This window comes from Saccostrea cucullata, unplaced genomic scaffold (assembly GCF_032062105.1).
Source record: "Saccostrea cucullata isolate Sc308-1 unplaced genomic scaffold, CSIRO_AGI_Scuc_v1 ctg344, whole genome shotgun sequence".
Classification (NCBI taxonomy): domain Eukaryota; kingdom Metazoa; phylum Mollusca; class Bivalvia; order Ostreida; family Ostreidae; genus Saccostrea; species Saccostrea cuccullata.
Window position 1 is genome coordinate 200,966 of NW_026933830.1, and position 102,045 is coordinate 303,010.

The 102,045-nt window shown below is 35.6% G+C and overlaps 6 protein-coding genes and 1 pseudogene across 8 annotated transcripts; 4 read left to right on the forward strand and 3 right to left on the reverse strand.

The window, feature by feature from the left end:
* The first annotated feature begins 3,251 nt into the window (after positions 1 to 3,251).
* Positions 3,252 to 16,612, forward strand: LOC134239402 (GTPase activating protein homolog 4-like). The gene is made up of 6 exons (XM_062721574.1): positions 3,252 to 3,312; positions 5,556 to 6,162; positions 6,728 to 6,846; positions 10,971 to 11,207; positions 11,457 to 11,576; positions 14,972 to 16,612. The coding sequence occupies exons 1-6, from the start codon at positions 3,292 to 3,294 to the stop codon at positions 15,038 to 15,040; spliced, it is 1,173 nt and encodes a 390-aa protein (XP_062577558.1). The 5' UTR covers positions 3,252 to 3,291; the 3' UTR covers positions 15,041 to 16,612.
* A 1,001-nt stretch (positions 16,613 to 17,613) lies between these two features.
* Positions 17,614 to 21,192, reverse strand: LOC134239437 (chitin deacetylase 1-like; annotated as a pseudogene).
* Positions 21,193 to 26,406: 5,214 nt separating this feature from the next.
* On the forward strand, positions 26,407 to 28,350 carry LOC134239438 (uncharacterized). The gene is made up of 4 exons (XM_062721622.1): positions 26,407 to 26,695; positions 26,852 to 27,088; positions 27,318 to 27,500; positions 28,006 to 28,350. The coding sequence occupies exons 1-4, from the start codon at positions 26,623 to 26,625 to the stop codon at positions 28,233 to 28,235; spliced, it is 723 nt and encodes a 240-aa protein (XP_062577606.1). The 5' UTR covers positions 26,407 to 26,622; the 3' UTR covers positions 28,236 to 28,350.
* A 1,945-nt stretch (positions 28,351 to 30,295) lies between these two features.
* Positions 30,296 to 37,378, forward strand: LOC134239425 (mitochondrial import receptor subunit TOM70-like). Its single transcript, XM_062721609.1, has 10 exons — positions 30,296 to 30,549; positions 32,018 to 32,197; positions 32,370 to 32,496; positions 33,122 to 33,231; positions 33,496 to 33,828; positions 33,920 to 34,054; positions 34,480 to 34,632; positions 35,467 to 35,522; positions 36,467 to 36,589; positions 36,814 to 37,378. The coding sequence occupies exons 1-10, from the start codon at positions 30,304 to 30,306 to the stop codon at positions 36,986 to 36,988; spliced, it is 1,638 nt and encodes a 545-aa protein (XP_062577593.1). The 5' UTR covers positions 30,296 to 30,303; the 3' UTR covers positions 36,989 to 37,378.
* Positions 37,379 to 39,706: 2,328 nt separating this feature from the next.
* On the forward strand, positions 39,707 to 46,048 carry LOC134239426 (solute carrier family 49 member 4 homolog). Its single transcript, XM_062721610.1, has 10 exons — positions 39,707 to 39,975; positions 40,076 to 40,166; positions 40,279 to 40,442; positions 40,640 to 40,732; positions 41,157 to 41,286; positions 41,617 to 41,725; positions 42,078 to 42,100; positions 43,698 to 43,816; positions 44,924 to 45,106; positions 45,344 to 46,048. Exons 1-10 carry the CDS (start codon positions 39,732 to 39,734, stop codon positions 45,802 to 45,804), a joined length of 1,617 nt encoding a protein of 538 aa, XP_062577594.1. The 5' UTR covers positions 39,707 to 39,731; the 3' UTR covers positions 45,805 to 46,048.
* A 208-nt stretch (positions 46,049 to 46,256) lies between these two features.
* On the reverse strand, positions 46,257 to 59,420 carry LOC134239403 (serine/threonine-protein kinase DCLK1-like). 3 transcript variants are annotated; one of them, XM_062721577.1, is made up of 16 exons: positions 59,315 to 59,420; positions 57,291 to 58,012; positions 56,020 to 56,116; positions 54,647 to 54,766; positions 52,903 to 52,988; positions 52,128 to 52,161; positions 50,540 to 50,639; positions 49,023 to 49,080; positions 48,183 to 48,302; positions 47,882 to 48,028; positions 47,654 to 47,787; positions 47,482 to 47,559; positions 47,263 to 47,359; positions 47,081 to 47,161; positions 46,738 to 46,842; positions 46,257 to 46,601 (listed from the first exon to the last, which is right to left on the reverse strand). In XM_062721577.1, exons 2-16 carry the CDS (start codon positions 57,987 to 57,989, stop codon positions 46,497 to 46,499), a joined length of 2,061 nt encoding a protein of 686 aa, XP_062577561.1. In that variant the 5' UTR covers positions 57,990 to 58,012; positions 59,315 to 59,420; the 3' UTR covers positions 46,257 to 46,496. The 3 variants fall into 3 exon arrangements, with proteins under 3 accessions (XP_062577561.1, XP_062577560.1, XP_062577559.1); XM_062721576.1 differs by lacking the exon at positions 59,315 to 59,420 and adding an exon at positions 58,251 to 58,870; XM_062721575.1 differs by lacking the exon at positions 59,315 to 59,420 and having other exon boundaries at positions 57,291 to 58,194.
* A 12,034-nt stretch (positions 59,421 to 71,454) lies between these two features.
* Positions 71,455 to 97,758, reverse strand: LOC134239406 (uncharacterized). Its single transcript, XM_062721579.1, has 15 exons — positions 97,695 to 97,758; positions 90,404 to 90,530; positions 85,679 to 90,214; positions 84,072 to 84,396; positions 83,748 to 83,880; positions 83,012 to 83,069; positions 82,423 to 82,619; positions 82,050 to 82,168; positions 79,151 to 79,292; positions 75,895 to 78,918; positions 75,343 to 75,528; positions 75,167 to 75,216; positions 74,771 to 74,906; positions 73,719 to 73,830; positions 71,455 to 73,574 (listed from the first exon to the last, which is right to left on the reverse strand). The coding sequence occupies exons 2-15, from the start codon at positions 90,480 to 90,482 to the stop codon at positions 72,757 to 72,759; spliced, it is 9,915 nt and encodes a 3,304-aa protein (XP_062577563.1). The 5' UTR covers positions 90,483 to 90,530; positions 97,695 to 97,758; the 3' UTR covers positions 71,455 to 72,756.
* Positions 97,759 to 102,045: the final 4,287 nt, after the last annotated feature.

Consider the following 102,045-nt stretch of genomic DNA (forward strand, 5'->3'; position numbering starts at 1 on the left):
GATACCCTCGGCGTCGGCGTCCCAGGTTAAGGTTAAGTTTTTTGGAGCAGTTTTCTTTTTAATTACTTCTGAGTCCTATATTGATTAGACATGCATGGAATATGGTTCTAGTGTGTTTCATTGTACCAGACAGAGTTTCAGATGCTGCAATTTCAGCAAAGGAATGACCAGGTTAATGTTTTTGGAGCAGGTTAACATTTTTGGTGCAGTTTTTGGTGTAGGTTTCATTTCCAAGTAACTATAAGCCCTATGTTGACCAAACTTGCATGGATGATACATCTAAGGATGCATACTACCGGCCTTGCTACGGATGCTGAATCTAACCTACATTTTCCGGTTGAGTGAACAGGTTAAAGTTTTTGGTGCAGGTTTCATTTCCAAGTAACTATAAGCCCTATGTCGACCAAACTTGCATGGATGATACATCTAAGGATGCATACTACCGGGCTTGCTTCGGATGCTGAATCTGACCTACATTTTCCGGTTGAGTGAACAAGTTAAAGTTTTTGGTGCAGATTTCATTTCCAAGTAACTATAAGCCCTATGTTGACCAAACTTGCATGGATGATACATCTAAGGATGCATACTACTGGGCTTGCTACGGATGCTGAACCTGACCTACATTTTCCAGTTGAGCTAACAGGTTAATGTTTTTGGTGCAGGTTTCATTTGCAAGTAACTTTCATGCCCTATGTTGACCAAACTTGCATGGATGATACATCTAAGGATGCACACTACCAGGCTTGCTTCGGATGCTGAATCTGACCTGCATTTTCCGGTTGAGTGAACAGGTAAAAGTTTTTGGTGCAGGTTTCATTTCCAAGGAAGTATGAGTTCTTTAATGACCAATCTTGCATAGATGATACATCTAAGGATGCATACTACCAAGCTTGCTTCGGATGCTGAATCTGACCTACTTTTTGTGGATGAGTGAAAATGTTAGTTTTTGATGCATGTTTCATTTCCAATAAACTATGAGCCCTATAATGAGCAAACTTGCATGGATGATACATCTAAGGATGCACACTAATGGACTTGCTTCGGATGCTGAATTCGACATACATTTTTCAGATAATAGACAAGGTGAAAGTTATGGTTGCAGGTCTATTTCCAAAAAACTATAAGGCTTATATAACATTGTATAAACCAAACTTGCACAAATGCTGCATCAAGAGATGAAAACTCTCAAATTTGCTTCAGATGCTGGAATTTGATTATATTTTTTCATGAAGAAGAACTAGTTTAAGTTTTTTTTGTAGGTCTATTTCAAAGTATCAGATCAAAATTGCTTAAATTTTTCATTTTTGGAATGTATACTTTTTGTTGGTTAATTGTGTGACTTTGCCTTACTTAAAGACAACATTCGTTGAGGTGAGCTCTGTAATCTCTGATTACCTATGTTTTATTTTTAGGGATGCAATATGTTCAAATGATTTTTTATTATTTTTAAGGATATTTGGTCCCTATTTTGAGTTTTTGATTTTTTAAGAGAGAATTTCTTTAAAAATAAAAACCAAGTCCTATAGATACAGCCTTGAATTTTTTTATCATCAGGAAGAGAACTGGGTGGCTTAATCTGTTATAACAATTAATGGACAACAGATTTAAGAGTTCATCAGCTACTAGTATATAACCTATATATGCTATTTTAACTATGGACAACAGATTTTAGAGTCCATCAGTTATACACCCAATACTTATTTTCATGGAATTGAGGCAGATTTTATCACCCATGTGGTGCAGTGGTTAGAGCATCTGTCTTGGGGTTCAAAACCCACAGTGGGACATGGAGACCAGTTCTTTGGATGAGACCGTATAATTCGAGGTCCCGGTCGCAGTTCGTGCTGGCACGAAAAAGATCCGTCACTGCTCAATGGCTGTATGTGCCTAGTATAGGACAAAATTTGCAGCTCTCCACTGGCAAGTGGCGGCTTATACATATGACTGAAAAATTATGAAGAGGGACATTAAAGGTACTTGGACACATATTTGAAGTTAATATTTTCTGTATAATATCACGAATTATATATTTTAAAAGTATTTCACACAAAAATTAATTAAAAATCTTATTTCATTTAAAAGTTATTAAAACTTCAAATTTTTCTGGCGGGTTTGATTGACACATCCTTGCACTTTCACAAATTATAACTTTATTCTTAATTCTTAGGAAAAGTGGCAATCTTGTTGTGTATTAATGAGAAATATTAAAACTTTAATCCAGAAAAATAATTTTGTTCAGAGTAGAAATGTTAGAAAGCAAAACTCCTTCACAAGTATCGTCATTCCGAGCTAAGTGTTGTGTACAAAGTTTAGCAAATGGAGCGCACTCGTGTTATGTATACTATTGTTGATGTTTACGATTCACCTGGTGCGTTCAATCATCAAAGAGTGCTCACCACAACTGCACGGACTGACAGTATATTATGTGTTCGTTTTGCTTTTGAACATGTCTACTCTGAATTTTCTGGGTTATAGTTTTAATATTTTTCATTTATACACAATAAGACTTTATGCTACTTTTCTTAAGTATTAAGAATAAAATTAAAGTTTGTGAAAGTGCAAGGATGTGTCAATCAAACCCGCCAAAAAAATTGAAGTTTTAATAACTTTTAGATGAAATAAGATTTTTAATTAATTTTTGTGTGAAATGCTATCAAAATATATAAGTCGTAATATTATAGAGAAAATATTAACTTCAAATCTGTGTCCAATGCAAGTACCTTAAAATAACAATCAATAAATGTTGGTAGTTGTCGATCAGGATCAAGCCTAATATGTGCTTTATACAGTAATACTTTCCTGGGAAATATAATGGAATTAAGTGTAAAGTTTTATCATTTTTCAAGAGGTTTCAACATATTACAGATCCCCCATTTTTTAAACATTTCAATTATGATACCGTATGCCAACCCTTTCAATTTTTCAGATTAGGGACAGCCTATATTTCAGTGAAAGTAATGTATGGGTGAAGGAGATGATTTTATATTTCAAATTTCAATATATTTAATGATTCTTTAAACACGTTGGCATACCTATGTTATTAATTATTTTGAGCCCCCCCCCCTCCCCCCACCCCTCGTTCCACAGCCATGAATAAGAACAATTAAAACTTAAATTTATACTTCATATTGAGAATCTTATACTTCACACAGTTGCTCTTTATTATTTACAGATATTTTAGTTCATAACAAGGTAAAAATGCTTTGTCAGATTTGATTGCCTTTTATTTTAATATCGGGATCGATGTTCACCAGCGGGATCGGTGTTCATGCACATTTAATTTTTTTCCTGATGGACCCAAGCCCTAACTTGGCAAGTACCTACTGTTGGTAAAGTGAAACTGTAACAGAATTGACACGGTGCGACCGTTAGTGAGGGTGGTGCCGTTGCAAGAACAAAATTTTCAAACTGTTTTCTCGTGGGTATTTATTTAATCTTATTTTATTTTCTTCTTTATATTTACCACATTTTATTGTTTTAATGATAATTCAGCTGTTGATCAGTGTTAAAATCATGATATTGTAAGGCAGTGTCAGAAAAACATAACAAAGACATCGGACCTTTATGGAATGCCATATACGACAGCCAACCGCTTACTGCCAACTGCTGACCGCTTACTGCCAACTGTCAGCTGCTTACTGCCAACTGCCACACATATTTGAATAAATTTTATATTTGTATTGATATTTATATGAATTTTCACAAAAAAAGGCAGGGATCCAGGACATTTTTTCCAAGGGGGTCACGCTGGTAAAATTGAATTAAATAAAATGACCAATATGTTTTATCTTATGTAATATTCAATATATGTGGTTGATAAAGTACATTGTTTATTTTTTTATTTGTTTTCCTATTTGAAATAGGTAATAAAATGACTATTTTCTGCTTTTAATCTATAAAGAAGCCCTCCCCCCTCCCCCGGAGACAACAAAACCTTTGAAGAGAGAATAATAATTAAAAAAGATTTGTCGTTTTGCAGAGAAAGATGTTTTGAAAATAAATTTCCGTTTTCCATTATATTCTATAGTTAAAAATTTCCTCAAATTAAAGATGTATATGTCTGTGTGTTATAATAAATGTTTCACATGCACAGATCTGGGGGGAGGGCATTTAAAATTTGTACAGTTATACGTTAAATAAACTAAACGAACTACCGGTATAACTGACCTTGGACCCTCCACTTAGAAAACGCCGATCAAATATTTATATCTCTCTGTTTGTACAAATAAAATATGTTTTACATGCATAGATCTAGAGAGAGGGGTCCGGAACACCCCTCTGAAATTTGTAAAGTTATTTAATGCACAAACTAACTCAACTAAAAGTTATTTAATGTACAAAATAAATAAACTAAAAGGAACCTTAGAACCCCCCCCCCTCCCCAACCGAAAATGGAAAATGTGGATTCGTGTTAAGTTGGTATGAAAAATGTCATACACATGAAGGTATGACGCATAAGAACCCCCTCTCCCCGGCCGAAATATATTTTCACATTTAGGAAAGGGCTTTACGTATTTTTTTTCTTGTTAAGAAATTTCTGGGTTGGATTTTTTTTTTACCAGAGTGACCCTCTTGGAAAAAATGTCCTATAGATCCACGCCTTTTTTTTTTTATTTACATAAATATCAATATAAAAATAAAATTTATTCAAATATGTGTGGCAGTAAGCAGCTGACAGTTGGCAGTAAGCAGTCAGCAGTTGGCAGTAAGCAGTTGGCTGTCGTATATGGCATTCCATAGACCTTTTAAAAATAATCCCTTCTCTTAGCCCAAGTACTTTTCGTTCAAATTATGCGATAAAAATGAAATTAAGGGTGTAATAAATCTGGAAAACCTTTAAAATGGTTTCATCATTTCTGACAGTGTCTGAGTTGCCCAGACATTGGTAGACAAAACACTCAAAATGAAAAGTGCATAGCCATAGTGGGGATGGAGAGAGAGAGAGAACATTCCTTGGACCAGTCAAGGGTTCAATGTACCAGCCTCAAGAACTATAGCCCTCTGCTTGAGAAAATTCGAACTGATAAAACAGAGCTACAGATCCAAGCGTATAAACTTGGACAATTTTTAATCCAAACAAGTCATTATACGAAATCATTAGGGGGGCACATCTGAGTAAAGCAGATTTGCTTTCTATATAATACCATATTTGGAAATTAATTTGGGTGGAAGGTGGAGATAGACAAAGTTTTGGTATCATGTAAAAATTCCCTGACAAGGAAAAAAACAACATCACACTCAATTACTAAGGGGGCACATCAGGTCAGTGATGTAGCTTTGTTTTCTATAGAATACCAAAGTGGAAATTATTATCATAAAGGGCTTGGAAACTCATAGACCCATATTCTTAAGGCCATTTTTTTTAAAACAATGTATATAGTTTTGTGACTGTAATTTCGACTGAAAGCAAATTTTCATAAAGTATCTGCTTACTCCCCAGTAGTTATGAGAGTACATCTGTCCAACAATTATAATTCAGTGGCGAGTGCTTAATTAAATTTTCCCCTTCATTTACAGGAAATGCAGTACATATATTACTTTCCTTCGTTTTATAGATGACAAAGAAAAGAGGAAGGAGAAAATGTAGCTACAAGAAAATACAAATAAAAGACAAATTACGAAAGAGAAAACAAAGGTTGGCTAGACGTTTATCAAGTAAATTAGGAATTACACAAGAAATAGAACATCTGCCCACCAGTGAAATAGGAATTACACAAGAAATAGAGCATTTATCTACCAGTGAACTAGGAAAAACACAAGAAAGAGAGCATTTATCTACCAATGAAATAGGAATTACACAAGAAATAGAGCATTTATCTACCAGTGAATTAGGAATTACACAAGAAAGAGAACATTTACCCACCAGTGAAATAGGAATTACACAAGAAATAGAGCATTTATCTACCAGTGAATTAGGAATTGCACAAGAAAGAGAAAATTTACCCACCAGTGAATTAGGAATTACACAAGAAAGAGAGCATTTATCTAACAGTGAACTAGAAATTACAGAGAAAGAAAAAAAGAAAAATAAGGTGTTCAGCCGCTTGAGAGACAAAATACAGAAGAGAAGAGAAAGAGACCGGGCTCGGTATTTATCAAAAAAATTAGCAAGAGAAAAAGAGAATAAGGAGAAGAGACAAGGAATACAGTGGTCATCTACTGGTAAATCTTTTCCTGATATCCATTCAAAAGCGCAGTCATTAAAGTCTGTCTTCCCTTGAAGGGTCGTTGAAGAAGCTATATCAGTACAGTAAAACTCATTTAGTGCCAACACGGATATTGCGAATTCATGGATATGGCAAAGTTATCTTGGATCCCCAACTACATAAGTTTAACAAATTCCTTATACAGTATGGATATCAAGAATTACGGATATAGCAAATTAATTTTCCAGAATCCAGATCCCAGTGACTTCGTTATAACCGAGTTTATAACAGTAACTGTATCTAGTTCTGTTGACAGAGCTATATCAGTATTTAGTTCTCTTGATGGAGCTATAACATATACAGTAACATGAAAATATGTTCAATCTTTTAGTTACTCCTACAATTTCTAAGCAACAAACTCTATAAAAATTTCTTTGTTACTTGATTTCCATCTCCAAGGTGCAAAAAATCTGTCATCATTATATAAAATGTGTTTGTAATTTACTCTGTCTTCTAAACCATTACCCGGCTAATATTCCTGTAATCTATGAATAATGGAGGTCTCATATAAACATTTACAGGTGATTCAACCATGAAGGTCAAGAGACAGAGTCCTGCCACAAAAGCCAAGAAGAATAAGGTCTACAGAGCTACAGTCCTCAAGTCTAGGATGGAGACAGCAAAAGGGATACAGACCAAGGTACCATGGCAGAACTGTGTATTTTAATACAAACAGTTTCATTTCCAGCATCAGAATTATTTACTTATCAATCTTATATACCTCCAGTTTTTTACTGTACAGTTACCTATGAAGGGAGTAATTGCAGCAATTGTCGTATTTACCTGGATAGCCCTATAATTGTAAAATGTCAAAAATTGATATAAACTTTACATTCCCAGGAAGTCTGTCTTTGGTTATATTGGTCAACATTGCATGTACATGATTGTTGTCTAATTTTGAGTGAAATCAAATACTGTATAATCTCTATTACCCGGACGCTTAGAAAATTGCGAAAAGGGAGTGGTTATTTTGGTATTCTTTTTTTAATATTCATTGTCATATTTATGAGCCCGTATTGATAGATCTGGGGCATATATTGTTTTTGTCCTGTCTGTCTGTTTGTTTCTCTGTTTGTCTGCAGACTTCAACCTTCGCCATAACTTATGAACCATGAAAGATAGAGAATTCATATTTGGTATGCATACTCCACTACTTAAGCTCTAGGTCAATGACCTTGTGACCTAAATGTGACCTGTTTACTAAAAATAGTTTTTTTGTACCTTTGCCATAACTTTCGAACCATAGAAGATAGAGACTGCATATCTAGCATACATACTCCACTGATTAATCTCTTTCAAATGACACCAAAGTCAATGACCTTGACTGTGACATATATGCTAAAAATAGCTTTTTCAGAATTTTGTTGCCGCCGGGCGCATAGTGTTTCACAAACACATCTTGTTTAACTTCAAACAAAATGTGTTTGTGAAACACTATGTGCCCGGTGGCAACAAAGTTTAAAAAAAACTATTTTTAGTATATAGGTCACAGTTAAGGAACTAGGTCATTTATCTTAATATCATTTGAAAAACTTTATTAGTGGAGTATGCGTACCAAATATGAAGTCTCTATCTCTCATGTGTCAAAAGTTATGGAAAAAGTTCAAAAAAGATATTTTTAGCTTGTAGGTCACAGTCAAGGTCACAAAGTCATTGACCTTGATGTCTTTTGAAAGAATTTTTTTGTGGAGTACGCATACAAAATATCAAGTCTCTACCTGTCAAGGATTGAAAAGTCATGGCGAAGGTTTAAGTTGACAACAGACTGGACAAAAACAATGTAAAAATCTTTTGAAAAAAAAAAGTGAAAGAAACACTAAAATATTGTCTAACTTTACTTTGAGTAAAGATTGTCCACCCAGTTTATGGTAAATGATTCATTTTCCACCGAGTAATTGGATAAAAGATAAGTTTCATTATCACAAACTTTTGATACGATTCTAGCTTTTTGCTATAATTCACTTTTTGCCGTATTTTTTTTTTGTTGCTATAATTCATTTTTTGCTTTAATTCAATTTTTGCCGTAATTCGTTATTTGACATAATTCATTTTTGCTACAATTCATTTTTTGCTATAATTTACTTTTTGCTATAATTCACTTTTTGCTCTAAATACCTAGTTTCAATTGATCAATCATTATGCTTTGCTTAATTATATCCTTTCAGAGAATTTTTTAACTCATATTGAGAATCCACTACTTGCTAGTGGAATGCTGAAAATTTAGACTTGTACCTGACCTTATCATGGCCTTTGAGCACTGAAGGATAAATTTCATGACAGTACCTACTGTGACATGTAGTGGAGTGACAATACTAGAAAAAGATGCTTAGTTTTCGAGTTTAATGGACCAGCATACCCTATGGCTGAAAGTTATATTTCATAAAAGAGACTTCTCCCCTCATATATTTTTGCCCGTTCGTAGAGTTTTCTCTAGTCAAATTTTTTTTAACTTGCGTTGAAAGTGAAAAGGGGGGGGTATTTAATTTATTTATTTTACTTGCTGATAATATTCTTTTTCAAAGATTGATTATTGATTTTTTAAAAAAATACTAATTTGTGTGTGATAGGATAGCTACAGGTATCTAAATTTACGATGCAAAATTATTCAGGAATATTATTTGCCCCCCCCCCCTTTTTTTTTAAATCTTAAGTTTTGTTATAGAAACTGCGTTAATTTCAACAAAATATATTCAGTACAATTATTTCATGCAATATTAATAACGAATGTTTACTTAAGCGTTAAAAAGATTTATAAGACAATGATTTCTGATCAAATTAACCGCACTTTTTTAAAGACATCCTTACACTTAGTCTTGTATTCTACTTGATCTAAAATGTTTTGTGTAACTGGAAACAGATTATAGAATCCCATCATGTCTATGACAGTGACTCCATCGATCAAAATATTCTTAAATATATTAAATTGGCTTCTATTATTAATAAGATAACGCTAATATTCAGTTTGAATTTAAATTAATTAGCATTTAAAAGTAATTTTCCTTTTTTTCAATTTAAAAAAATACGTATAGGACAAACATGTCACTTTTCCTTCACATTCCTGTTTGAACAAGGTATCTTGCATGATTGGATATTGCAATACAGATTAACGTAAGTATGAAACAGAAAGAGAAAAACGATTTAAGTATTTCATCATAAAGACTTTACAGAAACTATTTCATGTTTCCTTCGGAAATATATTTAGTGTTTTCTACAGCAAAAACATGGACTTTGTCATTATTCAAACTAAGGGATACATATTTTGTTTACGCATTTCCTCACTTACATGTACATACTGCCAAAAATTGAACTCTAATACTATAATCGTTTATGAGCAGGGATATCATATTTTGTCAGCTCAGTGCTTACAGTACATAAAGTTTGCTTTTAAAAAGGCGTACCAGAAAGGAAGATATGAATCAAACGGAACCGTAAAAGCAATCCACTAAATTTTTTACTGGGAAAACTCATGGTTTGTTCTGTCATAAGAAAGCTTTTTCGATATTTTTCCTTTTGAGAAAGAATTGTTAGTTTTGCTTCAATATTAAATCATATTCTTGAAAAGTTAACAATAAAGATATACATGTACGTGTACATGAAAACCAATGAATAGAAATTACAGCTCTAGCAAATGTATTACGTCATTAATTTAACTCTTCACCCCTTTTCAAAGAATTGCAACTTTAACACCAATACATGTTCAAACATACATTTCAAAACCCCAAAATCTGTATAATGTAGCCTGCTTAATTTATGAGTAAACGCTTATTCAAAATTTCACCAAATTAAACGTAAATTTTCAAAACAACATTCATTATTAAAAAATTGGCTATTTAGATAGAGAAATGAATAATATTAAGACTTTAAATAATATGTTGTCTGTCCTTTGATGAGACCGGAATACCGAATTTCAGTGTGAGAGCAAGGATGACCTCTAGGAGAAATTTTACTAAAAAGCTTCGAACAATTTCTTTAAAAAATAATGAATCAGATGTAAAAGGCTTAATAAAAACATTACATTTAAAAAAGTGCGAAATTTATGGTCATATTCAGTTTTTTTTTAGGGTGGGTGGGGGTAGGGGTGATGGGTGTTGTTGTTTTTATTTTTCTTTACATTGTGTACTAAATATTACGTGATTGTTCGTAAAGAATAACGTACGTTAGCATTAAACCGTTTAAGTTTAAATAAAATACTATAAGACAAACCTTTCATTTTACAGACAGACAAACGGGCATTCTTATGCAATTTTTTGTTCCATTTCCATGAAATCAATATATTCACCGTATAAATAAAATTCCTATACAAATATACATTATTTTCACGAAGTCCTTCAAATTTACTTTATATGTAATATTATGGTCAGATTTCATTCATTGATCTTTGATCTCCTTTTATTTTAAATTTTGACCATAGAATTTTCTACGACCAGGCAAAAATTATTGCTTGGTAATATATCTGACCAAAAAAGTACAAGTCAGCCATAGGGTAGGGTGGTACATTAAATTCAAATTTTTGATGGTCTTGTCACTCCACTAATGGGACCTTGGATTCATTTGAAAAACCAGTCTCCATGTTGCCCAGTAGATTTAAACCTGTTGTGTAAGGATCAAATCCTTACACCTAAACTCTGCCAGACTGCCAACTTTTTTATATTTCCAAGATACAGTGGTTTTTTATGCTAGGACCTTTAGGTGTTCTATGATTTTATGTGAGCAAAGAATTGTCATCATTGTAAAACAGATTCTACTTACCGGTATTTATTTCAGGTAAAAAAAAACAAGAAGATGGAAGATGCATCAACGACTTTTCCAGATGAAATCAGCCAATCCAGAAAGAGGAAAACCTCCTTGATGTCTCCTTCTATTTATGTCAGCAAATCGAGAAGGATGAAAGATGCATCAACGTCTTTTCCAATTGATGTCAGAAAAACCAGAAAAAGGAAAGCTTCTCCGATGTCTTCTTCAAAGAGCAAAGAAGTTACAGGGAAAAAACGAGCTGTCAAGGTAACCATATGGTGTTGTCAATGTAAACAAAACTGTTGTCAATGTAAACAAACATATAAAAATAAAACATTGTCAAGGTAAACAGATGCTTGAGAAAGTCGCAAAGGTAATCAGACATAACAATGTTGTAAAAAAAAAACCATGGCTTAATACATTGTTGTGTAACTCTAGAGGGTAACATAAAAAACAGATGTTCATCATTTTAGAGGTTTTCTGAGTAAACCGTGTGGTTACTGTATTCTTATTCAGCCTAGTCAGAAGAGGAGGGTTACACCCAAAAAGAAGCAGGACGACGAATTATCATCCTCGGTCTCTGATGATGAAACTGATGACTCAGACGATGAAATAGCTCCTGGACTCCTCGTTAGGGTAAGTTCTGCTGGTGTTTGAAGACTCGATAAAAGTAGGATTCTGTTGTTACAAAGAGGATCCATAGAGGTTGGTTCTTCATTACTAGTAAAACCAGTAGAGCTACAGTCTCTACTGGGACTCCTGGTTATATTTATGCTTTCCTGCAAAGAAGGGAGGGCATATTGCTTTGGTGCTGTCTGTTGGTCCGTCTGTTTGTTGGTTAACCAAGTTTCTGTTCATTTTCTTCACAGTCATTGCATATACGAGGGGGTTATCAAAAAGTTCGTGGACTGAGGCTATAAAATTAGTACTATTTAGTCTGAGCTTACAAAACTTTTAAGGAACATAAAACAACAAAAAATAAAGAAATGTTGAAAATTTTAGCTTGATACGTTCATTATTTGCCAAATTATTATAAAATTAAAATGACATTATATGATCACCCGGCGCTGTCGTCGTTTAGTTTAATGATGTCTGACAACGTCATTGTTTTTTATTGTCTGCTTCTTCTACCTCATACACTTATTTTGGTGAGATTGCCTAGAGCTGACTAAGGAATTGAACCCGTCTTGTTTATGTGAATTTACAATGTCATGTACAGCGGGTTTCAATGCATATAGTATTTCCAGTGGAATTTTATACTGGGAGAGATCCTGGCTTGATTGTGCCAGCATATTCTGATTTTTGGAGGCCAATAGCTACAACACATTATCAACGTCATTTTTGACGTGATTGATTTTTCCCACTTGACTTCAAATCGACATTAATTTTGTATTACTTTTCTCTTTAAATTTAATTATTTTGGCATTAAAAACAAGTACTCTTGATGTATATTATTTCTTCGTAGCAAGTTTAAACATTTCCTAGGCCTATACTAGTTTTTTTTTCAGGGGAAAAACTTCGAAGAATGTTGGAAAAGGAAACACCTCCCCCTTTTTGACGTCATTTTCTAGCCTTAATTGTTCGGACACTCCATGTTGAATTTATGATAAAATGTCATAGAACTTCAAGAATGAGGCAAAAATTCCACATTTTATGGAACAATAGTGTCCCAACGCAAACCTGAATTGAAGGGATTTTTGGAAGTCAAAATGTACATATCAAACGAGTTTTTCTCAGTTACACTTAGTTCGAAAAAAACGTCGTTTTCGAGGTTGCGCCGCCTGGACATACCATTGCTTTCGAAATCTTTACTAATTTATTACAGAATAAAATTTATGACTTGTGGTTTTTTCTATTGATAGAAAAGATTATGCTAAATGGATATTTTAAAATTCATTGATGTACCTAAAGCGGTTTAAATTTTATGGCGCTAGTCCACGAACTGTTGATACCCCCTCGTACTTACTTTCTTACTTACGCCTGCTACCCCTTTTGGGGCATATGCCGCTAACAAGATTCCTTCAGGCCTCTCTATCCTGAGCATAAACTGCAATAAAATTTTGCTTACAGATTTATCATAAGAATATCTAGATCAAGTTCTGTTTTTGATAGGAATGAGCCATTTTTGACAGAGTTATGCTCCTTGGACTGAGAGTAATTCTTATTATTTGCAGTTTCCATTCATTTCCTTTGCAGAGATTGCACATACTGAAATGAAATTTAGGAAACAGATTTATCAGATAAATACCTAGGTTAGGTTTTGTTTTGGGTGCATCAAGTATTTGGGACAGAGTCATGCCTTTTGGACTTAAAAAAATTCCAATTATTTGGGGGAGGAGGCATAAATGTTTTATAAACATCTCTTGTTTGAAAAGCCTTGGAATAATTGTGTATCATAGTTGTATAACTGATTTTTAGCTCACCTCAACGAAGTTGGGGGGAGCTTATGTGATACCCTCGGCGTCGGCGTCGGCGTCGGCGTCGGTGTCGGCGTCGGCGTCGGCGTCCCAGGTTAAGGTTAAGTTTTTTGGAGCAGTTTTCTTTTTAAGTACTTCTATGTCCTATATTGATTAGACATGCATGGAAGATGTTGCTAGTGTGTTTCATTGTACCAGTCAAAGTTTCAGATGCTGCAATTTCAGCAAAGGAATGACCAGGTTAATGTTTTTGGTGCAGGTTAACATTTTTGGTGCAGTTTTTGGTGTAGGTCTCATTTCCGAGTAACTATAAGCCCTATGTTGACCAAACTTACATGGATGATACATCTTAGGATGCATACTACCAGCCTTGCTTCGGATGCTGAATCTGACCTACATTTTCCGGTTGAGTGAACAGGTTAAAGTTTTTGGTGATGGTTTCATTTTGAAGATACTTTGAGCCCTATAATGACCAAACTTGCATGGATGGTACATCTTAGGATGTATTCTACTAGACTTGCTTCGGATGCTGAATCTGACCTACATTTTCCGGTTGAGTGAACAGGTTAAAGTTTTTGGTGCAGGTTTCATTTCCAAGTTACTATGAGACATATAATGACCAAACTTACATGGATGATACATCTTAGGATGCATACTACCAGCCTTGCTTCGGATGCTGAATCTGACCTACATTTTCCGGTTGAGTGAACACGTTAAAGTTTTTGGTGAAGGTCATTTTGAAGATACATTGAGACCTATAATGACCAAACTTGCATGGATGGTACATCTTAGGATGTAATCTACTAGACTTGCTTCGGATGCTGAATCTGACCTACATTTTCCGGTTGAGTGAACAGGTTAAAATTTTGGATGCAGGTTTCATTTCCAAGGTACAGTACTATGAACCCTATAACGACTAAATTGCATGGATGGTACATCTTAGGATGCATACTACCAGACTTGCTTCGGATGCTGAATCTGACCTACATTTTCTGGACGAGTAAACAGGTTAAAGTTTATGGTACAGGATTCATTTCCAAGTAACTTTGAGCTCTATAATGACCAAACTTGCATGGATGGTACATCTAAGGGTGCATTCTACTAGGCTGGCTTCGGATGCTGAATCTGACCTACATTTTCTGGATTAGTGGAAAGGTTAATTTTTTATACAGGTTTCATTTGCAAGTAACTTTAAGCCCTATGTTGACCAAACTTGCATGGATGATGCATCTTAGGATGCACACTAATGGACTTGGTTCAGATGCTGAATTCGACATACATTTTCCAGATAATAGATAAAAGTTATGGGTGCAAGTCTATCACCAAGAAACTATAAGGCTTATATAAACCAGTTGCACAAATGATGCATCAAGGGATGAAAACTCTCAATCTTGCTTCAGATGCTGGATTTTAATTACATTTTCATGATGAAGAACTAGTTTTTAGTTTTTATATAGGTCTATTCCAAAGTATCAAATTTGCATAAATTTTGCATTTTTTCGATGTACACTTTTTGTTGGTTAATTGTGTGACTTAATTTGCCTTACTTAAAGACAACACACGTTGAGGTGAGCTCTGTAATCTCTGATTACCTATGTTTTTTCTCAATTCTAGCTTGCCATACCTTGGGATGTAAATCCACAGTTTAAATGCCTCTATAGAGAACAAGACCAAGTAGAATAGACTCTGGGAGGGGGACCACCCACAGCTCCTGGAATCAGGGTGGGACTTTTGTCCAGGAGGCATGACAGAGAGTAGGAATGAGAAATGACCTCCAAACATCAAACAGGAATTACTTAAGACTGGAGAAAACATCAAAAAACAGTGCTCAGAAAGTTCATATTCCTGGAATAACAGAGGCTGTAAAAAGTTTACATTGGAATCGAAAGAAATATGAATTAACAATGTCTTTAGAAAGACAGCATGTACTAATAAGGGATTGTCTTAAAATTCCATCAAAGCACCAGAAACTTTGTACAGGCACTCTAAACTTAGACTTTCTGTAGAGGAAACATTTATGTATGTATTAAAGTTGTATTGTACTGGTCAGACAAGTTAGATCACTGTGGTGACTCGGTAGAGCATCAGACTATCATTAATGAGATCTTGGTTGGAATCCTTTTCTGACCCGTCACATTTTTCCTTATTGGTTACAATATACACAGCTGGTTACTGTAAATTCTGACAGGATATTCATTGTTGGTCTTAGATACCTTACTGGTTCAAATGTGTATTTAAAATGCAAACAGAAAAAGTTTTGCACTTATATATTTTGAACTTTAATGTTTTCTCTTGACAATTTACATGATAATTTAAGTATACCTATCTTGTAAATTATCTGTGTATTGGAGTAAGTTTGACTCTGTTTTTAAAGTGATCTTTGTAAATACCTGTAGATTATACTGAGAATATTTTTAAAAGCTTGCCTTTACATTTTACGATTTTTTCACTTTAATTCTGTGTTTGATCATTTTACTGGAAAGCCGTTCTTATTACAGTCCTCAGTACAATTTTACTGAAGGTAGACTTGTTATTGATTGGGAAGGGAGAAGATGTGGACATTTGATGTGTTCTGATTATGAAGGGCAGCTATATTGAACATGTTACAAAATAGTATTGAAGGGATCCTCACAACATCGTGTTCTGTGTCCACTTGTGGCCATGGAACCCCTGACAAACGCAGGTAGCTTTAATGGTTAGGGAACAGAAAAGTTTATACTATAGGAAAGTACCTGTCTTACATTATTTTTTCTGTCTGTAAACCTCAGTCAGATACATATTCAGTATCAGATTTTGATTCCACCAACAGTGTTGCCATTTTATTGGGATAAAAACTTCTGTAAAAGTCTTTCAAAAGGCTACTGATTCTGCAGTTTTAGCCGGATTGCTGTAAATCTTGGTATCTTGAAGTCTGTCAGAGATCATACAGCCCTCAGTGAACTTGGACCGAGATGTTGTGGGGATCCATTGTATGTAGGGATTGGATGCATACTTTTGTTTTCAAGACTGTGACTTAATTTGTGTATCTTAGTTGAATGTTAGATACAAATGTATTCACATGTATGTTTATTAATTGGCTACACTTTGCCTTCATTGTTTCTCAAACTTTCTTTCTTATAATTTGTGACTATAATGTTTAAGTATTGTACTTAGCACTTAGTTTGTTGCATTCTTGGTGAAAAAGCAATTTATATTTATAATGTTTTTAACATTTTCTGTAAACGGTAAATCTTAGGTAGATAAATCTAAAATATCTTTGAGTTTTTTGTTTTGACTTCTTGAATTGGGTTGGTATGTGATAAAATCCCATAAGTTCTAAGGTATGAATGCTTGGAATTATGTGTATAGATGCAATTGATTTCATTCATATTTAAAAATTTATAAAATATTTTGTATAAAGATAGAAAAAACAATTTTTGGTCTCTTAGTCACCCAGTCACATGCTGCTACAGTGTTACTTATAAACCCGAAAGAAAATGTTCACTTTATCAAACTTTAAATTAAGTTAAACTGCAAGTGTATGTAAATGGTTTATGTAATCCTAAATCCTATATTTTTGAATTAATACATGAAAGTATATAGTACTGTATCATTGGTATCTGATATTCTTCAAGTTAGTATTTTGTATTCTTCATAGTGTCTTCTTACTGCAAAAATAATGTACTGAGTTACTGATTCTTAGGTCAGATTCTCACAAATTTTGGATGTTAAGGACGTCCAGAATTTTTGCATTCTTGAAAGGTACATTTGAAACTTAGCAAAACTATTGCATACTATTTGTTTACTTAAAAATATACTTGTATATCCTATTTGTCTGCCTTGCTGAACAAACACCTGACCAGGTCCATATAGTCCTGAGTAGACTTCATCAAAAGTCAATAATTGTAGAGAGATCCATAAAAATCTTTTGCAGAATTGCATAGAAAATGATGTTTTGTAAAATTGAAATAAGGTAATCATTTTTTAAAGTCTTTTAAGATTTAAAGATTTTCTTATTTTCATGAAGTGGGGTCAATCTCGGCGAAAAAGTCACTTCTCTCACATGTACCGGTATGTTACCTGTCATTTGAAATTTTTAATTCTTATGTTCTTATAAATTCTTGTAAACCTTTAATTTGTAAACAATAAATTAGACCTAGCTCAGCACCTTACAAATGCAGTGCAGTTCATCTTTTTAACCACCCCACCACCAGCTTATATAAGGTCATGAACATATGAAAAAAGCAGCCTCATTCAAATGTTAAATGTTTTATTTATAAAAAAAACTTAAAAACGATACAAACTAACTGCTTGAATACTACCGGTATAAATGTGCGAGAGAGTCCCACACTTAAAGTTTTACACATAATCTTCATGTAAAATGAACTGGTGATGTTTTTAACACTGGAATGGAGCAAAGTTGTTAAGTTCTGAGTTTTTGGTTGGGGTCTGGACCCACTGTAACATCTGGTTAGCTGTAACAATCCACACATCCTGGAAAACAACCAATGAAATTAAATAACAACCCACACATCCTGGAAAACAACCAATCAATTTAATGGTAACAACCCACACATCCTGAAAAACAACCAATCAAGTTAACAGAAACAACCAACACTTATCAAAAATCAACCAATCAATTTAATGGTAACAACCCACACATCCTGGAAAACAACCAATCAAATTAACAAACAACCCACACATCCTGGAAAACAGCCAATCAAATTAACAGAAACAACCAACACTTATCAAAAATCAACCAATCAATTTAATGGTAACAACCCAAACATCCTGGAAAACAACCAATCAAATTGACAGGAACAAGCAACAGTTATCAAAAATCCACCAATCAATTTAATGGTAACAGCCCATACATCTTAAAATTAACCAATCAAGTGAACAATCTACATATCCTGAAAAACAACCAATCAAGTTAAATAACAACCCAAACATCTTAAAAATCAACCAATGAAGTTAATAGTGACAATCCATATATCTTTAAAATCAACCAATCTAGTTAAAATATAGAATAAATCTAGACATCCTGAAAATTCTGTAATTTCGATCTTCTTGTGTTTTTCTTGTGTGAATCAGAAAACCTTTCTTTGTGCAAGCCTGTACATGTTGTTTAAGCAAAAAGAGTTCAGAGTATTAACCTATTTATTGGGTGTTGTCTGAAAACCTGAGAAATAATCTGTATTTGTTAAAATGCATGAGTAATAATTATAGAGACGTACGTCAAAAGCAGCTCTGACGTAATCCACGAACTCTATGGTCCCCTCCAGTTTGTAGTCGGTCTTCATCCACAGCGGGTCTAACACCAGAACATAGGGCTCCTTATTACCTTCATAGTGGGAGGCGAAACTACAACAAAACAGAACGACTCAAATTAGAACATGGCTACTGTATTATACATTTCTCCGTATTTATTGGTAGTTAAGTATTAGTAAATATATCCAGATATATCTCACTATATGAATACATCTCAGTGTTTGAGCACTTGTATTTCAGTATTTGGGAAGATGTATCTCGGGGTTTGAGTACCCTTATCTCGGTGTGTGAGTATTAGTATCTCAGTTGTATTGTATTTATATCTCAATGTTTGTCTTACTTATTGTATAACAGGTCAAACACGTATATATACATGTACCCCGGTACACCCAGTGTTTGAGTGTTTGTGTCCACGTCAGATCGGCAACCAGCACCTGCCATTTACCTGTCAAAGTTTAACATCGTATAAACAGTTATTCACTAACAGTGGGTCTGTGCAATTACGTCATGAGAAGGAGAGGGTACTTTAATTATATTGAAGTGGGAATTTTGATGATATCAATGTGGTAACGTTGACGAATTAATACCGTAATATAGTCATCAAATTTTCCACCTCCTTATTCCTTTTGAAGAAATGTTTGATACTGGTAAAACGAGTTCCAGCTCGCCATTTCATGAAATATCGAAATCGTTAAATTTCCAACCCTTTACTTTAAGAGTTATTAATGGTTCTTCTTTGACAAAGACATTTTTGATAGATACACGACACGACAGATAGAACGGTGTAAATATGCTTATCGTTAGTTTAATGTGCCAAATGTGCTTAATATTTACATTACTTGGCGTTATGATAAATGTTGACGTTTACCTGGGATTTCAACATGTTTAATTTGCTACAATTGGTAAATAATGGCATTTCCTGGAATTTTAATGTGCCAAAAATAATGGCTTAACCTGAAATTTTGATGTGGCAAATAATAGCTTTACTTGAGATTTTGATGTGCCAGGCCCACATGTGGCAAATAATGCCGCCCCCTGAGATTTTAATGTGCCACATGTGGTAGATAATGACGTTACCTGGGATTTTAATGTGCCACATGATTGTGGTAGATAATGACGTTACCTGGGATTTTAATGTGCCACATGTGGTAGATAATGACGTTATCTAAGATTTTAATGTGCCACATGTGGCAAATATGGCAGCTACCTAAAATTGAATGTGCCACATGTGGCAGATAATGACGTTACCTGGGATTTTAATTTGCCACATGTGGCAGATAATGACTTTACCTGGGTACTTCCTGGTGGCGGAGGTGCCTGTTGTACACAGGTTCTCGGTCGGTGGGTAGTCGTACGTAAACGGCCATTTGTAATTCAACTGCTGATCGTACTGACTTGTAACACACCCGGCGTCATAAAGCAAGCCATTGTTACCGATCGCTGAAATCCATTTCAATGTACAGGGGGTTTAATTTCAAGAGGAAGATGGCAATGGAAAGGTTGTTTATGGAAATCTTATTATAGTTTTTATATGTCCATATGTGCACATATTTGGTCTAGCTTTACTATATATTTGTCAGATCGAATCAGCGTAGAAAGTTTCTTCTGTTTTTTTTTTTGTTTTTTTTTCATAAGTTCTTAAAAGTTAATACTGAACAAAAGCGGACCCCATTCATTTGTATAAAATATATGTTAATTAAACCAAAATAAAGATTTACAGCGTGAAAGTATCACCGGAAGCGCTAAAAAGTTCTACAAATTCAATACAGTGATATTTTTCATAAAGAACAATTCCGTGAACGATCTTCAGACCTGCTTTACAGCTGAAAGATAAAAAAAGTTCACATTTCTCATTGTTTACAGGAATGTTTTGCTCTGCAGAATATCATCTACTTTGGTGATACATGTGATGCCGATGACATTAAAGGTTCATTATAATTCAATCAAACAATCAAAAAATGCAATGATAGATTTCATGAAGAGAAATGATTGATTATTGCTACTATATGCTACTATATGCATGCATCATTGACACTTTACATGTACTTTTGGCAAATATCATTAACACTATACTAGCGGGACGTCGTGCCTGTAGTTGGGAAGTAGTGTCTGGAGAGAAACGCCTTACTTTTCATCATGTTGACCATGTCTCCCTCTGTAGTAGGAATCGTTCCATCTATAGAATTGATTCCAATCTCAAACCCTCCGTCAGCATACCGCTTGACCAGTCCAAGGTTCGAGCCTTGATCTTGGATAAAGAATGTTCCCCTGATCTCACATCCATTAGGATTGTTAACCACAAAGATCTGGTTATATAACGGTTCATATTCTTCATTCAAAGTATAGTCCATAGTCAGAACGACTAGCTGGGGAACGTCCGACTTATTCAGACCCCCGGGAACGGCAGTGTCCAGAAAACAGCGGCAGTTGGGCAGCTGACAGTTGCTGGTGGGGTCACACCCTCCCTGGGCTGTGACCCCCAGGACTAGAGTTGCTAAAGCCGCTAGGAGCAGAGACATGATCAGCACCTGTCTGTAGTTATGGACCCGGTAGTGCAATATTCCTTAGGTTTATGTGTACTGAACTTTCTTATCTGAAAGTTCTGGAATCAGGGGACTCATGGGAACTAGCTACGGAGTACAGGGGAAAAGGGATGATGAGGGTCTAAGGGGATCAGACGAACGGACTACCTCTTTATTGTAAAGGATTTACATTGGTCGTCACTAAAACATTGACATGTGAATTTTTATGAGTTAAGGGTTCGTTTTCTTTGATGGAATAAATTAATGTTCTTCGAATTCCCTTACAGTGGCCTCCGAGTTTTAACAGTGCAGACGGCATGGCGACCTGTGGCAGAAGATAAGGTGACGGTGGCGCCTCCAGGAAGAATCGGTCGAGTTAGAACTATAGTGCTGATAAAGCAGTAACTGGCTGGTCCCGCACAGAACAACATTATATACATTGTTTTGATAGGATTTCAGAGCTTCAAGAGTTTTGTCGAACCCGCGAGAACAAAATTGGTCAAACCTGAAGACGTTAGATCCAAAGCAACACTTTGGTTCAAGGGTTTGGTAAAACGCAATCTGGCCGAAAACCCAGTTAAAACATCTTTTAAAAAAATATATATATGCTAATATAACTTTTTGACTCCTATCGCATGATTCCACCTTAGCTGAAAATTAACCAATGCGATCTGCAAATTACTATAACTACTATTATGACATCACACTAACCCACCCAAAATATTTTTTCTCTCAATAAAACATTTTTTGGCATAGATTTATATTAGGGATCTTTTTTTATAAAAAGGAAAACTGTTATTCTTATTGATATTTTCTAGAATATACTGAATATGATAGTGTCTATTTAATATTCATATTCATGATATTGCAGTCTGAGTGACATTGTCATTGGAAGGTACCATTCTATATACCTATATACTCTTTTCTGTGAAGAAAAATCCTCAGTTCATATATATTTAATTTATATATGGATTGACCGAATTAAAGGGCTACATTTCATTTATTTTTTTTTTTTTTACAAAGAATGAGAACAAAATTTGAAGATAATGAGAACAGGTCATAAGTTTTTTTTCTTGTCTTTTATATCACTTAGAGACTATAGATCAAAATTAATTTGGGCTGTTTAATGCAGGGAAACCCAGGGGGGGTGACTTTTTTCCCCAACATAACCTTTACTATTGTAAATGTTCATTGATAGGATGGTTGGCCCCCCACTTTATAACCACAGTATAGTGATAGCAATGATTATGAGGAAAAAATTGGAAGTGATAGTAAGTTGGCTTTGAAAAAGTTGGCCACTACCCCCCCCCCCCCCCCCCACGAAATAGGATTTTCGAGTTTGGGCAACTTTTAATTTTCGTTTTTTTTTTTTTTTGCTTGTCAACTTTTTCAGGTGAGTAAACAAAAAATTTTCTCAGGTTGGCCCCCCCACTTTCAAAAACGATGCTACGTGCCTGTAATGTAATTGTTTTCCTTTATATTCATTTATTAGAGTAGTTTAAGGAATTTAATAATTTAAAAGGCTACATTTGTTTTATTATGTTTTCTTGTAAAACATTTCTAATATGTTTTAATGTAGAGTAGACTCTTATTCAAGGCACTGTTAAACCTTACCAATTACTGTATTAATTACAGAACATCAGAATTAACGTATCGCTAGCTGTCAATCACAACAAATTTTCAACCAATGAAATAATTTTATTTATTCTGCGCGATCAGAAAACACTTGCTCCGCCATATGCTCCGACAAACACTCGCAGTGAGCTGAGCAGTCGACAATGAAGAAATTGAACAAATAAGTCCATTATCGTTAAAAGATTCAGTTTGGAAACGTGTAACACTGACGACAGGTATCCCGAAAGGGAATCATGGATGTTTTTGGACAGCGATGATTCGGTACGCCGATGTTTCGGGGCCTGACAACACGTTTTGGGTCAATCGGGACTTCTAAATATTTTGGTCAGGAAATGAAATAAAACTTGTTTACTTGGTTTTTTTTCCATGTTTATACATTTATACTTTCTTAGTTTGATAGATACACAAAAAATCGGTATTGAGTGTAAATTAATGATAAATCTATGCACAGTATCACTGGTGCTCGTGGACCCCCCCCCCCCCACTTTTTTTTTCAATATAAAAAAAAATCTGATTCATCTCTCTTCATTTCCAATTTCTGACAACTTAATCTATATGTTTCTATTTGAAAATCACGGAAATATATCAATCATATGCAACTTCTATTCAGCTGTTTCACGTTTAACATGATTTTTTTAATATTGAAAGGGAGAATCCTGTCCACAAGCACCTGTGCACAGATTTACAGACTGCTTGTCTTCGATCTTTTTAAATATATAACATGCATATACATACGCATAAGAATATATCTAAACGTCATCAGGCCTGGGGACCATAAAACTTAGATGAGCTCACTTTTGATCTCAGTCTCACTTTTTTCCAAAGGAATTAAAAGTGGAAAAGTGAGACTGAGATCAAAAGTGAGCTTGTCTAAGTTTTATGGCCCCAAAGCCAGTTCATACATGTAACACTTCTACATACGTGCATATTTTACCTTCAAAATTATTGACAAAATACGTGCATTTATTTTTAAAAGATATGTATAAGCTTTTTGAGTTAGTAATTTCAAAGTTATCGTGCTTATTATATTGTCGACTCGTGTCTGATAGCTACTATATTTTTTTTTTACCAGTTTTTATTCAATATGCATGATTATAAACTTTTATTTTTACGCATTTTTAAAAAAAAAATTAAATCGGATTTAATCCAATAAAATGATTCTATTCTATCACCAAAAATTAACTTTTAATGCCCTCATTACTAGTATTTATTTATGGAGAACACCGTCATACAATGGCAAAATGTCGAAATTATTGATAAAAATTAAATGACTTCATTTATTTTTATTGTAAAGAAATGTCATTACCGGTATTATATTCAATATCTCAAAAAAAAAAAATGCTATATATGATTTAAGGAATTAGTCCGACTGACATAAGGAGGATATTTATAAATACAATGTAAAATTGTACTATATACTAGGGTTGTCCCAGAAAACGTGAACTTTGTATACCCGGGTACATTAGATTTGAAATATATTTCTGACTACAATCTAATTCTTAACCATGCACCTACTGCTATCTAGAACGTGTGCACATTTTTCACCAGAACTTAAAAGTAAAGAAGAAAGATTTTTCCATAAAAAAATAGAACCAACTTATAGATTAACTGCATGTGACAAACGTGCTGCTTCTGTTTTTCCTAAGTCGAAATTTCCAGAGAATTTTGTGGGACGACCATTTGATTCTGGAATGGGGGGGGATGCGATTTTCATGTCGGTGAAGGACGGATTATTTATTTCCAATGGCAGTATTAATTATTTATAATCCTCTTCGCCTATGAAATTCTAACAAGCAAAAAGAAAAAATAAATAAATAAAATTAAAAAAAAAAAGAAATAAAACACCGTCGACAACTCTTATTCGTGGGATGGGGTGGGGGCAGATTATTTATTTCCTTCCAGTAGAGGACAGATTATTTATTTCCAAAATGACTCAGCTCCTTTATCGGCCCCCCTTTCAGAATCAAATGATCATCCCCTAAGAAACTAAAAGCAAGTCTTTACGATGTCGCATGGGTTTTGTGTTATTGCAGATTTATTACATCGCAAATTGAATTAAAGGCCTTTGCTGTAATTTATAATTTACCCAGCTTTGCAGTCGCAATAAGTTTCTGTAATTTGCTTTTTTTCCTTCGTCGACAGCTAACAGTATGATGGAACTCGGACTTTCTCACGCTTCGATAGTTTTCTCAGACAGGGATAATACGGAATAATTTTTGAATATTTGAGTGATTGAATATATATACCCATTGTAAAAGCATTTGCCCTTTGTTTTTGTCTAAAAGTGGGTTCGTATGGCAAATACTTTGCAACAAAATCATCAGGAACTTCGGACAAGTCAACCGGCGTCGACTTACTCGCCATGTTGATGATGTCGGAGCGCCATTGGAGTTATCTCCCATTGCGCGATGGGCGGGGTTTGGCGATACGTTAATTATAAATAGAAATTCAGAAACATCGTCATACACTGCATTTGGTTATTGCTAACAGAAAATTATTTCCATTTTTAGAAATATCAAGTTGATATGCATTTCAGAATCTATAATTAGTAACACAAGTCTTAATGCTGTTATATACTTGATCATGTGATCAAGTGTGAGCTAATCAGAGAGCTTGGAATAAACGAGAAAAATAATATGATACTAATGTTCAGTAAAATATTGCATTCCATTCCGCTTACAATATGACCAATAATTATAAAAGCATACTGAATTATTATTGGCTATGGAGTACTGGATATTCTTTGTGAAATAATATATGGAATACCGAAGTAAATTCTAAATGATAATATACATAGTATTTCATCGTATGTGTTTGATATTGTATGATATTGTCTATATTGACTAATGCACTTTTCATATTGACTATGAAATATTGCACTTTCTGAAATTGTCTTTGGAATATTGCATTCTTTTAAACATTGAATAAGAAATATTACATTCTCTTTGATATTGTCTATTGAAGATTGCTTTTTGTATATATAACATTTGGAATTTGCAAAATGGATATTGTATATGTGGATTACTGTATTCCATATTTTATTTCTAATGATTCATTACCATTTAGCTGGCATTCTGATTTAAATGCCTGTAGAGTATCGTTTTCTGTTTGATATTGTTAATTGAATACATGTATATTTTGCATTTTGTTCGATATGGTCTATGGATTATTGCATTCTGAATTGTCTACGTAATATTATATATACTGAATTATATTATCAATGGAATATTGCATACTGAATATTTTTAATCAAATTTTGCATTCTGTATGGTTTTATTAAAGAAATTTTGAATACTGTAGTTAAGGCCACTCTGTTTCGTAATCTTTATTAGGTTGGCCAAGGCAATGTATATCTTTGTAAAATAGATTATTCCCTAAATGAATTCACATTCTTCTTTACTATTAAAGAAAACTTTGATAACTGGTCATTTTAGAAGAGCTTGGGGAAAATATCGACGAGTGCTTTAGATGTTGTAGTATTTGCCAGTGATGTATTTTTTATTTACCGTCTCTTGGCAAATAATCCCCCATATATTCATCCGCGGCAATCATCAGATCGAAGTACAAGATCTACAAAAGTTATGAATTACTCTAAAGATAAATCTGTTCTATTTAGATAGAAATGGATTCAAAAGAATAAAGCTGCTTTAATAGTTTGACAAATCATGGACTAATGATTGGTTAATAAATCAGCAGTGCAGGAGGTTCTTATACATTGATCTAAAAATAAAAAGCTCAAACTGCTACATGTATGAGTATGGAGCATCTCACTCGAACAATCTTAATGTCGTGAAAATATGGTTATAATTAATGAGCTGCAAACTCATTGTTTTTGCGAAGTGTAGTTAGATTTTCAGAATGGGAAACATTTCTTCATTTCAGACAGAACTTCTGATTCTGTTTTCAGTTCTGCCACTGCCGTTCGTTGCTGGTGAGTACGATTAGGTTTTCTATTACTTCTGAAAGAAAGCTAACATGTTATCGTGATCAGGGTATAGTTTTAGATGAAAAGTCAACTATTATAGGTATACTAGTATCTTTTCAAATTGCAATCGCATTCGTAATATGACTGGTTTTTTTTCTTCAGAGTATTTAGAGACTACTTTTTCCAAAGTGACATCCCTAAGTAATAAGAAAGCGATCTCTAACTTGCTCTGGCAAAGGTCCGGAAGTAAGATGGCGTGTCTGGCGGCATGTGCCACGGACAGTAGGTGCGTGTCCATCTTCCTGGACGGACAGTCCTACTGCAGCGGACATCACGTGATTTATACAACTACCAGCACAATGCAAACCTCGCCAGGCCTCGTGTACTACGAAATACAAGGTACTCAAAATTATATCTGTAACTTAAAACAGAATTTCGTAAATAGTTTTCCTTCAATCCCCCAAAGTTCATAGTTGCTCTCCATGTTATTTGAACTTTACATTTTTAAAAGAATTGCAGAGTTCCAGGAATGTTTCAGTTTCAGTGAAAACATAATTGAAAACCTTATTCTATTAAATATCAAAGTATCTTTCTGACTTATTTGAGATGTCCATTTGATTTTGTCCAGATCCTGCCAGTAAGCTTGGCTGTGTAGCAGTGCCAGGTGATACCGGATATTGCGTCAGATTAAACGTTACTAAATTGTCGTGGCCCGACCAGGTCCTGGCCTGTCAGACAGAAAACATGAGGCTAGCCTCACTGACCACTGACCTCAGGGTCACGTTTGTCCAGAGTTACCTGCTAGGGATTGGTGAGTATAATTATTATATATACAGAATGTTTACTTCACTGACCATCGACAACATGCATGCATGGTCAAATTTACACAGAACTACCTTTTGAGAATCTGAAGTTTAATATTTTTGTACAAATAAAATATATGGAGGTAACGAACAGTATTCAAGATCAAAAGTCAAATAAACAAAACAACATATGAGTAGAGCAAATACGGACCTCCGAAACATCAGAGTTGGGATCAGGTGCCACGGAGGAGTGAGCATCCCCTGGCGACCGGTCACATCCGCCGTGTGCTCCTTGTCATGATCGGGAAATAACGGGAAAATCCGTCGCCAATTCAGTGTGTAAGTAATGCTTTCGGTTTTTAATTAAGGTCTATTCTGAAGGAACCACAACTTTCACTTGCAGAGTACAGAGCGCTTGGAGAAGGAAATTGTTTGGCTAGCTCTAAATTATGGTTCAGTTTACAGGGTTGTAGTTTATTTCTTCCAGGGTTGTAATTTATTTATTTCTCACAGGGCACTCCCAGGCGGTGACAGTCGGGGCTTATTTGACTTCCGGGACGTGGTATTGGATGTCGGGGGACCTTCTGTCGCCTGTCTCCCCCCATTGGGGCCCCAGTGAACCCACATCCGGTCCGGGGGAGGAGTGTGTCATCATGGCGTTCGCTATTGGGTTTCAGTTCAACGACGGTCAGTGTGCCACACTGAAAACATTTCTCTGTGATATGTCCTATATAGCGATTTAAGTGATATTCCAGTCAGAATATCGAAATTTTTATTTTAAACACTGCTTTTTTTTCATTCCACTAGCATTCTTATGTTAATGTACAATGTATCTGTACTTCGTATTGAATACGTTTGTTCTCTATCTGTTCATGTTTTGTATTAATTTGTGGAAGGAAATACGATACACTTTGTCTAAAGATTAAAAAACAAGTGATGGGATTATCGTTGTAAGACGAATGATCCTTGATCTGTTCTTGTTCGTTTGTTTACTGTTAACTGGTTACTGAACTACAGGACCTTCTCTCACGATTCGCTACCTTTGGAATTTATTGTCCAGTTTTAAATTAATGAATCACTTCGAGTTAATTTCCGTAATTAGTTTCTAGAAGGAGGATTGCATTGATTAGTTAATTGGATCAGTGTTTACCGTGGTAGATTTATAAGACAGGATCAATAGATATTGTTACTTATTCTCAGACTTGGGAAAATCAAAAAGCCGTGTCCTGTTATTCCGGGGAGAAATTCTTGTAATCCTTCGTGAATATATAGCGGTATGAAAAGAGACACAAGAGTATTTTTCCCGGCAAGCATTTTTTAAAAGAATACTAGTATATTTATTTATTCATAAATTGGAGATCAAGAATATTTTTTCTTGGATTGATTGACAGTGAAGAGGGAATAACAATTAATGTAAATAGCATTGATATCTTTCTGTGTAATTATATTGCTGATATGATTGATTGATTGATTGTATGTTGTTTAACGTCCCTCTCGAGAATTTTTCACTTATATGGAGACACCACCATTTGCCGATGGAGAGCTGCAAATTTTGTCCTATACTCGGCACGTCGGACCATTGAGCAGGGATGGATCTTTTGTGCCAGCACCTACTGCGACACGGGACCTCTGTTTATACGATCTCATCCGAAGGATCGGTCTCCACGTCCGTAAGGACCAGTAAGACGCTCGGCTGTCTCCACGGGTAAATCTCCGTGGTTGCACGAGACTACTGTGCCACGCGGGCGACATATTGCTGATTTGAGGTCAATACGATGAACTAGCCAACCGAGGTCGGAGGAGTACATTATTCATCGAGCAAGAAACCCCGAAGTCAAAGAGTTAAAAAAAATCCAATTAACTAGTTTTGCAGGCACGTAGAGTGGGGGCTGTCCCCTTTTTTCCAGACATAACTTATATAAAATGTTCATCGAAAGTCCTCTTAACCCCCTCAACTCATTTTCTTCGAAGTATACAAATGTTATACAAGTGGTATATATATGAATAAAAAGATAGTGTTGCTGAAAGACGTTTTGAGTCGGGCCATTTCTAGCCGGGAGTGGGCAAACACACATTTTTTAAAGAACTGAAAAAAATGGATATACACTGTATTTATCATTAACGCGTTGAAAAAAATTCTTTTCTTCAAATTGTTATCATACTCTCCACAGATATCAGATTTCAGGATACAAGTAGGTTTTTTTCCTTTTTTTTTAGGGTGGGTGGGTGTTTTTTTAAAAATCCATTTTTTAGTTTCATAAAATTCTAAGAAGCAGGGGGAGAGTGTTTAACGTCCCCCTCGAGATTTTTTATTAACAATATGATGGTGCTGGGTTATAAGCCAAAGGACCGGTCACCACGTCTCGCAGTGGATTCGAACCTGCGACTGGAGATAAAAGTAGATTAAACGCTCTTCTAGAACCACAGCGCCACGCGGGCGACAGCAGGAACGTAGCAACCCCCCCCCCCTTTTTCCCCAACATTACTTTTACTATTGAAAACGTTCATTGAAAGGCTGGTCTCCCCCCCCCCCCTTTCCGACTTTATACTACCGTAAAGAAGTTGGCATTGAACAAGTTTGCCTCTAGCCCTCTACCCCCTTCAAACACCCCCCCCCCCCCCCCCCCCCCCCCCCCCCCCCCCCCCCCCCGTCGAAAGGATTTTCGAATTTTAGCAACTCTCCTTTTTTTGCTTGTCAACTTGTTCAGGTAGGTAAAAAAAATTTTTGGAAATAATAACGCTTGCGATTTTTCCGGAGAAATATTTTCCGTCTTTTATTAAAATTGTCACGTGACACTTTGGGTAATAAACATGGCAGCCGCCAGACGTATCGGCGTGGAAGTCCCTACGGAAACCACGAACGACGCGTGGCCGAAATGGAAAATCGGCCTGGCTGTGGGTGCCCCTATCGCAGTAGTCCTAGGTGGACTGTGGTATGTCAGGAAACGCAGACAAAACCAGACCCAAAAGAAGAGAGACGAAAACAAAAGTAAAACCGAGACTACGAAAGCGAAAGCAGCAAATCCAGCTTCACAAGGCAGTGAAAAGCCTGAAAAGGTTATTTGCTTGTTATCGAATTCCTTTAGTTTTGATTATTTTGATGAATGTAGAAATAAAAATTACTTAAAAAATCAGAAGCTGTGACCTTCACAGTTAGATCAGGCCCAGTTCAAAGACAATGTTTTTCTTTTCCTGCTATATTTTTAGTTTATTAAATATTTATAGGCCTAATCAATTAAGAAGCTTGATTTGCGGACTTTTTAAAGGAAATTGCTTTTAGATAATCATAAATATGAAGATAATGTTTTTATTTATTTTTGATAATGATGTAGCAGTCTATCCCAAAAACACCAGTCCGTCGGACAAAACAGGTGAAAATCTTATTGGTCTGATGCACAGACTAGTAAACTCGGTCTGATTGTCCGAGGTTTGTTTTGCTTGTGTTTTAAATTTTATATTTTCTATATCATCATATGGACGCTTTAACTAATACCAAAACACATTATTTAAAACATTTTATCAATCGTGATTGTTTTATTAAAACCTACTTCTGCCACAATGTTTCTAAAATAGTTCGATAGTACAGTACCAGGAAAGAAATAGAAACATTTCAGGTATATTTTAATGTGTAATTTGTTTATTAATTCATAATTATTATAAAGAAACATCGTTATTATCATTATGATCAAAGTTTTGGACTGATGAAAACTTGTTTGGTCCTGTGAAATTGTTTTAATTGTCTGTCCGAATGTCCTGTGAGGATTTTTCTTTTTCGCGAAGACTGATGTAGAATCTAGTGCAGATTGCAGAATAGCCTGTGTGTTGGGACACACCGGCACCCTTACCACTAGCGAGGCAGTGCAAGTTCCCTATAATTATACTGTCTGCTACACTATGTCATTACACATAGACTAGCAATGGCTGTCCCTTTTTATTTTAGCTTGCCATCTCATCATGAAAAATTCTGTTATTAAATAGGGTCCATAGAATAATAATATTTTAAAGATTAGAGAAATTTTAAATCTAAAATTAAATTCTTAAATTGAAATATTTAATATCTTAAGTAAAAAAGAGAGATTAATTAAGTTTGGGGACCTTTCAAGACTCATTCAAGTATGAAACAGAATTTTAATGACATGCATACATGAACATCCAAGAACATTCATCAATAAACTTCTTTCCAATAAATGTGTCCCAAGTAATATAAGCTACATATTTGAATGCCTGATTAACTGTTCTTCTTATAAACTTATTCAAGTACACACTAAAATATGATTAAAGCAACTACTTTTATTATCCTGACCCTACATACAATAATTCTTAATTCCATTAATCAGTTAATGAAGAGAATTGTGATGAATTTTCAGTGTGTTGATTTAATATGCACATTTCTAGTATGAAACAGAGGTCTTGTAAGATGAAGGGCAGTGTAATGATTGTACTACATTGAGGACATTTTAGTACTGTAACAATAAGATCAGTGTTAACTAGAATGTTAACTTTGTATATTTGTTATTTTTCACAGGAGTTGACTCCCAGTGAACAGGCACAGGCAGAAAAAAACAAGGGAAATAAATACTTCAAGGGAGGGAAATATGACCAGGCCATTAACTGTTACACCAACGCCATCAAAATGTGTCCCCCGGGCGACAAAGAGGCTCTGTCCACGTTTTATCACAACAGAGCAGCTGCTTACGAAAAACTGGTTAGAAGTTTGTGTAAATTCCATCTCATTTCTTCTTAAATTACCGGGTATTAAGATGTAAACAAGTAAATGAAGTTACTATTAGATAAGAATAAAGCTTGTAACTATTCTGAAATATAACAGAGTATTGTATCTTATGAAAGTAAGACTTATCCTTTGTTTTGCTTTGTAGAAAAATACCAAGATGGTGATAGATGACTGTAACGAGGCATTACGTTTGAATCCTAAATACCAGAAGGCTCTGTCACGCAGGGCTTTAGCATGTGAACAAAGTGGGGACCTAACTCAAGCTTTGGAAGGTGAGCTTCCTTCTACTTACTTAGACAACAATATATTTATCTCCTGGACGAACAGCAAATGTCTTTGGTAGTTTTAATGCCAGTAGTTATCTTTCTACTATGTCATTAGAAAATTACCCCAGAGTCAATGATTCTGGATTTTTTGATCACATATAAAAAATGCAATATATCATAAAATAAAAAATTTCTTTAGTCCTGGGCAAATAAAAGGCAGGCTTTATTGATAAGATAGTGAAAATAAATTCTGCACCAAATTATAAGATCCATTCACTTGAGTCCAAAGTCCCAAAGTCCCATTATTTAGATCCAAGGCGTATAGGGTCTGTCTGTCTGTCTGTTTGTTTGTCCCCAAACTTTAACCTTCGCCATAACTTTTGAACCATGAAAGGTAGAGACTTAATATTTGATATGCATACTCCACTAATTATGCTCTTTCAAATGACACCATGGTCAATGACCTTGGGACCTTGACTGTGACCTATATGCTAAAAATAGCTTTTTTCGAACTTTGTTGCTGCCGGGCGCATAGTGTTTCACAAACACATCTTGTTATACCTCTTAAGTACCAGACAGGCAGCATGTGATGAACTGCACATTAATGTGTACTATAATGTGTATTCCTTAGATGTGACTGCAGTGTGTATCTTGGAGGGGTTCCAGAACCCCCAGTCTCTGATGACTGCTGACCGAGTCCTAAAAACTCTTGGACAAACCAAGGCCAAGGAGGCATTCAAGGTGAAAAATAAAACGATTATCATGAAAAATAGCAGAGCTCCATCATTGTGAATATTTTTTACTCAATAACTGAAAAATTATGTATAATACAATATTCTACTAAAAACAACAGTTTTTCAATTTCATTTGGAAGTGCTTTCTTTTTCAAAGTAAAGAAATTCTTAAGTCTGTAATTTTTCTAGGTTTGAGATATGTTTGAAATGTGAGTGTGGAATGGTGTCAGTGCATGGAAGAGAGAACAAACTTTTTTTTTGTATTTTGCAGAAGAAGAAGCCAATGATTCCATCCAGGCAGTTTATCCGTACTTACTTAAGGTCATTCCAAAATGACCCGGTCATAAATGCGGCCAAAGCCCTACAGACGCAGCAGAACGGACACTCAGAGGACGACAGTCCCTACCAGGGGGCGCTGCATAAGCTGGCCGCGGAGGAATACGAGGGGATCATCGACTGCTGCTCCAAGGAAATCGCAGCCAACACAGACAAAATGGTGGAGGCGAGGCTCCTAAGGGGAACCATGTATTTCCTGTGTAATCAACAAAAAGAGGCCCTAGAGGACTTCAACCAAGTGTTAGCTGCTGAAACACTAGACAAAAGGGTGAGTTAGTAAAAAAGTAGTTGTAAAGAATTTAGATGATTTTTAACCTTTTGGATCAGTTGAACATTATCATTATTTTGTTGATTTTCAGGTGAAGGTTAACGCCTTGATCAAGAGGGGAACTCTGTACATACAGCAGGAGAAACACACGGAGGGACTGGACGACTTCGCGACGGCCGTCAGAATTGACCCCGATAACGTAGATGTCTACCATCACCGGGGACATGTAAGTGTCAGAATCTTAGGAAAGCAAGGGAAAGGGGGAGGGTTATGAAATTTCCGAAACAATATTAAATATATGTTAAATGTGTGTCAAAGGATTTCTGTGTGGGGGATGTCAACTGTTACCCAGATAACATGAATTACTTATAGATTATAGAGGATTTAATTTTATAGTATATAAATATGTGGAGTACAGTGGAGCCTCATTTATCCGGACGCTTTGGTTCCTTGTCAATTTGTCCGGATATGTGAAGCATCTGGATATCTGAATTACCAATTAAACAAGACAATGTAACATTAAAATATTCTGTTTCGATGAAAAGTCATCCAGATAATGAAGCATCCGGATATCTGGCATCCGGATATCTGAAGGTCCACTGTATATAAATATATGAAAAGAAATAACAGCTTTTTATTTAATGTTAACAGCACAACATTCAGTTAGACAGAATGGAGGATGCCATCCGAGATCTGGAGAATGCTATCAGTAAAAGTACAACCTTCGCCCCCTCCCATGTACAAAAGTCATTTGCTGGTAAGATTACAATAATCCCCCCTCCCACGTCCAAAAGTCATTTGCTGGTAAGATGACTATAATTCCCCCTCCCACATACAAAAGTCATTTGCTGGTAAGATGACTATAATTCCCCCTCCCACATACAAAAGTCATTTGCTGGTAAGATGACAATAATCCCCCCTCCCATGTACAAAAGTCATTTGCTGGTAAGATGACTATAATTCCCCCTCCCAGTACAAAAGTCATTTGCTGGTAAGATGACAATAATCCCCCCTCCCACGTACAAAAGTCATTTGCTGGTAAGATGACAATAATCCCCCCTCCCACGTACAAAAGTCATTTGCTGGTAAGATGACAATAATCCCTTCTCCCACGTCCAAAAGTCATTTGCTGGTAAGATGACTATAATCCCCCCTCCCACGTACAAAAGTCATTTGCTGGTAAGATGACTATAATCCCCCCTCCCAAGTACAAAAGTCATTTGCTGGTAAGATGACTATAATTCCCCCTCCAAGTACAAAAGTCATTTGCTGGTAAGATGAAACCAACTATTGAGCATGTCAGTATAATCCCCCCTCCATAATTACAAAAGTCACTATCACAATGTAAGATTGTTTACATAAAATGGTCTTTGGTAATACAAACGTAGATAAAAGTCATTTGCTGGTATTACTGGATACTTGAAAGCTTTTCATATTTGTACCGTGTCATTACACAATCTGTACAAAAGTCATTTGCTGGTAAGATGAATCCTCTTCCTACATCCAGAAACCAACTATTGAGCATGTCAGTAAAATGTTTGTCAAACTACATGTAATTAGTTAGTATTGTTTTGTGTAGGCCTTTGCTGAAAAATTATTTGATGTAATCATTGATGTTTTGTTCTTATCACAGTGTAGTTTGCAAAATCTCTGGAGCTGGAACCAGATAATGCTACAGCGGTCGTACATAGAGGGTAAATTGTTTACATAAAATGGTCTTTGGTAATACAAATGTAGATATATTGCATCTAGACAAAACTTTCTTGACTGTCGTTTATTACTGGATACTTGAAAGCTTTTCATATTTGTACACGACATTGTTTTAAATTACACAATCTGTTAAAAAAAAAACAGAGCAGTAAATTTGATATTGGCGACGAAAATGTTCTCTTGTTTTTTTGTTTTTTTTAATTGCCAGATGGTGGGGATGAACCTAAAAATATGACATTTTTTAAAAAGTCATTTCATTAATCAATTTGTCCTACAAACAATGTGTGGACATGTTCCCTGACTACGGAGAGGCCAGGGCCCTGTTATTGTAAATAATTCAGTGTAATTTACTAATTAAAGATAATTTGTCAAACTACATGTCAGTTTATGGATGGTGTATTAATGTACACATTTTTCAATTTTAATTGTGTAAAAGGCCTTTGCTGATTTAATCATTTGATGTTTTGTGTAAAAGGCCCTTCATATCCTAATAACACTTTAGGAGGCTTGTTTAATCCAAATTATATTATTTCAAGCAAATAATCCTTTAGCTGGAACCAGATAATGCTACAGCGGTCGTACATAGAGGGTAAATATAGGCACTCTTTATGCTTAAATGGTGGAACACAAATTTTTCCGTACATCAAAAAAATTCATCCTTTTAAAAAAAATTTAACAATTACATTTCTATCCTACAAATTTTTTTATACCAAGTTCAGTAGGCAAGCTTTTCATTTTGTAAAGATCAAAGGAAGAAAGATGCAGTTTTACATAGGATTAATATTAATTATGAGTATTACAAGACAATGAAAAAAAACCCCAAAAAACCCAATGAAAAGTCTCTTCTGCTGTTGTCTATTTTGAAGCTAACTTCTTCACTAAAAACACAAAGCAAACAGAAACTGATGAGGTTCTTGCACAATTTCAGATTATTACAGTTACAATGGAAACAAAACATACAGGAAGCCACCTCTATAATCAATAAAGCCATTGAGCTGGATCCCAAATGTGAATATGCATATGAAGTGTTAGGGACTCTGGAGGTCCAAAAGTAAGTTAAGCTGAATTCATAAAAGAGAGACAACTCTTACTTTGTTATTAAGTAAATTTTATTCTATTTAGAGATGGTAAACTTATTGAATAGTAAGTTACAAATTTTAACCTAAAATGTGATAAAGGGCATTAAATTATTCCATTAATTGTGTTCTTTGAGTTTATATATAAACAGTTGTTTAGATTGAATCTCTGGTTTTGATCGTGCATCTGTTTTTTCAGGGGACCTGGTAGTATGGAGAAAGCCATTGAGTTGTTTCAGAAAGCAATATCTTTGTCCAAGACAGAATCCGAAATGGCACATCTCTTCTCCCTTTCTGATGCCGCTAAAGCACAGTTAAATGTCGCAAAGAAACTCGGCATTAATTTACCAAGTCTGTCCGGCATGAACAGCTGAGTGATTCGTTAGACTGGGACTGAGTGATCTCCCCTTAGACTGGGATTGTAACCATAACAATACTGTGATCTTAACTTTCTAACTACTGTATGAAGACAGTGTGGAGTGAGTCAGTAGGGGAAAATTACTGTCAGGTTATTACTGGAGAAGACACAGGACAATTAGCTTGTTTGCAGTCCAGGTTCTTTATTGTACAATTATGTTAATCAAAGTGATTAAACATTTGTTCCATTCCAATTTAGCTTACATTATCAGGGTCTTGTTTAGCAAGTGCTTTTTCAAATTCATCATTTCATCAACATTTGTGAGGTTTTTTTTGGTAGAGACTAAGCACAGTTTTATATTTAAGAAGTTTGATACAGTAGAATTAATAAATGTCATAGCAACACAGTGTTTTTTTCAACTGATTTTTACAGTACCTTAAGAGAAAATGTTGAAATACCTAAGCATCCATTTTGAGGTAGCCACATTCCAAATTTTATCATGTTTTTGATAAAATAAAAAGTTGGTAATGCAGAGATCAATTCAGAATAAAGTTCTATCCTCATTCTCTCATAGTTAAGTACTCAGATATCACTGTACTGTTTTCCCCTCCTCTTCTATTTAGTCACGTTGTACCATTTTCCCCCTCCTCTATTTAGTCATGTTGTACTGTTTTCCCCTTTCCTCTTCTGTTTAGCCATGTTATACTGTTTTCCCCTCCTCTATTTAGCCTTGTACTGTTTTCCCTTTTCCTTTTCTGTTTAGTCATATACTGTTTTCCCCATCCTCCTCTGTTTAGCCGTGTTGTACTATTTTCCCCTCCTCTTCTGTTTTACATTGTTTAGCCAAGTTGTTTTTCCTTCCTCTTCTGTTGTACTGTTTCCCTTCCTCTTCTGTTGTACTGTTTTCCCCTCCTCCTCTGTTTAGCCTTGTACTGTTTTCCCCTTTCCTCTTCTGTTTAGCCATGTTGTACTGTTTTCCCCTCCTGTTCTGTTTAGCCATGTTGTACTGTTTTCCCCTCCTGTTCTGTTTAGCCATGTTGTACTGTTTTCCCCTCCTCTTCTGTTGTACTTTTTTCCCCTCCTCTTCTGTTTAGCCAATTTACTGTTTTCTCCTTTCCTCTTCTGTTTAGCCATGTTTTACTGTTTTCCCGTTTCCTCTTCTGTTTAGTCATGTACTGTTTTCCCCTCCTCCTCTGTTTAGCTGTGTACTGTTTCCCCCTCCTCTTCTGTTTAGCCAATTTACTGTTTTCTCCTTTCCTCTCCTGTTTAGCCATGTTTTATGTTTTCCCCTTTTCTTCTGTTTAGCTGTGTTGTACTGTTTTCCCTTCGTCTTCTGTTGTACTGTTTTCCCTCCTCTTCTGTGTAGTCACATTGTACTGTTTTCCCCTCCTCTTCTCTTGTACTGTTTCCCCCTCGTCTTCTGTTTAGCCATGTTGTACTGTTTCCCCCTCCTCTTCTGTTTAGTCACATTGTACTGTTTCTCTTCCTCTTCTGTTGTACTGTTTTCCCCTCCTCTTCTGTTGTACTGTTTTCCCCTTTCCTCTTCTGTTTAGGCATGTACTGTTTTCCCTTATTCTTCTGTTGTACTGTTTCCCTTCCTCTTCTGTTGTACTGTTTCCCTTCCTTTTCTGTTGTACTGTTTCCCTTCCTCTTCTGTTTAGCCTTGTTGTACTGTTTCCCTTCCTCTTCTGTTTAGCCTTGTACTGTTTTCCCATTTCCTCTTCTGTTTAGCCATGTTGTACTGTTTCCCCTCTTCTTCTGTTTAGCCATGTTGTACTGTTTCCCCTCCTCTTCTGTTTAGCCATGTTGTACCGTTTCCCCTCCTCTTTTCTTTAGCCATTTTGTACCGTTTCCCCTCCTCTTCTGTTTAGCCATGTTGTACTGTTCCCCCTCCTCTTCTCTTAGCCATTTTGTACTGTTCCCCTTCCTCTTCTCTTAGCCATTTTGTACTGTTTCCCCTCTTCCTCTGTTTGGCCATGTTGTACTGTTTTCCCCTTTCCTCTTCTGTTTAGCAATGTGTGCTGTTTCCCCTCCTCTTCAATTTAGCCATATACTATTTTTCCTCCTCTTGTTTTTAGCCATGAAAATTCCGAGTGTGCATTTGTGAAATCCAGAATCTGTGCACGAAAGGGACACAAATTAAATTTTTCAAAAAAGTCTTATTATCGCAAACGATAAAAACATTGCTAAATCAAGTAGAAGATCAAAATCCTTAGAACCCATTCTGATCATGAACAGCTTTTTGGATCGCTTTTCAAATGTATAGACTACAAAAAACATCAAATTATATGATTTTTAATCAACATTTTCTTCAAACCAATAAATTTTTCCTTCAATCACTTATCGAAAATGTTTGGTTGTACAGTATACTGTAGTCAGTAACTGAAAAGCAAGGCTTCAAAATTATTTAAAATTTATTAAGGCGATGTTCTGTCTGTGTGCACGAAAGATAATGCTTGGAAATTAAAGATGCAGATCATTACCGTATACTTGGCGATACATGTGTTAAGTTAAGAAGTCATTATAGGGGAGGTTCAGTAAGGTCCAGCAGATTTGACAGTACATACTGAAGGTTAACTAGGTCACATTGTGAAAAGGTCGTGTGTACCCTGTTGTTATCGCGGGAGATAATCATTGGTGCATACTAGTGTGATAAATCTAACACAATTTACTTCATTATCATGCTTCTACACATATACATGTAACATGCTGCTGGATAAACGTTTTGCTGTCGGACGGTAGCGGATATAAGCTAGTCGATGTCGACCGGTAGCCCAGCCGAGGTGGTGGTGCGGACGTACGGTGTCCGGTGGTATCTACTGACCATCGTCTCCCTCCACTGCTGGCTGTATAACGCCGCGTGGGCGGAGTTTCCACCCATCGCTCAGTCCGTAAAGCTGGTCTACGATTGGTCGGATTCCAACATAAACATGTCGTTGAATTATGGGAATATTGGTACAATTCTGATGATTTTACCTGTTACTTGGATCGTGTTTGCAAAAGGTATCATAAATGATCATATTACTGAGATATAACGCGTAATGGTATTTTTCTAGATTTTAAAATATTTTTTAAATAAAAATATAACAATATATATTTTTAGGAATGAGGTATGGGATGATTTTCTGTACCATGCTGACGGCTGTCGGAATCACGCTGAAAAGTCTTCCGCTCAACAACAGCCTCAGTTCATGGTAACTACATTTTTTTTAAATAAGTTTTTGCAGAACATTTTAAAAAATATTTTTAAAATCAAACTTGATCAGCTTTTTTATTTTTTGTTAAATTTCTGATGGTCTTTAAAAGGCTGATCCCTGTTGGGTTGTTTTTAAACGGATGTGGTGGAGCCGTGACGTCATGTGGACCGACTGTCCTATCAGAGACTTGGTTCCCGCCCACTCAAAGAGCAACTGCTACGGTGTTTTACATCGTCAGCGCCGGAATGGGCGGGGCATTCGTTTTTGTCGTAGGTAAATAAAACATTTTGAACCAACGAGCAAAACTAATGGTCATTAACTGTTGTTAAAAAAGGAATGTAACAGGCCTTATGTTAAAAGAAGGTTTCATTTTCCCCTATGGTTTAAAGGGTATTTCATAATTATTTTCTTTATTAATATTCAGTTAAATATGGCTGAAGATACATTCAAATTGAAATGCCATTTTAAAGGGCCCGCTGTTGTACCAGAGCCAATCGTTATATGTGATAATGTCACGTGGTCAAAAAATTCAAACTGCAGTGAGCAAAATAAAACTTATCCAAGTAAGTGAAATTATAATGAGAAAGACCAATCTTATTATGTATATATTATTTAAGTCTTCCGAATAATAATTTAATATTAAAGAAGAGATTTACATTAAAAATCATGGGAGAAATGTTATCTAAATTTAAGAAGTTACATTTTTACAGATTTTCAAGAAGTGAAAGACAGGCTGTATACATTAAATTATGCAGGTGGTTATATATAACTTTTCGTTTTTATGTAAAGGCCTCATACTGGTAGTTATTAACATGTATTTTGTACAGACCATTTGTTTCAATTCCCAGAATCAAAATATTTTAAGAAATCAAAGAAAGTAAAGTGTCATGCTGCTTCCGTCAAGTAAAAGTTACTGTTAAACTCTCTCGCCGTGGACTGATTCTAGTATGTTCACTCTCTGCTAGTCTCATCGTATTCCTTTCTCAGAGTGTGGTGTCGCCGTGCTGCTATTTGTTTCCGTTCTGATATATTTCCCCAACAAACCGGAACACCCGCCCAGTATCACCGCCACCAAAGAGAGGCTCGGGATGTGGGAGGGGATTAAAACAGCGGTCACGTGAGTAAATGTGTTGATCAATCAATGAGAACTAAAAATATTTGATGCCCACTTTCTAAAGTGACTGATTAGACCAATGGACAATACTTCAGATAACTGAATTCGCAAGCCAAGGGTTTCGCTAGGTATTCTCCCCCTTGCTTGCACACACTAAAATTAAATTTCGTATACAGATTTATCATAAGAATATCTAGGTCAAATCTTGTTTTGGGTATGATCGAGACATTTTTAACAGAGTTATGCCCCTTGAATCTAGAAGGAAAATTTCCAATTATTTGGAAGGGGGGCACAAGTGTTTCAGAAACATCTCTTATTATGAATACTTTATAGACAGTTGAGGTTTTGGCACCTGGCGTTATGTTATGCTGTCCCCACGGCGGTATACGGGGCCTGGATCACCACGTCAGATGTTGTCCTGCACCCTTTTGGAATCTCTCAGGTTAAGATATTGACCTACATTAGTTTTTTCTTATATTTCATATTTGGATCCCCATAAATGTGCTGATCTCGATTCTTAAAGCAAAATATAAGTTAAAAGCACAATGTATAAACTATCACCATTTTTTCTTGCAGTATTGTTATTTATTACATGTATTTCAGTGACAGGAAAAATATTATTGGTGTATTTCTTCCTTTATAAATGTGCTGATCCCGATTCTTTAAACAAAGTATTAAGTTTAAAACAAAATATTTAAGCCACCGATGACCACTATTTTTTCCTGCAGCATTGTTTATGTATTATTTCAGTGACTGGAAAAATATTATTGGTTTTTTTTAAATTTCTTAATCAGATATCTCAGGTATACATTCTGACGTTAGAGATCTTTTTTTATACTCAGTAATTTAAAGCTTAATTTTTGCGCCTTACTGATTTTAATGGATTAATTAAGAATCAGAGTTACACATTTTTACATCAAAATAAAATTCTCAGAAACAGCTTACATTTATGGAATAAGTGTTTTATTTAGAAAGAGGCAGGCAGAATTAAAAATAAAATTTTACAACATAAGGGAATTATTGGTGGAATCAAAAATTTTAGAAAGGTACACGGCGATGGCCGATATCAGCCTGTCTAAAATAAAATTACACGACCTATAATTTTGTCCCGGAAAATGTACATTTCTTGGGGGGGGTACATGTACAAAATAAAAAAAGTTAATGTGGTCTATAATTTTACTTGTTGTACATGTACATTTCTTGAAAAACCGTATGTAAAAAAGTTCTTTCGAAAAAAAAAAAATGTACATGTACAATTCATAAAAGTTGACAAAAAAATCTATAGGGTATATATAAAAGATTTTGTCACCATAATTACAATTACAAGTACAATTCTTTTATTTAAAATTACAATTAGAAATACCCCCCCCCCGATTCTTACACTTTCATCTGCTTATTTCAACAATAAATCACGTAATACCTGGTATAGGACATTGCGGACATTTAAACAGAATCTAAGAGATGAAGCAAATTTGTGTTTACAAAAAAGATGGACCATACGCACTTATATATCAAAATGTTATATTAATTCCATGCAAATATTACAAAAAAAATTGATTATGCGATGAGTTCTTAGAGAAAAAAAAACCTGCGCAATATATTCTAAATAAAATTTTTGTAAATGAAATTAATATAAGAATTAATAAAATAATTTTATATTGATAGAATTGCACATACATCTCACTCGGAATAAACTATTGTGTTATTCAAAATATAAACCTGAGTGATATGCTTTTCTCCTTGCTAATTTCGTAACCTGTATAACAAATGTGAAAATAGGCTCTTGATGATGGCGGATTTGCAGCTAATCAATATACTATAAAAATCATGAATCTCGTATATATCAAACCGCCGAAACACTAGATTAGTGTCGAGTCAAGTGATTTGAGGTACAACATGTACGTGCGCTGACGGAAGCCACTTTCTTTGAAAATGTAACAGATAAAAGTTCAGTGACTGGAAAAATACTTTAATTGATTTTTTTAAATTTCTTAATCAGAACCATTATCTTTTATTTATTGCGTTCAGGTTATCAAACGTCAAGTAGAAGTATGCTAATTATACCGCTATAGATTTTTTTGTCACCTTTTAAGAATTGTACATGTACATTTTTACATCAAAATAACTTTTTTTTAGAAACAGCTTACATTTATGGAATAATGTTTTATGTACAAAAGACAAAATTATAGGTCGTGTAATTTTATTTTAGACAGGCTGATATCGGCCATCGTGTCTTGTGATTGGTCTGCTTTCCGAAAGAAATCCATTTGTATAATGAGTTTTCTGAAAGTTGAAAACTAGAGAAGAATGAACCTTGTTTGAACTTGTATATAATAATAAACTCTTCACAAAAAAATACAAGCTTCAATATTTATTTGACATTTATATAATTAATCAGATTGATTTATGTTTAGAGTATCGGACCTACTACAGAGGAAGACGAAGTCTATAATGGTGGCCATTTTCAGTATCGCTACCTTGTTTTTCCTTCTCTTCGTACTGTTACTGAAGAAAGTCATACCTACTGAATCGTGTACGTATAAAAACTCATACCCAGTGAAAGTGCAGTTTCATTTTTGTATCTCTAGTAATTTCGATTAACTTTTATTTTCAATACAATTTTATTTTAGGCTCATTCAAAAGGTGGAAAAAGAAAATTCTACAACAAAAATCTCTTTACTCTTATCGATGTGTATTTTACTGACGATGGTCGATAATGGCCAAAGGAAATGACTTCAGCTTTTCCATTGTCGAATTCCTTAATCATGTACTAACCCTTTTAGAGGTTTTACGATCCCTAACTGCATGATTCACCATTACCGGTAATTAGAGGACATCTCCTGAGAACGATTTTTATTACACAGAGAGAGATTACTGACATATAAGTTGAAATTACAAGGTTTTTTAACTTTCCATATACTAGTATCTTATTTCGACTGACTTGCTTTACCATTTTGACCAAGGATAACTCTTACGTACACTGTACCTGATTCTAATTTTTTGTTTCCAGAGATCCGTAATTTTGTCCTGTAAACAATTCCTATTCTTTGATAATTCACTGTTGTCTGTCTTACTCTTTTATATATCATGGATATTTTGAGCTTTGATTAGCGTTTTCCTTTATGATTTGTCTAGTGTTCATGGTGTTTTGTTGTTGTTTTTTCCGGGTGTTTATCATGTGTTTATGCTAATGGTTGGGTTTTTTTTTTTTGGATGTTTATGGTAGTAGGTCTTATATGGTTTATTGTCGGGAGCACTTCCCCAACAGAATGTGACGCATATAGAACCTAATGAATCAATATGACATGGTAGTTACGTTAAATATTTGGTAAAACTTATTTTGCTGAATCAGTTTACGAAAGTGTTATGCCTTTTATTCATAGTATGTTTCCTGAATCATACTCACTTTTTATCACTACATCTGCAATCTTTTCACTGTCGTTTTATTTGACCTTTATTGCGGCTTTACTTCTTTTCAGGGTTGTTTTATTTGACCTTTATTGCGGCCTGTGTCCTGACCAGTGGCGCCCAGTCTAATTATAGTAACTACTTTTTTTCAGGGTTGTTTTATTTGACCTTTATTGCGGCCTGTGTCCTGACCAGTGGCGCCTAGTCTAATTATAGTAACTACTTTTTTCAGGGTTGTTTTATTTGACCTTTATTGCGGCCTGTGTCCTGACCAGTGGCGCCCAGCCCCTCTACTACGAGATGACGTGTGAGAACCTCTTCCCCGTGTCAGAGGCCACTATTTCCGCCTTCCTATCTTTTTTGCTCAACATCGGCAGCACTGTCTTCCTCTTAATCTCACTTATACCAAACATAGGTAAGAAATACACGTGTTCATAAAGATTGTAAATTTTTTTTCTCATAAATAAAATTGTTTTCATAGGTGTTAATGAATCCCCCCTCCCCTCTTTTTCTCCTGGATGTTTGAGATAGAAGATAAATTGTGTAAATTTACCTTTTACTTGTGATATAATTCTACAATCTTTATATGCATGTTTGGATCATTAGTATTAACAAAAGAAAATATTTTATCTAACGTAAAATTTCTCCCTAGGGAAAATGTGGCCGAATTGGGCGATATTTGTGACGTCATTCTTATCTGTGTTGGTATTAGCAATGTTCAAGGAGGAATACAGAAGACTAGATATAGACATACCAATCAACCAATCACATGACTCTGAGTCAAGGATCAACCAATCAAATTCCCCGAAACCAGAGTATCCAATCAATCAATCAGATACTTCCCAGTCAGAATATTCAATCAACCAATCAGATAATTCCCAATCAGAATATTCAATCGACCAGTCAGACATTTCCCAGGCTGAATATTCAATTTACCCATCAGATACTTCACAATCAGAGTATTCAATTGACGAATCAGATATTTCCCAGTCAGAATATTCAATCAACCAATCAGATGCCTTTCAGACAGAGTTTCCTATCAACCAATCAGATGCCTCACAGTCAGAGTATCCGATTAACCAATCAGATGACTCTCGGTATCGCAGGTTTTAGAACTAACGCACAACAAAACGTCGATTATCCCGAACCGGAGCGGGACACTTCAATTTCATTGAAATCCACCAGATTTGATTATTAATCAAAATGAGCGGTCGGTTACAATCATGAGTGTTTCAGTCAGAGATTGGTAACTGACAAGAATACACTAATCAGGGTTTATACAAGACCCCGACTTATGGCTGGATCGAATTCTAAAGAGAGTTTTTCCCATTGTTTCTGTTGTTTTCTTGAGATGAGATTCTAGACTTTAAAGATAATTATATCTTTTCAAAAGATTATAAGAAATATTTTCTCAGGGAAACTAAAATTTATCAAAATTATGAAACCAGAAACCTTGATGAATTTGAAACGTAATTTTTTTTTCCAGATGCGAGAGGTGTGATATTACTATTTCCTTTTTTGTACAAACTTTTTAAATGTTGTAATAATAGAAATAAAACACTGGAGTTTTTCAACCATTTATTTTTTTTACATTAATATGAAATACTGTTCATCTAAGCAGGTAGCATGACCTCCACTCAAAGCACCATCAAGTAAATTAATTCACGTGACATCAACTCATCAAAGCGAGGCAAACTCAATAAATAACATGTCTATGATAACTCTTACATTCATGTTGATCATGTTATAAATGCAAATTAGGAAATAGCCACTTATGAATGCGTCTTGCGGTAGTATTGGTTATGTCAGAAGATTTCGTCATCTTCCTCTGTATTTGATTGGTGTTTAGTTACAGTAAGCCCCGCCCTCCTTCCCTGGAAATACCGTGAGGGGTGGTCCAAAGGCGTGCTCTGTGAACAAAGAAGATTTCAAAGTAGACTGAACGTTTTTTTTAATCTGAAATTTGTTTTCATGCATTATTCCAATCTTCTATAAAATATTGCAGAAAAATCAGGTTTTCGTGTAAGGATATTGAGAGATACTTACCGCCACGAGTCTGATCCCGGCACGGCTCCGGGAGGGTTTGTCCCGGCGGGAAAAGTTCCGGATATTCTCCCCCACAGCTAGCTCTTCATCTCTGACTGTCTCAGCCTAAAAATAAAAAGAATGAAAACTGTATATTGAAATTAGCATTATGAGTTCATTAATAAATCCAAAACCTTTAATGTTCAGCTCGAATTTCTTCTATGTATCACAATACGTACGTTGCATTTAGGATATCAAAAAGCTTTCAGCCCAAGAAAGAAAAAGACTTGAAATTTCTGTTTTTTGTAATATTTAATAATAAATCAAAACTTCAGTGATGTTGATTTATGACAGTTATGCTTACGGTGACCCAGGGGTGTCCCAATACGTCGACCGCCGACAGTCTCTCGGCTGGATCCACCACCAACATATTGCTGATCAGATTCTATCAGAAACGAAAACGTCAACACAGAACTCAAACAAACAAATCAAAACATCGACAAAAGAGGTTAAACTGATTGGAATAAAAAGGAAATGTCTCCTTACCATTGCGGACTCCGACACATCATCCCAGTAGGGACTGGTGAAGTCGTACCTCCCCTCCGCTATCTGGTCAAACAGTTCCTCTTGGTCATTCTGGGGGCTAGAAATAAAGGATAGACAACCAATACAAACGAGAGGTGAACTCAAGATTGGAGTGCTAAAGACGTCCTTAGAAAACTTAATTTTAAGGGTTTTTTTAAGTTTGGTATGTAATTTACATACCTTGCAAAAGGAGGAAATCCACACAAAAGGATGTACAGTATAACACCTGCTGCCCAAACATCGACTTTAAAGTCGTACCTGAAAGAAAGTAGAGGTTATTATATTAAATACAAGATTTGATTTTAAAAAAGGGGAAGATAAAAGCAGATTTATTTTTAATTTTTCACCGTACCCGATTTCTGATAGTATTTCCGGTGCCACATAAGTAGGAGTACCACACACGGTAAACAGCTGATCTTCGCAGTACGTGGCCAGACCAAAGTCCCCCAGCTTCAGAGACTTGGATCCATCCGCATGGTCGATTATCTGAATCACAGCGGAGAAAAAAAATAAACTCAGAGAGAGGGAACAATCGGATTAAAATGGAGACATTACAGCTTCCAGTCAATGACAGCCTTACCAGTAGGTTCTCGGGCTTGACGTCCCTGTGTACGATGCGTAGATTATGGAGGTATTTCAGAGCCTGGGCCAGATTGTTGATCATATTGCTAGCGGTTCTTTCTGTGTACTTAGTAGATAAGGCTATGTCATCAAATAAGTCACCTCCCTAAATTACATAAAATAGGTTATTTAATATTGTATAAACTCTTTTTTAAATCTGGATTATGGCCCTTAATGCGCGAAAATTCAAAATTATTGCTCAGTTTGAGAGATCCTCACCCAGTACGGAGTAGCAGACCCTGATAAGTCAGTGTACGCACCTTGACGAACTCCATGACTAGATACAGACTGTCTCTGGTATCGAATTCCTCGATCAGTAGGATGATGTTAGGGTGGTCTACTTGTCTCAGTATCGATACTTCGTTCTCTATTATGTGCTCCTGAGGTTAGAGAAATACAAATCTTCATTCATGTGTATATGTTTATTGGACAGATAACTATTTTCAAGTTCTTAAATGTTGGTATCATTTTATTTTCGCAAATTACATGTATATGTTAAAGACTGATTGACATTAAATGTGTTAATCTACATCAAAAAAGCTCTATCTAGGTGAGGTTTAAACTTTATAAACAAATGTTCATGTCTTTATAGGTTTTACGACCGTAAATCTATCACTAAACATGCTTATAATTCTTCTTCAAAGAAACAGAATTGAAAATTCTGCACAATAGAAACTGGCATATAGGGACTGTTAGTGAATTCGATGACGACTTTTTGTCGAAAGCAGTAAAAAACTTCATGGTAGAATGTTACTCATCAGTATACACACCCACGCACCTAAATACAGCTAAAAATCTATGGATAGAGTCAGAATGCTTCGCACATCTCCCTTACAACAATCAAAATCTCGTGGCCACATTATTTTTTGTTTGAGTATATATATATATATGCCTGGCCACTTTTGGGTTGATACAATAAGACCTTTGTAGCAGTCACAGCATTGTTTGGTTTAATTCACGACTATATAATAGCCCAGCTTTAATTTATATGAAGTGTCTATTTTAATATGAATTCGGAATCTTCTATTTGGTTCCAATCATTAAAATTATCGATTAAGTTTCAAATATATTTTTAAATTACACAAGGGTTAAGTCCGTACCTTGCCTTTACATCTTTGCTTGTCAATTTTCTTCAGTGCATACTTCTTTCTTGTGCTCCTGGAATTAAAATCAATAACGGATAATAGAAGTCGAGCAGAGATTGGTGGGGAAGAAATATGTAGACTGTGCTATAAATGGAATCCCCGAACCCATCTGTAAATGTCAGTGGGCTGGAAACACAATTAATATGATCCCTTTACAAAAAGGGCAGTGTATGAGACTGTTAACAGAAGTTAATGTGATTTCTTTGTTAAAAACTTGAGTAAACATGAAAAAATAATTGTGCGACGGTGGGTGAAGATGTTGATACAATAAAGTCAAATCAATTCAGATTTAATTTTTTATGCCCCCGTAAACGAAGTTTCGGGGGTATATAGTTTTTGTCGTGTCCATCCGTCTGTCTGTCTAGCTGTCTGTCAGTCTGTCTGTTTGTCTGCAAAAACTTGCCCATAACTTTTGATTTAGTGGAGCCATGACTTTCATATTTTACACATGTATTCCTTGTGACAAGACCTTTCTTTGGGTACCACCAAATTTGACCTTTTGACCTTGACCTTGGAGTTTGACCTACTTTTACATGAAAATTTTAAAATTTTTCTTTGGCTATATCTTTTGAACAGTAGACACCAGGACATTTATACTTCAAACATGTATTATTTGTTGAAAGATCTTTCATTGGATAAGAACAACCTTGACCTTTTGACCATGACCTTGTAGACCTTGTAGATTTCTGTACCTGTGAGTAAACTTTAACCTTGGCCATAACTTTTGAACGGTAAGAGAAGGGATTTCATACTTCATATATGTAATCCTTGTGAAAAGACCCTTCATTGAATATCAAGCACTTTGACCCTTTGACCTTGACCTTTGAGTTTGACCTACTTTAAAAAACCAACCTTAACCATAACTTTTAAAGGGATAGGGCTAGTGCTTTCATATTTTACATATTTAATCCTTGTGACAAGACCTTTCATTTGATAACAAGAACTTTGACCCTTTGACCTTGGAGTTGACCTACTTTAAAAAAAAATTAACCTTTGCCATAACTTCTGAACGGTGAGGGCTAGGGCTTCCATACTCTACATAAATATTCTATGTGGCAAGACCTTTCATTGGATACCAATTACCTTGACCTTGGAGATTTTTGTACTTATTGAAAAATCTTAAACATCGGCCTGCTTTCAATTTTCACAATTGTTTTCCAGTGAGAATACCCTACTTTTGGTACCAGTTAATATAATTTTCATTTAAGAAAAGTTTAATCTTTGTTATGTTGCCATACGGGGGCATCAGTGTTTCACAAACACATCTTGTTTTATTTTAATATAAGAAGCCGATTGATTCCTCTCCGTAAACAAGGTCTTATAATGATTTTAAAACGGAAAGTTTGGAAAGTGAAGCTGGGGTTGGCGGTATGGCGATAAAACTTGAGAACAGGTAGACGGTCAGGGAATTGTCAGGTGAAATTGACCACCTGTACATTTGTTCCTGTATGTCCTACCCTTTTGTTACTCACCTGTCCTGACATTCTTTGACCACGGCAAAGTTTCCCTCCCCGATCACCCGTCCTACGTCATACTTGGCTCTTAGGGCTGCCGGACCATTCTCTGACTCATCTAAGGGGGATTATTTTAAATATAATTTTTTTAGGTTGATAAAATAAATAAACCTTATACAAAAATTTAAAAAGTCATTAAAAGTGAATAATCTAAAATTCAATGATATTCCTTACTAACATTAAATAGTTAAATAAATTTGTTTATATAACGATGCTCTTCATTTAAGGTAAGTCCATACTTTCAGAATTTTCTGTCAAAGTGTTTATTTTTCGATTTGAAAATCTTGAATAAGTCATAATCTAAAAAAACCACCCATAAAAAACTTATCTTTGCAGGTTAATTTTCATGCAACATGTCTTGGAGTATATACCTCTAAAACTTCAACAGCCAACATTCAACATATAGAACTGTAACATCATATTTTATTTAGCAATGTACCAAATCACATCCAATTATTGTTAAAACTAAGGAAAATCATAAATATTCATTTTTCAAGAAAATATTTGAAATTTCTATTTGAAAACACTAAAAAATTGATGTTGATTCTGTCAAAATCTTTCAGAGAAAAAGCTCAAAATATCTTTATTTTAAATATTCCTCAAAATCTTATATGTTTATATGCTATTTTTTCTTTACAATTATTTAGAATTATATCTTAGGTTAGCTAAAAAACATACTCTATTATGATTGACCAGAAAAATTTTACAAAACAGCCTTTTGAACACCTATACCCCCATTTTTGGATTATCTATTTTCAATCGTTCATTGCAAAACTTATAAAAAAAGTAAATTTAAAAAGATGATATATGCTAAAAATTAAAGATAAATAGATCTCAAGTTAGTTTGTTTAAAAAAATATTAAAAGCTATTGGTCCATAAAGGCAATTAAGAATTCTCTGTCTGGGTATGTACTAAATTACATATAGATCCTATGGGCATAGTGCAAAGTGGTTATTCCTATAAATAATGTATATTAAATGCTTTGTGTGCACAATGACACTATAATAAACAAATGTATACTTGCTACATTATTTTCAATCATCACACAAGATTTTTTTTCAATAGACAAGGGTAATCAAAATTTCATATTGGTGTGTAAAATTAAAACCGGATCCGTAAAAGTATGGACCTGCCTTAACGAGATAGTTTCCTTTTAATTTATGAATGGAGGTATCCACATAAAAAAGGGTACGACCATCATAAAGCTTATTTATTACGTCTTTTTCTAAATTTTTATAGACATGGCTCATGTTACAAAACATTTATTGCTCAAGTTAAAAAACATTTTTAAAAACAACAAAGAATTTTAACACATTTGTCCATTGGCAGCAGCTAAATATGGAATTAAATACCATATTTTTTGATTCACAACTCCTGAGATTCATTTTTTGATATTTATATTAAATATTGATCCATTCACGACTGCAGTGTTACTCTATATCTTTGCATAACATTATATGAATCATCTGCTTGCTAATTCAGTTCCGTTTTTGTAGAGTGACATTGAAATGTAAATTCAGCTTCAGAACTAAGATGTTCTCTTACCAAGCATCTCCCCGTTGGTATTTCTGTACTTTGGCTGCATTCAGTGATGAAAGTGAAAAAAAGATATTTAATACGTTCACATACCACGTGAAACCCTCAAATAGCATCTAATACATGTCCGTTCACATAACATGTAAAACGTATACATAGCATGTTACATATATATATATATTGTATATATATATATATATATATATATATATATAATATATATATTATATATATATATATATATATATATCGATAAACATTTGTTAAAAAATACTATTACCCGCTGAATAATGTGTGTCCAGCGTAGCAACAGTCAACATTGCTTGAGGACGGGTGATATTCCAAAAAATAGCGACTGCGCAGAATTTATGCGCGCACGGTTCACTGTTATATGTATTTGTATAAAACATTCAGTATGATGTAATAAATATTGAATGTAGTTAGGTGTAACATTGAAAATGTTCACCCCTCGAAAACCATTGTCAACCTCGGCTGCGCCTCGGTTGACAATGGTTTTCTTGGGGTGAAAATTTTCAATGTAACACTCAACTACATGTAATATTTATATAATATGACTGAGTATATGTAAAAATAATGCATGTATTTATTGTCTTCCTTAATATAAATCTCAAAATATTAACCAGACAATATATATATCATAACAAGATAATATGCCATATAAAACAGAACGTACGGAATTTAGGTAGTTTTTAATGATTTACAAAATTTAAAAATAAATTCATGGCCAGAAAAATTGATATAATTATATTTTTGTAAGACTTACCGCGGACACGGCGCGGAGTTTTCTGCCAGTTCTGGGGGACGACATGGGGGACTTCGATCCCGTGGGTGAACGTTTAGACATGACATCTATTGACAAAAATTAAACGCTAGTATTGATTGGGTGACATCTAATGACAAAAAATAAAACGCTGCTATTGATTGGACGCTTAGACATGACATCTAATGACAAAAATAATACGCTAGTATTGATTGGGACGTTTAGACATGACATCTAATGACAAAAATAAAACGCTAACATTGATTGGGACGTTTAGACATGACATTTAATGACGAAAATAAAACTTTGGTGTTGATTGGGACGTTTAGACATGACATCTAGTGACAAAAATAATACGCTAGTGTTGATTGGACATTTAAACATGACATCTTATGACAAAAATAATACGCTAGTATTGATTGGACGTTTAGAAATGACATCTTATGACAAAAATAATACGCTAGTATTGATTGGACGTTTAGACATGACATCTTATGACAAAAATAATACGCTAGTATTAATTGGAACTGGAAAATATGTAATATATAAAATCTCCAAACACTCTAAGGGCGAACATTAAAATATTGGGTTTTTAAATAAAAACTATCGATAAGTTGTTTTAAATTACACATTTGTCAAGTACACCTTAAAACCGTAACGCTTTCGTAGAGTCTGTCAGGAGTAAATTAATTATTTAACGAAATGATTGAAAAAAAAACTTAGGAGCATATTGTTCAGAAATAGTAAAAAAGGAGTGCTTTAGTCGCTGACTTAGACATAATTCATATAAATGTAATATTACAAGAAGTGAACTGTTGTGTTAAGTACATTAGACCTTCTCATTTCAAACACTTAAGTTAAGGTGCTTGCTTTGGTTTGTTAGCTAAGGCATCAACACACCGCCTAGGTCTGAGTATTTGATTATAGCTTGATTATAGTTTGTATACAAACTATACATCTTTTTTAACAGTCACTTGAGAAGCAGCAGGTGGGATCGACTCCACGTAACTCCGTAAACACCTCAGAAGAAATAGAATATTTAATGAAATCGAATGAATATAGACATGTAATAGATAGGGCTTTTAAAATCCTCTAAAGGATGTTGATTATAAAGAACAAATAAATAAAAAGAGGCATTTTGCTTAAACATCTAAACAGCTACGTGAGAATGTCTTATTTGTCAAGAACACTAATGTGAGAAGTAGAGGCGCTAGATTGAATTAAGCATTTAAACATATCTAAAATAACCAACTATGTATGAAAACAAAACCTTTTAATATACGCATAAAGAATTCATACCATCGTCTTATCTAACTATTCTGCATTTTAAGCGAAGAGATCTTTTCATGAAAAGAGGCCAGTATATTTCACACTTTATCACATAATCAAAAATACAGCAATCATTTTCCCTACGGAAAGATTCGTCTCGATAAATTCTACGGTGCAATGTTTGTATTTTTCCCCTCAAGTCGCTTAGATAATTAAAATAATTCTTTTAAATGCAATTTAAAGAAATTCAGAAAAAAACTGATATGATAAACTTTAATTCTTCAAAAATCGCATTCCAAAAACAGGAATTGCACAGTTTTTTTCTGGTGCCGAGACCAGGATTGTTACCTAAGTTATATATGTGCGTGTGCTTGAATTCAGTATCATTGTATGTGCATATATGATTGATAAAAATACTTGATACAACAGATTTGATTTTGGGATTTGAAAACGAAAATATGTTCCAGGAAGTCATTACCTTCGTTCAAACTGCGGTTTGAAAGGGAGAGCTTGCTCGCCGGACGTGACGTTTTCGCTGACCTCAAGGTCACCCTTTCTGTGAAAGGAATTGGTTTGTACGGCGACACCAGTTTAACCTCTGCAAAGAACAGACATAAAATCAATCGTGTGATGCCTACCTCAAACAGAACGGGTTTGTCCTCAGATGGCAGATGAATTAAGGTGATTAAGAGCCTAGTTCTCCCGGAAAACAAACTACAGCTCGATAATTTCCACATTACGTAACTTTCCGTACATGAATCACGGAATCAGAGACCAGAAGGCATTAGGAAACACAGAGAATTGCTTGATTTCTAAAATCGGTGCGACGATCAATCTTATCTAAGGGCTTGTTTCGGTTTTATATGGGGTAATTAAATTTGCAGAAAACCAGACCATGCATTAAAAATTAAACCTAAATTCAACATGAGGCCAATTTGATACTCGTTAGACACTTGATTTAAGAGTTTCGTACGGCAGGAGTCTATAAAGAGCAGAAAATAAAACAAACTAAAGTAGTTTACAATCTTTTTTGACAAAAAGCCTCAGCTTACAATATTCTCTGAAAATATTGGTATTTTCGATTGCGATTACCCGAGAGTGGGGAACTGTCAGTAATTTAATAAAGACAAAAGACGTATATTTAGATAAATGTAGAGAGGGAAGCTATAGGTAGACCAGACCAAAATTCTTCAGTTTCATCAGTAACAATCCAGGATCAAATTACGTAGAAGAAAATACATGTATATATCAAGTTCCTGTTGAAGCTGTTGCTGCTGCTGATTTGATGCCCGGATGTAACAATCTTCATCTGTCCAAAAAGTCATGAAATACGAGGACTTTTTGATGAGTTTGTTTCAAGTTACAGCCTTAGTTTGCCTCTTTATACCACGCCGAGTTATTTTTAATCTTTAATGTTCTCTCTACAAATTGTACATATTAAACTAAAAGCACTAAAATCTATTTTGCTATAATAAAAGAATTTTCAGGAAGAGCAATAATCAAGAATCTGTTCAGAAATATTGCCGTGTCTGATTATGAAGAAACGATTTGTAAGCTCTGAATGACTAAATCTATTGATCGCCAGTCATTCTGCTCTTGAAAATATTCCTGGCGATACTTTCTCTCTAGTGCCCAGACAAAGTGGCATGAAATGACTCAGTGATGATACAAAAAGGCTACAGCGGGGTCCCTCGAGCGGCTTCATCGACAACAATACTGCGGTCATACACAGGCTTCTGTCATCGAGGTCTTACTCATGTTTCTTATTGAAGTACATGTATCAAACAAAGTGACTGATTTATTTATATACATTTGCATGCGTAATACAGACACACGTACAAAGTGACTTACCATTGTCATCCAGATCGAAATCATCCTGACTGAGTTTCTCCTGACCGTAAGCAATGAACACTGAATCCTCCCCGAAAAAGTCCCTCAACGAGGACACCTGAAAATCAGAGCAACAAACAAATAAACATCAACAAAATTGTAAAACAGAACAATAGCAACAAACACGCGATTTTTTTTTCTGATTTTTGTCTATACTTTATTTCATTAATTTTGTTTAATATTGACATTTGGAAACTTAAAAACCAGAGAGACTGAGAGAGAGAAGGGGGTCCTCATTTGAAAATGTGCAATTTTATGTAAATAAATCGATTACACATTTTGATGTAAACCATGGGACAGAATGGAGTTGGCCTTTCTAAATATTTGATGATGTACTCTACTCGGGGGGATTTCCTCGGTGGAGCGACTAATGACTGAAAAGTACCTAGACCGATGTGTTTTACCCCGATATCTGACAACTGCATTTGGTTTCTAATTTGTCCCTTTCTGACAGTGATAGAACCCTCTAACTGTAACGCGATTGTTCAATATTTACATCAGAAAATTTATTGATCACTTTAAACCCTGTGTATATTTTGTTTAAAGTTTACACAGCAATATACGTATACCTCATGTTGACACGGGGCTTCTGAATGCAGAAATGCCCCTTGATCGGATTAACCAAATACTTCACAGCGTGTCCGTTCATTTAACCGGTGATTATTAATTTTGACAAGTAAACAGATGGATTATAATTTCATACACACACCTACTGGGCATTATTCACTAATCGATGACATGCCCATTGCTAATAATTTAATTGTTGACATGCCTTAATGAAACGTGTTCATTGCAAGAAATCAATTCGCGTAATTGCGCGAGATGCTATTCTTTGATTCCTTGAATTACGAGTTGATTGCCATTTCTCTTAGACAATCAATAGAATCTCCACTCTCTATCGCAGTGACACGTGCTCGTGATTATGCACACGATAAGATATTAAAATTTTTAATGCTAAAATTGTATGTCTTGGACATGTTGGACTAACAAGTCTTCAAAGAAGTAGTATTGTATCTCGTTTAGGTAACATCATGACATCGTTTTGTACAATAAATGAGGAACTAGTATTTCAATAATACCGAAAGTTACTGGTAATCGATAAATTTTTATAATCTTTTTTTTATTGTTAGATACTGTGTTATTCGCTTTAAAATGTAATCTTCAGTTTAGAACTTTAGTCGGTACCGGTAAGTACAGGCCGACAAAACAGTACTCACTCTACACCATCTTACCTGTCTGCCATCCAGAGTGAAGATTTTCCGGACGGCCCCGGAGTCCAGTTTTATGGCCTCTGTAATGTCTGCCAGTACCTGGTCAAAGGAATGAGCAGTCTTCTTGTTCAGTAACACCCTGACCGCCTTCCGAGGCTTCGGTCCATTCCGTATAACCGTCACTAGCTTGGGTTTAACGTAATCTTTGTAATCGCTCTCTGCCCCCTGAAGTCGCCCTAATAACGGCCCGCTCTCCCGGGCCTTGTTGTTAACGTTCCAATGCGGACCTTGCATGCACGTGTAATCCAGATTTTTGAACACATCCGTTGAGGCACAGACATAACTCTCGCCCTCTTCTAGTTCATCCAGGGAGTGAATCTTGTGACCGTTCTCCGCTGAGTAGATGTACCTGACGCCGTTTGGTAGAATATTCTTGTCACACACTGGACTCGTCGTCAGTTCCGCCATCAGAGATTCGAACGTCCGAAACCTCTCGGCGGAGACAGCGTACACGATTCCCTTGAAGAATCGGTCGCCATTTCTGTAGAAGCGCACCTTCCTGGCGCGTTTGTCGTCTGTATGTTTCATCAGACTGTGGCGGAACAGGTTCCCGTGGGCGCTGTGGCTCGGGCTGGTGCGCCCTCCGCTCCTTTTGGAGTACCTGACGCCTCCGAATCGCTCGTCAGACGCGAAGTGTTCCTCATATAATCCATTCTCCATGACCGCCGTTTCCACGGTCAAATCTTCAAAAGAGAAAACCATTCCATTTCACTACGATCAAACGTTACATTACATAAGTATAAAGGTAGGTATTCCAATCAAACTGCCATTTCCCTCCACTAAAGAGCGAATTTAAACTCCCATATTGCAGGTTTAATATTGAACCAATAGTTCAAATGATTGGATATTCGTGTTATTTCAACTGTTCGGTGTTTGTCTTTTAACCTACCTATCTTCTCCTTGGCTTATGAATATACGTACCTATACTTCATTACCATCTCTAGAGCATTCATAAAAGCCTCTTAAACACTTTAATTGAATATCAAATGTTGAATTTCGCCGTCTTTGGATAAATCATAACAGGAAAACCCGGCACTCGTAAACAATTATAAAATGATAAGGCAATGGATTGACCAAAGTGTCAAAACTTTAACAATTTAAAACTCCAAACTCCAAAACATTATTGACATAAACAAAATGTGGCTAATTTTCCGCCGTGTTTGGTCTGAAATAATAACTGAGGGAGATAGAATTGTTAAATTTCTGAAGAATCGGTTCGTATCTCTTTGGTTGCACGTGCTGGGTTTTGTTTTGGGGGTCGGGAGGGTCCAAGCAAGGGGGGTCATTTAGCGTCATAGACACATCTACACGTCACGGGTCGCTTAATAATCCGTTAACCAAGGAGTACAATAGAATGAGGAATATTCCAATCTCACGGCAAAATACAGATACTCCAAAACACTAAAGACCAATGAAGCTTGTATAACAAAGGGCGCCTATCGCTGGAATCTAGTATTGTTTTGAGCATTCATCTGGTAGATAGAATCGGCGGTATTTGTTCCCTAATAAAAGGATTGCATACATCAGGTACATATTCCTAAATCAAACCTCGATACTGCATTGATGATATCTATGTGAAGTTTAAATCGAATAGACAGTACCAATATTATTGTCCGCTTATTTGTCAATGTAGATAAATTTGTTAAAGGTCCAATACTGTTAATGTCTTTATTGGTAAATAAAGTATATAATGAAATATAAGTAAATGAATACACCTACCCTTGTCTCTCATGTTTTATTCCTGGCCTGATGACTTGACGACGTTTGTTTTTGACGTTTGTATGTCACCCTATTCTGACTTTATAATGCCTTAACTTCTATAACGACTCCAACAGGAGCGCTATGCTAATTTACACCAAAAAACAAATCTGTCCTTAATCCCTAATGATCCGATTGCTTCATATTTAATATGAAGTCAATGGCTTTTTATCGCTGAAATTAAAATCTGAAGGTTTTAGGTTTTAAATAACCTGTGAAGTCCTTACCTTTCTATAGCGGTGTCTAAATGTCCACAAGGGTTCGTCTCTCTCTCTTTGTTCACTGCAGCCTCAGACAGCCGAGTCCAATACGAGACAACATGTTCTTTGCATAAATTAATATTTTTGCTGCAGAGGTGGAATTGATGGCGGGAGAAATCCGTATTGGTAACGGAAAAATTCTTCATCTGTCAGCTCTGGATTAAATTATCAATCAATAACAAAGTTTAATTTATGACACACCAACATGTGTTTCTATCAAATTGGTTCCAATTTAACAATTGATAGAGATATTTTACTTTTGTGGACCATTTTTAAAATGCATTTTCATAACAAGTCAAATTTCCTTATTTCAAAATAAAGTAAAAAAAATATTTTCTGAGTGTTGGATTACCTAATATTGTTTTAAAAATCTCAAGAAAACGTCTAATTTATCTGTAGCTTAGACCTTGCATGGTTCATTTTGTGTCCTTGCATCACCGTTGGAAACCCACGGCTTACGACAAACAGTTGCATCTATGTATACATGTACTGGTTTGTAGTCAAAGATCATTTACTTAGTTTAACTAGAACTGTCCAAACGTGACAAAATACCCCCCGCTGGGTTTTTTCAGAAGTAAGTTTTTCCATAATAAAGAAATGTATCAAACATGGATTATGAAATTTTTCTTCCAGTGACCTTGAAATTCCCCAAATGACCTTGGGTCAAGGTCATGACACACCCTTGGGTCATGGGCAATCTTTGTGTGAAATGAGAACCTACCAAGTTTATTCATAAGAAAGATATGGACCGGACACGAATTATGAAATTTTTCTTCCAGTGACCTTGAAGTTCCCCAAATGACCTTGGGTCAAGGTCAAGACACACCCTTGGGTCATGGGCAGTCTGTGTGAAATGAGAACCTACCAAGTTTATTCATAAGAAAGATATGGACCGGACACGAATTATGAAATTTTTCTTCCAGTGACCTTGAAGTTCCCCAAATGACCTTGGGTCAAGGTCATGACACACCCTTAGGTCATGGGCAATCTTTATGTGGAGTAATAGATTCTATTGTCCCTCTGTAAGAAAGATATGGACCGGACACGATTGCACAGACAGACGGACAGACAGACAGACAGACGGACAAGGTGATTCCTATATACCCCCCCAAACTTCGTTTGCGGGGGGTATAATAAATTAATTTCGTTTTCTTTCCTTGTCTATATACACTGACGAAGCTCATTACTTGGCTCGTTCCACATCATTATCTTATTTACTTTTCTTCTTATAACACCGACTAAATTGGGTTTTGTATGGATTTATCGGTAATCAAATTTAGCATTTACAAGAGAAACTATTCTGCGTTCCAATGAATCGTGAGAATATAGGTTTTATCGCAATTCATTTTTCAGTAGTCCACAAGATGCCCATGAACAGCAACGTCACATGATCGAGTCATATTGCACTTTTGAGGGTTAAAGTGTCCAATGTCTGTCTGTTTAGACAAGGGGAACTTTATCAGGATTTGAACAATATTAAAATATCCGCCATTTATACATAACTTGGGTCCGTAAATAATTAGATTTCACAAACAAGAGACCCATGGGCCACAACGCTCACCTGAGTATCTTTGGCCCTGCTCTGCATAAGATTTTCCCCAATGTTCTTGTATTCAATGTTACATTTTTTGCCCCGCCCTTAATAAATTTACACCACTCGACCTTCAAATATGATTCATCACTGCCTTCCTGTTCTTGAAAAGTTTTAAGAATCTTCCCTATATAATCCGTACAGAGGCTCAGCTTACCCCTTGGGACCATGAACTGAATAATTCTGAGTTAACTTCGGCAGGCGCTCAATCAAATGACCTATCTGGTCCAGTGCCCTTAATTCCGGGCAGGTGCTCCATTAACAGACATGTCTGGTCCTGGGCCCTTAACCCTAGGCTGGTTCTCAATCAAGAGACCTTACTGGTCCAGGGCCCTTTACTCCATACAAATGCTCCATCTAATGACTTATCTGACCCAAAGCCCTTAACTCCATGCAGGTGATCCATTCAATGTACCAATCTGGTCAAGGACCCTAACTCTAGGCAAGTGTTCCATCAAGTGACCTATCTGGCCACTGAAGAAATAAATGCTCTGATCAACACGATCTTCTTTGACCACGCTCTCAAAGATATCACTCTCAGCTTCTCCCTGCGAGGGAAAGTGTCACAATCCAAATAAGAACTCAAACCCTGATGCCCTCAACACAATGCAGGTGCTCTTTCTAACTATCTGGCTATTGTTGAAATAGCTTGCCTGAGGACACCATCTGAATGACATAGATGTTTTCTATCAGGCCACAGTGAAAAAACCAAAAAGCTTTTGAAGAAATTGAACTTGAATTTTTGAATTTACAGAGTGAATTTAGTCATATATGCCTAATTGGAGATTTTAATGCAAGAACTTCTGATAGAGATGATTTTATTGAACCAGATGACATATCAAATCAAGAATTTGAGTTAGATGATCCCAGTTTAGACTGTCTCTCAAATGTATTTGAATTACAAAAGATAAATGTACCAAGGAAACGAAAATCATTAGATAAAACAAAGAATAATTTTGGAAACAATTTATTAAATTTTTTTGTAAAAAATAACAATATGTATTTATTGAATGGAAGATTAGAAGAAGGTAAATTTACTACAACAAAATCAAGTGTGGTCGATTATTGTATATGTAGTGTTGAATTTTTGAAGCATGTGCAAAATTTTTCTGTACTAGAATTCAATAGGTTATATTCTGATATCCATATGCCATTACTTTGTGAAACTAGAGGTACTGTGAGCGATGAGCTCACTAAATGATACCCCCCGCCTCCCATATGGTTATAACTGGTGAAATAGTCCATCTTTTCCTGTGGCCGGGAAACCCAAAATATCTGTCGGATCAAAAAGTGAAATAGGAGGTGCACAATGGCAATATGTAATAAAGATTCTGTGAAAGTTTCATCAAATTTCATTCAGTGGTATGAGAGGAGTTGCGAATAAGAGATGGGTACCCCAAAGCGTAACAGACGGACGGACGGACGTACAGACGGACGGACGGACGGACGGACGGAAATACCGATTACTATATACCCCCACTTTTCAAGCGGGGGGTATAATAAGACAGATAAAGTGCTAACTCATATACCTCAAATGATAACTGCCAAACTAAAGAAGAAAGAAAGAAAAATAAAAATAATTTTTCATGTCAGAAAATAAAACCATGGGGTAATGAAACAAGAGGCCCAGGGGCCACAGCGCTCACCTGAGCACATCAGCTAGGAAAAAACACATATCAGATCAGAACTGTAAGTTAACTTAATTGTGGGAGGGGGGGGGGGAGGGCTTGAATTTTAACCCCCAAGGGGATCATAATTTGAACGAACTAGAATCTACATTACCTGAGGATGATTCCATATAAATATTACTAATCATGGCTTTGAAGTGCTTGAAAAGAAGATTTTAAAAAGTTTCCCTATATATTTCTATGTAAAACTTTGGTCGGCCATTTTGGCCACACACTAACCCCCAGGGGTCATGACTTGAACAAACTTGAATGTACATTACCTGAGGATAATTTCACATTACTGTCATCTTTCCTGATTCAATGTTTCCTGAGAAGAAGATTTTTTTAGATTTTTCCTATATATTCCTATGTAAAACTTTGATCGGCCATTTTGGCCCCGCCCTACCCCCGGGGGTCATGACTTGAACAAATTTGAATCTACACTTCCTGAGGATGATTCCACATGATTTTCAACTTTCCTGGCACAGTGGTTCTTGATAAGAAGATTTTTAAAGATTTTTCCTATATATTCCTATGTAAAACTTTGATCGGCCATTTTGGCCCCGCCCTACCCCCGGGGGTCATGATTTGAACAAACTTGAATCTACACTACCTAAGGATGATTCCACATGAGTTTCATCTTTCCTGGCCCAGTGGTTCTTGAGAAGAAGATTTTTAAAGATTTTTCTTATATATTCCTATGTTAAAACTTTGATCGGCCATTTTGGCCCCGCCCTACCCCGGGGGGTCATGACTTGAACAAACTTGAATCTACACTACCTGAAGATGATTCCACATGAGTTTCATCTTTCCTGGCCCAGTGGTTCTTGAGAAGAAGATTTTTAAAGATTTTTCTTATATTTAAGGAATGACTCCAATTCTTGGCCAAATTATCGAGTATAATATGGTTTGGGTCAGTTTACGCTTTATAATCCGCGAAGCGGATTATAAAAAAGCGTAAACTGATTATAAAAAAGCGTAAACTGACCCAAACCATATTATACTCGATAATTTGGCCAAGAATTAGAGTCATTCCTTATAATTTAATTTTAAAATAATTATTCAACTGGGGATGTAAAATTGTGTTGTTTTTATGAGTTCAAATTTACCGCGCAATAATACAACCGTAGTAACGGAAGTGATGGGAAGCGAGGGGAGGTAAAAACAGATACATAGATCTAGCTGCCATGATGCTTGTTTACATGAGGTAAGATCGAGTAACTGTTTGAAATTAAAGGTACATTCATTAAATCTGGAATTTTCCGTGAATCCCAAGGACTGGAAATGAGGGGATTGATGGATACAGATGATTATGCTGGTTGTCAAGGGGGTGTGTCCCCATACCAAACCAGATTATACAAAATGTTATGCGTTCCTTTTTGGAAATCAACCAATGAGAGGCAAGAATACAAGCAAAATTAAATTATATTCATATGTAAAACTTTGATCGGCCATTTTGGCCCCGCCCTACCCCGGGGGGTCATGACTTGAACAAACTTGAATCTACACTACCTGAGGATGATTCCACATGAGTTTCATGTTTCTTGGCCCAGTGGTTCTTGAGAAGAAGATTTTTAAAGATTTTTCCTATATATTCCTATGTAAAACTTTGATCGGCCATTTTGGCCCGCCCTACCCCCGGGGGTCATGACTTGAACAAACTTGAATCTACACTACCTGAGGATGATTCCACAGGAGTTTCATCTTTCCTGGTCAAGTGGTTCTTAAAAAGAAGATTTTTAAAAATTTTTCCTATATATTCCTATGTAAAACTTTGATCGGCCATTTTGGCCCCGCCCTACGCCCGGGGGTCATGACTTGAACAAATTTGAATCTACACTACCTGAGGATGATTCCACATGAGTTTCATCTTTCCTGGCCCAGTGGTTCTTGAGAAGAAGATTTTTAAAGATTTTTCTTATATATTCCTATGTAAAACTCTGATCAGCCATTTTGGCCCCGCCCTACCCCCGGGGGTCATGACTTGAACAAATTTGAATCTACACTACCTGAGGATGATTCCACATGAGTTTCATCTTTCCTGGCCCAGTGGTTCTTGAGAAGAAGATTTTTTAAAAATGCCAATAATTTTTCTCTTATTCATGATTATCTCCCCTTGGAAAAGGGCGTGGCTCTTCATTTGAACAAACTTGAATCCCCTTTACCCAAGGATACTTTGTGGCAAGTTTGGTTGAAATTGGCCCAGCGGTTCTTGAGAAGAAGATGAAAATGTGAAAAGTTTACAACGACAACAACGACTACGACGACTACGACGACAACGACTACGACGACAGACAACGGACAAATTTTGATCAGAAAAGCTCACTTGAGCCTTCGGCTCAGGTGAGCTAAAAACAGAAGAATTTTGTCAAAATATTGATTTAAATGTCCTAAGAACATTAAAAAATAACTTGAGCAATATTGATATCAATGATTTAAATAAAAACCTGGTTAATGAAATTTTTTCAGACACTGCAGATCTGCTGCTTAACTCGACACGCACAACTTTTGGAATATTTAATGCTCACCAAACTCACAATAAACCACCACAGAAAAGAAAAGAATGGTTTGATAAAGAATGCAAAATAGCACAAAAAAATATAGGAAATCAAAACGAATGTTTAGGAAATATCGTTCAAGCATCTTAAAAGAAGAAGCACGGGTCAATGAACGTAAATATAAAAATACCATGGATAAAAGTATGAAAAAACATAGAAATTTAATTATGAAAAAAATTAGAAAACTGAGAAGTAAGGATCCAAAAAGTTATTGGAAAATAATTAACAAAAGGCCGAACAACAAAAAATGTGATATTAATATTGATGAATTTTACAATTACTTTAAAAATATAAATAAGGGTGATGTAAATAATGACGAACTTCTATCAAATGAGGTTAGAAATACACATAATAATGATGAACTAGACTCAGTGATAACTGAAGATGAGATAAAACACGCAATTGAAAATATTAAAAATAACAAAAGTGCTGGAAGTGATGAAATTTATAATGAATACATAAAATCCTCTGCTAGTATTATGTTACCTGTATATGTTATGTTATTTGATATTGTTTTTAATTCAGCAATTTTGCCTGAAGCTTGGATTGTTGGTGATATATTGCCTATTTATAAAAATAAGGGGAACAACAATGCCACTGAAAACTATAGACCTATAACTTTATTAAGTTGCATGGGTAAATTATTCACATCCATCCTAGCTAAACGATTAAATAATTATGCTGAGCAATATGATATACTTAATGAAAATCAAGGGGGTTTCAGATCAAATTATTCTACAATAGATAATATTTTCACTTTACAATCGTTAATCGAATTATCCTTTTTACTGAAAAAGAAACTATATTGTGCATTTATAGATTTTAAGGCTGCTTTTGACAATGTATGGAGAATAGGATTATGGCAAAAACTCATTCAAAATAATATTACCGGAAAATGTTTTGAAGTTATAGTGAAAATGTACTCTGAAAGTAAATCCAGAATAGCTGTTAATGATATGGTAACTGAATACTTTCCATGCAAAATAGGGGTACGACAAGCTGAAAACTTATCGCCCTTTTTATTTGCTTTATTTCTGAATGATGTAGAATCCTTTTTAATTGCACATAACAATATTGGTGTCTCAACAATATCAAATGAGATTGAAAAAGAACTTGGTGTTTTGCTAAAAATGCTGATTATTTTGTACGCAGATGATACAGTTTTACTATCAGAATCACCCGAAGATTTACAGAATCAATTGAACAGTTTTTTATTGTATTGTGAAAAATGGAAGTTAGAAGTTAATATTGAAAAAAACGAAAATCGTGATTTTTTCAAAGGGACGTATACCACATAAAGTTTTTCATTACAATAACAAAGAAATTGAAATTGTTAAACATTTTAAATATCTAGGAATCATATTCTCAACAACAGGCTCATTTATTAAGACAAAACAGTATGCTACTGAAAGAGCAACGAAAGCTATGTATGGTATTTTTGAAAAAGGGTAACCAATTACATCTTTCTCTATATGACCAATTGTATTTGTTTGACAAGATTGTAGTTCCAATTTTATTGTATGGTTGTGAAGTGTGGGGTTATGGTAATGTTCAAATGGTAGAAAGAGTACATTTAAAATTCTGTAAAATGCTTTTTCATTTAAAACCAAGTACTCCAAATTTTATGATTTATGGTGAATTAGGTAGAGTACCTTTAATTATACATATTAAAACTAGAATTATTGCATACTGGTCAAAAATTCTACATGGAAAACAATCAAAATATTGTTTTTTAATGTATAAATTACTCCGTGCAAAATTTGATAATGGACATGAATCTAAATGGTTAAAGAATTTGAAATCAATTTTAGACAATTGTGGATATAGTAATATTTGGAATCAGAATCAATTATTTAATAGAACTTGGCTTATTAAAAGTTTGAAACAAAAATTACTAGATCAGTTTCAACAAAATTGGAATTCAACCTGTAATGATTCTTCAAAAGGTGCGACATATAAACTATTTACAAATTTACACTTTGGATGCCAATTTTATGTAGATAGCGGCTTAAGTAATTATAAGAAACAAATTTTAGCTAGATTTAGAACAGCAAACCATATTACCAATTGAAACAGGAAGATGGGAAGGTACTGAAAGAATTAATAGAATATGTCTTTTATGTAAAAATGATCTTGGGGACGAATTCCACTATATATTATCATGTGAAAAGTTAAAAGATGAAAGAAAATTGTATATTCCGAAATATTATTTATCAAGACCAAATGTTATAAAGTTTAGTGAATTGTTTTCTTCGAAAAATATTGGGCTATTAAGTAAACTTTGTTCATTTATTAAAATTGTAAACGAGAGAGTCAGACCTCCAGGTTAACATCATTGTAAATTATAATATGAAACTAGAAACTCTTGTTGCTACAGCAACAAAGAAGGTCTTCCGTTCTCCTCTATTTATCTATATGAATGAGCTATTATCTATGTTAAAAAGGCATATAATATTTTAAATGATTTCAGGAAAACAAACAGCCAAAGGTGTAACTTACCAAGATTCTTTACATTACTTTAGACAATTATAGTCTTGATACCATGTACAAAAATCATTTTCAATTTTTTTTATCACTTCCTGTGACGACCGCAAGTGACGGTGGACGCATTGTACCCTGTATTTGTTGCCCAATCTTCATGGTTTTTTATTCATATAAGTTTAGTGTCTTGATCTGTTACACTTTAAGAGATCTCGTAATATTATCTTCTCATTTTGAGGACATTTAATCACGTGACCGGAAGTAAATTTTTGAAAAGATATTTGAGGTTACTCTAGATATTTCAGTCTAAATAACATGTCCTAAGATCACGCAACCGGAAGTGATTTTTTTAAAGATAGTTGGCGTTACTTAAGACAGTTACAGTCTTAATAACATATCCAAAAATCATTACAAATACTGCATCTATAAAAAAATATTTACTGGAAAGAAAAATACTCAAATTATGAAGCTTTTCTCTTATAACTGGAAGTTGTCTTCTTTGTTTCCGGTATTACTGACTTATTTCAAAACTACAAATAAGATGCTATTATGTGGTAAAAAAAAGTTTCCATAAGGGAAAGTTGAATTTTTGGACTTCTTTGATCACTTCCTGTGACGACTGGAAGTGACGACAGACGATCTTATCAACCATGGAATTGCTAACTCATCAGGATATACCACTTGCCAAAGTTTGGTGTCTTAATCTCTTACTGTTTCAGAGATCTAACTATAATAATTTCTCATCTTGAGGACAGGAAATCACACGCAACCGGAAGTGAATTTAAAAAAAAATAGTTGATGTTGCTGTAGACATTTGCAGTCTGAAATAACATATCCAAAACAGTTGCAAACACTTTATCTATAAAAAATATATATTGGAAAGAAAATATTCAAATTATTCAGTTTTTCTCTTATAACCGGAAGTTGTCGTTTTTGTTTCCAGTGAAGCTGATATATTTTGAAAATACAAATAAAGCGCTATAATGTGATGCAATAAACGTTCCATAAAAGAAAAGATGAAATTTCCGATTTTTTTACCACTTCCTGTGACGACCGGAAGTGACGGCGGACAATCTTAACCCATATGTTTTTCCCTTTTCGTCAAGATATACCACTCCTATAAATTTGGTGTCTACATCTCTTACCGTTTCAGAGATATAGCTATAAGAACTGTTCATTTTGAGGACAGGAAATCACGCGACCGGAAGTGAATTTTCCAAAGATATTTGACGTTTCTGTAGTCATTTGCAGTCTGAATAACATATCTAAAAATCATTTCGAAAACTTTATCTATAAAAAATATTTATGGGAAAGAAAAATACTGAAAATATGCAGTATTTCTCTAATAACCGGAAGTTGTCGTTTTTATTTCCGGTGGGACTGACATATTTCGAAACTACGAGTAAGATGCTATAATCTGATGCTAAAATACTTTCAAAAAAGAAAATTTGAAATTTTCGATATTTAAGAACACTTCCTGTGACGACCGGAAGTGACGGCGGACAATCTTAACCCAATTGGATTTGCCTACTTATCAAGATCTATCATCCCTGTAAGTTTGGTGCCTTTATCTCTTACCGTTTCTGAGATCTCACTCGGATTAAATATTTTTGAGAAAAGCGGAAATCGGACATATCTGACGACCGGAAGTGATTTTTGAAAAAATGAACAAAACGTCTCGGGGTATTTTTATTCTCTATCATCCCTGAAAATTTCAGGAAAATCCGTCCAGCCATCTCTGAGAAATCCTGCCGACAAGATTTGGGGAAAAAAATAATAATAAGAATAATAATAAGAAAAAACAGTAGAATCACTATAAGGTCTTCCGTCTGAAACGGAAGACCTTAAATATTTGATTATATTAATAAGCACACTTTGTATATATGTTATATGTAATGCTCACGCATGTATGTATATATGTTATAATAATATGTATGATCTCTATGTTGTTAAAATAACAACGAAAGAGATGTTAATAATAAACTGGTGGTAAACTTCATGGCCACAACTTAAGTACAGGAGAGTTATCTTCCCTCAAGCTTGACGTTTCTATACTACTAGTATGGAGATTAACCAGAAGTCTCTGTAGAGACTGAAGCTCTACTGGTTTGTACTTATAGCAAAGGAAGAGAAAAGTACTTAAGCAGTTGGAAATTGAAACTTTTCAACAGCAATAAATAGAATAATGATCCTTGATTAAGTCTCTTTATGTTCTTAGTGCAGTCTACTTGCATGCCACATTTATATTATAATCAAACTAAAATTGTATTTGGAGTAGCATTTTGAAAGAATTTCACAGAAATTTCTATTTTTAGTAACCACGGGAACACCGTTCATCGAAATCAAAAACCGATACACAGAATTGTGTATCTTAGTGTAGTCTACTTGTGTGCCAAGTTATATTGAAATCAGACTAAAACTGTAGGAGGAGTAGCATTTTGAAAGAATTTCACAGAAATTTCTATTTTTAGTAACCACGGCAACACCGTTCATCGAAATCAAAAACCGATACACAGAATTATGTATCTTAGTGTAGTCTACTTTTGTGCCAAGTTATATTGAAATCAGACTAAAACTGTAGGAGGAGTAGCATTTTGAAAGAATTTCACAGAAATTTCTATTTTTAGTAACCACGGCAACACCGTTCATCGAAATCAAAAACCGATACACAGAATTATGTATCTTAGTGTAGTCTACTTTTGTGCCAAGTTATATTGAAATCAGACTAAAACTGTAGGAGGAGTAGCATTTTGAAAGAATTTCACAGAAATTTCTATTTTTAGTAACCATGGCAACACCGTTCAACAAAATCAAAAACCGATACACAGAATTATGTACCTTAATGTAGTCTACTTCTGTACCAAGTTATATTGAAATCATACCAAAACTGTAGGAGACATAGCATTTTGAAAGAATTTCACAGAAATTTCTATTTTTAGTAACCACGGCAACACCGTTCATCGAAATCAAAAACCGATACACAGAATTATGTATCTTAGTGTAGTCTACTTTTGTGCCAAGTTATATTGAAATCAGACTAAAACTGTAGGAGGAGTAGCATTTTGAAAGAATTTCACAGAAATTTCTATTTTAGTAACCATGGCAACACCGTTCATCAAAATCAAAAACCGATACACAGAATTATGTATCTTAGTGTAGTATGCTTTTGTGCCAAGTTATATTGAAATCAGACTAAAACTGTAGGAGGAGTAGCATTTTGAAAGAATTTCACAGAAATTTCTATTTTTAATAACCACGGCAACACCGTTCATCGAAATCAAAAACCGATACACAGAATTATGTATCTTAGTGTAGTCTACTTGTGTGCCAAGTTATATTGAAATCAGACCAAAACTGTAGGAGGAGTAGCACTTTGAAAAATTGTTTACAGACAGACAGACAGACAGATGGACAGACGGACAGACAGACAGACAGACGGACGGACGACGGACGCATTACTATCGCATAAGCTCTTCTGGTCTCTGACCAGTAGAGCTAAAAATATACAGTACACCTTTGCCATATACAAATTAAAGAAAAAGGGAGGAAGGACATATTAGATCCAGATTTCTGCTGCAAGATCCCATGTCATCTCGAAATGGAACACTAACAATTTCATGGTCCACTCCCTGAGATTAAAAGGGGATAAGGACCCCTCAATCAATTATTCTCATCAAGGCTTTTAATTTTAAGTTTTAATATAAAGTAAGGATTTGTTAACAGTTTGCTTCCATACAACAATGCTACTTTACTAACTGCCCGTTTGTAAAACCTCTGAACTGTTCCTTAGTACAACAAAAAACTAGGTGCTGCATGGTTTTATAATAAATTTATTGTTCTGCATGTTTGCTATGATACCCGCATCAAGCTATAAGCTAGCTTCTGTGTATGACAACACATCAAGCTATGTATGTACAAAAACAGGTCTGCATCGTAAAGATACTTGCATGGAAATGTCATTTACATTTCTCTAATTAAGGTAAATGTATTTAATGAACCAAAAATTTAAAAGTCATACACACAAGATACTTCTTAATAAAGTAGCACACCTCACAAAATACAGAGAAATCCATATAAACACTTCTTCTCATCCATAAACACAAACAAAATAAATCAGAAATAAAGACAGTCATTAATAGAAACACAATCACGCTTAACTAGCACTGAATGGACACAGGATTTCATAAAAAGTAAAAATTCAAAGACGGAAAATCCTACAGCATAATGAACACATGGGAATATATATATTTTATATACATAACATTATTATCACAATTCTGTGTACATCTTGGCATACACAAAAATCTTGCATGTCTGAATTCAAGATATAATCATCTGAATTCAAGATATAATCATCTGGGATAGAGAATACAGGTCAGTTATTTATACGTATCTCTGTTCACACAATCGGCCAGGGTACGTATCTTAATTTCTGTATCACATTTAACATAAAAACTTCATCATTTTAAATATTCATAACATTTCAAAGAGCTCTCAATACTGATGTAGCTATCTAACTATAAATAACAACGGATTTCTTTGTAAAATGAAAGTTATTGTTACAGGTTGTGAATCGTGGCCAAAGTTAATATCTGGCCATCCGACCATCACAGAGGGAAACACCATAGCATGTACCACTAAATAAAAGTAAATGAAGAGCGATGGGCTGATATTTGTATCATATTGGTCAGAGACATCTAAGATGACAGAATTCAATCATCTGGGTTAATCAAGATCCTGTTTACTGAAACTTGAAACATGTGGATGCTAGAATTGAAATAAGAAAGGGGTCTTTGGGGTTACATCTAGTGGTGAGCAGCACCCTGACATCAACATAGAGTGGGAGGACTGTCTTGTATGATCGGTACCATACTTAGTTACAAAGGAACCACTTTCCACCTGTAATGACCATTAGTGGTCTGATTCAGACTTATGACCTCTGTATTGACCAGGAGTGGTTGAAGGACAGGACTTTGACCACTGTAATAACCATTATTGGTCTAAGGACAGACTTTTGACCTTCAAAATGACTGTTACTGGTCCAAGGACTGAGTTTTAAGCTCTATAATAACCTTCCTTGTTCTGAAGACAGAGTTTTAACCTCCATAATATTTACTGGTCTGAGGACAGACTTTTGACCTCTGTAATGACTAACATAGGCGTCTCTTCCTCTCCATTAGGATCCTCCAGGTCCTGTGTCAATGGTTTGATCTCGGGGACCTCTGAGGTGACTATTTTACCCGTGTTTGACATAGGTACCTCCACTATGGGGTTAGAGTTCAGTCTGTAGACAGTCATCTTCCCGGAGTCATCGTACTCGTCAGCGATGATCACTTTGTCATCCTCACTGTCCACATTATTCAGGGCTTCACTTTTCAGACTCGGAGAATTACTGACTATTCTGCCCTCCTGAACAGAGTAGCTCCCACTGTATTCCGACTTCTTGAACAAACTAGGAAGGTCACCGATTTCAAAGCTAAAATCATCACTCGGGTTAACCTCATGAATCTGCTTTCTACGATTTTTTTCTTCGCGTCTCATCAGATCTTCGCAGATTTCGTGTTCCTCCTCTGCATAGTCTATATATATGTCTGGACGGCTAGATAAGTTCTCCTTGGTCCGGGCTAGTTCCTGATTTTTAGCCATGGATCTGACCTGTTCCGAGGACACCATTTGTATTGGTACCGGTCCGTTAGAGTTAGACGTCAGGACAGACCTGGGAGGTCTGGAGATAACACCAGGCCTGGTAAACGCGGAATTTAACCGGACTGAACTGGGAACGGATGATCCCGATGCGGCTCGACGATCCATGGCTCGCTTCTTCAGAATGGCCGGCATGTTCAGGAATATCTTCTTGCAGACTTTAGAGATCTTGTCTAGGTGAGCCTGTAGAACCATCCATGACATTCCTCTATCTTGGATGATAAATTCTGAAATCATAGTCATACAGTTGAATAACTTCAGAGCACAAGAACTATAGTTAACCTTTCAGGTTATAAAGATATCCCTTAACTCATTTTAACTAACTTTTTACTCTTGGCTTTGCACATTTTGACTTAATGTATTATACTAACCTTTCAGACTCTTTAGTTTAGACTGCAGTTGTACATTCCGGGCCTGAGTAGACTGTTTATCACTCGCCATCATACGACTTATCTCCTCCATGTGTTCAATCTTCTCTTTGGCCTGTCAAGAAATAAAAATCAAATTTCCAAATAAATATTATAGATCACATTTTGAAATGCGGCCTAGGAATTCAGAAATGGTTTGTTAAAAATCATGGAAAAATTGACAAACCTTTCTCATATTTTAAGAAACTATGTTTGACACAATGGTTTTGAAAATGCACTTGATTGAAGACCCATATTTTACTTAAATGAGGAGGTGTACTTGGTTTTTAAGGCTGAGGATATATTTCAAATCTTATTGAGGAATTATACTTTAAGTTTGGAATAGTTGAGGATTTATACTTAACCACACACAGTAGTCGTATTTTTGATCAATACATGATTAGTGGATTACATAATTTACCTTATCAATGGAGCTGTACTTTGTGCTCAGTATGGTTAAGGACCTATACTTTACCTTATTGAGGAGCTGTACTTTGGGCTACATGTTGTACTTTACCTTATTGAGGAGCTGTACTTTGGGCTACGTGTTATACTTTACCTTATTGAGGAGCTGTACTTTGGGTTCTGTATTGTACTTTACCTTATTGCGGAGCTGTACTTTGGGTTCTGTATTGTACTTTACCTTATTGAGGAGCTGTACTTTGGGCTACGTGTTGTACTTTACCTTATGAAGGAGCTGTACTTTGGGCTCTGTATTGTACTTTACCTCGTTGAGGAGCGTACTTTGAGTTCTGTGTGGTTAAGGACCTATACTTTACGTTATTGAGGAGCTGTACTTTGAGTTCAGTGTGGTTGAGGACCTATACCTTATTGAGGAGCTGTACTTTGGGCTCAGTGTGGTTGAGGACTTTACCTTATTGAGGAGCTGTACTTTGGGCTCTGTGTGGTTGAGGACCTATACTTTACCTTATTGAGGAGCTGTACTTTGAGCTACGTGTTGTTCTTTACCTTACTGAGGAGCTGTACTTTGGGCTTGGTGTGGATGAGGACTTTACCTTATTGAGGAGCTGTACTTTGGGCTCGGTGTGGTTGAGGATTTGTGAGTACTTGGTGTCATCTTTGTCCTCTCCATACATAGACTCAGCCAAGGCCTTAAAGGAAATCCTCATCTCCTCACGACGCTGCTTCTCCCTGTTGATAAAAAATCCAAGTGATGACTCATCATGTGAGGCAGGAAACTGACAGTTTCTTTACAACTTAAGACATTATAAATCACAAAACAAGTCTTCCTTTTCAAATTGAATAAGCTTTCTTTTTTTAAAAAAATCATAGCATTATTATTTTGTTCAAATTGATTCATGTCATACTTACCTATAAATCCAAAAATTTAAGAATGCTTTATAATTTTCTCTTAAAGGATACAACTGATAGAGAAGAGAAAAAAATCTAACTTGTTTTTCTTCATTTGAATTCTCCTGGTTTTGGGGTCCTCCAGCACACCCTGGAATTAAACAAAAAAATCTCTCTGTGAAATGTGGGTCTCTTCATTCATAGAAAGAAACAACTGTTTTAATGAGAATAAATGACAAAAAGTAATTTATGTTTGAAATGTTCTCCTGATTCTGACCTCTCTGAAGTGGAAGTCGTCTTTGAGTACGATGGTCTTGTGGCTGGTTTTGCGTTTGGCGTGGGGTTTCTTGTTGATACAGTGGACGTTACAGTTCGGGTTGAAGTACTCCCACCTGGTGTCTGATTGCTTCCTCAGGAGTTTGTTCATGTTGACGTCCGTCTCTGTCTCTATGTCTATCTCCTCCTGTTAAATGGTCAGATCAGCCATTAAAACATTGGTTAGGAGGAAGGTATAGATGTAACAGTTTGCTTTCTTAATATGATTCTTTACCTCAGTAACAAATAACAGTACAAAGTCTTCAACAAATTTCTTATATAAAATTTATATCTGAAATTTTCTTAGAAGCTAGGTCTTTTATAACTTGATTAAATTATATTTGCTCTGGATTATTCATGGAATAATCTTGATTAATTCTGGGATCTTCATGTTAAGGCCTAACATATATGGAATACTAAAAAAGATACTTTCCATCATCATGAAACTTAGTAAAGAAATTTCAAAGAAACTTATGTATTTGTACAAGTGTATAGATTACATGTACAGACTTACATCTGATGAGTTGATGATTTCCACACAGTCCTCGTTAGGTATGATGACAGCCATATCATCTGTGTCCTCCACCGTCATACACAGGTCCTCCTCACTGTCCTCAGCCTTGTCCTCGGTCCGCGACCTCTTGTTACCCTCATTGTCCTCCTGGGACAGACATCGCTTCAGTGATGATACCCTCTCCTCAGAAATCTCACCAGCGTCTGTACCATCCCCTGCCTCGCTGGACTCTGCATTGGATTTGTCTGGATAATTTTGATTCACATTATCAAACACAGTAGATGTTCTTCCTGATGGTTTTTTCACAGGTGAATCAGAAATATAAATAACGTCCTGTTCTGCAGTTTTTTCAGTGTTCTGTTCTCTGTCACTGTTGTTGAGCTGTTCCTCTGGTTCTGTCGTCTGATCCTCTTTAGATTTCCCGTCAGCCGTGTCTGTTTTGTCTGCCTTCTCTCCCTCAGGATCTTTCTGTTCTGCATCGATTCCTCCGACCACGGTGGCATCCGATTCGTCACTCTTATCACAGCTGGAGTCCAGGTCTGCCCCTGTGTGGAGGCCCCTGTTGTCTGGACTACCACACTCACTCTCTGAGTCTGCTTCCCGCGTCTTCTCTTTGTCCTCTGGGTCTTTAAGCTCCTCTTGTCCCTTTACAGAATTACCTGAGTTACCTGATTCTGTGTTTTTCGAGTCTTCATCTTTACTGCCTACAACATTTTCTTTATAACTGGTAGATGATGGTGTGTCCTCTTTCTTGGTGTCCTCCTTCACCACGTCAGCCTTGATGTCTCTGTATTTACTGTAGGTCTCTTTAACGGAGTCAGAAAGGAGGATCTTGGCCAGCACACTCTGACTCTCTCTCATACTACCTCCTCCCTCTGTGGGTTTTTTGTCCTCACTGTCACTGGTTTTTAATTTCTTTCTCTCCTCCTCTCTCTCCTCCTCAAGCTTTCGCTTCACAGGAACACTTTCATCCTTTGATTGCTGAGGGACTTCGTTCACTTCCTTGCTCCCTTCAGTACTGCTGCACTCTTCAGTGACTTTTCTGTTTGAGTCCTCTGCCTTCTTGTTCTGGTCATTCACACTTCTCTGGTTATCACACACCTTGAGCTTGTTTGTTAGGAGTTTCAGATTCTGTTCATCACTGGACACTAGAAGGATCTGGTCTCCCAGTTTAGGCAGTAGTGGCCCCTGGACTTTCTCTGACATGGCTGGTACTGTGCTCTGAGTGACCGTGGTGGACGCGTTAGAGACGTGAGCGACGTTGGTCGTGGTAGTAGACACATCCGACAAAGTAAACACGTTCGTTGGATTCTTCATCTCCCCCACAGTTCCTGCTGGTGCCCCTGAATTTACTAAAGGCGAGCTCTTCAGAACTGAGGTCATTGGAACTGGTTTGGAATACACCGGTCCAGGAAAAGGAACAAGATGGATGACAGGCTTTCCATCCTTATCCTGGATGATCTTCATCTGAGGCAGAACTTTAGGGATACTGGAGGGGGAAGTGAAGGGACCCAGTAATGTCACGGGGGAAGACTTGGGACCCAGGACGCAGACCTTCTCCTGAACCTGAGTCATACTGAGGCTGGCGGGAGGTCGAAGGTCGTGAACCTGCATAGTGTTGCTATTGACAGGCACTTTAGTTTCAGTGGAAGAAAGAACAGGTGTTGCTAGGTATAATGGTTTGGCTACGACTGGTGAAGAAGAGGAAACTGTCTTATTTTGGAGGACAGAGTGAAGAGAGACTAAGGTAGACTTGTTGACCGCTGGCTGGATAGATTGACCCGAGGACTGTTTTATCACGGATATAGTCGTTAGTGGTTTATCGGTGGTGATTGAAGTGGTTGCTGTGATCACTGAGGTAGCTGTAACATTAATGGGGTTTGATGTTGGATGAGTTTGACTAGGAGCCACCGTGGAGGTGGTTATTGCACCAAGTCTGGCAAAGACCTCACTCCCTTTTACTAATGTTGAGATGATGGGAGTACTAACTAATGGTTTCTCTGAACTCCCCACTTCTGAAGGAATGAAAGAACCTGGTATAATGTTCATCATAGATTTTAATGTTTGGACAGAAGGCTGCTCAATGCTTGTTATCACAGAGACTGAAGATTCTTGATTTTTAATGTTGCTAATTTTTGTTGATGGTATGGATGTCAGGGATGAAGTAGTGGTCACCTGAGGAGCTGCAGACGACACTGTAATGGAGGGTGATACTTTAGGGACAGTCGGGAGGACTTTGGTCACCGTGGCAGTCTGGGGGTTCACTGTCACGGTCTGGGCGGTCATTGCCCCAGTCTGAGGGGTCACAGTCGCTGTATTGGGGATGACCAGTCTACCCCCACTGCTGTGTATGGTTATTGTTGAGGCGATGGTTGATAAAGGACTGTGAATCTGTGAGGGCTTCATCTGAGTCATTTGTTGGGTGGAGATCGGGTGAAGATGAGATCGGTCTGTGGGGGAGCTTCCGTCCTTGTTGACGATGGAGCGGTTATTGATCTGAAGCCGACTGAAGCCTGATATTCCCGTCACACCCAGGCTGGGTTTGTTGATTTCTCCCTCACTGGTCGGAACATTCACGGGCTGTGGGGGCTTGTTTACAATGTTTATTTTCTCTGACATTGAGCTCAAGACATTCTTGTTCTTCACTGTATTATCTAATGGAAGTGCCTTAAACAGTTTAGGGAAATTTAAATCCCTGGCAGAAATTCTGACTCGAATGGAGAATATTGCTGAAGGCATGTTGTTCCTGACTTCGGGAGGAATAGTGGCGGGTTTGCTGGACTTTGGGAGGAACTCGATCTCGAACTCCCCGATGTGTATGAGGCAGGGCTGAGGGTAGCTGTCCACCTGACCCTCTGGCTGGTTTTTGTGGTGGATGTGTCGGGAGATCCGGGAGAGTATCTTCTGTTTGTGAGGTTCCCAGTTACTGTTAGACAGGATTTCTAGCAGTTTGACAGAGTCCCCTTCTGTTGGGGGTTTGTTGCTCTTCAGACACACCCACTGGGTTTGCCAGACAGCTTCAGTCTACGAAGAAAAAAAATATATCAATAAAATGTTAAGCCATCCCTTGATCAGAGGCCTTGAATTATGAGAAATTTGAACTTATAATATATATAAATATTCAAGGCTGAAACAAATTTAAAATATAGAACCAATTTAGCCCAATCCATGGACTTAATATTTGATTTCTTGCAAGTCTGTATTGTGTTTATTGACTTACTATAGGTTTGCCAATGAGTCTGTCTGTTTTACTTACTATGGGTTTTCCCGTGAGCCTGTGCTGTAGTGCGGACAGTCCACTACTGGCCATCTGACCGCCGCCCTGGGGGGGACACGGGGAGGAGATAGCCCGACTCTGGACGTGGTCCTTACCACACGTACACTTCTTAGGGTGGTACCTGTCAAAACAAAACTCTAATTACTTTTTGTCTAATTTTAATATTATTATTAATTTTTGCTGAATATTGAATACTACGGGTGCAAGATGTTTCGGGACCACGACGTTTCGGGACCTGACAAATACGACGTTTCGGGACTAGCGACAAGACGGTTCGGGACTTGGGTAAAGACGATTCGGGACTTGTGTTAATTTTTTTTCGGGATCTCAACAAATTATTTTATTATGGTGATATAGAATAAAAAAAAATTATTATTCTAAGTACACATATACGTAATATTTCAAGCTTAATCCGAATTTTAATATTTATAATAAAAAGTGTCATAAAGATATACTTTAATGTGTTTTTTTCCATAACAGACGAATAAGAATAAATCTTTACAAAATTCATTTTTATTTCTAAAAATCTTATCAAATTTTTTTATTAGTTATTTTTTCTTGAGTGTGTGGTAAGGGGGTGGGGCATACTTTAAGCTTCTCAGGTTGATGATATATATTTCAAAAATATTCAGGTGATTTCCAGCTACTGTTTTATATCTTCAAAAAATATGTCAGTAAATTGTTAAAACAACAACTAAGGTCAGGTGTTGGTGTTACGTACATGTATAAAAACACCGCCGGTAATTGGCAACTTAAAAGATTGTATGGTTTCTTTTGAAAATATTTGAAAATAAAATTCTAAAAATATGGAAAAAATATCGTTTTCTTTATTGGTAAATGAAATAATTTAGAATCAAACAATATTTATAAAATAGCAATGATTTTCCCATCATCAAAATATAAAGGTTTTCAATATGTTTTGAACTTGATTTTGTCTATTTTTTCCCAAACGGTTTCAAATATTTTTTTTTCAAAAAATGTTTCCAAAACATTGTCAACGATCATAGGCAGTTATGCCTGCTGTTCAATCCATTTCTATGAAAAATATATTTGAAACTAAACATTGTAAACAAACATATTTTACAAATGTTGCGAGAACATTTTCCCAAGATTTAAAAAGAAATGCCATACTTTAAAAAGCATTAAATGGTATAAACACCAAGATTTCATTTGATATCGTTTCAAATAATGTCTTTAAAAACATTTTAAATTTCATCATAGCTTTATCTATTTAATATGGTTAGGTCGAAATTTGAAATTTAAGTTGACCTGTTAACGTTGTCATTTTTTTAAAGGAAACAAAACATCTGGAACGTACAAGTAACATGAAAAATTTGATATTTGCAAATCAAATAATATTTAGTATTTATGTACCAGTATCATTAACAGTGTGTCATGTGCCTAATTATGTAACACCACATAATATTACGCACTGGTCGGGTATCTACAGTGGACCCTCATTTATCCGGACGCTTTGGTTCCCAGTCAATTTGTCCGGATATGTGAAGCATCCGGATATCTGAATCACCAGTTAAACAAGACAGAATAACATTTTAAAATTTCGTTCCGATGAAAAACCATCCGGATACTGAAGCATCCGGATATCTGGCGTCCGGATATCTGAAGGTCCACTGTACATCGATAATTGAGTTTCATTGAGATTTGTAGTCTGTGTATACACATTAAACATAAATTCAGACGTACCCATATCATTGTAGACAAATTAACAATTTTGATAGCACAATAATATGTAACGGGAATATTTGGGACTTTCGAGGGATTAATTTTTTTAAAATGATAATTATAAATTCTATAAATTGATGTTTAAAAAGTTGAATATGGAACATTTCAGATTATGATTTAAAACAACTACCCGTAAAACGTAAAGATTTTACTGCTCGTGTGCTAGCTTGAGCCTTTGTAAATTCTGTAAACAAATATGAAATTAAATACCTAAAATTATTATTATTAAAGAGAGAAAGAAATCTTAGAACGAAAAACATGTCCGTGGTCTTTACACAGCAGTTACGACTGTATTCTACAAACTCTCGTATCAAACACTATAAATAAATCAAATACATATTTAAAAAAATATTTTTTGAATGAAATTTTGGTCAATTGTTAACCATCTATTTTATAAAGGTAATATATCAAATAATGAAATAAGAAATTAAAGAGACAACACCGCGGGCGTTTGATTTTATCGGCAGGCCTGCTCCATGCCGCATGCAAACTTTAACTCCATTCTGTGCTTTTTAAATTATAAATTGTGTATCAAATTAAGAAATTATACATGTATAAACTTAAAAACACAAGTAAACAAGTTTTATTTCATTTCCTTAACAAAATATTTAGAAGTCCCGAAACGTGTTAGCCCAAGTCCCGAAACGTGTTAACCCAAGTCCCGAAACGTGTTGTCAGGTCCCGAAACGTCGCGGTCCCGAAACATCCAGAATTCAATACTACAGACATCTGAAAACTTACATTGAACTTTTGAATGTCATTCATTCTCATATATTAAGAACCAATAATACTTTTTAGCAATGTGATGATCAGTAGAGTTGTGTATGTGCAAAATTTAGTTAATATTCAAATGAATTTGTAGCATTCCAACATCTCTCCCATCCCTAAATTTACTGGTTATGACCTACTGTATAAGTAGAATTTTTAGCAAGGATTTAATTTTGGCATTATTAGCAAGGGTGCCAAGATCGCTAAAATTTAATATCGCTAAAAATTAATTGCATTTTATTTGTTATAACTTCTTTAACGTGCATTTTAAAAATGCTAAAATAAATTACCAGTTTTCGGGACAAATCGCTAAATTTGCGTCTCGCTAAAATTTCCACTTATACGGTATCTATGTAAAAATCCTTACCCCCTGGTGTATTGAGCGTCCACTCTGGCACAAGAGACCACTTCCAGAATATCCTCATTCTCCGAGTCTGACTCAAACAGCGCCATCTCACTGTCGTCCACTGCCTTCTTAGACTGAGGCTGAAATAAAGAGTCTACTGTTACAGAAAAATACTGAGAACATTTAATGAGAAATAATCATTATGCATCAGGTTTAAACAGCATTTTCAATTCAAATGATTTTATAATAAACCATTGATTAATTTAACTTGAACACACTTTTGTTCCAAGTATGTAAAATGATCAAAAGTTTGGTCCTCTGCTGTAACTATACTTGTGAGCAAAATTTGAAGATCACATATAAATCTTCAGATAAACATGTCAGAAGAACAGACCTTCAGTGCCATTGCAGCCTTGCGGTACATTTCTGTCTGTATGGGGGCCGGTTTGACCCTGGGCTGAGGGACAGAGAGTGTGACCGGTCCAGACATGGGGAGGCCCGGGGAGGGCACCAGGGCTACCGTCACCTGAGGTTTCTTCTGAGGGAGGGGTGCAGCGGCGCTCACTTCTGTCCGGGGAATACTTGTTACTGCTACAACAGAAACACGAAAACTTTAAGAAGAAGAAATCTCTGTTTACTTAAAGGCAGTTGAGTTTTGTTTTAATCTTGACATTTATGATTTGGTCTGGATCTACTTTATGTGTACATGAATTGGCGTATTTGAAATTTAGCAGAATCAAGGGGTATAGAGTTGTTAGCATAAACATGAATTAGCATGGAACTACACATGTTCATGCCTTGTTTTGTATTAGTAAATGATTTCTTAGCAGAATTCAGTATAAGCACATTTTTGTCTGCACAAAGCCGCTAAAATATGAAGCCCACTTTTTTAGTACACATACAGTATCTGAATAAAAAAATATCCATAATATACAACTTAATTAAATCCTTTTTCCACAAAAATAATACATGATACTTCTTACCCTGTTGTTTTCCAGCATGTTCTATGGTAAAGTTAGGAATCTGGATTTCATTGGAGTCCTACAAACAATAGAATATTATTTTAGTAGTCAATACATTATACAAGTTATTTCAACATATACAGTCAAACTTTGTTATCTCAAATTCAACAGGACCAAGAAGATAAGAGATATCCAAAGATTCAATATATATGGAAGGTTTTTTTTTCAAATACTATAGTAATTTTGAGATAACCATTGTATTTAAAATATCCAAGTTCAAGATACAGGACAACTGTATTACAAATTATTTGAAAGGAAGATCAACACATTTAAAGTTAAGGAAAATAATCTATATAGAAGAAAGACAATAAAGTTTACATTTTTTTCTTAATACTGATGGTAGATATACTGTAAACGTATTACATTTAGCGGTGTATTCTTTTTAGCAATTTTGGCAGAAAGCAGAGTTCGCTAATTCAAGTACATCGCTAAATGTTTTGTATATTAACTTTTATGACTAGAAAAGTCAGACAGCGCAAAATCAAATCTATGCTTACTTGTTGAAAATTAAATTTGCGCCAAATATCGTACACACCAAATGTAATACATTTACAGTAACAACAAGATGACAGTTAATAAAAATCTCTTGAAGCAAGACAATAAAGTTTACATGAAGAAATTTTTTTTCAATACTGATGGTAGATATAACAACAAGATGACATTTTCAGACAAAGTCATTATCTCCCGTATATCATACCTGTTTCTTCTTCTGTGTCCTGGTTTTCTGAGACTCAAACTTTTCACTGGCCTCGTACACCAGCATGGCTTTACGACTCACTGCATCCAGGTTCTTGGCGAGTCGGTAAGTGGATTTTCTCTGAGGTATGACCCTGAAATTTTTCAATCACTATATAAAAGAAACTGTAAAATCAACAAGCAAACTGAAAATGGGATTATCTTACAAAAGAGTACTATTACCTATTATGTCAATATTACCAGACACAGACTCGGCAGTGAACTTATTGGGCTTTTTTACTCATTACATCAATATTGCCAGACACATATTCAGCAGTAAACTTACTGGGGTTTTTTCCCCGACTTCTTTGTCTGCCCCTCCACCTGAGGGACAGGCTGACTCTCCTCAGAGTTCCCTCCACCCTCTGACTTCTCTCCCTGTGAGGATGACCTACTGGTCCGTCGCCTGGCAACTGGGTCACAGGTACACTCGATCATACACTCGGGTTTCCCACAATGCTGTTTGCTGGCCTTGTCAAGGTTATCGTCACAGATACAGCCCAGACGACAGTACTCCTTGGTACACTTCTTCTCTGTGTTATTCAGGTCTGCAGTCTCAGGTGATCCACCAGAAAATTTACATAGGTGACAGATACAACCATAGCGACAACCTACAAAAGGTCAAACAAGGTCATCACCATAGCAACTCCCTAGTGATAGCAAGTGATTATAGGGTTAACACAAAGGAAGAAGTCATGCACCGATCACCGTGTTCCACAGAAGGAAAAACCATCACACTTCACAGAACATAGCTATAATAACTGTACAAATTCATCTTAAATGATTAACTTTGAAATGATTGCTTTACAAAACAGGAAGTGGAAACCAAGGGTACCAGTAGCCTTGGATGGGAACCAAACAATTCCATTTTTATCATTGAAAATATTTATTATTTTTTTTATTTTAAAAAGAATTCATAAGGTTTTGTGTTCTTAATATTATCAAAATATGTAGTTTACACATTTTTAAGGTTTATTCTGTAAAAGAGTGATAAATAAAGTTTATAAAGTCTGGACTATGCATGACTAACTACAAACTACTGGTGTGTGACTAGAGTTGTGAAGTTTCTGATTGAAATGTAAGCAATAGAAGAACATACCGCTATTGTACAACACCAAAGACTCATCTGCAATCAGAAGGGCAAATTAGGCAGCAATCAAAGTTTGTATTCATTAGTACAAGTCTCTTATGTAAAAGAATGCTCCTAAATGCAGCAATGATTATAAGCAGAACATGCTAGCAACTGAATTTATCACCCACAAAACAAATGTGCTCCAGAATCTACACTTCACAATTATTTCATTTACTTTATCTGACCAAATTAAAAACTCCAGAGAAATGCCAAGTAAGTACCAAATTTGTGATTCTAAAGAATCTTTCCTTTTTTGACTTTTGCACACATGAAAAAAAAAAGCTTTAAAATTCTTCTATTAACCAAATTATTATTCTTTCACTTCAAACATTGTCAAATGAAAGGGATATCTTGAGACAAAGGAATTGTGAGAGAAAATATTTTGACTGATTACTTTATGCAAAAGGAAAAGCTAATAGAAAGTTACTCTTAAGTACATCAAGAACTTTGGTACTCTGTTGAAAGAAAGACTTCATACTAGTACATGTATTTTATTTCTGTTCATGAATTCTTATGGCATTCAGTCAAAGTATATTCCCCCTAAACCTTTTTCACGTACAAAACAAATGAATGTTATATCTATAGAAAGATAGTAGGTGAGAGACAAATACATCAGAAAAGATAAGGTGCACTGAAAAACTAAATAAAGCAGCTAGAATTGAACCCCATATTTCATTACAGACAAATCCTACAGTGAGACTGACAGCGAGTGTTAGTAGTGAAGGAGAAAACACAGCCTGATGTAACACAGCTAATCTTACCTGGCTTGTCACACATTTTGTCAAACTCCTCCCTGCTCTCCTCCGTCCTCCTATCATCAGTTTTATCCCCGACCTTCTCCTTGGCTCCACCCCTACTCTGCTGCTCAATCTCTGGATCCATCACCTCCTTTTTGATGGCTTTGACAGCCTTGGCTTTCTTCTTCCCCTTCACCACAAACTTGGGATGAAGAGCTGACAGAGCCGCGTTTGCCATGCTGCTGTTCAGGGTGATGATACAGAAGTAGTTCTTCTTCCTCTTCCTCTTCTTTTTGGATGGTGTATCCAGTGACCCCTCTGTGGTTGTATCCCCATCTCTGTCCCCCTCTTCTGTGGGTGGGGGAGTGGGAGGTGGGGGTGGGGGTAATTTCTTAGGACTCTCTGGTTTCAGTGCACTTCTCAGCCTCTGTCCTCCAAGTTTCTTCAGAATATCAATATCTTCATTATTGAGCTTCAGTTTCATCATCAGGTACTTCTTGTATTTCTCCCTTAGTTTTTTGTCCCTGACTTTTTGTTTTTCAGTGTCTAAGATTTCGTAACCCATCTCAACAAGTTCCTGACCAAAACTGTTCTCCCCTTCCTGCTGCATCTCTCCCCCCTCCATCGCCTCCTCGTCTTCTGTATGTGAGGTCAGGTCAATCTTCTCCATTCTGCTGGGGTCACCTTTAGACATCCCCTTTCTGATCGTGAACACCAGGTTCTTCCTCCTTTTCTTCTTAAGGTCCAGCCCCATCTGCTTGAGTTGCTCTGGATCGTGGTTCCTCAGAAGTCTCTCCTCTGTCCTCCAGTGTAACTTTCCTTTACTGGCTTTCATCTCCAAACTCTCTCCATCAGGACCAAACTTGTTCTTCCATCCCTTGATTTGGGTGATGTCTGATGTCTTCTTGGGAGTCTTTCCTCTGACACTGCCAGGACTCTCCTGTTCCTTTGCCATCAGCTCTAGGATCAGCTCTCTCTTGAAGACTCTCTGATACTTCAGCAGCACCAGATGCATTCCCTGCAGGCTTTGGTTGATCTTATACTGCTCCTTCAGCGCTTTTAACCTGGCATCTTTCTTCTGGTGAACACTATTCCGAATCTGATTTTGCTTCACTCTCAGATTCTTCATCCTAGCCATTCCTAACAGAATACTCTCATTCCTGCCTATTTTAGTCTTTTTCTCCACTTTAACATGTGCATTTAGTGCTTCCTCATTTGCAAAGGAAGTGAACAAGACCCCATCCACTTCATCAAACGAGGGCTCACACTGCTCGATCATCCCGGAGAACTCATCGTAATGTTCTGGCATCTCTGTCACCTCCTCTAGTTCATCCTCCGAGTCCACGAGTCGCTCCTCTGAGTCTGTCCTCTTGATGGGTCGACTGAGCTTGACCTTCCTGTTGGTCTTCGTGTCGAGGTACTCGTCCAGAACATTACTGGTGAAGGCAGACATGACGTCCTGTACCTCCGTCTCTATTGAGCTGAGGACACTTAGAGGGGTGGGTTCCTTTGTGACCCTCTGGGTGGAGGTCCTTGGTACCGGGCGAGAGGACCCGGTCTTCTCATCTGGAGGAGATAACTGATTGGAGTCCGACTCCACATCCATTAACATCTGATGTTCGTCGACCGTGTCCATCACCATCTCGAAGTCCGAGCTCCCCTTGGTGCTGTTGTGGTCTCGTCTATCCTCTCTGCTGCATGGGGATGATCTGTTCACCAGTGACACAGTAGACTTAGTGGGGCTTCTGTTGATTTCTGATTGTTTTTTAGAACTTTCACATTTATCACTGCCTTCTGACACTTTTTGTTTTTTAGGACTCTCTTCCAAAGGAATGCCCAATTTTACCTGAATTTTTTCAATCACAGATTGTTCACCCTGTAATGATAGTGATAAATTTTCATTTGCCTTTGGAGAGATATCTTTATTATCACTAGGAATTTTAGCATCACTATCAGATTTGTCACTTTCTAACTTCTCCTCCTGTTTTTCTGAGCAATCTTTCTTTCCTTTCATGTTATTTGGTGACGGATAATCTGTCATTATCATATCAAAAATGTTCCGTCTTTCCTGTGTGTCAATCAGAAGCGGAACACTGGGATCAAAAGAAGCAGAAGAGTCCGCTGTCACTTTTCCATCCAATCTCCCAGCATTCTTCATTTTGATCTGTTCATCCTCCTTCAGAGTGGTCTCTACAGTTTTGGATGACACAGTTGAAGGAAGCTCACAACCTGAATCTTTCATGGTTCCTCCATCTGCTACAGAGTTTTTCTTGATCTTGATGTTTGATAAAATGGATTCCAGTTTAGCAGAAGTTGGTTTTGTAGAAGGTTCTGCACTGGTACTTGGTTTTGGCTTTTCACCTAATGGTGACTTTGAGGTATGTTTTGGAGAGACTTTAAGAAAGTCTGCAGAGAAGAAGTCATCCACAATTTCCAGGCTTTGTGGGTTGTTCTCAGGCTTCTCACTCACTGGTTTGGGATCACTTTCATTTTTCTCATTTGAATCTTCTTTACTGTTGTCTTCTTCCTCTGCCTTCAGAAGAACTTCATCAGCAAATGTGGGAAATGTATCGGAACTCATATTGTCTTTGACTTTTGCTATCAATGAAAACAGGTCCATAGACCTAGAATTGTTGCTGTCTAAACAAATCAGTGTATCTGTGTTCTCTGACTTGGATTTACTTGAGGTTGGAGAACTGTTCGTCTGCTTTACTGGTACCTCTGGTGAGGATTTTATGGAAGCTTTCTTTCCTTTCTCTGGGGTTTTCCTGGGTTTCTTTGGAGTTGTTCCTGTCTTCTTCCCTTTCTTTGTGTCTTTAGCTTTCTCTGCTGTGTCCTCCTGTTTGTTCTCTGTGTTACTGGACTCCTCTACACTCTCATCAAACTGTAAGGCCCTGATTGCTCCGGACTTTGGACTTTTGACTTTATCCACACCTGATTTAGGACTTTTAACTTTTTCTGCTCCTAACTTCGGACTTTTGCCTTTCTGTACTTTCTCTCCCTTCTTCTTTTCAGATTTCTCCACAGATTTGGGTTTTGATTTTTCAGAGACATCTCCATCAGATTTCTTCTTTCTTTTCTTTTTGGGTTTTTCTGATGACTTCACAGATTCAGTTTCCATGTTCTCCACTACTCCATTGGTAAGCGGTTGGTCCTTGGAACTCTGTGCTAATAGAGATAGTGGCTGGCCTTTCTGTTCACTGTCCATGACTTGAGTTTTCTCTACCATGTTTTTACTTGTCTGACCTTTCTTAGTCAGTAGAGTGTAGAGTTGTGAGGTCTGGCATTCACTGGATTTCTTTACTTTCTCTGGAGAGTTTTGCTCTCTGTGACTTTCCTCTGGACCCCCTGTTGCTCCCTCCTTTTCTGCACTCCCCTTTGGAGACCGGCTCCTTCGTGGTGATTTTAATGGCAAGAGAAGAATATCATCAGAGTACCTGATATTAGGGGCCCTGATTCTTCTACCCAGCTCTTTAGAAGGTGAGAGACCAGAAGGACTGTCCACCGTTTTATTCTCTGATGAAGGAGTAGAGCATCCAGAATTGTGTAGAGAATTAGCACTATCATTGTGGTTTGTGTAGAGGTGTAACTCCTTCCCCTCCCCTGGGCTGGTCAGGCCAGTCAGGGAGAGATTCAGAGACGACTTCCTACTACAGGAGTCAGGGGATGGTGTATAAGAGGTAGAAATGTTTTCAATGTCTGTGGTACTGTGAACTATTTTCACTTTCGGTTTCTTTCTTTTGATGATCTGTTTCTCTGGGGTGCTATTTGTTAAGTCTCCATTAAGAGCTCCCTCCATGGACTTTGTGTTCTTTTTAGAGGGTGACCCTTTTCCTTTCTTTTTTCCCTGTTTAACATCCTCTGTTCCAGACTTAGTATCGCCATCACAGGCCAGTGCTGGGTCACTGACAGCTTTCTTCTTTGGTGACTGTTTCCCTGGAGATGACCTTGGACTCTGACCTTCTATGACCTTCTTTTTTCCTTTGGATTTTTGTTTTCCTGTTGATGCTGTGTTCTGTTTTACAGGGGTATCACAATAAACATCAACAGATCTGTCTTCTGCTGCCTCCATAGAAGAGTCTTTGTAAACCTTCTCAACCGGGGATTTCCTCTGCAGCCTCTTTTTCAGTTCCTCTTCAAAATTTTCTTGGTGCTGCTTTTGAATGTCTGATTGTGAATGATTCATTAGTTTATTCACATGTGAGAGTTTCACTGCTTTTAAATGATTCGGTAATGCTCTGAACACATCTTCCAGACAGACAAGCAATGTTTTACATGTCTCTCTCTTGGGTAGAGTTTTTAAAGCTTCACCCACACTGGGAAACACAGAAACCTTGTGAGGGTCGGTATTCAGACAGCTGTTGGAGACACAGGGTACGGGGTTTTCTTGGAATTTCAGATGGTGGGTTTTATGATCGTGAGGCAGTTGCTGGTTTGGTGATTGTGGTGTAGTGGATTTCGGTTTTGATCCGTTTTGTTGTAAACCATTCCTGCCTGGTTCCAGCTTTATGACGGACACTGATGGTCTGTCAGCGTATAACTCACTTCTCCCACACAAGTCTGAAACAAAGAGGAAAAGTTTTGTTACTTAACCATCACGGTAGTTGTAACTGTTTCCATACAAACTTAAATAGGAATTCATATTTTATGTGTGAATTCATGATTTACATCTATTTTTTAGTGTACTTAAAAAGTATTTTCCTCTACAACAGTAGTAAGAAAATAAGAGATTACCCAGATTACATGTACCTGTAAATGTTCTGCAGTGATTGAGGGGTTTGACTCGGAAAGGGAAGGTCAAGCCATGCCCCTTAGAGGCCTGAGCCATACTTTGTACGATTCTTTTGACTCCATGATTTCTCTAGATTCTGTTCACCTGTCAAAAGAAAGAAAGACGTTGTTAGACTGTTACAAAATCAATTTCCTTCACAATAACCTCTTTTTTTTATCAAGCTAATAATGACAATTACATATTTCATTTTCAAAAAAAAAAAAATAATATCAACTCAACGAACAAAAAATACAATACTTGAATGTCACATAAAAAAAGTTTTCTTTTAAATTATTTTTTCTTTTGCCCTATTGATTCCTTTATTCTTTAAACTCAAGTCCTTCTTTTTCCTCATTTAGATTGAAGGTGATTATGATGATGAGAAATAATGTGATTTGTTGTAACTTACAAGGAGGAGGGGGGGCTTTTCTTAACACTATTTTTGTAAAATTCATTATACAATTTTTAGTACAATTAAAACATTCAATTTGAGCCCCTTGTGGTCCATTTCTATCCCCCTGAGCCATCATCTAAAGCTAAATCTAATCACTGCACAAGGAAATGGACTCTGAAGTCTGACACCTCATAATTCTTATAGTTACAATTCAATGATTTTTCATCTGCAGAATGTGTAACCTAGTTTTAACTTGTTCAGCATTGTGTAGCGGTACATTTAATTCGTAGACAAATAGCATAAAAAAAAAACAACAAAAAGAAAACAAAACAAAACAACAACTAAATTTTAAAACCTGAAATGTTAGATCTATTGAAGAGATTAATTACTGCTATACTACTGCATGCATTACTCTTCTAAAAAGGCATTCTGTACCTATAGCATGTCATTAATTCTAACATTCAATCAAACTGATTTTCCCCCCTAGGATTCGAGTAAAAAAAAAATATCAAAACAATAAAGTAGAAATATTTCTGTTGCTTAAAAAGACATACTCTACCATTGAGGAAGTAGATTTCAGAGTTTGTGTTTTCCTATTTATAGCCTAACATTTTTAATTTACTTCCTTCATTGAACATTCTTTTAAATTTATTAGACTGATACCAGGCGATTAAACACCGCTTCATTTTGACATGTTTTGTCTCGTTAATCTTCCGAATTTGTTTTATAATTAGCATGATAATATTTTATGGAGTAATTGCATTTCAAAAAAAAAAAAAAAATAGATTCAACAGAATGCTTTAAATTCAATGTGGGCGTTTTTAAATCAATATAAAGTCAGAAGTTTCTTGAATATTTAAATTATAAATTTAAAGTTTGTCTTATAAAATCAAAACAGCACTGGTCTTAAGTAGATAACTGCATGTCCACAATAAGTACTATAACTGCATGTAAAAGAATTAAATGTTTGAGAAATAGACCTCATAGATATCCTTAGGGATAATTCTCAAATAAATCTTGTAAATAAAATGTCACCATAGGGCGATTCTGGCTGGTGTCTCGGAATTAACTCCATCTAAGTATGCATGCAATATCGTCATTGATAGCAAAGACCAAAAAGAAATGACAGTTGCATAGAACTAACATTAACTTATCTATTAATTAATCATTTCAGGATCGATCTGTGAAGAATTTGTGGATTTTCCAGATGGAAATGAAATCAATTAATTATTACTAACAGTGCATTATAAGTATACCACATTAATAATAATTTATACTACCCATATATGTAAAAAAAAAAATATGTTCTAAATTGTGTCATAAAACATTAAAGTGAAAACAACCTAGAGGTTTTAGAATGAAAATATATGGAAATAACCAACAGTATTCAAGCTTAACAGTCCATTAAACAATACAAAATTGGAGCAAATCAAACACAGACCTCCAAAACATGAGAGGTGGGATCAAGTGCCATGGAGGAGTGAGCATCCCCTGCTGACCAGTCACACCAGCCATGTGCTCCTTGTCATGATCGGGAAATAACAGAAAAATCTGTCCACAAGTTCATTGTGTATATTAAATGGCCTAATAATTAGCCTAGTATGAAAAACGTCAGTCAGCATATAACTTAATGATAAATCGTATTTGCTGACAAGGTTCAGGTAAGTTTAATAACTAACTGTAACACAATGTCAACTTAGCCATTTAAATTATTTCTTTATACTGGTACAGCATTGTTAGATGACTTTCTTCTTTTAAAATTCATTGAATTGTGTTTATCTTAAAAAATTATCTCAATCCTTTACACCCTTCAAAACAATACAATATCTATCTCCTCCCATTCACCACCCCTGTGTTTTATATAGGTGTTCCATCAGTGAAGTCTGTGACAGAGTCACAAGAATTTTGATTTGCTGGACATTTTGTTTTGTTCAAGTTATGGTTGAACTATGATGGTGGGATTACCAATTTATTTGAAATTCCAATATGTATTTATCAGTATGGTTTTGTGATGGTGCTGGCATAATTATAACAAAATTATAATGAACATGAGATAATTACTGAATAAGGATGTATTTACAACTTCAGCAGCTAGTGTCAACTGAGATTATTTAATCATAGATCTACCATGAACAGAAAGAATGATTGTCTCTTTTTCTTTCGTTAACTTATTTGGATAGATATGTGTAATGAATTACAGATGTAGCAGAAGTATATTTGTAGGTCCCGACAACTTTCCTATAATCAAGTCTTATGTACAACTCAAAACAAAATGTGTTTGTAAAACACTATGCGCCCGGTGGCAACAAAGTTCGAAAAGCTATTTTTTTGCATGTAGGTCACAGTCAAGGTCACAAGGTCATTGATCTTGGTGTCATTTAACAGAGTTTAATTAGTGGAGTATTCATGCCAAATATGAAGTCTCTATCTCTCACAGATCAAAAGTTATGGGGAAGGTTAAAGTTGACAACAGACAGACAAACAGCTAAACAGAAAGACAGGACAAAAAAAATATACACCCAGATCCAAAGGCAGATTCAGGGCCGGCAATTTTGCCTATATCGTTCAGTGTAAAACTTGGATTCCAAATTGAGTCATGATTTGAACAATGTACAATCTACACTACCCCAGGATGCTTCTACATAAGTTTCAGCTTTTCTGGCCCAGTGGATTTTGAGAAAAAGATTTTTCCTATATAATTCTATATTAAACTTTGATTCCCTATTGTGGCCCCGCCCAACCCCTGGGGGTCATGATTTGAACAATTTAGAATCTACACTACCCTAGGATGCTTCCACATAAGCTTCAGCTTTTCTGGCCCAGTGGTTCTTGAGAAAAAGATTTTTTAATAACCCCACTCTATTTTTGCATTTTCCTTGATTATCTCCCCTTGTGAGGGGACTTGGCCCTTTATTTTAAAAATTTTAACTTTCCTTCACCCAAGAATGCTTTGTACCAAATTTGGTTAAAACTGGCTAGGTGGTTCTTGAGAAGAAGTTGAAAATGTGAAAAGTTTACACACAGACAAACAGACAAATGACGGACAAAATGTATTCAGAAAAGCTCACATGAACCTTTGGCTCAGGTGAGCTAAAAAATCTATATGTATCTAGGTAGTAGGAGAAAATTGCATGTTATTTATACTTTATGGTATTTTAGTTCTTTTACTTAATTATTCTTTAAATTAATCACATCATTATTTGAAAAGCTTGTCATATATTTGCTTTCCTCAAATGGTATCAAATTACAAGTTTATTGTCCATTCTCAGAATAGCTTTTATGTTACCAAGTTTACTGATGGATTCAATAGTATCAATGTAAGATTATTATTGATTTATAATTTGGAATGCTTCTATATATACATTATTTCAATAAGGAGATGGGTGAACATGACGAGAGATAAGCCTATAGCACAACAAACATGAAGGTGAAAAATTTAACCTCAATTATATCAAAATTTTCCTTAATATTTCATCTAACATTAAAGTATACTTTATGTAAAATCTCTACAACTTGCACAAATTTCATGAAGATTGAAGTTATTTGCCTATGAAATATTATACAGACACGAAAGAGGACAAAACGAGTCATTTTTTCACACTATAACACTATTTTTCGATATGAGTGGGTCTTCTCTCCATTTTTTGTAAAGTTAATCCTCAAAGTTTGCATACATACATATTTTGGTTTCCAAAATTATGGAGCAAAGGCCCACTATACCTTAAAAATATAATTTTATGACATAACTTTCGTATCTCTTAAAAAAATACTTAAAGTCCAATAAGTCAATGGTCATATAACAAACATGATTTAAATGCCACTCTTCAGCAGGACATGTGTAGAGTAGTGGTTAGCTACTCCTACAAGTAAGAACCTCCATTAATGTCCCTACGCTCTTTATGTTACGCGGCGCCAAGTCAAAAGTATCTCGCCTTGAACCTCTAGCATGCTGGAGTAAGTGGTTAGCATGATCAACAGAGAATCCAATTTAGGATTTTTATTGCCAGGGTTCGAACCCAATGGATACCACATTATAGTTTTTAAAAAAAAGATTAAGTTTTAATGAAAAATTTTCCTAAAAACTTTTTGTTTATCATGCTTTCATAAAAATCAATAAATAGAACTTTACTCTAAATACTAAATTCACAATTTGAATGTGATTTTTATTGATCTGAAGCTTGTGTGCTCTCTGCACGCTAAGTTCACCATCTCCTTTGTGTATATTTCATGTATTTATTAACCAACTACAGGTTTTAAGTACATACATTCTCAAAGTAACACTTTGATATCCCCTGTTTTTGTGTGTTTGTGTGTGCTTTTGAAAAGCAACCGGTATAAATGTCTTCTTTTTTTTTTGATTGGTTTTATGATGTATATAAATTATATCAATTCATTAAATGTCTTAATTTTAATGCTTTCAATCAAATTCAATGCAAATCATTGCTTTGAAGACAGGCACAGACAGTCCGACAGTCTGAAGACTTCTAGTTCCTAAGTTGACAGACACACAGACAAGGTGGCTAAACCAGATTATGAGATAGTGTTGCTTCATTAAAGAACAGACACACAGACAATGTCAAAGAACCAGAGAGTGTTGCTTACTTAGTGGGCAGACCCACAAACAATGACAAGTGTTGATTTCTCATTGGACATACAAACAAGCACCAGTGTTGCTTTATTATACAACAGATACTGACAGACACACAGACAAGGACTTGTGTTGCTTACTTTGTGGACAGACACACAGACAAGGACTTGTGTTGCTTACTTTGTGGACAGACACACAGACAAGGACTTGTGTTGCTTAGTAAGTGGACAGACACACAGACAAGGACTTGTGTTGCTTACTTTGTACACAGACAAACAGACAAGGACTTGTGTTGCTTACTTTGTGGACAGACACACAGACAAGGACTTGTGTAGCTTACTTTGTGGACAGACACACAGACACACAGACAAGGACTTGTGTTGCTTACTTTGTGGACAGACACACAGAAATGGACTTGTGTAGCTTACTTTGTGGACAGACACACAGACAAGGACTTGTGTTGCTTACTTTGTGGACAGACACACAGACAAGGACTTGTGTTGCTTACTTTGTGGACAGACACACAGACAAGGACTTGTGTTGCTTACTTTGTGGACAGACACACAGACAAGGACTTGTGTTGCTTACTTTGTGGACAGACACACAGACAAGGACTTGTGTTGCTTACTTTGTGGACAGACACACAGACAAGGACTTGTGTTGCTTACTAAGTGGACAGACACAAATATAAGGACAAGTGTAATTACTTTCACATTATCATTTTCAACAGACACACTGACAAAGACAAGTGTTGCTTTCTAAGTGGACTATTATAAGAACCAGTGTTGTTTTTTTTTAAACTTATTAATGCTAAGAGTGTATTTTCATTAGAGAAGTGGACAGCTTTCACCATGGATGTAGGTGAAAGCCTGTCCACTACTCTAAAGAGAATACCTAAGAATGATGTAAAAGCATGTGGCCAAGATTTAATAGTTTTCCTAAAAATGCAAAAGAAATATATTAATCTCATGTTTTACATGTATATAACTTTATATATGGTTATTTAATAGATATCTATATCGATAAAAATAAAAATGATCTTTTATTAATTTAAGAGAGAAAAAAAAAAAGACTTACACTTACATCTACAAAAAAGTCTTACTTGTTCAATAAACCTTAATTTATAATTCATATCAATTTTTTAATTGAACAAACTATCATTAAACTTTTTCCCCTTAAAATATTAATCTATGAATAACATACAAATATCATTATACGAACTCGGTTAAAGTATTAAGAAGACTTTACCTTCATTTAATCTGCATAAAAAACAACAAAAAAATCTTCACTTTATATAAAATAAAAGTATAATCTCCTTTTACTTTTAAATTAATGAAAAATTGGGTAAAACTCATCTTAATCATATAAATATAGAGAGAGCATGATCAATCACTATACATAAAGCTTTCAATTAAGACACATATCCAGGTTCATTTTGAAATGACAAAGGGACACAGATTATCAATCATATTCCAATAACTATGTTTAATGTTTGTTAGCTTCATATGTGAAAAAATAGAAATTAGATATAAAATGCACATTTAATGTTTGATATGATAAAGGAAAATAAAATGTAGGTTTTAAAAAATTATTTTTCTTAAACATGGCTTATATAAATGATGTGCAAGTTAATATACTAAAATGGTGGAACTTCCATCTAGTAAAAATAACCAAGAACCTACTTCAATGTTTATAACATGATCAAGGACAAATGAAGGTCTATAATATCATGAATCCTAAAATAATCATCTTACATAACCAAAATTGTTGTTTTATTATGTTTTTCTTTCCATTCTTACAGTTCAAATCTATTTTCAGACAGACATGCCCTCCCCTGTTACTTCGCGGGTTATAGGGACACGTGATTCAATATGCAACAATGATACGCACTTTGGCTTTTAACATTTTCATAACACAAAATAAATCGTTTTGTTTCGTACCGAAACTTTCGAAATTACAAACAAATCTATAATATTTTGATAATTAAATATCTTCTCCTTCTTTTTGCAAAATTTCAAGTTTCTGCGTGCCCTAGAAAAGATGAAAATCGTTTAAAATATTTAGGACCGTATTGATGCATAAACGCGCCCCGATATCGTCTGTTGCTAGTGATTTCTATTCGCTTTAAATAACAGGTTTGTAGTCTTTTCTATTTGAGCTTCTAGTGTTTCGTTATTTTTCAAATACACGAGAAAAGCATAAAGCAAACATAGTACGTAAAAGCAAAGGTGCAAAGACGGTCGCAATAATTAAATAAGGAGGAAATGTATGTCCCTACTAAACTTACTTTTTTTCCGCCATCTTGTAGATAGAGAGAATGTGTAGCGCATTGCAGCATGGGTAAACCGAACGGGGTTCGCGAGGACACGTGGATAATCACATGACCCGCTCTGGTAAAAATAACTTCGTTAATCATAACAAAGGTACAAGTTACTAGGAAATCAGGTTTTATTTATAAATAAAAACAAATCTACTCATCATATGGGATTGGTTTATTGATAATATCATGCTAGAACCCCTGTATTATTGAATCCCGAGATTTTGTTATGGTCAGCGATCAATGGATGGTGTTATTTGAAGAAATTTCCGTCGATATTGGTTTGCATTAGTTTAGCAGTTCAGTGCGTGACCTATATAAAGTCTGGGCTGCTTTCACAATCTGTGACATCTTGTGTATGCAATTTATACAACATATTGAGTAGCATTAATTTCATTTTCTTAAAATCACTGTATGCATAAAAATGTTCTTGTAAAATTTGCATACTTGCATGTAACAAATAAGAACACGTGGATTCAATAGACATAAATATATACAAGTCGGTTCTGGACAGGGTCTAATAATAGATTTACTGGGTGTGCATTTTTATCTAATTAGGGTCTGCATAAAATACCGATCTAAACCAGTATCACACATACGTTACAAGCCAAGCACATGTGCACAATGTATACGTCCATGACAATGCATGTTAATCGTTGAAAATTCAGATAGAGAGAGGGAAGGGAGAGAGAGAAGAAAGAACATATCCTGTTGCTTTGTCTCGGGATATAATCAGTTTATAGAGCGCCTGAAGTATCCGGATTTACTACAATCATACAACAGATCAAGCTTGAAGTCCTATATACTTGGGAACTTACAGCATTTACGACAAATATATATGTAGTTCCAGATTATAAGGACTATATGTACAGTTATATACAGTATATATTGAATTGTGTAATCTTTATTGACTTGTATATGTATACATGTATGTATGTCTTTGTTTACGATCGTTGGGCGGATTTCTCTCTCTCTCTCTCTCTCTCTCTCTAAAATTTAGCAATAATTAACTTACCCTGTCAAAACACTAATTTAAAAAGTATCACCCTTTTGTATGGAATGCCCTGATCTGACAGGTGTGTAATCTGAGATATCTCACCTGAGATAACCTGATAAAAGTTCTAAAAATATATTGAATCCCTTATTTTCATCAAAAGTTAGTAATATTTCTTGTCAAATTTTTATGTCTATGAAATAGACTAAAATTATAATTATATGTGTTTTCCTCTATTTTTTTTTTTTTTTTTTTTTTTGAATTTTAATATACATCATTTAAAAAATATTTCACTCTATTATATTATTTGAACTTTTTTGAAATATGATCATGGCAAGTTATTTTTAAGATTGATCTTTTTTGTACTTAGGCTTAGCCCCCCCCCCCACTTTTTTGCAAATATATACAAAATATAGGCATTGAAAATTGGATTTTCCCTTTTTTCGTTGGTTTACCCCCCCCTGCTTTCAATTAGCCCCCCACTTTCAATTTGCTTCCGACGCCTATGTTGTATATCTTTATTTGTAGCTCTTCTTCAAAAGGAGTTCAATATCTAAAAATGATCACAACCACCGACCCTCTTAAAAGTTTTAAAGAAAAAAAACACTCTGAAAGAATCGGGGGAAATCGATTCTGCATTTTGTGTAACGATGGGATGTTCCCCCTTTATTATAATGTATCGATATAACCCCCTCCCAGTAATGTATGCCTTTTGCAGTTACTCATTTGGTTATTCTTATTTCCAAAAGGATTGATCCGTAAGTAATGTTACGACAAATCTAATGGGCATATAAAATGTAATTAATAGTTAGTCTTTAACATTTGATATACCTCTATTTTTTCCATTTTGAATTTTGCTTTAAAAAAAAGATGTGTTTGTGAAACACTGATGCCCCCGTGATGGCAGATACTGATGGCAAAGATTTCAGGGGTCCATTTTACAAAAGAACTTAATTACAACTAAGACCGAAAACTTAGTTTAAAATTGTTAAAGTAAAGATATTTACTACATTCCCTTTTTTTAAAGATTAAAACCATTATCAATTTATAATTTTAATTAGAAAATGAGATGCTTGCAATGAAATTTTGGTCTTAGTCGTAAGTTCTTTTGTAAAACGTGCCCCCCCTTTCTCAAATTCAAGTCAAACTCCAAGGTCAAGGTCAATTAATTATTTTTATTGTTGTTGTCCAAGGAAGATCTTATCACAAGGAATATACTTGTGAAATTTAAAAGCGCTAGTACTAACGTTTTCAAAGTTATGACCAAGATTAAAGTTATCAAAATCATGTCAAACTCTAGGGCCAAGATCAAAAATATTTACTCCCATGGAAAGGTCTTGTAAGATAAATATGCATGTGAAATACGAAAGCCCTATAGCATCAACTGTTCAAAAGTTATGACCAAGGTTAAAGTTTGGTAATTTTTTGTAGCTTGAGTAGATAAAGGTTAAGGTCAAATCTACGTATTTGTACCCGAGGACTTGTTCCTTTACAAATAAAATGTGTTCTTGAAACACTGATGTCCCCGTAAGGCAGCTAATGGCGAGGGTAGAAGCTTCTCAATTTTTCACCTTGACCTCAGAGTAAACTTTTTAAAAATTTTAACCTTGTCCATAACGTTTGAATAGTTAACTCTAAGACTTCCATATTTCACAGTGTGTTCTATCTATGTGACAAGTCCTTCCCTTGGATATCAACAATTTTCATCTTTTGACCTTGACCTTTGAAGTTTGAGTTGCAAGTTTCTTAAAAAGTGGGTCAAAAGGTCAATGTCAAAAATATCTATACCCATTGAAAGGGCTTGTCACAATGAGTACACAGATGAAGTTTGAAAGCCATAGCACCAACTGCGCAAAAGCTATAATCAAGGTTAAAGTGTGTGTAGTAATTATTTGTAAAAGTGGGTCAAACTCCAGATCAAGATCAAGAGGTCAAATTTGGTGTAACCAAAGAAAATTCTTGTAATGCATAGGGAATACACCTATAAAATAGGGAGAGGGCTAAAATAGGCACTGCCTGCTGCCCAATCCCATTCACTTTTATTTATGAATAAAATTTTGTACAGGTCCAGTACAATGCCGATAAAGGTATATACCAGGTAGCTTGATAAAACTATATAGCTTTATCAAGGTATTACAAATACCTTGATTAAGGTATTTTATGTGACAAAAATTTAAAAATATCTTTAAAAAACAAATATTGAAATAAACTCCGACAACTTTCAAAGAGTTATCACAGAGAAAAAAATTAGAAATGGAAATATAAAGGTATATACCAGGTAGCTTGATAAAACTGCACTTTACCTTGATTAAGGTATTTTATGTGACAAAAATTTAAAAATATCTTTAAAAAACAAATATTGCACAAGTCGAGTTTTAAATTAAATACTGAAAGTCGAGTATTGAGTGGTTGTCAGTAAATTCACCCATGTATGAAAAGTACTCTGGTATCAAAAAGACAGCATAAAAGAGCATCTCCTCACACGACATGCTTTTATACTGATTTCTTTGTGTTTTAGTAGTGACAACAACTCAGAACTCGACTTTCAGTATTTAATTTTTAAAGAATATTTTTTGAATTTTCATTACATAAAATACCTTGATCAAGGTATTTGTAATACCTTGATAAAGCTAGCTTTATCAAGCTTCAGACCTTCATCGGGGTATTGTGCTGGACCTGTTGTATAAATAAAAAAAATATGAATGCAAATGCTCAACCCATTCAAAAGTTATAGGCAAGTTTAAAGTTCTTGCCGACAAACAGACAGGCAGATAGACAGACAGATATACGAACATACGAATCATCGGTAACGAGGACATATAAATGCGCATGTGACGCCAACCAATCAAAAGTTACGGTCAAAGTTAGACGAACGGACAAATAACGTTGTTTTGGTGTGGCAGTAGACGAAACCTAAACTTTTATTTGCCACATCTGCTTCATTTTTTAATATTTTACAGACTATTGACGTCAAAAGACAACTAAACAACTAAAACTCAACTTCTTTGGCAAACGGAACGTCTTCAACTACTACTATTTCATCGTCAACTCTCCTTATTTGTATAAAAATCCCATTAGCAATTGCATATGATATTTTTGTCTCCATATTGATTCAATGTTTTCAATAATATGCGTCTTTCGAGTACGATCAATTTCAGGCTGCTGACAAACAAAATGATGTTACAGGGTTTTCAACCGATACATCCATTTTTCCTTGTCTTCATATGAAGATGGGTCCTGCCGTCTAGGCGTGCAGGTCTGTCGACAGAGGGATGCTTCCTCCTCCTTGACACCTGACCCTATAGCCTGATCACCTGAGCTTGTGTT

Excerpts from the sequence above, each read along its gene's own strand:
- LOC134239406 (XM_062721579.1), bottom strand. The coding sequence starts at position 90,482 with ATGGCTCAGGCCTCTAAGGGGCATGGCTTGACCTTCCCTTTCCGAGTC. Across the intron at positions 90,215-90,403 it reads TCACTGCAGAACATTTACAG|ACTTGTGTGGGAGAAGTGAG; the intron begins GTACATGTAATC and ends TCTTTGTTTCAG. Across the intron at positions 75,217-75,342 it reads ACGACTTCCACTTCAGAGAG|GGTGTGCTGGAGGACCCCAA; the intron begins GTCAGAATCAGG and ends GTTTAATTCCAG.
- LOC134239402 (XM_062721574.1), top strand. The coding sequence starts at position 3,292 with ATGGACCCAAGCCCTAACTTG. Across the intron at positions 3,313-5,555 it reads TGGACCCAAGCCCTAACTTG|ATGACAAAGAAAAGAGGAAG; the intron begins GCAAGTACCTAC and ends TTCGTTTTATAG. Across the intron at positions 11,208-11,456 it reads GGAAAAAACGAGCTGTCAAG|CCTAGTCAGAAGAGGAGGGT; the intron begins GTAACCATATGG and ends ATTCTTATTCAG.
- LOC134239426 (XM_062721610.1), top strand. The coding sequence starts at position 39,732 with ATGTCGACCGGTAGCCCAGCCGAGGTGGTGGTGCGGACGTACGGTGTC. Across the intron at positions 39,976-40,075 it reads TTGGATCGTGTTTGCAAAAG|GAATGAGGTATGGGATGATT; the intron begins GTATCATAAATG and ends ATATATTTTTAG. Across the intron at positions 40,443-40,639 it reads GGCATTCGTTTTTGTCGTAG|GGCCCGCTGTTGTACCAGAG; the intron begins GTAAATAAAACA and ends GCCATTTTAAAG.
- LOC134239438 (XM_062721622.1), top strand. The coding sequence starts at position 26,623 with ATGGGAAACATTTCTTCATTTCAGACAGAACTTCTGATTCTGTTTTCA. Across the intron at positions 26,696-26,851 it reads GCCACTGCCGTTCGTTGCTG|AGTATTTAGAGACTACTTTT; the intron begins GTGAGTACGATT and ends TTTTTTCTTCAG. Across the intron at positions 27,089-27,317 it reads CGTGTACTACGAAATACAAG|ATCCTGCCAGTAAGCTTGGC; the intron begins GTACTCAAAATT and ends GATTTTGTCCAG.
- LOC134239403 (XM_062721575.1), bottom strand. The coding sequence starts at position 58,031 with ATGGTTTTCTCTTTTGAAGATTTGACCGTGGAAACGGCGGTCATGGAG. Across the intron at positions 52,162-52,902 it reads AACTCCGCGCCGTGTCCGCG|CCAAAGTACAGAAATACCAA; the intron begins GTAAGTCTTACA and ends CACTGAATGCAG. Across the intron at positions 47,360-47,481 it reads GGATTTCCTCCTTTTGCAAG|CCCCCAGAATGACCAAGAGG; the intron begins GTATGTAAATTA and ends CTTTATTTCTAG.
- LOC134239425 (XM_062721609.1), top strand. The coding sequence starts at position 30,304 with ATGGCAGCCGCCAGACGTATCGGCGTGGAAGTCCCTACGGAAACCACG. Across the intron at positions 32,497-33,121 it reads CCTAACTCAAGCTTTGGAAG|ATGTGACTGCAGTGTGTATC; the intron begins GTGAGCTTCCTT and ends TGTATTCCTTAG. Across the intron at positions 34,633-35,466 it reads CGTCCAAAAGTCATTTGCTG|TTTGCAAAATCTCTGGAGCT; the intron begins GTAAGATGACTA and ends ATCACAGTGTAG.